We start from the raw sequence: 144,179 nt of genomic DNA, 5'->3' as shown, positions 1-144,179 counted from the left end.
CTCTGGGGATTCTACTGTGTGTGCTCATACTTTTCTCCTCAGCTAGAGAATCTGAAGCTCTCACATTTTGAAGATTCACAAGATCTCAACATCACACTCTGTGCTCAGACTTTTCTCTTAATGTTAGAATTTTTTGGGCTGCTGTAACTGAGTTATAACCAAGCGGCAACCTCCCCCAGTCTCTCGTGAAGCCAATACGGAAGTGACTTAAACTGCGATTCATTGACTGGCCGCTAGGGACAGGCTCCAAAAGAGAGCAGAATCTCATTGAGTTCCATGTTAAATTGGCCAAGTTTACAGCAGAAAAAAACATGTTTACAAGTTGGTTCAAATTGTGGTTTTGGTCTATACTGCTAATTTTGCCCTTCATGACAACTGTGAGGGGGGTGAATTTTTTTCTAACTCATTCTTTTCAATTATATTAAGCCTTAAATTTCTGCATAATTAAGGGCGTGGTCACTTGAGTGACAGGTAGATGCCGCTGCTGTCTGTGATCCGTCACTTTACCTCAGTTAATTCCAGCCGCTGAATTTGGCATCTTAGCCGTATTTGTGCTCGATTATTTTATACAATTATAAAATATGGCTTGCTGCATAATATTCGAGACTGATGTGTGTCTGTGTAGATGTGCATGCATGCGGAAGATAAACAGAATACGTTGTTGGATCGTGACATTTTGTTTGTGAGATTTACTACAATGACAATGGCGGGAGGATATACAACTCTGACAGCACTGCTTGGATATTATAACTAAAACTGCTGCACTATTTTGAAAAAATATACTTTGGACACGGCTCATTTGTTTGTTAGATACGATTGTATACAGTTTTACAACATAAACGCTGCTCAGATTGCATTATTTCTTGAAGAACGATGACAGAGAGCAGATCATTACATATTTCATGGACAAAAAGTACTGTTTTTGTTTTGCAATGGACATTTATATTTTACCCAACTGCCACAGATTGGATTCATCTCGCGATCTCTATTATAAAGGTATGAAGTCCCATTTTAATTTTCCATGTTGTTATTTGCACACCCAACACAAATTACTGGTGTTGGAGCATCTATATCTTTTAAAAAAACACCGTAGATTGACAGTAAACCTTTAGAACTTTCTGATGATAAAACTTATCTTCATTAATATTTTAGATCGTATCTAAGATAGATAGCTCCTTTGCTGCTAACATGGTCACCTCGAGCTAGGCGGGCGTGGTTTCAGCAAACCAGTCACATCAGCTCAAACCACCTCCCCGCCTCTTTGCCCATTTTCAGTTATCCGGGAGTGACGTGCGGTGACGCGCAGCTAAGATGGCCGCAGCCTCATTTACGCGTCAAAACTTTTTTTTTTTTTTTTTTTTTTTTTTTTTTTTTGACAAAAATGATTCTGAACATTGAACACAATATAGAACAATACAACTTCACAGGACAGAGTCATCTATTCTCAACCAAATCAAAAAGAAAAGAGCAAAGGAAAAAAAAAAAAAAAAAAAACAGCAACAAAACAGAGATAAAATAAAGCAATAAAAATAAAAATATTTCTTTCTTTTTCCTATTGACAAATTCAGGATACATAAAATTTGGATTACATAGTGGGGACATTACAATATAAAGAATTCTTCCATAAAATTTAACAGGATGTCATTCTTTTTACTCTTAATTAATTTTAATGACTTGTTCAGCGATTCCATCTCTTTTAAAAATAAATCGCATTTAGGGGTACATTTTGCAAATTTTTGTTTATGAATATAATATTTACCATGCAAAATGTAAAAGTTCACCACAAAATCAAACATTTTGCTTCTATTTGTGAAAGAACACATAACGTCTTTTAGAGATAATTTATAATTCACATTTCTAGGGGCAAAAAGAAAAGCACTAACATCAAACCAGAATTTTAAAGATAAATCACAGTTGTAGAACAAATGAGCCAAGTCTTCCTCATGTACATTGCAAAAAGAGCATTTGCTGTCAATATCCATGAATTTTGATAACAAAGCTTTACATGGGTAGATTTTATGAAGTATTTTAAAATGTACCTCTTTAACTTTATTCAGCATACAGAATTTATATGGATTTAGCCATGCCTTTTTCCAATTAATATCAGTGATTTGTGCATTCCAAAAAAATTTCCCTCTAGGAGAGAGTTTATGATTGGATTGAAAAATTAATCTGATTTGTTTGTTATTACAGGACTGAGAAAATAGTTTTATGCCATCAACAATTAACTCAGGAAGTTTCCTTTCATTACTTCCAAAAGTAAGGTGACTTTTCATTAAATGTTTCAACCCATTTGGAATAGCTTTCACAACTAGCTGAAACTGTTTAAATGGAATGGGGAAATTGTAGGTAAACATAAAATCTTCATAAGACAAAACATTTCCATTTTCATCAAACAAATCCATCACAAAGTATATATTTTTTTCAAACCATTTGTGTAAAAATAAAGATTTATTCCTAGATGTAATGAGACAATTATTCCAGAGAAGCATTTTGTGAGGAGAAAAATTGTGGTGGTAACAAATTTTCCAAGCTAATAACACTTGCTGGTAAAATCTGGATAGTTTAATTGGTAGTTTACCAGGCAGATAGTTACATCTCAGTAGAAAAGATAAACCTCCAAGTTTTTTGAAAATAGACTGAGGAATAAAAAACCATAATGAATTTTCATTTCTTTGACAGTTTCTTAACCAATTAAGTTTAAACGTATTGTTAATATCAAAAAAATCTTACAACTCTAACCCACCATCAGCTCTTTTGCCAGATATAATATCCTTTTTTAATTTGGAAGGTTTATTTTTCCAAATAAAGTCAAGAAAGGTTTTATTAATTTCTTTGGAGGTTTTATCACTGACATAAAGGGATAGAGCTGGGTAAACAAATCTGGAAAGACCCTCAGCTTTGGAAAGCAACACTCTCCCAAACAAAGTCTTTACGCGTCAAAACTGCTGTTCAGAAATCTATGGGTGACGTCACGGACACTACGTCCATATTTTTTTACAGTCTATGGATATAACAGCCTAACAACTAAAGAGAAAAAATGATCAGGTGGTATTGGTTATATTTTTACACAATCATTATTTGATCTGAATCACTGAACTAATTTAGAGTCCAATCTCTGAGTTAGATTTACATTATTGATTACAGCAGCACTGTTTTTTCAAAATAATCCAAAGGTTTTATCAAAAGTTGTTCTAAATAAAAAAAAAAATGCTCAGTAAGACACACAGAGATCAAGAATCAGCCTGTGAATCTCTACAGTGGTGACTGTCAAAAAGCATGTTGCAATGCATTCTGGGTGCCACCAATCAAAATTCATCTATGGCTCCCATCATGCATTTCATGCATGAATAAATTATTAGCTTGTCTTAGTAATTTTCTTTATTCTCACTATTTTATTTTTTTCTGTTTATATGTGACTTTTTAGTAGCTTGTTTTCTAATGTTCAGAGTTGATCTGTTTATCAGAATGTTGCTTGTCACCATTGTTGAGATTCACAGGCTGATTCTTGATGTCTGTGTGTGCCTTAAAGAAAGATTTATTTTTTTGATCAGAACAACTTTACATTACATTATACATTAAAGGTCCCGTTCTTCATGATCCCATGTTTCAAACTTTAGTTAGTGTGTAATGTTGTTGTTAGAGTATAAATAAAATCTGTAAAATTTTAAAGCTCAAAGTTCAATGCCAAGCGAGATATTTTATTTAACAGAAGTCGCCTACATCGAACGGCCAGTTTGGACTACATCCCTCTACTTCCTTCTTTAATGACGTCACTAAAACAGTTTTTTGACTAACTTCCGCCCACAGGAATACACAAAAAAAGGGGGCGTGGTCTTGTTGCGCTCCCACAGAGAAGAGCAAGAGTTGCGTTTGTAGAGTGTGTTTGTCGCCATGTCGTCGAAACGCTGTTATTTTCATCCCGCAGTCCAATCACCTTTGTTTGGCCTTCCCAGGGACGCTGTACTTAGAGATCAATGGTTATAATTTATGTTTAACTCGGTTCCCGAAAATTATAATTGTGGTATCCTTACTGCAATAGTTAATGTTGGACTGCAGTGCACATAATGGCCACAAGAGGGGACTATGTTTATGTATATGGCTGTTTTCCGTATGAGGTACTCTTCTGAGTGAGTGCTAACGTTGTACATTTTCTGTCGCTGCTTGTGGAGATTAAAGAGTTCAGTCTTTCGGGAATTATTGTCTTTTGTGTTCATTCGGCACGACACCACAATAATCCACATGTAAAACTATGTGCAGCACACGTTATGGTAAGAGGCGTGACCTTTCCGGGCAAGGAGCGCTCTCTATGGCTCTGGGTATGCTAAGCTGCTGTCGAATCACAACACAGGAACCGCTGGCACAATCAGAACTTGTTACGTATTTCTGAAGGAGGGACTTCATAGAACAAGGAAGTCATCAGCCCGTTTTTATGACAGTGGAAACAGCGGTATACAGATAAGTAAATTATGTGAAAAATACTGTGTTTTTTTACACGCGAAACATGAACACATGTTATATTGCACACTATAAACACAATCAAAGCTTCAAAAAACCACGAAAAACGGGACCTTTAAAGACTTTTGTTTTATGTCATTTTTTACTTTTTTATAATATATATTGGGCAATCTTGCACAAATCACTTCAGTGTTACAAACAGTTTTTATCACATCATTTGAGTTTATTATTTTTTTTCTCAAATAACATTTAAATTCCAAAAACAAGTAGAAGCAAATGCTTAAATCACTTTAATGCAGTCATTTGATCATTAAAACAGACATGTTGATCTCTTCAGAAATGTTTTCCAAAAACACCTGCAGTTACTGATAATCAACTCAACAAAAGTCAAGGGTCAAGAGCTAAACTAAAGCAAATGCTGATCTCCACAATGGTGACCTCAAACCAAACATTTTCAATAAGACATCAACATCTAAACCTCTGTTAATTCTCAGTAAAAGCTTCTGTAAACGTGTGACAGAAACAAAAAAGTCAGTCTGGTTAGTAATAAGTGAAGCTGGTAATGCTGTTTGTGGAGTTGTTTAATCAGATCTTCAGAGATTTCATGATTTTTATCTTCAATTGATTTAATCTATGTCAGTTGTAGTTCTTGTGTTTCTCTTTTCTTCAGTGATTCTGCTTGTTAACAGCACATGTCCATCATTAAAGCTGAGTCATCCCTTAATTAATCACTTAATTATATTATTAACTGTCAGGGTTGGAGCTAAACTCTGCTGGAATGTGGATCTCAAGGTCCGGATTTGAGGAGGGGGGGGGGTCTACAGAATCCCCCACAGGCGCTCAAGAGTGTTAAGATTGAGTGCAATACATTTCCACAGAAGGGTTTTCACCTTGGGTTTCTCAGAAAGGTTTTTCAGAATGCATATCCTCATTGTTATGTTGAAAAAATGCCCAACAATGCAGGGAATGAGGAAAGGGTAACATCCTCTGTTTCAAGTTTGTGTATTAAATTACACAGTGGTGTGGGAATTCATGACAGCATTGATAAAGCACACCTCCCTCACACCTTCAACATCCCTATATAAGAGCTTTACTACCACTGAACTTCACTGTGGAAATCAGGCACTTCTCACTGTACTCCTCCTCTAGCAACACCAGAACATTTTGGATGCTGTTAGATCCAAAATGATTGATTTGGTCTCATGAGACCAGAGTACTGATTCCCAGAATCTATATTTTGTAAATATGGGTGTTGGAAATGGCTAACTGACTTTATTGTGCTTTGGCTACAGTAGGTAGTTCCAGTGGGAACAACAACCATGCATGTCATTTCTGCAGGCTGCATCCTACTCTGTGAGATAAACAGTGACTCTTTTCATAGCTTTTGCTGGCTCGCTTGGTATTTCGCCAGATCTCTCTCTAGCAAAAAAATCCCTCATCACTAAATGAAAGCTTAAAATGAAGGCCTGATTATTTAGTGGCCTTGTCACAAGTCCATTGTATGTACAAGTTCATGACAAATTGCCATATCTGTCCTGTTTAATTCATGGATGATGAGCTCCTTAAATGCCCTGATATTTAATAGGAAGTGTTGCTCAACTCGTCTCTTCAGAATCCCCCACAGACACTCAAGAGTGTTAAGATTGAGTGCAATACATTTCCACAGAAGGTTTTTCACCTTGGGTTTCTCAGAATGAATATCCTCATTGTTATGTAAAAAAAAAAAAAAGCCCAACAATGCAGGGAATGAGGAAAGGGTACACAGCAAAATAACCAGAGTTAAATCAACTCTGCTCAGAGTACATTTGGTCCCTCTCTAAATAGTGTTAAAATAACACTGAAGCAGAGTTAAAGTTAATGAAATAATTAAGCAATTAATTGATGATTGAGCAATAATGATAAACACCTGCTGTTAACAAGCAAAATCACTGAAGAAAAGAGAAACGCAAGAACTACAACTGACTTCAGTCACAGCCTTAGATAAAAACTGAAGAAACTGAAGATAAAAATCATTAAATCTCTGTAGATCTGATTAAACAACTCCACAAACAGCATTACCAGCTTCACATATTACTAACCAGATTGACTTATTTTCTCATGTCTACAGAATTGATAATTAACAGAGGTTTATTGGTCAAGAAAAGAAAAGAAAAAGATGCCACCATCAAGGAGATCAGCTTAATTTGGGCTCTTGATCCTTGACTTTCTATGCTAGATTTTTTTCTCCACAGCAACAACCATGCATGTCATTTTTGCAGGCTGCATTTTACTCTGTGAAATAAACAGTCAGTCTTTTCATAGCTTTTGCTGGCTCTGAGACACTCCCTTGGTATTTCTCCAGCTCTTTGTCTAGCAAAAAAATCCCTCATCACTAAATGAAAGCTTAAAATGAAGGCCTGATTATTTCAGGGGCCTTGTCACAAGTCCATTGTTTCTGAATCTCTGTTACTTTTGCTATATTTTTACACTTAAAACAATGATTTGGTAATGCTCTTGTCCTCTCTTGTGCTAAGAAATAAGTCTCCTGACAGTTCTCTCTCAAGTGTTTCGATTGTTGTCAGCATTAAGTCCGAGAATGATTCAGTGGGCTATATAACACTTTTAATTGTCAAGAAATTATTTCTCTTTAAATGTTTTGGTTCAACATACTTAGCTATTGATCAAAAATTGCCTTAAACTTACACAAGAAAAAAATTATTTCATTTTATTTAGTATCTTTTAGGAGGGTGTACTCATTTTTGTTAAATGACATTTTATCACCTTGATAAGAAAATCTTATTTTCCTAAATACTTTTGACATGCTTATTTGGTAATTGATTAAGCAGACATTATATCTCTAAAGAACCCTAACATGTCTTCAAAGTAATTGAGTAATTGCTGACTTTGAGAAGTTTCAGAGGGGGTGTACTCATTTATCCTGTGCACTGTATTTCGATCACCTCCCCATCAAAGATGGATGTACGAAATAAAATAAAAAATTACAAAAAGTTTTGACGTGTAGAAATTTTACGATCCCAGAACACTCTCAGAGCGTCCACACTGGTGTTAAAGATGTTGCCTAGTAACGTTCCCAGACGGTCATGATGTGGAGTTCTTTTAGGGTTTGCGGGACGTTATTTGGCGGACCTTCACAGAACATTCAGGACGTTCTCTGTATGTTTAGGGAACTATTTTATTTGGAAATGTTCTCAGAATGTCCCTGCTGCCCTTGTCAAAAAATTTCATTGAAAATTAGAGCTAAATTGACTAACAAAAGTGGCTGTTCAAACTAAAACTAATGTTTCTGTCTTACAGAAAGAAAGAAAAAAGCTCTTCACAGGTATTTGTGAACTGAGAACTCCACATCGTGACCGTCTCTGAACATACTGGGAACGTTACTAGACAACGTCCTTAACACCAGTGTGGACGTTCTGAGAATGTTCTGGGAACGTAAAATTTCTAGTGGGGTAACCTGTAACCTAGTAACATTCCCAGAACGTTCAGAGACAGTCACAATGGGGAGTTCTTTTAAGGGTTGGGGGACGATATTTGGTGGACCTTCAGGGTAATAAAGGTTAAAATAGTCAACATGACTGCAGTGGTTCAACCTTAATGTTGTGAAGCGATGAGAATACATTTTGTGTGCAAAAACAAAACAAAAATAAATACTTTATTTAACAATTGTCATCAATCATACTTGAATTACTTGAACACCCTTTTAAAAAGCATTATGTGTCCACAAACTTTTGGAACAGAGTTTCTCAAAACACAAACAATGTTTTGCTGAAATCTACAGAATCATATTTCTTAACCTCAGAGCTCATACATGTTATTTTTACTTTCAGAAACATACTGTTGCACTTTATTTCACAGCTAGGCAAAAAAAACTTGAATAATAACAACATGACCGTGAATCCTCGGAACACCACTGCAAAATGTAATTAAGTAAAAACACAAGTATTCAGTTTAAATTGCACTCAAAGACTCAAGTAAAGTACAAATACCCCAAAATAATATGTTACTTGTCAAACACCCAGCGTTTGTTAGGTAGGTTATATTGTGAATTTGTATCCATGTGTTTAATGTGTTTGGCAACAGTTGGCTAGACAAACTAGACAGTCTGTTTGAGTGAAATAAGAATGTGAACTATTCATAGACTGGTTCCTCGACAACATGTCATATCAGTTGTACCTTTAGCATTATTTTGTGTGTGACAGTCAGTTCCAAAGATTTAGCAAACACAATACCAATGTTTTTGAAAACCAAAAAACAAGTCTGCTCTGTGAATTTATTTTTTTTTTGTTTTGTAAAGCTGCATGCTTTAGCTGGTTAGCAATTAAATGCATGGTCTAGCTTAATATAAAACAAAATATCTAAAACATATGCTAATTAAAAACTTTGAGCACAGTAGTTTGTGGTGGGTGTAAATCAACAAGTTATACATTGTTTTTATCACATTGTGAACACATTGTTACTTAGGGCCGTTCACACCAAGAACGGTAACAATAAAAACAACTCTATTAGTGTCCACACCAGCAAACGATATGTTTATTCTAAGTGCACGCTTATGTCCTGTGCTGTTTTAAATGCTCAAGCTCAATCTTATAGTAGGATAGATTTTGATTGGCTCAATAGCCCTATTCGGACGGGACTAGTTTTCCAAACGACGTTTGAGTAACAATTCTTATCAACCTACGTCTGTGATTTTATGTACGGATTCGGACGGGACTAACATCTCCGTGTTTATTACCGAGGTAGGAGTGTCTGTGTTTTACATGTGGGCATTTCAGAAGATCACGTGTTCAGAATGCGTGGATTGCGTATGGTCATACATTTATCATCATTATTTAATAGAACTGGGTTCTTTATAATAAACCCACTGGAATAAAAAGTTTTAACTTATATAATTTACACGTTATGTAATTAAGTGCAGAAATGAAAGTAATCTTACCTGAAACTGATATTACAGTAAGCCAGTCTTAACAGTTTACGTGATTTGGCTCTTCTTGTTGTTTTATTTTTTTTGATTTCTTCGCAGTGTAACTTACCAAACACATCTACATCCATTATCGGTGTGCAAAAAGCAGAAACTTGAATACCGGCGCGATAGCGAGAGATTGTACGGTAGTTCACGTTGACCAAAACACACAAGAAAAAGCGTTTTGGAAAAAACATTTTCGGAAATCACAGACATTCGCATTCGGACGGGATTAGATTTCTCTGAGGACCGCCGAGTTTGACGAAAAACAGTAGGTAATTTGCTCTGGAATTTTTACAGAGGTCGTGTGAGAAAAAGACAGACATGCAGATTCGGACGGGATTAAAATCTCAAAGTACGTCTGTGAAACAGAAATTTCTCTAACGTCCCCCTGTGAAACTAGTCCCGTCCGAATAGGGCTTATGTTTTAATTATTCATTAGCTGAAAAAATAAATGAATAAATAAACAACATAATTTCTCTGTGCCGTTGTCATCATAGTTGTGGTGTGACTTCATGGCTATTCATATTTATAGAAATTCTAAGGACTATATCTTTATAGTTTTTATTATCGTCCTTGGTGTGAAGAGACCTTGGGATAGTTCACTCAAAAAAAAAAAAAAACAATGTGTTTTGTCATGCAGGTTTGTAAACATGAGGGTGAGTAAATTATGGCAGAATTTCAATTTTATGAGATGACCTTTCCTTTTAAATATAGTTTTCTTATAAAGAACAACATTCATTTCCACACTAGACCCCTGTGCTGAAGTTGTAATATTGGGAAGTAAATAATTAAATCTTCTGTTTTTATTTCATTATCTTTCTGTTAAACTTTCATTTTCTCATGAAGATCCTCCCCTTTTGATAAGATATAAATGAGCACTGAAGCAGGTGCAGTATTTCATTCTCCTCCTGATCAAAGATGGATCTGCAAATCTCAGTTTTTCTTCTCTTCGTTCTTTTCACTGCAGGTACAAAGACAAATAATGTTTGTTTTTAATGTTATTAAATACAAATATAGATAATTGATGTTTCTCTCTCTCTCTGTCTATCTATTTTTATTATTAAAGCACACTCTCTCAGCTGTAATCAGTGTGCGTTGGGCTCTTGTACACAGCAAACATGCTCCAATGGATCTACCAACTGCTTCGGTTTAACATGCTGGTAAGTCCAGTATGATGGATTGAAAATGATTGATATAATTGGCTGATGGAGATGCTGCTATCATTTATTTGTGCTGTGTCTTATAAATTATGTTGATCTAATATGTAGAACTCAGCACAGAACAGCTACTTTTATGGGCAGAATTTATAATTGTACACATAAAATACTGAAATTCATTGTTTTCCCTCAAATTCCATAATATATTATATATATATTTTTTGGGGGGAAAAAATTAACATTACGTTTGTCTTTTCTCTCTGCTTTTCAGTAAATACTACTGTAACTAAGGTAAGAGGTTGTGATCCAGCAAGTACCTGTGCAAATGGGTCCCTCAGCTTCAGCTCTTTAAAGGTCTCTACTTCCTGCTGTAACACAGATCTGTGTAACACCCAAGATGCTCCAGGTATTGTATTGTGCAGTCAACAGTCATAAAGCACAAAATAATTGTGGTTGGACTTTCTATTGGGGACTGTGACGTCAGCCAAAAAGTGATGTTGCTTCAGGGTTTGTTCACACTTGGCAAGTTTGGTTCAGTTAAAACAAATGTGACTGCTTAAGATAATCTTAAAGGTGCCATAGAATTGAAAATTGAATTTACCTTGGCATAGTTGAATAACAAGAGTTCATTACTTGGAAATGACATACAGTGAGTCTCAAACACCATTGTTTCCTCCTTCTTATGTAAATTTGATTTGTTTAAAAGACCTCCGAAGAACAGGCGAATCTCAACATAACACTGACTGTGACGCAACAGTCGGGATCATTAATATGTACGCCCCCAATATTTGCATATGCCAGCCCATGTTCAAGGCATTAGACAAGGGCAGCCAGTATTAACGTCTGGAGCAGCACAGCAGAATCATCAGACTAGGTAAGCAAGCAAGAACAATAGCGAAAAATGGCAGATGGAGCGATAATAACTGACATGATCCATAACATGATATTTTTAGTGATATTTGTAAACTGTTAAATGTGGTTAAAGTTACCATCGTTTATTACTGTATTCACGAAGACAAAATTGTCGTTATTTTCATTTTTTAAACACTTGCAGTCTGTATAATTCATAAACACGACTTCATTCTTTATAAATCTCTCCAACAGTGTAGCATTAGCAGTTAGCCACGGAGCACAATCAAACTCATGCAGAATCAAATGTAAACATCCAAATAAATACTATACTCACATAATCCGACGCATGCATGCAGCATGCGTGACAAACACTTTGTAAAGATCCATTTTGAGGGTTATATTAGCTGTGTGAACTTTGTTTATGCAATGTATTATAGAGTCCCGAGCTCGGGGGCGGGGGAGCATTTATAATGATGCCCCAAAATAGGCAGTTAAAAAAAATGAATAAAAAAAAATCTATGGGGTATTTTGAGCTGAAACTTCACAGACACATTCAGGGGACACCTTAGACTTATATTACATCTTGTGAAAAAGCGTTCTAGGGCACCTTTAAGAACATCTAAGTGTACTCAACTGTGCTATTTTGAGACAACATGAGTATGTGCTTTTAACATACTGTCTCTGTATTTATAAAAAAAAAATATTAATTACCACTTGCAGTACACTTGAACCTGTGTATGAAAAGAAAATGAAAGATGGGTTCAAGTGTACTGCAAGTGGCAATTAAATAGATTTTTTAATACAAAGATGTTAAATATATGTTAAAAGCACATTTGTGACCCTGCAAAACCAGTCATAAGTCACACAGGTATATTTGTAGCAATAGCCAACAGTACATTGTATGGGACAAAATTAGCGTTTTTTCTTTTATGACAAAAATCATTAGGATATTCACAAGTTCACATATACATATAATTAGATAGAATAAAGTAATGCATATTTGGCGTGCTGTCCAGGGGGAGGGCTCCAAGCTTGGAATTTTGGCCCGAACCCAGAGTACTCCCCCCGGATGTGGTTATGAGAGATAGAACCAGAAGTGAGGAGATGGGGTGGTGGAGGGATGCTGATAAACTGTCAGTCGAACAGAGGTAAGTCTGCACTATATATACCTCTGTTCGTTGATTAGCTGAATGCTTTCCACTTGTGATAATTAGTCTAATTATCTGCACCCTCTCCTCCTGAATTTTGTTAATAAAACATCATTTTTAAGTAAAGATCATGTTCAATGAAGATATTTTGTAAACTTGCTACCTTAAATATATCAAAATTTAATTTTTGTGAGTGGATATGTGTTGCTAAGGACTTCGTTTGGACAACTTTAAAAAACGATTTTCTCAATATTTAGATTTTTTTGCACCCTCGGATTCCAGATTTTCAAATATTGTTATCCTAACAAACCATACATCAATGGAAAGCTTATTTATTCTGCTTTCAAATGATGTATTAATCTCAATTTCATAAAACTGACTCTTATGACTGGTTTTGTGGTCCAGGGTCACATTTTAGGTCATATTCATGGCGTCTCAAAATAGCACAGTATAGAGTACACTTAGATGTTCTTAAGATTATCTTAAACAGTACTACAGAAGAATTTTTATTATATTGAGTACAAAACTGAACATGAAAATGAAGCACTTTTATACATTAAGGAAGTGTACAATTTTTCATCTGTGGTGTGTTGTTCACCTGACTATATAAACCATCTAAAATCACTTCTGTTTTGCTGTTCATAATACTGAGAGTGATTCTAGCATACTGGCAGCTTGCATAAACTCCCGATATGTAAACTGTCCTTTTCAGAGATAAATTGAAACAGAAATCATTGATTCGCTCATTCTCTCACATGCTGAGTCTCTCTTGTGCAGTTTTAAAGAGCAATGTAGTGCAACGTTATTAAACTGCTGAACGAGACCGCCATAGACAGTGACAGCATTTCTTCAGTGACAGAACCAAGAGAACTGAACAATAAGTGTGAACACACTGGAAAGTTATTCTAATTTTACAAAAGATTATGAGGACAAAAGTTTTCATTGGAACAATGTTGTGTGCACAATAAGACCAGACCAATGTAAAGAAAGCATTTTCTTTCTGTAGAGCCCTCTAACACCACGAATGGAAAGAAATGTTACAATTGTGATGGAGCAACAATAAAGAACTGCACAAACGTTTTGAGCTGTTCAGGGACTGAAGACCGCTGCTTTACAGGTGAGGAGGATGAAGAGATTTGTTTATCTTTTTTTTGTTGTTGTTAATCTTATGCATTTGCTACATATTTCATACCAATAGTCAGCTTAGACATCTCAGCTTTCATTCATGAATCCACTTCTGTTTTCTTTCATCAGTGACTGATGTAAATCAGACAGTGGTTATAAAAGGCTGTGCCACCAAATCAGTTTGTGATGCAGCAGCAGCTGCACTTAGTATTTTTAATCTTGCGAACGCCACTTGTTGTGAGGGGAACCTGTGTAACGGTGCTCAGAGTGTCTCCCAGAGCTTCCTGTTCCTCTGCTGTTCTCTGCTCTAGTACTTCCTGCTGCACTGAATCCAGCAGCTCTTCATCCTACAATCAGACACACTGTACTGAATATAGAGCTCATATTTTTATCTGAACTAGATTTGACCTGGTGTGAGGAATTTAAAACAATATACAAAATCTGATTAGTTACATTTTACATTTTACATCATATATTTTATGAAATATTAAATAAAACGTAACAATCACTGAAATAAAACGTAATGATCACTTTTGCATTAGTTTCTGGGTTTATTTTTAATAAAGCTTACAATGCAAGCATGAAAAAATGAAATTTGTTTAACCCCTTAAAGGAACACTCCACTTTAACCCTAACCCTAACCCAGACCAATGGAAAATGAAAAGTTGCGATTTTCTAGGCCGATATGGCTAGAAACTTTGCAGCCGTACCATGGGTGCAGCAGGCACAATGATATTACGCAGCCATGGTACGGCAGCAAAGTTCCTTGATTATTATGCCGGAATGAGAGTATAGTTCCTAGCCATATCGGCCTAGAAAATTGCAACTTTTCATTTTCCGTCAGTCGAGGTACATGATGTAACTACAGAGGAGTAAAGTTTTAAATAGGAAAAATATCAAAACTCTTTGGTCATTTTTGAGTGCGATGCTAACGGTCTAATCAGATTCAATGAACTATGCTAAAAGTGGTACCGTCAGACCCGGAGATCGGCTGAATGGATTCAAAAACGGTAAAACTCAACTGTTTAACTCTAGGGGAGCTGGAAAATGAGCCTATTTTTTAAAAAAGTGGAGTGTTCCTTTAAGTCACCTTTATTTATATAGCGCTTTTTACAATGCAGATTGTGTCAAAGCAGCTTTATGGTGATAACTGGTACATTATTTTGGCTGCACAGCAGCTCTTAAAGAATAGTGTCAATGCAGGCAGATCAAAGCACTGTTGAATATCAAATGTCAAGTGTCCCCAACTAAGCAAGCCAAAGGCAACAGCGGCAAAGAAACCCAAACTTCAACAGGTGACATCAGGTGGCAAACAGGTGTTAAAATGGAGAAAAAAACTTGGGAGAAACTAGGCTTAGTCGGGGGGCCAGTTCTCCTCTGGCAAACAGTGCTTTGTTACGAATCAGGTTGCTATCATAAGTCCGATAGGATCGCAACATTCAAAGTATTTATTCCAGTTCAGTCCAGTTGAGGATCGTATTCATCACGCCGGTATGGACGGTCTGTTAAGGAGCTGTGCCACTGGTTGTCGTGTTGATGATGTCTTCACAGTGTCAGTGTTTTTAGTGTCACCCCCATTTTTGAGAATAGAATAGAATAGAATACAAACTTAAATGATTATAATTTAAGAATGCTTTGGAGCACAGACTTAAGTGTTTTGTTTTAAAGAAGACACCCAGCAGATTGTAGCTGAAGTGAAAGCACTTGAAAAAATGAAAGTATGAAAAAGTTATGTAAGTTTATATTTACTGTAAATCAAATGTACTGTACTAAACATTTTTATTTCAAATAAAATTATATTTTTTCAAATATATTTTACTCTAAAATTGCTATCAAATGAAAGCCATATGTCTAGCCAAGTTGTGTTCTAAATTTGAAGTTGATATCACAAAAATTGAAGTTCCTATTTGTTTAGGCGCTGTACCAAAAATAGCCACCAGGTGTCACCAACATTCTATTGAATTTTTATGCAAATTAGCAAATATCTGTCCATCACAAAACAGTTGGCAAATATGGAACCGTGAGACTCAGACCTGTGTTTTGTCAAGATTAGTAACGGTTTTGACTATAATATAAAGAAAATAAATTATTATTGTAATACGAAACCTGACATCACCCACTTGGGAAAAGCTTGCTAAAAGAAATTAAAGGGATAGTTCACCCAAAAATGAAAATTTGATGTTTATCAGCTTACCCCCAGTGCATCCAAGATGTAGATGACTTTTTTTCTTCAGTCGAACGCAAATTATGATTTTTAACTGCAACCGCTGCCGTCTGTCAGTCAAATAATAGCAGTGATTGGGAACTTGAACAATAAGAGTCGAAAAAACTTCCATAGACAAATCCAAATGAAACCCTGCGGCTCGTGACGACACATTGATGTCCTAAGACACGAAACGATCGGTTTGTGCGAGAAACCGAACATTATTTATATAATTTTTTACCTCTAATACACCACTATGTCCAACTGCGTTCAGCTTCCGGCTAGTGAGGTCTGATCGCGCTCTGACAACGGAAGTGATGTCTCTCGCTCATTGAAGTATATGGGCGAGACATCACTTCCGTCATCACAACACGTTTTTTGACCTCACTAACAGGAAGCTGAACGGAGTTGGACATAGTGGTGTATTAGAGGTAAAAAATAATATAAATAATGTTCGGTTTCTCGCACAAACCGATCGTTTCGTGTCTTAGGACATTAATGTGTCGTCACGAGCCGCAGGTTTAATTTGGATTTGTCTAAGCAAGTTTTATTTACTGTTATAGTTGAAGTTCCCATCTACTGCTATTATTTGACTGACAGACGGCAGCGGTTGGAGTTAAAAATCATAATTTGCGTTCGACTGAAGAAAAAAAGTCACCTACATCTTGGATGCACTGGGGGTAAGCAGATAAACATCAAATTTTCATTTTTGGGTGAACTATCCCTTTAAAGTACTGTTTCCAGGGTAAAGCAACACCCGATTTCAAAACGGTTTTCACAGTCTTAGTCTTGAGTTTGTAAGCTTTTGAGTGTCGAATTTTTTTTGATGCTGTTCACTTCATTTGATGCTGTTCAATTCATTTTGATTTAACACTATTGTATCAGGTTTCTGGTTCAAATGTGATTGCTTTATGTTAAATTGACTTGAAACAGTTACTCTTTGACTTAACTTCATTTTGAAATAACGTTTCAATCAAGTAACCCAATGAAATAGGACTTTCACTTCCCATCAGCTTTGCACAGGGCTGAATTTGGAGAGTAAATGTTGAAATAAGTGTTATTTTATGCATTTTTAGCAAGATGAGAAAATGGAGAGAATTGTTAATGTTTAATGTTCTACTGTGTTGGCATTTAAAAGTTTCTGTTACGTTTGTGGTTTTGTGAGTTACCACTGTGGTAAAGTGTTGAAGACCTGCTAACAAGACTTCAAATTGCTTTAAAGCCCCACTTAAGTGCCTTGAAATGCACAGCATTATTCAATGTGTTGCAGTTTGGCCAGAGCTGTTGAGTTTGGTAAAGCCTCAGTTTCCTTCTAATCTCCTCCATATCTCTTTAAAACACGGTATTCTGTGCAGAATTCAAATGGGTCTGATATGTTTTGTGGTCTGCACCAACTCGAGCATATGATCCACTCTGTGCTCTCGTGTCTCTGGACTGGAGCAGACTGTGGTGCGCTGCGGAGGTTCGCGTGACACTAACGTGAAACCAGACTTCATTCACCTCAATGGAAAGCATATTTACACTGTCTTAATTACATTTACATTTACATTTATGCATTTGGCAGACGCTTTTATCCAAAGCGACTTACATTGCATTATACTATATATTTGTATCTGAGTATGTGCAATCCCTGGGATCGAACCCATGACCTTTGGCATTGCTAGTGCCACGCTCTAACCACTGAGCTACAGGAAAGCTAATTGTTCCCTATTCTCTATATAGTGCACTATGTGCCATTCACCATGTAGAAAATAGTAAATGTGTGAACAAGTGACCGATTTTAGCTGCATCTTCTATTTATAATATAGGGGGCGGGACACTTTAAATTCTAGAGAGCATTTGATTGGACAGAACATCTGATGAAAAGCTGAAGTGCAGCATGATGTCATCAAAATCGTTGATCCATATTGGCCTAAGTAAAAGACTAAGTTTTGAACACCTCTCCTCTCCCGTGGCCTCATGGGATAGTAATGTGTCCAAATGCACACTTCAGAATCTCACCAGAAGTAATATAGGTCACCCGGGGACTTTAGCCTACTGTTTTTCGAATACTATGTAATTGGACATAATACTCTGTTGGCGTACTGTTTTTTGCATACTATATTGTATGGAAGTTTTCGATTTCTGATGCAGTGAGAGACTTTGAAGATTTTCAAACTAATTGTTTCTTACTCTAAGAAATGAGGTGATATTAATTGTATATTATGAGGAAATGAAAGTGTTTTTTGACCTCAGATGCATGTAAACCTGTTGTAGGAGACGAAATGAGGAGCCTTTTAAATAGCATAATAAGGGCATTGCATTTAGCATCATTTATCAGCAAGTGGCAGCAAATGATTTTTTTTTCCAAAATAAAACCCTTGCATGTGCTAAAATCAAACAGCTCAATGCAAAATTAATTTTCTGATTTTATTTTGTATACCTTGTCACCGTATTGTGAATGTATTAACTGTATTTGTTATTGTTTGTAAAGTTTTATCATATATCAGAGAGATCACCAGAAAATATAAACTACAATCTGAAAAACTAAACGAAACTGGCTTCAAGTGAAAATCTTCATCTTCTAGACTCCTGTGATGATTGACTGTGCTTATTGATTGCCCTCATTTATGAAACTGATGCTAATCAGCAGTTCAACAAATGGATGACGTAAAAACTGCTGTAGAAAATGTCAAAAGAATTTTGAGGCGACAAAGATCAAATGATCATAGATTACATTTATGTTTGTGGTCAAATCTGTTCTTGTGCATCTGACATGACATTAATATTAACACCTATTATCACAGCAGTCACATGGGTTGCTAAAAATGTTGGGGGTTTTTTTGTTTGTTTTTTGTCTTACACAAACAAAACACCGAAAGCAAACAACTGTTTGATCAATTAGAGGTTATTATCAGATATTTTTGTGCTGCTTTATCCAAATCTAGAGTAGTTCCCAGTTTAATCAATAACTGAACTTTGACATGGTCCCATTCAGAGCAAAAGACCCGCCATATCAGCAGCACTGACCGTGACATATAGTGACAGAGCTGGAGTTGTCTGTGTTTTTCTAAACTACCTCATCATTTTTTGGGACAAATTTGCTAAAATTGCCAGCAAAAAAAAATCTATTGTGTCTGCCATAAAAAAGAAAATGTGGTTCATAAATGTATTTTATCCAAATGCATTTTTGTTTTTAGAGGCAGTATTTACAATGTGCGATGGGATGTAACACAGAAGCCCTAAACTGAAAGAAAAAAAAAAAGAAAAAAAAAATATATATATATAGGTATGAAGACTTCCGATGCAAAAGCCTCTCAGTGGTGTCTGAAATTTTCTTCTAAAATGAGCATTTTTATAAAGCTTGTATGTTTAGGTTCAGTAATTTTTATAAAGCTTGTATGTTTAGGTTCAGTAATTTTTATATAGCTTGTATGTTTAGACCTTTTCATTGCCATTAAAATGAAATAACAACAAACATACAAGCTTGATAAAAATGCTCATTTTATAAGAAAATTTCAGATGGCACTTAGAGGTTTTGCATCTGAAGTCTTCAAATAACACACACACACACACACACACACACACATATATATATATATATATATATAAAACGCACACAAAATAATTATGAAAGAAAATAAAACAAATACAAATATATTTTAAATTTTGGGGCAAAACAAAAAGGTGGAAAAATACTTTTTTGCCCACATTGTTGTTCAAGGCTTCAATAGAAAAATGTGCAGAATAAATTAATTTATGAATAAATTTAAATATATTAAAGATGTTTATACTTAATATAATAGCCTATATATTACTTAAGTTAATTAATATATATGAATAGATTCATTAATATATATTATGTACAGCTACAGTAGTTTTAGTAAACGAGTATTTCAAGATGAGATCTAGACAGATCTGATAGCGGTTAAGCCCCGGGTATACTTCAGTTTCCACGCCTACTGTAGATTTAGTCTACTAAAACTTGACTAAAACAGTTTCCGAAGACTAAAATATGACTAAAACTAAATGCCAAAAGACTATGACTAAAACTTACCTGTTGCATTCCCGCTCTGCTAATACCACTACAAAGTACTTAACTTGTTTGCTGTCTTCTGTGTGTGACAATGGCATCATTATTATTTTAAAATCTATCTATCTATCACCTGAAATGCAAAGATATTATGTTTTTCTTGTTTGGACCAGAAAATCACAATTTCCTCAAGAGATAATTACTCTTCACACAAATTTTAGTCATGTGCCTAAGAATGTGATAAAAATGACAAAGAAAAAAAAACAAAACTATATGTTCTAGGTCATAAAAGACTTGAGTCTTAAAGGGTTAGTTCACCCAAAAATGAAAATAATCTCATTTATTACTCACCCTTATGTTGTTCAACACCTGTAAGACCTTTGTTCATCTTCGGAACACAAATTAGGATTTTTTTGATTAAATCTGGGAGGTATATGATTTGTCCGTAGACAGGAATTTAATAAACAATTCCAAGGTCTAGAAAGGTAGTAGACATCGTTAAAACAGTCAACGTGATTGCAGTGGTTCAACCTTAATATTATGAAGCGATGAGAATACTTTTTTTGCGCGTAAATAACAACTTAATAATTTACACTTCTGTGTCATTCTCATAATTTGTTCACGTCCAGCACTTCCGGGTTCTGTGTCAGAACACAGACTCATTACTGGCCAACTCATTATTATCCTGCGTCAGCATCACATGCATGTGTCCTGCTGCTCACGTGATCAGCTTTGGCCAATACTAAGCCGGCATTCTGACGTAAACACGGAAGCCTTCACTGTGCTTAATGTGTCAACTCTGTGAGGAGAGGAAGAGAAGAAATTGTTAAATAAAGTCATTATTTTTGTTTTGTTTTTGTGCATAAAAAGTGTCCTCGTTGCTTCATAATATTATGGTTGATACTTAATATTACACTTTTTTAACAATGTTTTTAGTACTTTTCTGGACCTTGAAAGTGTCAGTTAAATTGCTGTCTATTTACAAGTTATGTACCTCTCAGATTTCATCAAAAATATCTTAATTTGTGTTCTAAAACAGGTGTGGAATGACATGAGGGTGAGTAATTAATGACAGAAATTACATTTTTGGGTGAAACACAAGAACTACAACTGACTTCAGCCAAGTGTGAAACCAGTTCACATATAGTTTGACATTATTTCTTTCATTCATGTACAGAAGTTCTTGTTGAGAATTAACAGATTTGGATATTGATGTTTTACGTGCCCAACACTGATATCAGGGTTCCCTTTAAAGGGGTAGTTTACCCAAAAATGAAAATTCTGTGAAATTCAAATTAAACTTTGCTTTCGTTGATCAAAGATGATCTGCAAATCTCAGTTTTTCTTTTCTTCATTCTTTTCACTGCAGGTACAAAGATAAATATTGTTTATAACGTTACTGAGAACTGATGTTTCTCTGTCTTTATTTCTAAAGGACACTCTCTCAGCTGTTATGAGTGCAAGAGTAAAACAGGTTATTGTGCTGGAGGAACGGTAAAAAGGTGTGCTGGTGTATCTGCTCATCAGTTATACAACAGTTAAACAAATTGGTAAGTCCAATATGATTGAAATTGACTGTTTTGACTGATGGAGATACTGCCAGTATTTACTGGTGCTGCAACAGAACAAAATTTACATTTTCAATCACAGAATATTCTACATATAATTCTGATATTTAATTAGTTTCTCTCAGATGATTATGATTTTTTTATTTAACAAATTGTTTGAAATGAGAAAAATGCTAAATTTGACACATTATAAATATATTTTCCATCAAAATAATGTGCAGTGTAACTGGTCTTTCCAGTATCATTTATGTTTTTAGGTGACATAAGTTCAAAAGAGAAGGTTAAAGGTTGTACTGTTGGCTGTCACAGTGAGTCCATGAACTTAGGCGATACAAAGATGACTTCTTCCTGCTGTGACACGGACCGTAACCTCCAAGATGCTCTAGGTATTGTATTGATCATGTTCAAATATCTATTCTTTAAGTCAACACTCATTTTACTTCCAAAGGACATTCAATCAGAAAATAGAACACAAGGTGCGGCTTGTCTTTTGTGAACTGATTAAATGGAGCCGCTAAAGGAGTGTTTCATTAGATATTTTGGACAGAAAATAAAAGAATATTTGTGATGATTGACCATTATTGAAGACATCTGATGATAACAAGCAGAATCACCAAAGGAGAAAATCACATTTTTTAAGACACCATCGTGGAGATGAGGGTTTGCTTTAGTTGGGCTCTTGACCCTTGACTATTTCGTATTAGATTTTGTCAATCATCACTCAATTAATCACTTCATTATCTTATTAACTCTGACACTGCTTCAATGGTAACTCAGTAGTGCGCAAACACATGAACACTAAGCAGAGTTATATAGCCTGGGCATACTAGTGATGGGCAGATCGAGGCTTCGTGAAACACTGAAACAGTTGAAGCAAATGTGCCGTAATGATTCGAGGCTTCGAAACAATCTGACACCCGTCTCCACGGTGACCCCTAGTGGTCAGAACAGTGGAAATGCAACAAAACTCAGGCCAAACATGCATTAAAAATACCCTTTAACAAATGTATTGCAGAAGTTTTATTGAAAGTAAAATCAATCAAATGGAATTAACTAATCATCTAATAAGATTAAATAGAGTGTCTGTATAATATGTGTTCTTTTATCAATTTTAAAGGCTTGTTTGTTTCTTTGTTCCATGGCTCAAGCTAAAGAGGCCAATAAGAGATTAATAACCACCATTATTAATTTTAATTATTCTAATGTATAATTAAAACATCTACAAATGTATAAAACTGATCAGAGATCAGGTAAACCCATAGGGTAAAGCCCTAGACACTTGTTCAATAGTTCTCAGTGAGTGATTCATGGGCTCACTTTATCATCGCCCTCTATCGGTGAACCATTGAAATTTCGAACTGTTTCGAAACAGAGATGACGTAACGAAGCCTCGTTACTAAAAATCACGTGACTTTAGCAGTTTGATACACCATCCGAATCACTGATTCGAAACAAAAGATTCATGAAGCTTCGGAGTTTCATGAAATCGGCCATCATACTATAGCCTGACTACGTCAGACTTCCTACTTCCGCTCAATTTCATTTCGCTTCTGTACTCAGTCTGATACAGCGTCAAAGCTTTCTGTTTGCCACCAGTCTGGAAACAGTCGGGCCAATCAACGAACAGAGGGCGGGCTGAGAGCCGTGACGTAGATGCTAAGCGCCGAGTTTTACATTGTAGGTTAGAGAAATCGAAAACCGAAACGACCGCGGAAATGGGAAACGAGACAAGGGATGCAATTCGCTCTGTTATGGAGAACATTCAACTCTTTTTCAAACTGAAGCCAGAACAAGAAGAGTGTTTGATAAACATTTGTTTTATAATGTGTTTACAACAGGTTTACAGTGGAAGTTCAATCATAGATTTGAGTTCGATGCATGATGTCTGTGCTTCGATGCGGCTGTACAGGCACATAACATACGTCATAACTAAACGTATCTGATTGGCTTACGGGTAACCAATGATTTTAAACTTCAGACAAGCGCCCCCTAGCGAGAGAGAAAACACTTCTCTATTATGCCATTCCAGACTCTGTCTACGAAGCAAAGTGAAGTAGCAGAGTCTGGTATTACCAGGCTAATCATACTAACCAGCAAGCGTCAATAGTAAAGGAGAAACCCCGCATAATTTAAACATATTACTGTTATTATGTCATGATTTGTAGTTTTAAGAGTTTTTCAGGCGAGAATGTGCTGGTTTACAGCTCAAATTTGTGGTTTATTGATAAAGATTGCGCCTTTCTGACAATTTGATCTGACGTTGTCGGTGTTATGAGATCCAGGCGATCACCGGACGCTCAGTGTTTAACCTCGGCTAGTCCTTCTGACATTTGCCGCTGACTCCGTTTTGGCTGAGGGCAACGTAACGTTTCATAACTTTATATATGGCTATTTAACGTTTGTATCCTATTAAAGCGCTGATTTTGTACGCTTGACTGAATTGTTTGCTTTATTTCTTATTGTATATTCTTACCTTTTATAATGGCTATATTGATCATTAAAACTGACATAAACAAATAGAGACAGGGTTGTGTTTTATGTTATAGCCTATTTCATTTCATTACAGTGAAGATAATCAGAGTATGCACAAATAGTACATTTAATATTTTTGAAATATATACGAAAAGAGGCAGGGTTGTTTAATATTTCGTTTTGTTATAATCAATCACTCGTTGCTTGAGGATATTAATATGTTTTTGTTTGTTTTTTAAATAAATCGAAAAGAGGCAGAGTGGTGTTTTATAACAAATTTCGTTTTATTGTTGGCTAAAACATACATAGAGATAACCGGAGAAGCCAGAGTGAGCTGAGTGACGTTATCAAGTACGCTGCTGTTCCGTTTGCAGAATCACCGGACTTGTGTTCTCCGTCCACGGGGGTTCGTTCTCCTGAGTCGAACTTGCCAAGTCCCAACTACCAAGGACGCGAGTCCGAAGTTTGCGAACTTGGTTTTGAGAAACGCCTGAGGTCTCTGCAGCACAAAAATGTTTTCAAACTGGTGGTGGGTGTTTATAAATCACGCAATGAAAATAATTCCCTTCACCCTACCCATACTCTGACGTGGGCAAATCAGGTAACGCTCTCAAAAACGCCCCTCTGTTTTTGGCCTCGCCCACTGATCTGGTAACTCCTATTTACTGTCCTGCAGAGACCTATACTTGTTGACGCCAGCCATTTAATCCAGATATTTTAATACAATCCGCAAATTCGTTTGAAGAAACCAAATTAGACAGAGTTCAGTTATCACAATGAAGATCTGGCATCTATCAAATCATCAGAGGTACGAAGAACGGACCCCAGAGATGGACAACCGGTAGTCCCGCCTCCAAACACAGTTTTCTGATTGGCTAACGCCACGGTCCGCGGTCAAATTATTGAAAATGAATGCACCGCCCACTTTTGCACGCAGAAACACGACGTTACGTCAGTCGCCGTGAGCTGCACGAAGGTGGGTTTGAACAGCTTGTTGGAACTTTAAAGAAGTGTTTATATTAAGCCAAAAAGACACTTAAACAATTTGCCTATAATATATCGCTAGTAGATGTTCAAAGATCTGGCTGGAAAACCGAAACCAAACCGTTTAGGCCGAGTCGTGGACTCATTATTACCATGTATGAGTTGACAAATTTAGCCCCACAAGTTGTAATCAACAGGTTTCTGTTAATATTCGGATCGGTGTGTTGGTATATAGAAATATGAACTGTATATTTAAACTACTTAGCCAATATCAATGTCTATCTTAACTGTAGGTCATGAGTGAACGATTTTGACGGTTGACCATGAATCTGAACATACATAGGTCACAGACTGCTCACTTTTAACATATAACAATCACCAAGCAGCTTCTGTCTTAAATATTTGCTATTTACCACGACTTTATATTGTAATCTATTTTAGTCTGTGTGTTTGTTTTGCTCACGTAACGCAGCTTACCATTTGATGTTAAGCCATATGCGGTTAGTGTAATTCCCTTTACTGGCATTAGGTTAGTTATGGCATCTACGGGGTATTTTGGTGACGGTCCGCCGATGCGCGAGCGTGACCCGTACTTCACTGAGGTCATCAGCCAGAGCATGCGCGTGCCCGAGCGGCTGAGGGTCGGTCCGGCTCCTAACGTGCACGAACCTGCAGACCAAAGACCTGAAGATCTGCCTGCTGCCTACAGCATGCATATACCAGACAGACTGGCCTTAACAGGTATATTTCATATTGCTCATAGTGTAAAACTGTGTTCAGTAATGATTTACAGGTCAGATATATGGTAATTGCACACAAAGTAAAAACTATTTATTATTGTTATTTTTTTTAAATCTTATGCTCACCAAGTCTGCATTTATTTGATCAAAATACAGTAAAACAGTTATATTAAGTACTATTACATTTAAAAAAACTATTTTAATATATTTTGAAATGTGATTTATTAATGTGAAGCTGAATTTTTAACTTTAGTGTCACATGATCCTTCTGAAATCATTCTAATATGTTGATTTGTTGCTCAAGATTCATTTATAATTATTATCCATGTTGAAAACAGTTTTTGCTGGTTATTATTTTTGTGGAAACTTGGAAACTGTGATATACTTAGAAGTAGACAAAAAGTATGTACAGCAGGGGAAAAGCTATATATAGTGTGTGTTGAATTGAATTAGAGAGCTCTCTAATTGTTTTGTTACTAGTAATAATTGCATTACAGAGCTCTCTAATTCAGTTCTAGTAACAATTACAATTAGAGAGCTCTACAAATTAATTTTTACTAATCATATGTCTCCATTGACTTCCATCCATTTCTAGTTACAGAGCCCTAAAACTATGGCAAGCCGTTTTAGCTTAAATTGTTCCCAGCGTTACTTGTCGTAATTGCATTTTTACTAGTAAGAATTCAATTAGAAAACTCTACAATTCAATTCTTACTAGTAACAATTACAATTAGATAGCTCTGCAAATAAATTTTTACTAGTCATATGTCTCCATTGACTTCCATTCATTTTTAGTTACAGAGCTCTACAACTGAATTCTTACTAGTTACAATTACAATAGAAAGCTCTCAAATTCGATTCTTACTAGTAACAATTACAATTAGAGAACTATCAATTCTTACTAGTAATAATGCAATTGCAGAGCTCTCTAATTTAATTTTTACTAGTAAAAACACATTAAAGATATGTATAATTGAAGAGCTCTGTAATTGAATTAGAAAGCTCTGCAATAGAGTGCCCCAGGGATGACGCGTTTTTGTAGGCAAAACCCGGAAGCGAGTTAGCATTTTAGGAGTTCCGGTTCCAACGCCGTCAAGTCTATGGGTTTGTTTGAATGGGTTTTTGCTAAATCGCCTGAAATAAGGTCTGTGGTTAACAAAGCCTCTAAATACTTTCACGTTTTGATCTATGACATAAAACACACCAGTTATAACCAACTTGTGATTTTTTTAAACTTTTACTGTGTCTTAAAATCGGCGGTTGCTAACAAATTGCTAAAAGGGACTACTTCCTTTGGCGGGGACTTTAGACGTCATCATTAAAAACGGGATATTTAGACAGCATTTCTCATGAAAAAGTGGAAAAGTATTCATAACAGCACAGATCATAATCAGCGAGCATGTTTTTAAATAACGTTGTTTTTTAAATACAGTTTGAGGACGCTTGGTGGTGGTGACGTTGATCCGCGACCATGGTGTGCTGTAGTCCGTTTATAGCCTACTGTTAGCCTTTTATATCTGCCGACTTTATTTAGGCTTCAAAATCTATAAATGTTGTGTTAACTTGTAAAGATTATCTTGATAGAAAAAATGTGTAAGTGTCATAACCCTTTGTTAAACACAGAGCATATTTTCTGCGATTTTCCAAAAGTCTATGGGAAAAATGCATAGGCTTTCGATCAAGGGAACCCGTGCACCGCTAACTTCCGGGTTGGCCTACAAAAACGCGTCATCCCTGGGGCACTCTATTGGAATTCTGTTTTTTTTTTTTTTTTTTTTTTTTTGGAGTAAAACAACATGCATCAAGACAATCAAAGATACATTTTATTTCTTTCTGGGGCTGACCGATATATCGCATGCGATTGTCACGTGCATTTCGTCAGTAAAGCCGGTTCCCTGATTACCGCTAAATCGCCATCACCTGCTTTCAAATGGAGCGGCATTTAATAGACAGAGCTGTAGATCACTGACAAGCCACGCAATATCACGTTCATTATCGAAGGCGATTCATCTGCGATGTGAACGCGTTATTGCGTGGTCAGTGATCTACGGCTCTGTCTATTAAATGCCGCTCCATTTGATAGCAGGTGATGTAATATAACAACAACACCTCATCAACCCACCCACCCAATCCTATCCCTTCCCTAGACAGCTTAGCTACAACAAATTGGCATAATGTCTGACATTTTTTCAAGGCATGGACCCATGCATACCACTACATAGCAATGATAATGATATTATTATTACAATAGGCTATGTGCACAAGCGTAGTGACGAACTTCCGCTTGCGCCAGAAGTCGGCATACCGGTTTCCGGTTCACATCCCGTCTTCATCCACTATAGTAAACAAGCAAGATTGAGTGCTGCTGTTGTACGGGATATGTTGCAAAAGAGATATAATATGCGTGACTCATCTAAGTTTCAAAAAACTGCTGAGCTGTGTGCCACTTTGCTCTGCTTCAAGTCGGTATTGAGGCAGAACAAAAACACTAACCTTAAATCTGAAGCACTGTAGCCATTGATCTGATCGCAACCCATTGCGTTGCGGTTGGTATTTACCAGTTTTTAAACTTTTTTTTTTACGCAAACTTTTTTATTTTTATGACCCATAGGCCTATACAAACATGTAGCCAAAACAAATTAATTTAAAACGAAACTGAAGGTAAACCTGCGTTGTTCATGGTGGTTATACCTCTCTCTCGGTGAAGGCGAGCAGTGCTTTTGCTGAATGGCACGGATTGCACAACGGACTGTATTTTATTTTTTATAACGAACAAGCTGCTATATGTCACGTATCCAGTACTTGTTGTGTGTGCGTGAGGCGCGGGCGTGATCAAACAGCTGTCTATGCAGGGGACATGCCTCATCCTCATGGCAACGGTTCGTGGCCAGGTCAGATTACGTCAAGAGTTTGTTGCCATTTGTTGGAAAACTTCACACTGCTCAGACATTACACGACCCAACAAACGCCGATTTAACCTGTTCAGTTGGGTGAAAACAGATTCCAACCAACGCCAACACGTTTGTTGTAATTGTATCTACATGCTGTTAAACAGTAAAAAACTGTGCTTCACTAGCTGGATTCGTCATGGAAATGATTTCAACTTCGTTGGATTCGTTTGGAGTCTTTCTCATCACTTGGTGAATTTGTTGCTGGATTTACACTGTATACGCTCGTCTTGCCAGGACTGATTGACTGGAATATGTTTGTTGTTGCAACATTACAATGGCCATATACAAGTATGTGCGCACACAATGTGGTCAAACGTAAAGTGCATTGGTTGCTAAAGAATGAGTGCTGTTTTTAAGTATATATTGTATGTTTTTTTTCACAAATGAAGAGCACGAATTCTTATGGGGTTACGGAGTCAAAGCAATTTTGCCTAGTGATGAAAACGAGTATGAAAGAGAGAAAACACCAGTTAAATTAACAGCTAAAGCTTTATGGACTATGATCATATGCTGTCTTCAAGATATGAACTTTGTTGATACACATATGTGAACAAGACATTCGTTTTAATTGCATCTACATCAGTCTGCATGGACTCTTGTCAGCGCCCTGATCTTTATTAGAAACTGAGGAGATAGTTAATACAATTGATATTACAATTATCACCAAAAAAAACGAATAGACTGCGTTTAAAAAAAAAAAGAAAAAAAAAGCTTTAACGTTACACTAAAAGTGAACCCGTCGCTAACTAGCTTAGATGCTATCTGACGGCACTCCACATTACATTAAACCACTTACCCTAAAAGTTATGCAAATAGCTAGATATGCAAAGTTTAAAACCATTGTGCCGCTAGCTTGTTGGAACAGGGGACCAGGCATCAACGATGTGATAAACATCAATGATGCTTATTTTAGGCAAATTCTGAAGACATCAAGTAAAAGACATTTTGAGCGTTGCGCAAGGAAACCGGTATGCCGACTTCTGGCGCCAACGGAAGTTCGTCACTACGCTTGTGCACATAGCCTATTACAGCATTACAGTGTGAATAGATAAAAGAAAAAATAGCCTTTCTGTGAGACAAATTACAGGTCAAAACACAAAAAAAGGTAATGAGACATATATGGAGAGTAGAAATTAACAACTGGGTTATTCTTTCAAATTTTTAAAGTGTGACAAAATGGGTTCCCATTTTGAGTAAAACCTGTCCACCGAACCCCTTAATGTAAATTTTGTCTTCTCTAATTTTAAAAAGGACATCTCTTCTAGCCAATCTGTCACAGAAGGAGGGGTAGGGGATTTCCAACATAACAAAATTCTGCAGGCCAATAAAGAAGTGTAAGCAATAATGTCTCTCTGGGTTGCAGTTAAAGAAATGATTATAGTGTCACTTGGGGTTCCAAAAATACCTATTGAAGGACAAGGCTACAATATCACCCCAAGGGTAGTACTGATAGTTTTAAAAACCAATGCCCAATAATTATTTAGAGAGGAGCAAGACCAAAATGAATGCGTCAGACTGGCTGAGGAAAAAGAGCACTTATCACAGGCTGCACCTAATCCAGGATATATTCCAGCTAACCATGCCTTGCTCAGGTGAACCCTGTGCAGCACTTTGAATTATATGAGCCCTAACCTAACTGAAGATGATGATGAGTGGACCTTTTTAAGTACCTCCCTCTAAAAAGCCTCAGATAGTTCAATGCCCATCTGGATTTAATTTTATCCAGATTGTACTCTTTCATGAGCTGGACATGAGCTGGGAGTATAAAAGTGAAATCAATCCTTTATTATAAAAATTGAGAGTTAGATTATCTAAGAGTGAGGTTTGAGGAAGGTCAGGGAAGGATGGGGAATTTGTTTTTTTTAAAAAATTGCGAATATGAAGATATCTAAAAAAAGTGGTTTTGTGAGAGGTCATACAATCTGCAGAGGTTCTCAAAACTGTTGAATAAACCTTCAGTATATAAATCTTTGATGCATTTCAACCCGGAAACTACCCACTGTCTAAATGATGAGTCCAGTGTAGAGGGAGGGAATAAATGATTTTTGTAAATAGGACCCAAAACCCAACTAAACTAAATAAAGATCTTGAGAGTAGAAATGGGATTGGATGTGAATCGAGAAGCTTTCAAAGGCAAGGAAGAATACACTAAAGCAGGGAAAGAAGAAGAGTGACATGTCTGTGCTTCAATTAAACACCAATTTGTTTCTGGGCAATGAAGCCAAAACAATATCTTCTGAATATTTGATGCCCAGTAATAATGAGTAAAACTTGGGAGACCTAAACCACCAACATCGCGGGTCCTCTGAAGAACATGTTTGTTAACCCTGGGGATCTTATTTTCCCAAATGAAAGAGGATATGGATTGGTTGATTGAGTGGAAAAAAGATTTGTTGTATTTGTAAGGCCAAATTATTAATGGGGAAACATTCACTTTTTTGGAAATTTAATTTGTATCCCGAAAAGGAACCAAACCGACCTAATAATGATATAATTAAAGGACAACTAGATATGGGGTCACTGATGTAAAGCAAAAGGTCATCGGCGTATAAAGACACACGATGTTCAATACCCCCTCGCTTAATTCCTTGGAATGCTGTTGTTGTTTTCAAAGCTATTGAAAGAGGCTCAATCACAATGGCAAAAAGGAGTGGGGACAGTGGGCATCCCTGACGAGTCCCACGTGTTAATGGAAAGAAGTCTGAACGGCAATAATTGGTCCGAATAGAAGCTGAAGGGGACTTGTATATTAATTTAACCCAAGACATAAAAATATTACTAAAACCAAACTTTTTTTAAGACTGCAAACAAATATGGCCATACAATTTGATCAAACGCCTTCTCCGCATCCAAGGAAATGACAACCTCCGGGTGCGGAGAAGGAACAGAAAGATACATTATGTTAAGTCTTCGAATATTAGAATAACATTGGTGACCTTTAATAAATCACGTTCGATCGTCTGAAATTATTGAGGGAAGGACACATTCTAAACGAAATGTTAACACTTTAGCTAATATTTTAATGTCAGTATTTAAAAGAGATATGGGGCGATATGATTCACACTGGGTAGGATCTTTATCTTTTTTAAGGAGGAGTGAATTGGATGCTTGTGAAAAAGTTGGAGGCAAAAAGCCTGCCTTCAACGATCCCTTAAAAACATGAAGAAGAATTTGTGCAAGTTTCTCCCTAAATTTCTTATAAAAATCTATAGGATACCCATCAAGGCCCGGAGAATTCCCACTCTTCATTGCCATAATGGCCCTACTGATTTCTTCAATCTTGAGTTCATGCTCTAAATCTACCACCTTATCTGATTGCAGGGTGGGAATATCTGAATTATCTAAGAAATTTTCCATATCTTTTGGATCTGAAGGGAATTCAGAAGTATATAATGAGGAGTAAAAGGTTTTAAAAGTTTTGTTAATTTCTTCTAGGTTGTAGTTAAAGTTTGATTAGAGTCCTTTATCTGGGAAATAAGACGAGAAGCAGCCTGACGTTTCAACTGGTGAGCCAAGAGCCGACTTGATTTGTCTCCATACTCATACTCCACGTGTCCTCATTATTAATTGATCTGCATGAGTAGTGGATAAAAAATTAAACTTTGTCTGCAAGTAATTTTTTACGTAATTCGGCTGTAGGTGATTCAGAATATTGTCTGTCTAAATCTAATATGGATTGTGAGAGTGCTTGCAGTTACTTCTTATGTTCTTTATTAGCATACGTTGTGTAAGATAATATTTGGCCCCTCAAGTAAGCTTTCAGAGTCTCCCAAAGTAAGGAGTAAGACACTGTATCCGTTTTATTGAATTCCAGAAACGTGTCTATATTAGTTGAGACAAAGTTACAGAATTTATCGTTAGATAGTAGTAATGAATTAAATGATCAGAGTGGGCGTTCCCTGATGTTTGAAGGGAAATGCAGGTCCAGCACCACCGCATGATCGGAAACAACTATAGCCGTGTAGTCAACTTTCTTAACCATTGATATAAACAAGTTGTCTATAAAAAAAAATAGTCTAGTCTGGAAAAGGTGTGATGGACATGGGAATAAAAGGAGAATTGCTTAGTCATTGGGTTTAAGAATCTCCAAGGATCCACACAGCCGTTCTGTTGCATAAATAGAGAAAAAGCCTTTGCCCTCCATTATCATCACCTATATTACCTGAGTGATGTAAAAATTAGAAGCATGCAGGGGTTCCAAACTGAAACAAATTGTAACCATACATTTTAAATGACAAAAAAAAAAAAGAAGATACCAGACCTAGAAACCAGAGGTAAACAATGCTGCCAACCACCCCTCCCACCCCCCCTATACAAACCCGATTCCAAAAAAGTTGGGACACTGTACAAATTGTGAATAAAAAAGGAATGCAATAATTTACAAATCTCATAAACTTATATTTTATTCACAATAGAATATAGATAACATATCAAATGTTGAAAGTGAGACATTTTGAAATGTCATGCCAAATACAGCTACACATTCCAAAAAAGTTGGGACAGGTAGCAATAAGTGGCCAGAAAAGTTAAATGTACATATAAGGAACAACTGGAGCACCAATTTGCAAATTATTAGGTCAGTTGGCAACATGATTGGGTATAAAAAGAGCCTCTCAGAGTGGAAGTGTCTCTCAGAAGTCAAGATGGGCAAAGGATCACCAATTCCCCCAATGCTGTGGCGAAAAATAGTGGAGCAATATCAGAAAGGAGTTTCTCAGAGAAAGATTGCAAAGAGTTTAAAGTTATCATCATCTACAGTGCATAATATCATCCAAAGATTCAGAGAATCTGGAACAATCTCTGTGCGTAAGGGTCAAGGCCGGAAAACCATACTGGATGCCCGTGATCTTCGGGCCCTTAGACGGCACTGCATCACATACAGGAATGCTACTGTAATGGAAATCACAACATGGGCTCAGGATAACTTCCAGAAAACATTGTCGATGAACACAATCCACCGTGCCATTCGCGTTGCAGGCTAAAACTCTATAGGTCAAAAAAGAAGCCATATCTAAACATGATCCAGAAGTGCAGGCATTTTCTCTGGGCCAAGGCTCATTTAAAATGGACTGTGGCAAAGTGGAAAACTGTTCTGTTGTCAGACGAATCCAAATTCGAAGTTCTTTTTGGAAAACTGGGACACCATGTCATCCGGACTAAAGAGGACAAGGACAACTCAAGTTGTTATTAGCGCTCAGTTCAGAAGCCTGCATCTCTGATGGTATGGGGTTGCATGAGTGCGTGTGGCATGGGCAGCTTACACATCTGGAAAGGCACCATCAATGCTGAAAGGTATATCAAAGTTCTAGAACAACATATGCTCCCATCCAGACGTCGTCTCTTTCAGGGAAGACCTTGCATTTTCCAACATGACAATGCCAGACCACATACTGCATCAATTACAACATCATGGCTGCGTAGAAGAAGGATCCGGGTACTGAAATGGCCAGCTTGCAGTCCAGATCTTTCACCCATAGAAAACATTTGGCGCATCATAAAGAGGAAGATCAAGAAGACCTAAGACAGTTGAGCAACTAGAAGCCTGTATTAGACAAAAATGGGACAACATTCCTATTCCTAAACTTGAGCAACTTGTCTCCTCAGTCCCCAGACATTTGCAGACTGTTATAAAAAGCAGAGGGGATGCCACACAGTGGTAAACATGGCCTTGTCACAACTTTTTTGAGATATGTTGATGCCATGAAATTTAAAATCAACTTATTTTTCCCTTAAAATGATACATTTTCTCAGTTTAAACATTTGATATGTCATCTATGTTGTATTCTGAATAAAATATTGAAATTTGAAACTTCCACATCATTGCATTCTGTTTTTATTCACAATTTGTACAGTGTCCCAACTTTTTTGGAATCGGGTTTGTACAATGTGGGTGTAGCCCCCTTATAAAAGAGGTTCAGAAACAAAAATTGTCAACATTCGAGTACGTTATCCAGGTTTGAATAATAATAAAAATAATAAAAGTAAAAGCCAAAATGGAGTGTACAGTTATTCCCATAACTCCAGTTCAGCCTCGGGTTTTACACATACAATATAAAACTAACAAAGTTTTCTATTTCTTAACCGAGGGAGAGAACGGAGCGTCTATGCGCATTATTCTTCACCCCAGTGAGTACAGTAGAACTCATTGGCTTCCTCTGGCGTTCCGAAGAGGTGTGTTTTCCCTTCATGAGTAACGTGGAGCCTTGCAGGGTACATCTTTAAATGCCGCTCGCTTTTTCCCTAGCTCAGCGCTGAAATCCTCATGGAAAAACACTCTGTGTCAACGAAAGAGCAACTCACACTGTTGCCTGCTGAATCTGAGGATGTGATGCTTATCCTGGAAAAAGTGGAAAAGAACCAGAAACACTCTGGGTTTGTTCTGCTTGGCCCTTGCATTGTTAGTTGGATTTGGTCTGACTCGGTGGGCACGAGAAGGAACAAGAGGACTCGTGAAAAAGTCCTTCCCCCTCACTTCCTCCAAAAAATCAGTCATAAATTTAATCGGGTCTGATCCTTCCAACCTTTCAGGGATGCCCACCACTCTCATGTTAGATCTCTGTGAGCAATTCTCGAGATCATCCAGCTTTTCCTTCAGGAACACATTCTCTTTACGTAGTGCATCCATTGAAACCTCGACATTCGCCAGCCTGTCACTGTAATCATTTAGCCCATCTTCAACCTCGCAAAGTTGTTCGTCATGAGCTTCGTAATATGATTTAACTTGTTCCAATGTCGCATTCACAGGTGAAAGTGCTCCAGCCAGCTCTGTTTTTAAAACAGATCTTCAGGTAAAGCCGTTAGGCCCTCAGGTGGTGGTGCCATTTCGTCGGTCTTGCTCGAAGAAGCTTCGCCGTCTCTATCGCCAGTTTTATTCTGAAGTTGCTCTCTACTCGCCATTTGTGTTCCACCTTGATTTCACGTAATATCAGCTGCCAGATAACCGACTGTATTGAACTTATATCGACAGAATAACGACCAAATGTACGAAAGTTGGGAGCTACACTCGTGTGAACCTACTCACACCATGCTTAACCCAGAAGCCCCCTGTAATTGGAATTCTTACTAGTAAAAACATAATTGTAGAGCTCTCTATTCATCACTACCTTATTATAATAATTACACCTTATGCATGATGAACAGCAACGTAGGCTACGTTTACACCTGGCATTAATATGTAATCACCGTAATCCCTGTTAGTCCAATAAAAGCTTTTATTGACACCAGACCCAGCAAACGACAGGTTTTTCAAAGTGGGGATCTTTGACATCAAGGGGCAGCAAGATCAACGCCTACTTTATCACTGCCTGTTTAGCCCGTCCACCAGATCACGCATGACAGTCAATAGAATAGGTAGCCTAAGTAACATAGGACTACATGGTGCTAAACCAGATCGAGCTACCAAGCAATAAACATGCTGTTGAGGATTACAAAATATTGTGCAGTGCCTGAACTCGAAAGTAATGCAACATGTAAGTAACTGTGTTAATTCTAATGCCTGATCTGACATGTAATGATGCATGTACAGTCAGATGTTCTTTGTCTGTGTGTGTCAGTAAATCAAACCCGTGACTAAACATCAACTAGTGTTGTTTCTGGATGAAAATAATTTGTTTTTTAACGGTGATTAAATTATTCAAATATATATAATGTTTGACTTCGGCGCTACAGTATAAATTCTCAAGCAGTATTGGGGAAAAATAATGTCATGTCAAGTCACCTTTATTTATATAGTGCTTTTTACAATGCAGATTGTTTCAAAGGAGATTTACAGTGATAACAGGAAAATAATTTTGGCTGCACAGCAGCTCTAGAAGAAAATGGTGTCATTGTCCATCTTAAGTTAGTTCAGTATTGATTCATTCCATTTTAAAAAGCATTAGTTATTAATTTAGTTAATTTATCTATTCAGCAGCTCTGGAGAAAACAGTGAAGTCATCGTCCAGCTCAGTTTAATTCACATAGAATGGTGTCAATGCAGGCAGATCAAAAACATTGTTGAATGCCAAATGTCCCCAACTAAGCAAGCCAGAGGCAACAGTGGCACTACAATATTAAGTTACTCCCTAAAGTAACTAATCGTGTTACTTAGTTATTTTTTATGAAAAGTAATGTTACATTACTTTTGTGTTACTTTTTCTTCCTGGGCTGGGCTTTATGCGTTTATTTTGACAAATGTTAAGGCCCTTTTACACTAAAAAGTGAAATGAATAAGCCTGTACAGTAGAGGGCGCAGTTCAAACAAACTTCTCAGCTGTGCTGCCAATGTGGACTAAAGAAGAATAGGATACAGGAGACATAAGTTCAACACTCTTATTTCTAAATCTAATCAAAAGTAGTTTTTGCTTATTAGTATGGTTAAATTGGATCATTGAAGGTCAGCAACAAAGACATTGTTTATAATAAAGTGAGATTAAATACAGTATAATACAGTATATTTGTGTAATTTAATATATATAATTATTACAAGTTTGTGTAAAATTATGAAATTGCATTTCACTGTTTTTATTGATTTTGAGGAATACTTAATGTTTGTGTGAGTTCACATTTAGTCTAGAACTATCTAACCATTATGCTTACACAGTGCACACAACACCTCTGCAGTTTTTCCCCAACATGGGTACAGGAGAGTTGTCAGTCAATAAATGGGAAAACAAAGCAACGTGTGATACTTATTTGAAAAAGTAGCTTAGATATTTTAATGTAAATTGAACAAGTAATGCATTTCTTTACTAGTTACTTTGAAAAGTAATCTGATTACGTTACTTGTAACGCTTTACCCCCAACACTGGTCATACGGTACATTGTTACTTGGTGTTGGCTCCAATGAAGTCGTCACTGCATCATCTTTTATTTTTAGTCTCTGAAAAGTCTGCGTCAAAATGTGTTTTGTTTAAATACAACTCTGCATTAAAATGAAGCAAACAAATGAACAGTGTCTTACTGATGTGATCTGGAAGTTAAAATTAGTTAATAAAGTTAATCCACGCTTTCTTAATGTCAGGAATCACAAGGAAGGCAATGCAAAGACTTTTTTTTACACAACTTGGTTCTTCAAAAGGTCTTGTAATTCTCTATCGTTCTGTTGCTGGAGTAATCCTGTGTTTGCGTATGTCTCAAATTTACTACTACATGACATGCTTGAATCAGTGGGTGGGGCTAAAGAGGCAATGGTGTAGAAGTAGGTGTTGATCTTCTTCTGCAGAGGCAGTCTTTTGTCGCACTGTGATGTAATAATGTGACAAAATCCCAAAATCAGTCGGTTCAGTAAAAGCTGTTTTGGGCTAATGAGGAAGTTTTGAGTTCTGGAACTTACAGGATATTTTATTGTACAATAACCTCTTACATATCAAAAGATCAAGGAAAATTAGATTTTTCAATTCACAACCTTTTAAATTTATTAAAATAGTAAACAGATAAATTGTAATATTTCAAAATATTATATATATACACACATTTTTTTTTACTGTAATTTTGATTAAATATATAGTGAGCATAAGAGACTTCTTTCAAAAACATGAAAATCTTAATTATTTTAAACATTTCCAAAATATGGCTTCTTAAATCTTTAACTTTTTTTAACAGATGCTCCTGATATGAGTCCACGACCTCTTTTCTCCAAACACACTTCATCAATGTGGGACCTGCAGCACGGATCCTGGGACAGGGAGGCTTTCATGAGAGAGCCTGTTCAGGTAGTCTCACATAGCCAGACCTTTGACTAAATAGCAGCAAAACAAAACAAAGCAGAAGTATGTGTTTTGACAAACACGTAAAGTGACCAAAGTTTTTTTTAATGTGATGTTTATATTAAGTTTTTTTTTTTTTTTTTTTAATAAAGATTTAAAGGTTCCAGGATAACGGTTGAGCCATTTAACAAAATATATAAATATCAATGAAGGCCATGAAGGGATTCATTCCATTTCATGATATTTCTTGTAATGTCACACAGAGTCCACTTCGCAGGTCTTATAGTGACCAGGCCTTTGGTCGAACCCCACCTGGAACCCCCACACACTCCAGACAAACACTCCGCTCCCAGTCTCCGTAAGTCCAGTTCAATGTTTAATCATTTAGTGGGAATCAAATCATTATAAAGTTATGGTGATCTGTCATATACAAAGCTGACAAATACATTTTATGACCTTACATTGTCACCATTTTAAGTCTGGATGTCCTGTAGAGGAAGAGCACATTCAGAGCTTTTCACAGATAACAAATGTTTGAAAGTTTCACCATGACCACTCCCTCTCCTTGGTCTTTAAAAATGGCTGAAATTAATTTAGTGATTAAATTTAACATCTTTATGGAAATATATTTAGTAATTCATCATTTAAATTTTACTAACTTTCAAATTGTTTGTCATAAATCAACATTTCAGGAAAATGTTATGGGGTTTCTAATCAAAATATTACTTTCCGTTATGAAACAGGACATTGATTTCATACATGTCCACTGTAGACACCAGGATTTTATTACGCATTTTGGGAGACACAAGTGAATAGGGAAATAATGTATATGTCAGTATTCTTATGAAATATTAGATATTATTATGAAAATCTTGCCAATTATTACTTTTTTTTTTTTTTTTTTTTTTTATTACGTTGCCCCAAAAACACATTCATATACAAATTAGATAGTGTATAGATAAATTGTATATAATGGGAAACCTGTTTATGGCAATTTTACACACATATTGCATAAAGCAAAATGGTATATCAAAGCATTCTATTATGTCTTTCATAACATAGTTGAAAATCATCTTTAAATAAAGTTTGGTATAAAAATCCTGAAACCTAAAAATTGATTGGCGATTAAAAAAGTAGTCAGGAGGATATATAAATCTCACACACATACACGCATATATCATATATGATTTTGCATAATTAATTTGTCAATACTTCTGTGAATATACATATTTATATACACATTACACAATATACATGTATAATGACTTTGCACACTTATTTGTCAATATGTATACTAATACAGTAATATACAGATTTGTAGTTGACGCATAACGTTATGGATTTTTATTGTCAATATCAGGATTTTAAGATAAAATCTGTAAGTGAAAGTGTATATCTTAGGCCCTGTAACAGGTCAGCATCTCGGTTTTATTCACCACTTTCGACTTTGCTAGTTCATTTTAAATGGCCCTACAGTGTGACAGATGAATTTTTAAAGAACATTACATGTAGTCTCTCAATTAATGTGAGCTCATGAAAGCAGTATTCATAATTATAAAAGAATTAGCAAATACTGTTTTAAATTCAGTTTTAAACCACTGAATGCATATTTCTGAATGCATTTCATTGTCAGCTACACTAATATAAAAATTTCCCTAAAATTTTCCCCAAATCAGAAGTACTACAGTATGTATCCATTTCATAGCCTTTATATACACGCTTCACTGCCACTAAACATCCCCTAGAGGGCAGGAGAGATTGGTTGTTGCAGTTGGTCAGTTCACATCACCTGCTCTAAAGGAGATGCTTATTCACCTGATGAGACACAAATCTGTGCAAATAAACACTGTCAGGTTTGTGTATTACAGCTGTCCAAGTATCAGTCTTTAAATAACAGCGGTGCACCTCTATGTCCGTACCTCTCCTGCCCTGTCCACAATAGCCACAGTGTTGGACATCCACCTGTCGTGCATACAGACCCGTCCCCGGCAAAGCCCCCAGGGCATCCCTCCATCCCGCCCAACCTGCTGTCCCCACAGAGCATGCTGCAGGCCGCCAAGGAGCTGGGCCAGCAGGCGTCTCAGAAACTCCTCCAGACGGTCACCAAAAAGTACTCCTCCAGGTGACACACGGATCCTCATCCTGCACTCCCTGCCTTTCCCCTTCCTGCTAACCTGGGATATTTAGCCTTCAGCTGTTTGCTTTGACCTTTGAACTCATGTTGTTTGGTTGTTTTGGATGGAATTCGGTTGCCTGTCTGGCTTTCAGAGTTGGTACACTTTCATGCCTGCAGATTCGCATCAGAGCTTTGGGCTTTGATTGGATTCCCTGCTATTGCTTTTACCTGAGCATCTAACAAGCAGCTGAAACACTCTAAAGCTTTGAGCTTTTAGTCCCACCTTTCTACTAATTTTGAATGGATTTTTTTTGTTCACAAAACCATGTTCAATGTGGACTGCTTTGGTTCCTGGTGTCTCTCTTGTGTTTTAAGGTTTGGTTACCCGGAAAACAATCCCTCTCAGGCTGTGGAGGTTCAACCTGTTCAGAGCAGGACAAGGTGACAGTGGCTCATGCAGTTTCCATGTATTCAATAGTGGAATGCTGCTGTATGGCAACCTTAGAGCAAGCAAACATTTCCTGTTTAGTTGTTAATGGAGAGACTTTTATCATAATGGATAGTGTTGAGGAAGCCTATTGAATTAGTTACACCAGTGATGGAAGGGAGGGCATTCAGTATGTTTCGGTGGAAAGACTTTGAAGTGTCTTTGTTAATGTCACTTTCCATCCCACAGTGCCTCGCAGGAGTTCTGGCTCAGTCCTGAAGAGGACACTGGTACTGCTGTTGAGTTCATGGTGCTCCGCAGACAGGTCAGTGCTTGAGCTTCACACCGACCACAAGTTCAAATTTCACTGAGAAACAATGCATTCCTATGAACCCAGTTTCCTTTTATTATTCTATTGCATGGGTTAATTTTGTATGTCAAGCATACATAATTTTATACAAATGGCACACAAATTTATATATTGTGTAACATATAAAAAGGTGTATGCTTAATAGGGGTGTGACGAGATCTCGCAAGATTAAAATGTGACAAGATTTCTTGTTGAGGCGAAAAGCTGTCTCGTGGTATTGCCATGATGGAGTAAGGGTGAAATTAGGATTGAATATGTCACAGCTACGTTTATATTACACCTCCACTGTCGTTTTGCTTTTTATAGAAATAAAAACCATTTCATTCAGTTGGATAATGATCACTTCAGTCCCATTCAGCATATCCAACATGAACAACAGAGTCGTATGTAGTGTAGCAGGAATCAGAGTTCACTGATCTCGTGACGAGAGTAACTGACAAGATAACTGACAAGACCATGGTGGAGGATTCATTGCACAACAGAGCCTAAGGTATGACAAATGTCTTATCGTAGAATTTGCGCTCAGCACCGCCACTCCCAATTCAGAGTATGTGCGATCTCGAAAGCGTAAATATATCTAGCTGACGACAGGGATCACTCAGTCGCTTTTTTTGTCAAACTCAAATGCAGTTACGCCGGGTTTTTGACCAGCGAATATGTGCAAATGTGCAATTTGTCTGTCATTAAAATGATGGCATCACATTAGGTTACGTGCTACGTCGTCATCAATAGGTTATGAGTGCTCAATTTTTCCTGTGGTAAAATACGTTTGGCCAAAATCTCAATTTATAAAAGATGTAATACTAATGTACTGTATTTTTTTTTGCTGGGTTTTTATATATGCCTTACAAATGTTCAAGAGAGTGTGTTCATCTGTGTCCCAGGGTTAGACACTTGATATACACATTTTCTGGGCGTTTTCTGTCTGTAGAGGAGCGCGCATAGGAAATGCTTGAGGGCGTTTGTGTGTGTGTTTTGTCTGTTTACTGTGAGCGTCTCCCTATCGGTACGCTCCGTTCTCATTTGACACTCTTCCCGAGGGGAGAGCTGTCTGCATCTGTGCCTGTTGATTCTGGCCCTGTTTGTACTGAGGCATAACGGTGGCTGCAATCATAGGGCTCGCAGATGAGCTTGTTGGGAAGTTTGAGAAAGTTTCTCTCTCTCAGCTTCCCCGGGGTTTACGAGGATGACTGGATGACGATGACGCTTGTGTTTGACGTCATTGTGTCCGGTGCGAGCCCTCCTCTGGCTGCTGTGTGTTTGGGACGCGCCTCTCGGTGGGTTGCAGTTGCCGTGAGATCGCGTTAAGAAAGGGGCCGCGTGCGGACGGCTCGACGAGTGGTTCCTTTCTGTCCATTAATGCAGCAGCTTCCATGACTTTCCATTCCCTTCTGATCTCCACGTTTGAGATCGGGAGGGCATGGAAAAACCCCTAGCCGTTCAGATTTGTATCTGAACCCAGACAGACGGGAGGGGGAAGAAGTGAGAGTGAGATGGGTGATCGATTGTAAACACTGTCGCGTTTGTATCGATTCCCCAGCTACATAGGACGATTTATATCTACCCTCTCCTCTTTTTCTTCCACCTCCTGTGTATATATATGTATGTATATATTTATATGCATGTGTATATATAAACATTCATCATGCTCAGATGCTTCTTATGGTCAGACTGATGGCTGGGCCCATAGTAATTTCTGTTTGATAGTAAGAGGATCTTTTTAGGCCTAAAAGAGCCTTAGATTCCATCCTTTCATGTAAAAAGGAGCATTAGGAGTCTTCGGTCTTTGAGCCACAGGAGGGTCTATATTTTATGTGTTTAAAATAAGACCTTATTTTCCTGTATAGTTTTCTGAGCATGTAGTCAGGAAAATTAAGGGTTTTTTGGGCAAACTGAATTTGATAGGCTGGCTAGTATATATTGTGCAGGCCACAAAATGGCCACCTCTTAGCCACCTGTTGTTTAGAGTAGCTTCTCATCTGCTGTTTTCTAGAGTAGTTTGAGTTAGCACTCGTCACTTCAGTTATTATGCATGTTTAGCTGTTATCTCAGGTGGTAGCCCTTATCTTTGCGTAGATAAGTCATGCTGTGTGTGCTAGGCCCCACTTTCTAGCACTTTTATGCTATGGAAAATGTGTCTCTTCCTCTGAGCCACTTGTTTTCTTTATCAAGTTTGAGTTGATGTTGCTAGTGTTTAGCTTCCGTCCTCTATGGCTCGGTACAGTTTTGAGAATCTGTATGGAGAGAATTATTTTCCTCTTTGGAAATAGCATATACATCAAAGTGCTGCATTGGCTTTGAAGTTCTAGACTTTTGCCCTACATTGTATGTGAGCTTACTTATGCTGCCACAGGTTAGGACCTGTTCTCATAATAGCAGGCTTTTTCATGTAGCTGCTTTTGTAGACATTGGTGACCTAATATTCACCATTTGTAGGTTTATTGGTGTTACTGAGTGCATCACCTGTTGGATTGCATACTCAGGGTAGTATAGAACCACTTTTTGAGAAAAGCTGGTTTCTATTAGCTCCCTTTTTGTGATCTTGTTAACGGCTATATATACATATAACTTTGATTGTAGGCTCTTATGGGTAATTAGCCTCCTTCTAGTTAGCAATTGTATTTCTAACAAGTGCTGTTAGCTGAGCATAATTTGCTCACATAGTTACAGTGTTTCACGAGCTGAAGCCACGTGCCATTAGAATGGTAGGCCACAACAGGCCTCCTTTCTAGTTCACATGCTGGCACAGTTTGTGTTTTATTCTGCAAACAGGCTGAACGGCACTTGTTGCTGAGATTGCAGGCCCCGAGGGGGGGCCTCTTAAGCTGACTTTTGGCAGGATGCCTGGGAATCCGAGAACCCATACCATCGTCGGCGACGCCCCACCTCTGTTGAGTAGGCCTTAAGCAGGCCTCTTGTGGAGTATGGCGGCGTAATGTGCAGTCCTTCTCTAAGTTGTGTGTGAAAGGTTTTCCTCTGAATGCATGGCCTGATGGTTGATATGGTCTTGGACTGGCTGATGCCACGTGTTTACTACGATAGGCCCTAATAAGGCCTCCTTTTTAGTTTACATGTCAGCACAGTGTGTGTTATATGGACAAACGGGCTGATTGCCACTTGTTGCTGAGATTGTAGGCCCTATAGGCCTCCTTTGTAGCTGACATTCTGGCAGGATGCTTGTGAATCCAATATCACCATCGGCCACACCCCACCTCTGTTGAGTAGGCCTTAAGCAGGCCTCTCTTGGAGTAGGTGGCATAATATGCACTCCTTCTAGAAACTAATCATTGAATGCATGGCCTAATGGTTGGTATTGTTAATGTCGCCACCTCATTATGCCACGTGTTTACTAAGGTAGGCCCTATGGGCCTCCTGCGTGGCATGTTGGAGTTCAGTTATGTACTCCTTTCGCTTTGAGAGTAAAAAGACTTTTTCCGAGTACTGTTTCTGAGTGGCTGAACTCTCAGGGTGAGTTCTGGTGGTAGAACCTTACTGAGGTTTGGTTATAACTACATCCGCCTCCTTGAGCCTGGATGGGTTGTCATGTGGGCACTTTGCAGTTTAACTACTGTCATTTAATCATATGTCTTGCTCCTAAGGGTGTATGCTGTGGTGAAACCCTACTGAGGTTTGGTTTGAACTGCATCTGTCTCCCTGAGCCTGATCTTACACTAGTTGAGCTAATAGCCACCTAGATGTCTAAGGTGGAACTATTCAATGCTCCTAGAGATGGCCACTGGACTTATGCCATATGCCTAAAGGTTGCTAGGCCCTATGGGCCGCCTTTTTCAACATAGTGGTATATGTTGACGTGTATTTCTCTCTGAGAACCTTTATATACACTTCTGGTTGGCCAGGGGCCCAGATGATATTTAACCTCCTTTGTGTTGGTTATTTATCGTTCTTTGGTGCCTAAGAACACTGCCACGAGCTAATGCCACGTGTTTGTTGAGGTGATAGGCCCGCACGGGCCTTCCTTGACTATGTGTTGGCGTATGTTGTACTCCTCTTGCTTGAAAGAGTAAAAAGGTGCTTTTACTGAGTACACTGCTCATTGGATTGTGTTGGGTAGATTATCATGCGGGCACTTTGCAGCCTCTTATGCTGCCATTGAAGTTGCCTGTCTGCTGCCAGCAAGCCAGGTGTTCAGGGTGGCCCCTCCAGGCCACTTTCTGAATATACTTTTGTATCATATTCAGTTACTTTCATGCTGTAGGCCCCTCTTCAGCCTCCATCATTATGTGCCCATTGCATGGTCTACCTGTTAGGTGAGCTTGGTACTTCCCTTTTTGGGTTATGTATGTAATAGTGCTTAGCTCCCTAAGCTGATCATGGTGGTAGGCCCTTATCAGGCCTCCTCCTAAGATTCAGCCCTAGGCTGGTTTGTGCTCCCCTGTATGAACAGGTGTTTAGCACACAGCCTCCTCAGTGCGTTAATTAAGCACTGAGTAGGTCCTAGGTTGAGCGGATCATACTCCCCTCGATATGAGGGTTCATAGCACTCAGCTGAGTTCTGCTCTCCAGGATGCCCATCTATACGCGTGGGTCTGAGTTGCTCCTGCCTTTCTGCAGTCACTCTTACCTGCTCTCTTCTATGAAGAATGCGTTATGGAGATTCTGTACTCAGACAGGGTTGGCCAAGACTAAGTTTGTCTTATGACAGACCAGGTCGGCCTCCCTGCTGGCATCGGGGGTGACTTTGTTCCCCTCTAGTGACTGGATGGGGTTCTCTTCGGTTGCCTGGCCTCATTCCCTTAAAGAAACCACTTTGTCTGCAGAAAAGTTGGTCTCAAATGCCTCTAGCGGCCTTAGTAGGCCTTCTCTTTCTGGAAGGCCTTCTGTAGGCTTAGCTTGGGCTGTTGGCCATAGGGAATGCTGTCACCGACAGCCTGGTGTGACCCAAGGGTGAGTTGCTAGCGTTTCCTTCGAAACTGCTTGACGTTTGTCAGCCATATTTTTTGGCATGCACTCTCCTCAAGCATGGCGGCGTGGGTATATCGTTCCCCATTGCGTCTTCCAACGCAGAGTAGAAGTTCCCTTTCCAAAGGGAACGTCGCAGGTTACGTATGTAACCATGGTTCCCTGAGAACAGGGAATGAGACTCTGCGTTTCCTTGCCATGCTTCGGGCTCACGTGATGTTCCCCATTGCGTCTTCCAACGCAGAGTCTCGTTCCCTGTTCTCAGACCTGAGACGATTGGCTATGACTTAGATGGCAAATGCTAGCCCCCTCCCTCTCTCTCCGCCGCCGGTCTCAGGCCTCAAATGCATAAAATATGAAACTTTATAGACATACTAATGTTTATTTCGTAAAGACAACGTTGTAGCCTACTTATTCAAACAACAAGATATTTATTTACCGTAGCAAGACGTTCAGCTGCACTGCTGTGGAACTTCAGTTCGCTGCACTCAGGGGGCGGGGTTAAGAGGTCTGACTGACAGTTTGAGCGGATCCAAAAAGATTTTGTCACAAGCTCTTTTTAATACCTTTATTGGGCTAAATATATTTGTAAATGTATTGATTTTTTTTTTTTTTTTTTCAAGAAAATTCATTGATTTATTCAATAAAATAAAATAAAACGCCTCCAAAAAAAAGGGCACTTCGGAGTGTAAGGACAAAAAGGGCATGTGCTCTGCACAGGTTGAGCCCTACCTGTGCACATGCCTGACCATCTCTTAGCTCTGTATCATGCTTGAAGAAAAATTTGGTCTCTATTTGCACTTAGAATGTTGAAAGTATTTTGATTATGCACTTATAAGTTGCACTTATTGTTTGCATTTAAGAAACTACGTTATACATTTTTATTTATGCTGTTTTTCTTTGATCAATTTATGGAAAGGAGTTCAGTTAGGAGGGGGTCAAAAGTTGTAGAAGTTCATACATCATGTACAGTTCTAAGGTCTGAAGAGACTTAAATCATACAGGAGAGAAGCCAGTCAGTTGAGTTTGATGCAAAAACTTTTACAGTGTTTATGTATTGTTGTCTTTTATAGCATATGATAATTCATACTCAGGAAGTAGAACTGAAATGACATGCATTACAAGATGATTAGCTAAAACATTTCAAATGCACCTGCAGAATATTTTTCTATGTATTTCGTCATTGAGTATTTTTTAAATACTGTGTAAAAATCTTGTCTCATCTTCGTGAACTCAATCTCGTGTCTCGTCTCGTGAGCTGTCTTGTCACCCCCCTAATGCTTAACATAAAATTAACCTACATAAAAATAAAAATGTGTAAAGTTGGAAAAAAAGAGGATTTTCCACAATTCACTTTTCAGTATGAAATATTTTGTATTATATGAATAGTGTACATACAGTAATATACAAATCTGTTGTTGACACAATGGGCCCTATTTTAATTATCTGAAACGCAAGTGTCAAAGCGCGAAGCGCAAGTAACTTTGTGGGCGGGTCTCGGCGCTGTTGCTATTTTCCCGGCGGGATAAATGGCTCTTGCGCCCGGCGCAAATCTAAAATGGGTTGGTCTGAAGTAGCTAGGTGTGGTTTGGGCATAAAGTGAAATAAACCAATCAGAGCGTCAGCCAACATTCCCTTTAAAAGCAGGTACGCAAGTTCCATTATGGATTGCTATTATTATGGCGTATTTACCAGGCGCACGCCAGGAGCGGTTCACAGCCGAGGAGACTGATGTTCTTGTAAGAGCAGTGAAAGACAGAGAAGTTGTGTTGTATGGGGATGGGAGAAACCCACCCAAAATAGCGTCGGTTAAACAGGTTTTTTCACATCTTCGTGGCACACCACAATGATTTCCGTCATCTCATGTTTTAATATTTTTTTAGTGTAACATATGATTTGCAAAAATAACTGTTGCATCTGTGTAGATTACATGAGCAAAGTGTATGCGCGTTGTGCACGCTATACATTATGGTCAAGCATGCGCCCTTAAAATAGCATAATGAACAACTGACTTTAGACTAGGTTTTTTCTGGTCAGTGGCGCAATTGTTTAATGGAACAGCAAAATAGCACCAGGGATTGTTTGCGCCGGAACACGCCTCCTTTTTTGCGCTGAACCGCCCAGGGAGCGCAAGTTCATTCACTAGTTTAGCGACGTGCTTCTGTGGAGGGAAAAGCGTGCGTGTGGAATGACACATGCGTCGGTGTACAAAGTCAATTGCGCTGGGTGCAAGATAGGGCCCAATCTGTTGTTACATTACATATTAATTTCAATGGTTAATTTGGACCCATATTAATTGACCTGGTGATATTTTGGTCTGTCACTAGTCGTTTAGAATGTCGTTGGGACATTTTGGAGTTTGTTACCAAATTATTATTAGCAAAGACTGATAATCAGAAGAACAGAAAAACAAACATGCAACATGAGAAATTTAGTCCAATTCACATGTAATGACACTTTGAGTTGGTTCTTTTTTCCCATAAAATATTGGTTTGGCTTTTTTAGTGTATTACATGTATTTTTTATTTATTTTTTTTTTTTTAAAGAAATTAATACTTTTATCAGTATGGATGCATTAAATTAATCAAACATGACCGTAAAAACCATGTTAGAAAATATTTCTATTTCAAATAAATGCTGTAAAAGAACAAAGAATCCTTAAAAAATGTATCATGGTTTCCAAAGAAATATTAAGCAGTGGTGTGAAAGTGTTTGCCCCCTTATTATTATTTTTTCATGTTTGCCACACTTTAATGTTTCAGATCATCAAACAATTTTAAATATGAATCAAAGATAACACAAGTAAAACAACATGCCGCCGTTCCTTTAATTTTTTTGAGCAGTGTATTATTGTGGATTATGTTGATTGTGTTCATTGGTTTTTATTGGTTCAGGTGGTAAAGATGAGCAGGAGGATAGCAGGTCTGGAGAGACAGAACGCAGAGCGCAGACAGACGGAGCTGGTGCTCTTCTCTCTATTACTGTCTGCCTGTCTGATCAATGGCTGGCTGTGGATGCGCAGATGACGGCTCACCCTCACAACACTACTAGAGCACCGGAGCCTGGGAAGTACAAAACTGTGCACATGTGTTACAGTGATTTACATGGATACATTTGTTCCATCCCAATTATGTTAAACCGCTTCTACAGAGGACTGTCTTCAGAATGAGGCATAAGTGTTTGCACCACCAGTGTATGCACATTGTATGATCATGGTAGTGACATGAGTCACTTTGGTCTACAAATGATTTGAGGGAACTCGAGCATGTTTTTTCTCACAGATGTCATTAAGTAATGCCGTCTCTCTTTGGCTCTTTTGATCAGGCTAATAGCTAGTATGTTTTGAATTGGATTTATTCTGCAAACTTTGTAAATGAGATTTTTCTGCATGCTTTACAAGCCTTACAGGTTTTGTCCTCAATCTTAATGAAAGTATAAATGAGGTTTTTTTTTTTTTATTTAGTTTTCTTTTTTCTTCCAATTAGGCATTTGAATTGCCTTCATCCATTTTAATGCATTTGCCTAGCTTGATGAATGTATATTTAAAATAATAAAAGTTCTCAGATCCCGCTTTATCTAAATGTTAACGTGTAGTAAATAAATTTTCATGCATGTGATGAACAAAAAAAACAAAAAAAAACTAAATGCTGCAATTGGATCAGTTTATTAAAAAATTAAATTAACCAAGGAGAAAAAAAAAGTTACTGAAACATTTTAGACTATAAACCAAATGAAAATTGTAAAGCCTTATACAACATCTGCATGAGATCAAATGGGAAATTATGAACAGGAATACAGTTTAATTCAAATTATTTGTCAAGCAGCAACTAGAGTGAAATTTTGTAATGAATACTAGTGAAATGAATGAAAATATTCCTTGTGAGGAAAATATGTAAAATGCCCATTGTTGGGACAAAAGGGTAGATACTATACAAAACAATAATACAAAAACACATTCTTGTAATTAGTCCTGAGATGGACTACGACACATTCTCCTTTAGAAGCTCAAACTTTAAAGTATCAAATGTAGCAAGACCATCAAGATAGGTTTCGATAACTACACTGAGGCTTGAGGTGGAACAAACTGATGATTAATGAAATGAAATCTTGACTCCCATGACTAGATTATCCTCACAGCTAGACTGACCAGAACAGTTAAACTTTAACCGTTTAGTTTAGCTTTTTCTGTATGTAGAATTTCATGACACTTTGAAAGCATTTTAATGTGGACAGTGTCAGTTTGCATTCAGTGAACTATTTTAAATGTAATGTGCAAGTTTATCAGCATTTTGTCCCACCTTTGTCTCAGTCCACTCTTAGGTCCATTGTCTTAGTTTGTGCCTAAATTAGATGAGTGCTCTTTAAACTTGCTGAACGGTCTTAAATACCCCATTGAGTGTTTTGGATCACAATGGATGATCTAACAGTGCCGGAAATGTTTTAAGATTTTATTTAAAATGGAAAGACAGGAAGGATGAAAAAATAACCAGTTTCTATCTCAAGTGAATGATAAGAAAAAAAAACTAATACTGTACAAAAAAACTGTACAAAATGTCAAGTACAGAGGCACAGTGTGCTAAACTGAGTCTGTGCTCAAATACTTAAATACTTGTAAATGAATTTGATTTGGTCCATGTTTCAAAACTAATTAAATATGAAAATCAACTACAGTGAAATTTGTTTCCATCATGTCAAATGCTATTGAGTCTAATTTTCAGGGAAATATTTAAATAATTTTGAAATAAAGTTTAAAAGCTTTTAGACTTGTGATTTTTTTTTTTTTTTTTTTACCAAAAACTGAACCGTAAATATGAAACTGCTATGTAGGATCACATTTCTTTAGCCCTGTGTTTTTGAAAGCATCATATAATGGCTCTACCTTAGGCACATGGCATTTAGGGCTCAGGTGGTTGGCTCAAACCGACACTACCTGCACCAGAATGCTAACATCTCTTTCTCCAGGTGGTTTAATACTTCAATGATTTGTCTCTTACAGGGGACAGAATTTGCTTAGTGCCAAGTTTTAACTGCTCCAAAGTTTGGGGTTAAAATGGTAGTGTAGTCATTTATACATGCTTTTGAGTTTTTTGAAATGATGACCTCCTTTAGAAACTCAAACTTGCTTGTTCATTTATGCATAAACAACATATCGCCAAACAACCACAGTGAGCACACATTGTGAGGCATCTGTAAACACAAGTATCATCTGGATAGCACTGTGTATTAATGGTCTTTTGTGTATAAGCACCTGAGAAACCTGAGTGAATTAACAAATAAATTGTCTGAATGTTGTTGTAACATCTGCCAGGGAACATTTTAGAAATGTGGTTCAGAAGTGCAAACAAACACTGAAATGTGACGTTTGAAAACGGACACCTCGAACAGACGTCAAATTGACGTCAGGGACTGAGCGTCAAACAGAAAATCTCTCGCAAATTCAGATCCAGAGGTCGGAAGAAATTCCAAAAACTATGAAGCATGAGAAAATGATGAAAGCAGTAAAATCAGATGGTTTCATAAATATTTCCTGATTTCATGGAATAATTTCATTTACACATCCGTATAATTTTGAATTAGGTTAGACCAGGTGTTTCCAAACTTGGTCCTGGAGGGCCACTGTCCTGTAGAATTTAGCTCTAACTTGCCTCAACACTCCTGCCTGGAGGTATCTAGTATGCCTAGCTGGTTCAGGTGTGTTTAATTGGGGTTGGAGCTGAACTCTGCAGGACAGTGGCCCTCCAGGAGCAGGTTTGGACACCTGTGGGTTAGACCCTCTTAATAACCTGAGGATCGTTGCTTGGCCCTTCTTTAAAAAATGTGCGTATAATTTGCGTCTTTTTTATGGATTCCTTTGGTCAAGAGTTAAATGTCTGTCTTGCAACCACAAGACTGAAAAAAAAAGCTAGCTATCAAAAAATGACTTCAGAGTAACCATCACATTGAAACGAGAGGTTTGGAGGATTTCCAAACTGAAAGGACAGATCTGAAAGTCCGTTGTGTGTGTGGTACCTCTCAACCAAGGCACATTTGTGGCTGCTGTAACTCGACTGGAATGATGGACCTCAGTTTTGATTGAAAACCTACAGACTTTCACACAGACAAACCCAAAACCAGTTGGGTCACTCATATTTTCACATACTTCTGGAGCTTCTGGACACACAGGTGAATGCTTGTTGGTCCATTGCTCCTAAACAGTGCGCTGTGAACCATACAGAACATGCCGTACAGACATTGCGTCCTAGAATAAGAAAAGGCCCTACGACATTCAGATTTACAGTATTCTGATGCAGTATTTACATGTAACAACTGTTTGGCTACTCATCATTTTGCAAGATACTCAAGTGCCACATTTGTATTAGAACACACAACAAAACAATTGCATACCAAAAAATAAGTAAATACAAACACAAAGTAGTGCAATAAATGTAAAAAATGATGCCAGTATATTTGGTCCGAGGGTCTGGAGGGGAAAAAAGTCCACCAGACAATACTGTACAAAAAAAGTGTTGTTGTAAAGTTTGTTCCTAAACAACCCCTCTGTCCTGACAATCTTGATCTGAAAATGTAACCGAGAGAAGGAATCCTTCACCTGCTTTGAGTTGTGTATTTGTCAATATGTGTGTGATCAGATGAGTATTTCCACCATCTCGCTGTCCACGTCCTGTGGTGGGAGGCTCTGCTGCGGGAGCGACTGCACTGGCGCTCTCCTTTCTAATGTACCGGTGTGAAACACTGGCACATCTGTAGAGACAAAGACGCATGCAGATGTTTATGGGTCAGTAGTGAATAAGGACAGGGTAAAGGAAAAAATCTTTTAACAAGCCAGTTTTGTACTAGTTTCTTTTTTAAATGTACTCTTTGTATTTATGTTGGTTTCATAGGGTTTTGAAAAAATTTTAACCTTTGCTCTGCATGCACATTGGCTGCACCACATAAATGATGCAGTAAATAAATATTTATAATACTATTTTAACAAAACTTGTCCAGTGCATTTTATCTAAGAAATAAAAAAAAAAAAAAGTCAAACTACCCAGTTTTCTTTCCAATAATTTCATTCTTTTAAGGAGGCTTTTTTCTTCATAACTATATCAGGACAGTTGAATCACCCTGACATTTCTTTTTTTTTTTTAGGGGTGCATAAAGTATCAAAATTAATTTTGTTCAGAAATTAAAAACATGCTCAACACAGAAGTGTGTTGTTCAATGTATTACTGAATAATTTCTATAATCTAATTTATATAATTTTGTTATAAAAAAAAACTAAACTAATTTGATTGAAAATGTCCATTTTTCCTTTCCGTAACTTTCCATTGCGTTCTCACCAAATGCATGCAAGGACAAACATACAGCTCAATGCTGTTCAACCAGTCGTTTGGTTGGTTTCCCACTGAAAAACAAAACCTGAAGAACACACAGGTTTATACCCTTTTAACGTGATTTTGTGCATGTGTATGCTGTACCAGCGATGCGGTCGGGTATGTAGATGGGGCTTGGGCTGCTGATCCGGCTGGGTCCTGGAACGCTCTGCAGGGCGGGTGTGCTTGGCTTGCTGGCCTCCTGACCCTTCTCCGTCTGGGTGCAGCTGTCTCTGCTGCCAGTCTTTGAGTGTGTGGCAGCTGGCATTGGGGTGGAGGGCAAGACTGGAGATGGAGAGGAGGAGATGGACTCTGTCCTCAAAGAGTCACCTCTGAACTCTGGGCCCAGCAGAACACCTGGAACACGAAGAGGAACAATTTGTTTAATGTAATATTATTATTACAATATAAAATGACTGGTTCCTATTTGAATATATTTTAAAATGTAGTTTATTCCTGTGATGGTAAAGCTGAATTTCCAGCAGCCATTACATTATTAGTAAAAATATGTATTATTGTATTACTTTTTTTTTGCAACAGGGGCTTCTCTGAGGGTTAAACAGTCCCACCTGTAATTTCAGATCTATTTCTCACTTCACACCGGACTCACGTACCCAGACTGCCTTTCCAGCTGCGGTCTTCCCTGCGTTCCTCCGTGATGGGGCTGCTTCCACTGAGGCCCAGAGAGTGTGACAGCAGCCCGGAGCCACTGGAGCTGCCAGTGCCCATAGCGATGGACATGAGGGACTTGGAGGGCCTCATGGCCGGGGTATCTAATTTGCTGGCTGGTTCTTTGCGTGAGCGCTGATGCAGCACTTTTATCATGGCGTCCTTCTCTATGATCTGAGCGTGCAGGTTCTTGATCCTGCTTTCCATGTCCAGGCAGCGCCGATTGGCCATGAGAATCTCCTCTTCTTCTTTCTGGATACGTGCCTCCACCGAAGTGTCGTAGCTGCTGCTGGGGGAGTGGCTGATGGCAGAGGATGTGTCTCTGGATAGGTTAGAAGTTAACACACAAAAACCAATGAGAAACAGATTTTCAGTAAAATTTAACTAGTTATTTTATTTATTTTATTTAAATTTAGTTTCATTAATCATGCATAGATAGTTTTACTTTTGTTTGTATCTAATAGTAATTAGAACTTTAATTTTATATAGTTTCAGTATTCGTAATAATTCATATCTTCACTTTGAATGAAGGCGTCTGGTAAATGAACACACAGTGTTCTTTATAGTTCCAGTTTAGTGTTATTGTTTTGCAAACTCATAATTTTGTCCATTTTAGTTCAAATATCTTTTCACTCTTAGTTTTCCGGACGATCCCCTAGAGAAATCTTAAATAACTTACTATATTCCTACAGGGTTGGCTTAGTGTATAGCATTAAACTTGAGTACCTTTGTGTGGCCACAGATGCAGCGGCGTCCAGCGCAAACTGCCTCATGACGCTCTCCTCTAGGTATTTCTGCTCCCATTTGGTCATGTCAGCCTCCAGGGCCAAAATCCTCTCCTCTTTTTCTCTCAGGTGTTCCATTAGAGCTGCTGTGCTGAACTCAGGACCAACTGTATTCTGAGAACCACCATGCCTCTGTGAGAGCAAGAGAAGGAGAGGAAGAACCATTAAGAAATCTTCAATTCTGACTAAAAATAGCTTTTTTTCCCCCTATTTAAGCTAGCTAAACAAGACAAAATCAACACTAGTGTTGCCATCAATGCTAAATTGATTGATTGCCTGTGCTGTGTATTTTATGCTTACTGAGGGTATGTTTACACGACAATGTATTAAAAATGGAAAAGTTTTTTGTTTGGATTTTTCACGTAGCAACAACAACATTCCTTGTTCACACAGATCCGCAAAAACGACTAAAAAAAGCTGTATGTAAGGGCAGTAGTTGGTGATGTCTCTTTGTAAAGAAACACTACGCACCTATAGACTGAATAAATAAATACATGACGTCACTGTTTTCACAAATTAGCATTTTTGTAGTTTACCCGGAGACGCTAACAATATTGTTTTACAAAAACACTTTGAACCCATTCTCAAAATTTTGATTTTTCAGGCTCCCAAAACACTGCTGTCATGTAAATGAACGGCCAAAACGCATAAAGTTTTCTTTAAATTCAAATTCAAAATTCAAAAGCTTTATTGTCTAGCCCCACAGGGGTAGAAAATTGTCTTCAGACAAAGGCTCGACAAAACTAATCAAAGGTACTTTGTACCGTCTACCTGATGGAAGTACTGGAAATGAACTGTAAAGGGGATGAGAAGTATCTGCCAAAATAGCGGTAGAGTAATAACAATGTAGAGATCACAGAGATGCTTGTTTCTCACCAATAATCACCACCATGTCATCTACATATTTTATAAGCATCAAATTTTCATCATAACAGGTTATCTCATTTGTATAAATAGAAAAAAGAAACATCCGTGTGGGAGACCATTTTTTAAAACCACATTTTCAGATTTTCTACCATTCGCCAGCACATGTTGTGGGCGGTCCCGTAAGAAACTATTAATCCATAAAATCAGGGTTTGATGCACCTCTGATTCCTCCAGATGCCTTAAAAGTGTGTTTATATTCACAGCGCTAAAAGCAGAAGAAAAGTCCATGAATAAAATCCTAACGTATGAATTTGCAGAGTCCAAATGCTTTACAGCCCTGTCCAACGGAGTAAGAGTGGCACCCTTAACACCACGGCCAGTTCTATAAGCAAATTGCAGAGGATCAAGTTTACCGGACATTATTTGAGAGAGTTGCTGACAAACCACTCTCTCCATGCATTTACAGAGCACAGATGTTAAAGCCACTGGCCTTTGGTTAAAAACGGCCCCCGAGTCATGCCTGGCAACATGCTAACCTCAAACTTTATCAGAGTGGATATGTACAAGAGTCGAGTTTACCACACCAGTAGCTTAGCAACATTCTAATATACAATCAGTTGTGTTGTGTAATTTCCCCCCAAATCAATTAAGTGCAAACCCTGCCCATGTAGCTAATTCTAAGGATTTCATTGGTCATGTCAATTACAGTGCTGATTGACTAAACAAAACCTAAACCCCTAACTAGTGGTGGACAGTAACAAAGTCTTTTTACTTCTTTACTGTAAGTGCATATTTCAAGTATTTGTACTTTACTGGAGTATTTTTATTTTGAGAATTTTTTCATTCACTACATTCCAAAGCATTATATTGTACTTTTTACTCCACTACATTTCATACAAACATATCATTACTTATTATTTTGAACTGAAGGAATCGTCACACGCTCCGAGATGCAATAGCAGTGTCTGATTTGTGAACAAACTGATTCTTTTCAATGAACCCGTTAAACCAGTTCACAAATCACACCGAATTAATCATTTGTGATCCGACTGCAGTCAACAACTCATATATATATATAAAAAAAAAAAAAATTATATATATTATATATATATATATATATATATATATATATATATATATATATATATATATATATATATATATATATATATATATATATATATATATATATAAATAAAACAAAAAAAAAATTATATATATATATATATATATATATATATATATATATATATATATATATATATATAAATAAAACAAAAAAAAATTATATATATATATATATATATATATATATATATATATATATATATAAAAATTGTCAATATGAGCTACATTGTGTTGGATCTTTCTCAGGCTTCAATAACTGTTATCAGTGCTTCGGTTAGGGACTTTGGCAGAATTCCTTGAGACAGAGAATGTTCAAACATATTGAGCAGGAGTGGAGATAATCTTCTTATAGAATTAGATCGGAAAGCCATTGGGCCCCGGGGCATTGCCACTTTGCAAAGCTGCTATGGTCGCAGATATTTATTGCAGCTGAAGGGGATGATCCAAGTCATTTTTATGTTCCAATGAAATAGTGGGGACATTTATTTGATCAAAAAACTTGACCAATTTAGACTGATACTTAGGGGTTTCTGATTTATAAAGGCTAGAATAAAAGTTGATAAAAATGTTATTAATTGTGAGGGGATCAATAGTTAAATCCCCAGCATCATCTACATATGCTGTGCTGATGACCTGGATTTAAGCTTATGTGCTAAGAGTCGACCACTGTGTTCATAGAAAAAACCTTTGTGACCGAAGAATAAGCTGTTCTGCTTGACTTGATGAAATTAAATTATATTGGGTCTGAAGATCAATCCTTTCTTTATAAGGTGTAGAAGCGCAGACTGTCAAATTTGTCTCAATTAGCTGTTGTCTTTTCCTTTCCCTCTCTGTTAATAAAAGCAGTATATGAAATAATGTCCCCCTGAGCACTACTTTCAGTGTCTCCAAAGAGAAACTGGGTGACTTGCTCCGTTGAGTTAAATTTTTAAAAATGGTCAAATGAAGAAGATACATGTTGGCAAAATGATTTATCTGACAACAGAGATGAGTTTAATCACCATATGCAGTTTGTGTAATAAGAAGGAAAGGAGAACCCTAGTAGTAAGGGAGCATAAGAAAAAACCTTATAATGAAGTTTGTAGAAACGCCAGAGGGTCTACACAACCAATCTGGTTCAAAAAGGCTGAGATTTCACTTGCCATTTTAGAAAGGACCTGTGGTTTTGGGTTGGAGCGGTCCAAATTTGGGCCAATTGCACAGTTTAGATCACCATCTAAAATCATGTAATGTGAATTAAAGCTGGGTAAAGCTGACCATCTCTGGGTTTGTGTGCCAATGCCCGGTGTGCTCTCTCCAGTTCTGGTGGTTTCTCGAACACCTGATCCCTCATGACGTCTTTTAGCAGATCCGAAGTAAACTTGATCTTGTCCATTCTGATTTCATTGTCCTTGGGAACATTTATTATCTGAAGATTTGCCCTGTGTGAGCGATTTTTCAGGTCATCCAAAGTCTAACAGCGCTTCGTTGGTTGCTTTTAAAGCAGTAATGTCTGCCTCCGGTCAGACTTCAAGGGCCTCAAAGTTTTCCCCAACCATTGTTTCCACGGTTGTGAGATGCTTTCCAAATGCATCCACAGTTTCTTTAAATGATTCCATGGAAAGCTGAATTGGTGCTAGGGAAGACATGATTAACGCACTCATGTCATTTTTGAGATATTCACATCTTTCCAGCTCTGTTGTCAGCACCCTCAGAAAGAATTCCTTGTTAGCCTTCGAAGCAGCTGCTGCCATTTTAGCTAACTTGCTGCTTATTGAAGTTTTCTTTGGATCTTGATCAGTTTTCATTTTAGAGAGTTAGGCATTTTGCCGCCACACCTCTATTACAGCCCCCTAATGCGCGTCTGACCTGTCACAGATGATAATTACCGATCTTTAATTTAAAGTTGTTGGGATGCTCACACACACACGTCCTCTGCCTACATACCTCAGTGTACTTTTTTACTTTTACACAAGTAAAATTGGAAAGGAGTACTTAAAACTTTTACTAGAGTAATATTTTGTTAGAAAACTAATTATTGTTATATAGCTCAACACGTTTAGTCTTATTAAATCTAATTTTCTTGATTTTTTGCGAGTACCATGCTTTACCATTTACCATGCTTTACCAAAAACACTATTTTGTCAGGTAGCTAACATAGCATAATCAGATGCAGCTTTATTTTTAGTAACAGTAATACAGCATTTTCTCCATCATACAATACGTTTTAAAATTAATTGCATGCCATTTATCAACACAGGCCATCCATCACTTAATATGATATTCTAAAATCGATCTATCTTACTGCAGTGTGCAACAAATGTCTCACAGCAGCCACCGAGCGAACGCACAGAGTAACGTTATAGCATCATTTTCAATACACTCAAAATTTATCTAATATGATAAACAGCACTGTGTTACCTCATACTCATGCAAAACCACACTTTCAATCCTTTAGAAACTATAAAGTATTTTGAAATGCTGTTTTGCATAATAATTTGGAACACTGCATTTTAAATTATTATATATATATATATATATAATTTAAAATGCAGTGTTCCAGTGCTATATTTTAGGGCTGTCAATCGATTAAAAATTTTAATCCAATTAATTACACACTCTGTGATTAATTAATCTAAATTATACATAACTTTTGCATAATTTTTGCTGTGAAAGTATTAAATATTTAAAATCAAATTAATCAATGAATAATCAGCATTAGTGACATTACATTCAAAAGCTCTTTTATTATTATTTTCACTGTTCAAATAATGGCCATAACAATCAACAATATGACCTAATATGCTAAGGAAATAAATTCAAAAGTGCTTCAGGAAGAAGATTTGATGATGTGTGCCGTAACACCAGAAGTTGCGTTAGACTTTAACTTTGTCTGTCATTTTGACGGACAGGTTCATAAAAAATCTGTCATAATCTATTATTACCCATCATTTTAATTATAATAACACATTTAATTGCTTTTATTTTTGTTCACATTTTAATTGGTAATTCACACATGAAATTTCTCTGTACTGTACTTCGTGTTGGTAGACATTAAAGAAAACGTGGTTTCATATTTATGTTTAAATAGTCCTATGTTATGTTTTAAATTCATCTATTTGATTATGAAAAGTGAATATATTGGGAGATATGGAGTGTGTCAGACATGATTTTGACCACTTCATGAAGTTTTGTTTGGTAGAAAGCCTTTCTTTAAAGTGAACTTCGTTTTGTACAAATTGTATCTTAATTTTAATCAATGTTTCATCAACCAGTTACCTGGATGCAATAAATAAGAAGCAAATATAGCAGAAAATATAATCATGACATGGAGGCGAGGGCGCGATCACTGGCGCGTGAACTGGAATGCGTCTTACATGAATGAACCGAAACTCAGCGTATAGGCTGATCGCCTCAGAGACATGAGAAATATTTCTATAGAAAACATGAAATATCTACTTTAACGACGTGCTAGGTCGTACCTCCGGATTAACGTTAACTCCTGGATGCTTTGCATTGATGTGGTAGCCTACTTTAGAGTGGACAAACTCCGGTGATATGCAAATTCCTTGCTGCAGACGACTTTATTTTTATCAACACTTCCATCAGGCCGTTTTTTATAAGTAAATGTTCCAGTCAATGATCCAAGCAGCGCCAGCGTGTTCTCGTCTCCCTCCATTTTACAGTCGATTTGTGGCTAGAACTTCTCCAGGTTCAAAGGAAATGGATTAATCTGCATTATTTTTTTAACGCGTTGTTTTTTCTCAGATTAATTAATCGTAATTAACGCATTATTTTGACAGCCCTAATATATATATATATATATATATATATATATATATATATATATATATATATATATATATATATATATATATATATTATACAGTTTATATATTATTATAGTTTAAATAATTGGTAATAAAATATGACAAGATCTCAGAGTTAAACTGTGTCAGAAAAAATTAATCTTAATTATGTCAGATAACACTTAAGCAAAAATGGTTAGGTCAAAGTGTCTGAATAATTTTTGGGTATAATATGTCACAGTTTACTTTATTTTGCTACACTCACTTACATAAATGAACTATAGTGTCCTGCACCCACTAGTAAAAATATATCAATGTCTGAATAATTTTTGGTTTGACTGTGTGTGTGTGTGTATATATATATATATATATTATATATATATATATATAATATAATATAATATATAATATAATATAATATAATATAATATAATATATATATATATGCATGCCAATTCTTTACATTCACATGTACGAATACATGAATGTATTTTATAAGAATACAAATAGCGATTTTATAAAATTACAAATTATAAAAATAAAAAGATTTTTTTTCAAGAATTACTTTTTGCTGTTAAATTACACTAATTTTTTTGTCATAGCTTCTGATTATATATTTAGTTTATTAAAACATTTTTTTTTTTATTGTTGTTTTCTCTATAATGAAGTAGTGTGTATATAGTGGATTCTGAATTGTGTTTAACAAATAAAAAAAGTGACCGTTAGTTCATACTCTGTATAATCACCTTTTCTGGGATTGGCCAGTTTGTTGTTGAGTGTTTGTTCATATTGTATCAGTTATTTACTGAATTTAATAAATTTCTTTAATATTTAAAGGTGTTAACTAATCTTATTTTACACTGTAAAATGATAACTTACAAAGGATTAAATTCATCACAATTATTTAATGAATGAAGCACACAAAAATGTATGACAAAGACCTAAAATAGACAATTAATCATCATAAATGTCAAAGCCCTAAAACTGGCAATTAATCGGCATAACTGGAATTTATTTTTCAGACAATTAATCGTCAGGCCTACCCACGCTGATATCGCAACAGGTTCAAGTTGGTCATGAGGAATCGCCGTGCTGACTAACAGCAATGAATGAACAGCACAGAGGAAGGATGTCCACTTTCTGGGCCACTAATGAAGAATACAGCTGTCTACTACTCCTCCTCTTCTCTCAGCACAAACACACATCCACATAGGAGGCTGAGTTGCAACCTTTCGTCCAGATTAGGGGTCAGTAAAAATTCGATAGGCAGAAAGAGGGTGCATAGGGAAACAGATCATTGTCGTAGAGAAAGGTTCAAAGAGGAAAAAATATATATATTTCACAAAACTATATATCTGATTATTTATATTTTTGGCTGGAAATAAGGTTGTTATGATAACGAAAAGTTCTGGGCCAGAATGTGGTTAAATAGAGGAAAGCTTGTGCATCACTTACCTGTTGCATTCGCAGTGATTCCAGCTCTCTCTCCAGTCGAGTACGTAGCCGATGCTCAAGCTGTTCTCTCTTCTCACATGCGGCCTGAAGCTGTGCTAAAGCTTGCTGCATCCGCTCCACCTTCTCCACATATACCTGCTTTTTCTTCAGCTATACAAACAGAGAATGCAGGTCAGATGCTGCTGCTCACGCCGCACACAGAAGCCCACCCATCCACCTTACAATACCTCCTTGTATCCTTCAACCTCTCTCTCTCTCTCTCTCTCTCTCTCTCTTCTACATCTTTCAAATACACCAGTGGTCATAATTGCAGCCAAAATGAATGCCCTAATTTAGCTCTGGGGGGAGGGGGGGCATCATACCACAGAAGAGTGAGAGAGAGAGTGCAAAAGTATTTGGCTCCTGTTTGGAAGGGGTGGGTGGAGAGGGCAAGAATTCAGCCATCTTCAAGTCCTTTCATGCCAGACAACTCAAGAGGCTTTGTTCGGGGAACAAGCAGGCGTTTGTGACAGGGAAGAACAAAAGTGGAACGGCCCGGTGCATTTTGGTACGCAAGGGTGCGCCCCTGTTCAACGATGGCCAAAGGGCCATCTGGGAGCATGCCAGAAGAGCTCAAACACAGACTCCAACTGTTACAAATGCTCAAGAGCGAAGTTCAGAACCATCAACGCTACTTCGGTTTAAAGGGTTTTTTTCTTGGTTTCTCTCCCTATTGAAGCTTTTTTTGGCCTCAGTAGATGTGTGGTTTCAAAGAAAGTTGCAGCCAACGGTTCACTCAAGCTTGAAGATCTTAACTGCAGCAATGAGAAGTTGACGGGAAGGACTTCAAAGAACTTGAGAATTTTGAGCTTAAACATTGTGGTAGAGTACCACACTTGTGTTTGAGGGTAAGTGGGTGATGATGACTCAATGAAATGTTCATTTAATGCTTGCTTCGATAAAGTTCACCCACTGTTTACTAACAACAGACACTCATAAGCAGAAAATATTGACAGATGTTTGTTTGTTTTCCTAAAATGCAATCTGTTCTGCTGTATTGTTCAATGGTCAGTTCATTTTAAAGTAATGTGTGTAGTATCTGGAATAGATCAAGCCCTCTCTAAAATCTCTCCAGTGAAAGATGTGCCAAACAGGCAAAGTACCTCACCTAGACAAAATAAATAGATAAATAAATGAAAACAGAACTCATTTGAGATTTCTTTAGTTTTGAGAGAGTGATGTACTATAGCCAGGTTTCCATCCAAGGATTTTTAGCGCTTTAAAATGTTTAAAGATATAGATCTGATGGAAATGCCATTTCTATAAAATTTCTCAAGAAATGATGTGAGAATAAGCTTCAGTTAAGCTAATGCAGACCACTTAAAATTTGTAAATACACAAATAAAATGTTTTAGTACACAGCTCCATCTGTCTCTGGGAAAAAAAAAAATCAATTTGAGCGATTTGATGTTTTTGATGGGTTTGATGTTGTTAAAGGTCCCATTCTTCGTGATCCCATGTTTCAAACTTTAGTTAGTGTGTAATGTTGTTGTTAGAGTATAAATAAAATCTGTAAAATTTTAAAGCTCAAAGTTCAATGCCAAGCGAGATATTTTATTTAACAGAAGTCGCCTACATCGAATGGCCAGTTTGGACTACATCCCTCTACTTCCTTCTTTAATGACGTCACTAAAACAGTTTTTTGACTAACCTCCGCCCACAGGAATACACAAGAGGTGCGTTTGTAGAGTGTGTTTGTCGCCATGTCGTCGAAACGCTGTTATTTTCATCCCGCAGTCCATTCACCGGGTCTGATTCCGGCTCAAATTGATAGGGTAAAATGAAAGACATGTTTACAATAACACTGAGCGCGTGCATCTCCACGCTATGGTAAGAGGCGTGACCTTTCCGGGCAAGGAGCGCTAAGCTGCTGTCGAATCACAACACAGGAACCACTGGCACAATCAGAACTCGTTACGTATTTCTGAAGGAGGGACTTCATAGAACAAGGAAGTCATCAGCCCGTTTTTATGACCGTGGAAACAGCGGTATACAGATAAGTAAATTATGTGAGAAATACAGTTTTTTTACACGCGAAACATGAACATGTTATATTGCACACTATAAACACAATCAAAGCTTAAAAAAAAAAACCACGAAAAACGGGACCCGAACGAATAACTCTTATTGCTTTGAATGATCTTTTGCTTTGTATGCGTTCTCGGCTGCGTCAAACCACCACTGCATGTTCAAGGCGTTGAAGACTGTTGCAATAAGCAAAAACTGAATATTTCACTGTACTAAGTGTTTTTATGGACCCTAAAATGTTTGCATACCAGACAAATTAACTGTTCTGCATTTTTTTTTTTTAGGGATGACGTCATTACGCACACCATTTTATCGGTAAAAGGCCAACTGGATGGAGACATCCTGGCGATAGCAAATTTCGTAATTTTTTTCCCCACATATTTGCTTTATCGATAACAAAACAGTGCAAAAAATGGATGGAAACTTGGCTAATGTAACCACAAGGGGGCATACAAATGCGTTTAATTAAAGAAAATGTAAATTAATTTTGTTGAATTGTAGGTGAGAATACGAACACCTGAGGAGTGGGAACCTAAATGTCTGCTTTGTTGTCGCAGTGTCCCAATTTTAAATTCATAATGTTTTTAAAAATGGCATACATCGTAAATTTGAAACCACAGCTTTATAGAGTGAAATCATATACAAAGAATTCCTAAAATTACCATTTAAACCTTGACTATAACCTTGATTATCAATGAGCTTTACCTCCTCCTCCAGCTTGACCACTTTGGCTTGGGCGTTGTTTAAGGCCTGGTCACGGATCTCAATGTGCCTGCGCTGGTCCTCGTTGGTGGAGCGAAGCGAATTCAACTCGATCTCCAGCTTTTCCTTCTCTCTCTGATTCTCTTTGTCTGATAAATGAGTAAAATGGACATTCTGAACTTTCTTTTCCTAAAATATCTCATCTGACATTTGCTTACAAATCTATAATAAATACAAGTGCATCACATTGGCTTCAAGGAAGTTTTAGATTTCTAATAGATGAAGAGGTCCACTTACTCTGAGCCAGAAGCTGTGAGATGGTTTTGCGATTGTCCTCTGTGCCCTCACAATCTTTTGCTGCAAGCTGCTTGTTGGCTGTTTCCATTCGCTCTGTTGAAAGAAAGAGACAATACCATCATACTTTCCCCCAATTTTATGATTCAAAAGTATGATAATCCATGATAAAGTTTGTTCATGTGCAAGAGATTAAATCAGTGTTAGAAAATAGGATACCAAAACAAGACCATCTGTGTCAAACAGATCAAATGTATCCATGTGAAAGTTTATATGGTATCTCATTACCAAATGTGGTTATTATTTCTTTGTGAAGAAAATCACAAAGAAACATTTCCAAAATACAAATAGCAAAATAAAAATATTGAATATTTACTTCATACATTCAGCAAATGCAGAAAAACAGCTGTGATTATTTCAACATATGCTTTGTGCACTATTCTCCATCCTACCAAAACACCCAAGAATATGTAGCTCATATTCCATGCCTCTTCTCACAAATTATATACCAATGGGACTGGTTGCTCAGCAAATTGGAAAACAAAAATCTAACAAACATTTTATATTTTATTTTACAATTCCCAAAGAGCGGTCTTGACATAATTCACAATGTGCTAAGTCAAGTCAAAAACTGGCCCAGATAAAAGGGCCATTATATAAGTGGGGGTTGCTGTTTTTTTTTAAATGGCAAACCATTCATCAAGGAAGCAGGCCAAACGTTAAAACAATATTTCCCCGTGTTAAGTCAACCAGACTGTGAGATGAGCATTCCAGAATCAAATGCCTCTCCCAAACTGTGCCTCAGTGCTTCTCAAAATTAAGATTGTTATCTAGATCTAAAATATAGATAAGAACACTAGATACAGTATAACCTTTTTAGTGGTTGCCATGAAGATGGCAAAAAGTATTAGCACCTCAGCTCATTTGTGTCCCTAGCACAAACATATTAGGACAGTATTTGCACTGAAGTTTAATAGTTATAATTGGGAGTTTGTTGAAATCCCTGACCCTAAAAATAAACAAAAGTAATATTGATCGATACCTTTGCAAACAACAGTAATTATTAATTGTAAGAAATCTACTTTAATAAAATCTAAGCTTGAACAATAGTAGTAGTAGTATATCAGGCTACAGAAAATATGAGAATCACAGGGTGAAAGAACGAACGGCAAGAGAGAGAAGAAAAATTTGCTGTAAAACTCTTGGAGCTCCCTGTGGACTTAAAGTCTGGGCATACTGCCATAAATCTGGGGTTCTCTGTTTTCTGCTGGACTAAAGAACACGGTGAGGCATGATCGTAGAGGTGGCCACACTCAGGCAGAGCGGGCCTGCTGACAGCAGCAGAAAAATGAGAGCGAGAGACTGTTGCTTTGGGCTCCAAAAAAAAATAAAAAATACTACACAGAGCCACAAGATGAGACACAAAAGAAAGCAAACTGAATGAAACTTCAAATGCTTTGAACTTGGAGAAAAATAAGCCTTTTTTGAATGGGAAGGACAGAATGTTGGAGCCAGGTGGGACCACCACAACGTTCTCATTTACTGACCCCATAGTGTTCATACACATAATGTTAACAAGATTTTGAAGCTCTACTTTGCTCTACTGCAACTGGTTATATCTTACTGTGATCCAGTAATCCTTTTCACCCTGTCAACCATAAACAGATCTACTCTGGCTGATTTTTAAGAATATAACAGAAAACTAAAACAAACTACATTTTTAGTGCAAAATGGTACAATATATAATAAAAATGACACAAATATGCTTTGAAGTTACTGCTTATTCATAAGATATGATACAGTGGCAAGTTACAATTCATGGACCCTCTTTTCATTTTCTAATACTCTCTTCAATCCTGCTTTTTCATTCAATTATCCTACTTTGTTCTCACCTCTTAGGTCCCTGTTGAAGTCGTGTACCCTGCGCACCTCCATCTCCAGCTTATTTCTCATAGTCTTCTCAAGAGCTTCCCTCTTTGTGGATGATTTGGCCAGATTTTCGTAGGCTTCGGACACCATCTGGATCTCAGTCTCCAGCTGCAAAGTAAAGAGACATCTTACACAAAGAATATGAAGTATGGATTTTTGAAATTCAAAAGGATACAGTATGGAAAGTAGCCTCAGATTTTTTTGCATTAAATAAAACCTATTGTCCATTCCAAATGACACCAAAAAATCTCTTCTACCCCTTCTGTGCTAAATGGTGCTGCTCTCAGAGCTGATACTTGGTGATCTGAGAGCCTATCACAGGGTTACACAACCCTGTTCCTGAAGGAACACCAACACTACACACTTTCACACTCTTCCTGATTAAACACACCTCATTCAACTCATCAGCTTGTAAGTACAGACTCAAAACCAGAAGTATATGGCAAGATAAGAGACATCCAAAATTTGCACTGTTGGCAGTGGTGTAAAGTATTTGAGTAAATGTAATTAGTTACTGTACTTAAATATCCTTTTGGTTACTTTGTAGTTGTACTGAGTAACAAGGATATAAGCAACTTTTACTCTCTACTTGACTACATTTTTGAACAAGTAAATGTCCAATACATTTGTGATGAGTAATGCACATTATTTTTTTCATGGCACCTAACTTTTTCTGCAGCAGTTTATTTCTGCTATAAAGAAGCGATATTGCCATCTAAGGGCACTGAAGGTACAATATCTTGTGCGTTTTGCATTTACTCACCCAAACTTGTCAATAAGGTTTATATATGTGAATGCGAGTGCATTAGGATTGCATTTAGGAGATAAGGTCATGACTGCAGCTTAAACCAGCGCATCCCGTGCAAGTAAGCTTTGACAATTTAATTTTAATTAACATTATTTTATTTATCCGCTATATTGACAAGACCTTTCTGAAGAATATTGATTTACTTATGGCCTATATGAGCACTTAAGCATAATTGAGACTTGAGAGTTTGTAGATGTTTAAGAGGCTGTTGTGTTGACCTTGATTTATTGCAATATTGAGGTATCCAGATTTATTTTGATTTTACAAAATAAACATGATTTCTCATTTTACAAATAAGCTGTTTCTTATGTTTTCACTGGGATGTCCCTTTGGTGTTGAGCACTAGTGCATCTTTGAGTCTATATTTAGTATGAGTAAAATACTTTTAAAATCAGATACTCTAAGACTTTTACTCAAGTTGTTTTGAAATTGGTGACTTCTAACTTGTAATGGAGTCATTTTCACTGTAGGGTATCTGTACTTTTACTCAAGTATGGTTTTCAGGTACTCTTTACATCTCTGACTGTGGTTTGCCTCCAAGTACAAGGCTGGGAAACATCAGCCTATCATGAATTTGCCCACGTTTCCATAGACTTGAAAAAATTACAATACGGGTTACATGTCTGTGGTACCCGTTACCAGCATTTAGCATTTTTTTTCCATATCTCCTCAAGGATCTCCCCAAAAGACCAAATTGCAAACAGATAAATGTATGCTTGAATGCTTTTGTTAACTCAGTAGCTAGCTAGCAAAACTGTTTTTGTTCTGAAAACTTTACTTGGTGATGTAAAGTTATAAAGTTATATACCTCCTGATATAATCAGAATATAATGTGAACCTTCAAAGACGTTCTAACCTTTTGTAGTTTGGACACCTTTTCCCCACACACTTCCAGCTCTTGCTTAAGCAAGCGGTTCTCTTCGGAGAGCATATCCACCATCTGCTGGGCACGGGCCAGCATGGCGTAGGGATCCCCCTGCATGGAGTGTGGATGTGGGTAGTGTTGTCCTGGATTCTGTTGCTGCTGCTGGGAGCCCTGCTGGTGGTACTGGTGCTGATGCATGTGGAGGCCCCTGGGAGCTGACCCGTAAGGATCATGAGGAAATACATGACTGCGTTGATGGGGAGGGTGACCTGGACCTGGGCAGTATGGATCACCTTGGTGGGAACCGGGCCCCTGTGGGCTACGAGCACCCATGGGGAAGGGCTGCTCTCCCTGGTGACACATAGGTGGAGGAGGGTGGGAAGAGGCCAATATGCTGCTGAGAGTGGAAGACTGAGCACGGGAGAGAGAGCCCCCTGATGTAACAGAAGATGAAGGGCTATGGTGATGGACAGACCTTTGAGAGTGACTTGAACTCTCCTTACTTGACCTAATGAGGGCAGAGAAATGAATAATATTCATATTTTGAATGATTACAAAAGTGTAATCATCACAAAAATTAATGAGAACTTTCAGTGACCTACAAATAAATTAGGCTGATTTAAATGTGTATAACCAACATATCTTTTAACAGATTAAATCACCATTGGGAAACAACGACTTGTCCAAATTGGAAACTATGTAACGCATTCCGACCGTTCATAAAAATATTTTTCACAAATCAACATTCCTGGTTCTCTGCAACATAATAGAGAAACGGTCATGTTGTGACATGTTATAGATGATTATTAGAATTTGATATGCATTCTTTTACTATAGGTTACACACTGGCTACGAGGTGAATGAAGTCAGGGAAACAGGCAAAACTGGCTTTTCCCATAACTGGTTTCCTGACAACATGTCCCAGCATTGAAGGGAAGGGCTGTTTTCAGACTCATCATTTGGAATTTTTCAACAACTGATAAGTCATGGAATGTCAGGGAATTTGTGTTTTGAGGTGTATTGTTCCAGTTCCCACAAATGTCCCAAAATTCAGCCCACTCTTTAGCTTTTAACTCTTTAGCTATTTAAAGCACTCTTTTAGCTCACCGGAAAGAGCCATACTCTGGTGGTGGCTGGTACCGGACGTGAGGAATATCAGCTCTGGCTGGCTGGCTTGTTCCACGGTGGTCTGGGTAGAAGTGTCCAGGCTCCTGGTGCTGATGGTGCTGCTGCTGTTTGGGTGGAGAGGGCATTGCCTTAAATGGGTAGTCTGGTGGTGGACCCCTGTGTGGGGGCCCAGAGGGTTTATAATAGTCTCCTGGAAGCCCAGGTGGAGGCAACTGGGGGGAAAGTGGTGAACTGGTTACAGGTGCATGGGCCTTTACTCCGCTGGTGGCCAACGAGAGCTGCATTAGTCTTTCACTGAGAGAACGCACATGGCCTTGCTTTAGATCCTTGAGCCCATCATCTTGGTGAACTTTGCCTCCATTTACTCTCTGTACCGTTGGCCTGCCCTCTGGGGGTCGCACCTTAGGGTTGCTGACGCCAGTCACATAAAATGCTGCACCTACTGACGGGGGTATCTGTGGTTGAGGCTGCTGGGGCTGGTGACCGCGGAAGTACTGCGACTGCACCTTGGCTTGGTCATAGGTGGGTAGGTCTTCAGGATTCTGCCCCTGTCCACTCACACAGCTTCCACCGCCTGATCCGGTGCCTCCACTGCCGCCACCGCCTCCTCCTGCTGTGCGTGTGCTGAGCTTCTCCATGCCACTGTCTGCCTGCAGCTCCTGGCCCTGAGGCTCCTGCCTTGCAATGTGAGGGACCATCGAGAGCTCGTCCCCTGGGCTGCCAGGGCCGGGGTATCCACTCACTGGACCTTGTTGCTGCTGCTGCTGCTGCTGTTGTTGTTGTTGCTGTTGTTGCAGGGCAAGGTAATTTCGGCCCTCGCCATATCGCATTTGCTCCTGCAAGAGCCGCTGCAGAACCGTATGACCACTACCGCTGCTGCTGCTAGCTGATGTATCCTCGGAAACTGAGGCTGCCGCCCTCATTTCCAGCTCTCGTGACCTGCCCACCTCATGGAAGGAGGAGCTTCGGGCACGGTCCACACTCCCTGTATAAAACAGTAATGTATGATGAATTAATAAACACAGCCACTACCCATTATCATGAGCTGAACCATAATGAAGAAGTTACAAAGAAGTCAGTTTAAGAAGCTGAAATGAAAGAAAACAGACTGAAGGAGACTTTTGCATGTTTTTAGAGAACTGCCTGAAATCACAGACCCCAACTGTCCCAAACTCTTCACACGTTGACAGCTGGGCACCAGCTAGTTATTATTGCTAAATTATGACACCAGTTTCCACTTGAAATGTGACAATGGTAACTCTCTGATGATCTTCAACGACTACTAATCACTGTTAACTTTTAATTAAGGATTAATAAAATTTGTATTGTGCTGCATTGTAAAGATCAGGAACAGCCCAGGGTCAAGGTGTTGAAGTCCACCCATGATGCAAATCATGTTACCAATACCATATACAGTATATACCACATTACTGTACAACAGCTCCATTCCTTTAACATGCATTGCAGTTGAGTCATCTGATTATCCAAAGCTTACACATCTTCAAAGCTTAAAACCAAATCTCCCTACGGCTTGAGCTGTAGACACTTAGAAATCACATAGAGCAATTTAAAACAACAAGTGAGCTGTTAACTCATACAGAGCCAGTAGGTGGAAACCATAACAATAGTGCCAATGTGGGTTGTAATGTATAGTAATGTAACTACATTACTACTGCAAAATGAAAGGTTACTGTCATTTATATACATTCTGTTTCTCTTAATGGTGTTAATTTGGAATGGTTGCCACTACTGGCCTTGAATACAGTTTGTAGTTTAGTGGTTATTGCACCATCTAAAAAGTAATGAAGGGGAACTTATTACGTCTATTGTTTTCTGATATTCCCCGCATTCTCAAGGAGGATGAGGCTTTTTTCCGAAACATCTGTGGTGAATAAATAAATAAATGTAAAGTGAGTCAGAAAACAAAGCCATCAGTGTACAACTGCTTTCCAACTTGGAAAGTCAGAGAAAGTTGGAGATAGAGTGAAAGAAGAAAAATACATTTCATAGTGACCCCCCCCCATACTTCAACTTCCACTTCCTGTAATTCTCCAATCTTTCACTCACTGAGACATCCTCAGAGTCAATAACAGATATGGCCACAAACAAAAGAAGGATGAGAATATGAAATGGCGAGGTTACAAAAAAACTCACTGTTAAGATGAATGAAATGATGGCTGATTTCTGTCGATGAATAAGTGGCACTTCATATATTTGAAAAGCTGAAAATTGTCCCAAAAAGATATTTGTCAGCAGTTTTATGTTACACACATCAGTTTCTAATGCAACCTTTGTCCAGTGTGGTTAGAAACACTTTGGATCTAGTACTTCAAACACCTTTACTGGAAAAATTCAACTGCTTTTATTAATAATTTTAAGCATAAAATATAGCACAGGACTTTTAAAGTGATAAAAAACTGTATCCAAACAGGTTCTACATTTTGGAAGTTGGAATCACAAAGTAGGACAGAGCCGAAGTGAACTAACCTATAACTTCTAGTGGTTTCTTTTGTCCCACTATATCCACCCCACCCATCTAGGCTCTTCTGGTGTTCTCCAGTCACTGTTTAATCTTTTATGTCTCCATTACTTTACTGTATATTCGACCAGATCACCTACCTGTGCGGCTGCTGTAGCTGCTGTCGTGTGTCACTACTGGCTGCTCATGGTGCTGACATTCACTAGGGTCACTGCTTTGAAGAAGCTCCTCAAGTTGCTCCAAAACACACAGCCGGTCTGCGAGGTCCCGAATGCCAAGCCACTCTAGAACAGGAAGGCACTCTAGCGAGTTAGAACAATGGGGGTGGGGTCCAAAGACAACCAGAGGGGCTTTTTTTGGGGTTGTAGAAAGAAATATTTTTCATGTGAAAGATAGAGGACATGAGGTATGTTCATTTCCTGATTGAGACAGAACCAAAAAAGAAATGCCCTTGTGTTATTTTACCCCCCTCATTAGCCATTAGCGACTATACTGCAGCTGTGTAGCTAGGTGAAAAATACCATGCTCAGCTACTGGACTGAGACCAGAGAGCAATTCGTAAAGATATAAAATAGTTCAAGGAAGTGAGGCTGGCCCCAGATCAGTTGGTAGAGATAGCATGGGGCAGTGGTTCAATCCAAACAGGATGTAGATATTTAATTTTAAATGAATGGCATAAGCTACATAATGCCAAACAAATGCCATAACATTGAATGAAGTGTATGAAATTTTAAGGATTGACAAAAGACTCAGAAATTTTTTAAAAATAAATATTTCCCAAAATAGATATATATGCAAATGTAATGAAAACAGGTAAAGAACACATTTTACCCTAAAACCTGTTTAAGGCCATTAGGATTTACCTGTATTGTAATATATACGATAAATATCAAGCAGATTTCCCACCAAATTCTCATTACTGTAATACAGGCTATTTTATTTGTGAGTTTGTTTCTCATTTCTGTATTTTATATGGGATTACATTAAAAATATTGTAATACAATTTAAAAACACAATGACATAATTACTTAATTTAAATAATCATTTTATAGGGCTGTCAAAATTAAAGGGTTAGTTCACCCAAAAATGAAAATTCTGTCATTTATTACTTACCCTCATGCCGTTCCACACCCGTAAGACCTTCATTAATCTTCGGAGCACAAATTAAGATATTTTTGTTGAAATCCGATGGCTCCATGAGGCCTTCATAGGGAGCAATGACATTTCCTCTCTCAAGATCCATAAAGGTACTAAAAACATATTTAAAACGATTCATGTGAGAGTACAGTGGCTCAATATTAATATTATAAAGCGCCAAGAATATTTTTGGAGCTCCAAAAAAAAACAAAAAACAAACAAACAAACAAACAAACAAAATAACGACTTATTGCCAATTTCAAAACACTGCTTCTGGGAGCTTCGGAGCAGAATGAATCAGTGAATCGAATCTGCAGTGCGGAGAGCCAAAGTCACGTGATTTCAGCCGTTGGCAGTTTGACCCGTGATCCGAATCATGATTCGACACAGAAGATTCATAATGCTCCGAATCTTGCTGAAGCAGTGTTTTGAAATCGGCCATCACTTTATAAGTCGTTATTTAGTTTATGGCGCTCCAAAAATATTCTTGTCACTTTATAATATTAATATTGAACCACTGTACTCACATGAACCGATTTAAATATGTTTTTAGTACCTTTATGGATCTTGAGAGTGGAAATGTCATTGCTTTCTATGAAGGCCTCACGGAGCCATCGGAAGATTTCCGAAGATTAACGAAGGTCTTACGGGTGTGGAACGGCATGAGGGTAAGTAATAAATGACAGAATTTTCATCTTTGGGTGAACTAACCCTTTGTGTTAATGTATGTGATAATGTTTTTAAATACATTTTTTTATTAATTGCTGCAGGTTTGAAAATAAAAACCTCTTTCAGTCAGACAACAAAAACCCTCTTTCAGTCAGACAACACTTTTTCAAGAGAAAGATCACTACAAGAACTCTTGAATCACTCACATACAAAACTTCACGTGGCTATGAAACCGTCTGAATCATACAATAAACCAGACCCTCTCTAATACACCACCAAGCTCTGCATAAACAGAAATAAGCTACAGATGCCTCCTCCCCCGCTGACGCTCGAACTTCAAGCTCCTTGACTGTTTCAGATAAACTGTTTATTCCACAGCCAGAGTGCCCAGAAGTGAATTCATGGAATCTGACATGGTTAAAAGTCCAGATAGGTCTCTCAATAAAAGTTTCCAAAGGTTCTGACCTCAGAGTCTTGCCATGGTTGTGTCAGTGACACTATGTGCTTACAGTTTATGTACTGAGCATGGAGCATGTCAAGCATGATTCCCAGAACTACAAAACTGGGAGAATATTTATCTATCCACTTAACTTCATGAACACATTCCCTTCAAATTTACTATCGACAATGTGCATACAGCAAATGCCTCTTTTGTCTAGACTGACAATACCTTTAAACATAGTTCAAATATTATCGTATTTTAACTTTGAAGAACTTAGCATCCATTTGACAGTGCAATCACAACAAGACGATTGATTGAAAACTATTAGAAAGTTGAAAAATAAATCCTGTAAATGCAGTAAAATTCAACTCACAGATACTCCTTTCCACCAAAGACGTCTTGGGTGAGAAAACTTCACTGAACTCTTCTAACTGTTGACCATTTGTCTCGAGTCGTACTTCTTTGTTCACACGCTCAACGATATCACTGCAGTGTGCTTGTACACTGAACTAGCTAATGCATTCCATCAGGTGTGGCTGTAAGGATAGGTGAGCTGGATCACTGCCAGTAATCTACACACCTTCAAACCTGCCTGCTGCTGTTAACACTCCAACTTACATCAAAATGAGTACAGCTAATTATCTAAGACTGGGTGTGCGGTACATATCTGAAATCTGACTAATATCATAGGTTAAAAAAAACTGTGGTTATACAAATTACTTTTGTATTATGCTTGTCTGAAACTTCAAAAGGTGACCAACTTTATTTGATCCAGTTTTTCAGTTTTAGAAACATTTATGAACATTTATTGACCATCGTGACCCATCAATAACCCTAACAGAAAAGTCCCTGAATGTCAGGCCAACTTGAGCAAAGAATGCACCTGCTGAGAACAGTTGAGTAATGTAGAAACAGGTGGAAAACCACAAGTCCTCCGATAAGAAACTGAAACACCTGGCTTGCCGTAACACAGCCAACAGTTATTCCTTCCTCATATTCCTAACTGCTGCCGCCCATGTCTCTTTCAAAAGCAACTAAACAGAGCCAAGAGCAACATGGATACTGGGCAACAACTTGCTGTCAAGCTATCAGAAAGAGTGCAACCAATTAAAAAAATAAATAAATGACCCATTGCAGGGTTCAATACACAAGCTGTATATAAATATCACCACTAGTGTGCTATAATGTGCCAATAAAGTTGAGCAATCATTCTCACTTAATACAAACTCGTTTCCTTGACAAGAAGTTTTGTTTTATGAGAAAAATTCTGAAGTTCATGAATATAAACTGTTTCAAAATGTCAGATTTTTAAGGTACACTATGTAACTTTTCTTGTTCAAAATTTAAATAAAAAGTCAATACATCATCAATCCTTCCTCCAAAACATGTTTTTGTTGAACATGCATTGTGCTAGCCATACCGAGAAAGATCAGATAAATAAAAATGGATGTATTCCACAAATTGTAACCTGGTTTCTGATTGTCCGTAATATTTTGTATGGATGCTGACATTATCTAAATATTTATGTTTCCTGCACAAGTTTCCCAGGGCCCCCAAGCAGACAGTGTTTACTCTGGTAATACATCAGGAATGTGGCCTAGAGTAGGTTTGAGTACAGGCCTGATGCTGGAACTCTATCAAACAGCCTCTGACAGTACAGTCCATTCCTGCCCTCATTATGCTGACACTCTCCAGGTTCTCGGTACAGGGCTGACAGATGTTCAGGTTAATATCAGATACAGGATTGACGTTAATACTTGTTATAACATTTAGGAATTGAAGCATTGCCCCCAATTGATTCCTTGACCACTACATTAGGACATGCTTGATAAACTTCAAAACTATTTCCAAAAATAGCCAGTAGTTTGGTGTATAGGGTGAATAATCATATCACATCTTCTCCTTTTACAATTCCAGTGTTTTTAGTCATAAAGACCAGAAGCTGACATAATAGAATTAATCACCAAATGGATTTGATATGTATATAAGTCTAAAAAGAACAATATGTACTGGCATTGTGATATTCTTAGCTAGGGCCGCAAACGCTTTTTTCCAGCAGCTAGCGTACTTTTCCAATGCATTTTTAAACACCAGGAGCGCAACGAGCCGCTGAGCGCTTTGTCAGTTTTTTATAGGTCGCCACGAGTTGAAGAATGTTCAACTTTGAGAAAAATGCAGCGCACATCACTGTCACTTTTTAGCCAGCTGTCCAATCAGAGTGGAGGAGGGGCGGGACAAATACAACTCCGACCAACTGTCACAACATTCTTGCAGTTCAATGATATCAACAAGCAATAAATGGAGAAATTAATATTGCTGGTCTCCGAACATACATAGCAAGTACTCTACATTGTGTCGACATTTTTAGTCTGAAACAAATTACCTTCAATATCAGTTATAAGTAACAATGCCACGAATATTCTGTATCCTAGCAACAAAGCGTCTCAACTGAAAAAAAAAATAAATAAAAAAACTGCGCTGCTGAAGCGCTCTCAAGCACTCACAGCTAGGCGCTTTCAGCTTTGGTGAACACACGGCCTAAAGCAACAACGTATGCGTATGGGTCAATGACAAATAAGAGTGTCCAGTTCTTAGAAATGCAGTCTTTGTATTTAAATTGAGTCTGGAATGACTCTAAAAATGTCATGTGGTGTGACCATCAAGTAAAAAGTACTGTCATAGTTTCCCTTCACCTTGAAAATGTGTCAATGAGTGTACATATCTTATGTTTTTTTAAGTTTTAAAATATATTTCTCAAGGTAAAAGACATTGAGTTTTTTCTAATACCTTGAATTTTTAATTCATAAATATATTTTATGAGTTAGTATAGTTCTTGTCATAAAAAGTCAAATTAACTGATATTTTAAAATATTTATTGACCTTAACACACATCCATGAGGGTCTTCAGGGGTCCTCTTTATGATATAATTTCCTTAAAACAGGAAATTCATAAATGAAAATCATGCTCATCATTGAAAGTACATTCAAGTCACTGTATGAACTGCATTTTTAACATATTTTTAAATAAATTAATACATTTGGACACTAAAATGAGAGTCATGTGATTGACCCATATGCACATTTTATTATAGGCAAGAACTTTACCCTTTGGTTCCACTTTTCAGAGAACTGTGACAAAAGAAAGCAGGATTTTCCATTGCATTTTCTTGTCTTACTTCCCGACCTCTGATGAATATTGCCGTTGGCAACAACGGTAAACTGTCTAATGCTGACAAGTGGTAGGGCAGCATTCCACAAGGGCTAGAGTTTCACCACGACAACCTCCTAAACATAAACCTTAAAACATAAAAGTGGGAAAAATCAGGAGGGTGACCTTAGAAAACGTCTGTTAAGGCAGTGCGAGCAGCCCTCCGATAGTTAAAAACACCACCCCCAACTTTCGCAGGCACTGTTTACATAACAGGGGAGCATTAGTGGAAGGTTTCCAGTGGTTTAATGAACTCCAGAGAGCCTGTCCATGTTAAGAGTTCTTTTATGCTTTATGTAGGACATGATAACACTGACAATATTGTTATTGGTGAGGGAGGAGCTAATACAGAAGAAGGTTTCTGTGTGTTGAAGAGAGATGTTGATGATGATGAGGCCACAAGAACGGCATAAAGGCAGAAGAAAAATACTTTGGTTTATTGGCCTAAAAGTATATATTATATTATATTATATTATATTATTATTAATATATATATATATATATATATATATATATATATATATATATATATATATATATATATATATATATATATATATATATATATATATATATATATATATATATATATATATATATATAGAGGCCACAAGTGACCACTTAATATGCTATGTTAGTCAGTTCCAGATGGTATTTAGGAGGAGGGACAATTTCATTCTAGAGATCATTCTAGGATTGGACAAAAATCTAGGTAGTGCACCATGAGTCACAAATAATTTTGGTTTGGTTTCTTGGTAAAGAAAACATTTTAATTTACATTTTAAATGCAAAGATCTGCTCGAAGTAATAATAAAAACTATTTTGGAAGCTTTGATTTCATGGGATTTTAAGGGAATGCACTCCAAACCAAACAAACTATTCTCACAGACAAATTTAATTAGTCTTCCAGTATGCATCCAATGAGTGAATAAGATGGTGACAAAGGAACAGTACGAGAACAAAGACACATGCAGACAGAGAGATTAAGGCAGAAGGGGGAATTGAGAAACACATGTCAGGAACTGAGCAGGAAATGCAACATTCCATTCTGAAAAGGTCTGGCACTGCAACCGGGGAGAAAGCGTAAAGCTCAGCCTCCCCCTGTGTCCATTACTCCCAGCTCGGAGAAATTCTCACACTGCAGGACTGGAAAAGAAGCAGGCCAAAAAACTCTGACACATCTACTCCTTCTCTCTACCGCCATTTCTATGTTCGTTGCAATATGTCTTCGTCACATTAATTCACCTCCTCCCTCGATTGAACTGCTTTCTTGGAATTCAATCGTGAGTCATTTCAAGGGATTACGCTCTTTTAAACATGTGAGAGGCCCGATGGAAAGTCAGTGCTGAGAGAAACCAGAGGACAGCATTCAGGGCCACCTTAACTCTTCAGTGCACAGTGGTTTGACTGTTTTAGGACAGAATACACTTCCAAAATACTCACTTTTTGGACATGGTTGCATGGCAACACCATGTTGTATTGTCTATTACCATTATACCATGGTATTCTCTTAAGTATCATGGTAAAAAAAAAATAATAAATAAAATAATAATAATAATAATAAATATATTAATGACGACATAATTTTGCATAAAGAAAATTAAGCCTATTTTAGGACCATTAACATATTTGAATATATTCATTATCATTAAGCATTATCATTATCCAAAGTATCAATATCAAAAAGCATCTGGGAATTTAACTTTAAAAGTAAAGTAAATATTACTATGACATACAAATAGTTCACAATCTAAGGGTACGTTTATGACAACGATGTAAAAAAAAAAATCCATATGCATTCTTCTGGTTATTTGGTGTCCTTTTTGAGTTTCCAGGTATAATTTTTTTTTTTTTTTTTTTTGAAAAAAAAAAAAAAAAAAAAAAAAATCACCCTTCAATCTGATGGTTTACTTTGCTGGATATAGCAAATGATGACAAAATGAATGTGTTAAACGAGATAAATGGTGTATGTTTAATTTCATCATAAGTGTGCAATTAATTGTAATTAAAAATTTTAATCTATTAAAAGCCCTAGTTTTAACACATCATGATAGAAGTTTTTATGTAGTGTTCATGCAGGTTGGCTAAGGGTACGTTTACACAACAGTTTTTCCTTTGTACAGATGACAACGTTACCAAAAAGTTCCGTTCACACAGATCTGCGAAAAAGGAAAAAAAAATGCTGTATTATGCATGCCAGGCCAGTGATGTGATGCCCTTTGTTAAAACTTTATATTAGGTGGCCTTAACTACTATGTACTTACATCAAAAAAATAAATACAATGTACTTATTGTGTTCATATTGTATTGCAAAACACTTTTTCTGCTATTGAGTTAGGAATAGGATACAGGTAAGGTTAGGAACAGGTTTGGTGGTATGGGTAGGTTTAAGGGTGGGTTAAGGTGTAAGTGAAGTGTCAAAAGTGTAATTATAAAAGTAATTTCAGAAATTTATTACAGATGTAATTACATGCAGGTATTTTTTTAAATATAAGTACAATGTAACAACATTTATGTACACAATAATTGCATTGCATAAAATGATTAATTTAAATTTAAGTACATAGCAGTTAAGGCCACCTAATATAAAGTGGGACCAAGCTTTCTGCTTTTAGTTGAAAATTGTGTTGAGTAAAGAGCCCCTAAATAATGCCGGAGTTTCCTATTATAGTAAGAATGAGATGGTTTTGCATTTCGATAATTAGATTTTGGGAGGTAAATGAGTAATTGTCATGAAAATGTGACAATGCCATAATTCTTAATGGGCTTAAACTTTATTTTCTTTATTCAAATATATATGTTAACCCCTTAAAGCTGCAATATGTGTTTTTTTCGCTGCTAGAGGTCGCCTATTCAAAACAAAGGCGTAGCTTGATGACGCAGAGTTTGAGCGCAGAAAAGAATCGAGACAGGACTCGAGCAGAAATCATGTTCATGGATGAAATTATTAACGTTACTGTAGTATGAAGCAGCGCAGGGCCAAGTGCTGTTGGAGCTGAATGAGGAGATGGTCCTCACTGCAGAACAGAAGATCCAAGGGGTGGGGTTGGATCTAGATCCAATTCCTCCCACTTTACATATCCCTAAACCTACCCGTCTCTGCCCCCCTGCATCTAAACCTACCCATCTCCACCACCTGGATCTGGATCCAACTCCTCCCACTTTACATATCTCTTAAGCTACCCGACTCTACCCCCTGGATCTTGAGTGTTCTGCAGTGAGGGGCTACTGGTTGCCAGCGCCACTTCTTCCAGTCAAGTGCATGAGGTAACACAGCGCTGTTTATCATATTAGATACATTTGAGTGTGTTGAAAATTATGTTATAACGTTACTCTGAGCAATCGCTCGGTGGCTGCTGTGAGACACTTGTTGCATACCGCAGTAAGCTAGATCGATTTTAGAAATATTATATTAATAAATGCTGGGTGACTGGTGTTGATAAATGGCATGCAATTAATTTTAAAACATATTGTATGATGGAGAAAATGCTGTCCTACTTAAAGCTGCAGTCCATAACTTTTTTTGGTAAAACATTATCCAAAAATTATCCAAATCAATTTTTGAGCAAGTACATAACCAGCCAGTGTTCAAAACTATCTCATTATCTTGTCTTTATTCACAACGGTAAGCTTGTAATAATGTTTTATATTAAGAGCAACATGGTGGATTTCACAGGAAATTCGAGCATGCAGCAGTTTGTCTGTGTGTCATTACGTCACGTCCTTAAACAGAAAAAAGTCCCTCCCGTCCAGGCTAGTCGGTTTTATCACGTGAGGATGCTGCTTGTATTGAATCAAATATAGCCTGTTCTCACAGCAGCTGAAATAATTAAATTTATCATTTTGATGGCGGATTGTAATCCAGAAAGATTCAAAAGATTCATCAGTGACAACTGGAGATTCACTTTTAGTCAAAAAGCAAAAGACTTTAGACTGTTGAGTGGCTACAGAAATCGAAATCTACAGGTAACGCTAATATACACAGTCATAGCAATGCTGATGTTGTTAACATTAACAATTTGAGAACAATATAACAGTAATAATAATTTGCACGGTTTGGCTTGATCCAAGCCAAGCGATCGTTAGATTTAATCATGATTGGCAGCGCAATTTTTGTAGGCCTAATGCTTTTTTCCTCAGTTGGTCAGAAAAAAAGTGGCAGACATATTTGTTACTTGTTCACATGACATTTTCCAGTAAAAATTCTTATATTGGTCATACTTTCAAGACGTAGAATCTGTGATTCTGAAGTACAGTATCCACATCGGTGCGGTGACTGACAGCAAGCATTAGATTTATCTGTGCTGACGAGCTGTGCCGAGGCACAACGCACGTACATATAACTGTTCCGCATATGACTGCCATTGCAGGTTTCAAACAAGAGATGGCGACAAAGAGGAAAAATTGCGGACGGCAGCTTTAACTACTCAAAAAAATAGTCTTTTTCTCTGGAGGCATGGTAAAAGTATGCTCCCTTTCGATACTACACTCGTATTATTATTATAAGACAAGACGCTACGGGGAAACCTCTTTTTCTCCGATTTCTGAAGCCTTTTTCAATCACGCAGTAAAACTGCACTGCCTTTGGTTCGTGGAGTTGTAAGTAAACAAACCAATGGTGGCTCGGCAAAGCCGCACGAGCCAGAGGATCTCAGCGGGGCAGAGGATCTCAGTGCTCGGATGAGAGTGAGCTCACGTCGGCTCAGGTCCTGCGTGTCTCAGGTTTTCCCCCGTCTGTTTCTCCCACCCGGACCAGCATCGCGAGCGACCTGGTCTCGTTTGGGGATCCGATGACGAGCCGAGGGTTGGTTAGGCTCATATCACGACCCTGCCCCCTTGCTGTCTCTCGAGCTTATCGACGCCAGGGCTTCCATAGACTCAGAGCTCATAACCTCCTCAACGGGCAGCGCCCTTCTTCCTGGAGGTCCACGACAAGCTCACTATTCTGCCTCTCACGCTCTCACCTCTGTTGACGGCACCGAGCAGAAGGGTTATGAGAAGGTACCTCCTTTGGATTAGGCCATGGCCACACATCTGTGCCCGCCCGCCACCATTGGATGGAAAACGAAAGCTGTCCACCTATGCAAGCCCTGCCCTACGACATCGGCCCTCACTGGACAGGCGTACACTTCAGCCGGCCAGGCAGCGTCTGCCCTTCACTCAATAGAAGTCCTCCAGGTGTACCAGGCTAAGCTCCTGTGGGCCCTGGATGAGGCGGGACACAACTCAACCACTTTTAAGGAGCTGTGCAGCGCCACGGATCTGGCCCTGCATGCCACCAAGACCATGGCTCAGGCTATTGGTCGTTCACCTGTGGTTGAACTTGACTAAAATCAAGGATGTGGACAAAACAGTCTTCCTTGACTCGCCTGTCTCCCCCACTGGTCTCTTTGGCCCAGCTGTAGATGGGTTTGCTGAGCGCTTCACAGCTGCACAAAAGTTGTCCCAGGCCATGCAACACTTTCTGCCAAAGCACTCCAGTTCTTCTGCTTTAAGCCACCCCAAGCCTGTGTCAACTCAGCAGCCACCCAAAGCTACGCCGCCAGCCACTCAGCCCACGCCATGGCCTGAGCACCAGCAGCGCTTGCGCTCTGCTAGGCGCCACCCCCCTCCGAAGCGATTGGGATGATGATCAAGAGGAAGGTCGTCTTCAAAGATGCTTCCTAAATGGGTTGGGGAGCTCTGTGTGATGGCCGTCCGGGGATGATGGCAGTATATCAAGCTCTCCAAACTTTCCTTCCTCTCCTGGTGGGACACCATGTCTTAGTCAGATCAGACAGTATGACAGTGGTGTCCTTCATAAATAGCCAGGGCGGCTCTCTTCAAAGTCCCTCTTCACTCTAGCGAAAACCATCCTAGAGTGGGCCCAACACAACCTGCTCTCACTGAGAGCAGCACATATACAGGGCATTCTGAACACAGGGGTAGACATGTTGTCCCAGAACAACCTTCCCTCAGAGGAATGGTTGCTTAACCCCCGCACCGGTTCAGAAAATTTGGGATGGATTTGGGAAGGCAGTGGTCAACCTCTTCGCCTCAGAAGACAATTATCGTTGCCCAATCTATTTCTCAAAGACCAGAGATGCAGAGCCAGTCACAAGGTCCTCCTGGTGGCTCCTCTGTGGAGAAACCAACCATGGTTCTCAGACCCATCTCAGTTAATGCCCATCTCAGTTAATTTTTTTTTTGTATTCGCAATGTTGTTCATCACAGCACCAAATACGTAATACTTAAAGACTTAAGAGGCTATTTATTTTCACACTTTTAACATTTTTATATTTTAATATGGACTACAACTAGCCCTATAATAATTAAAAATTCTCTGATTATTTGTTATTGTTCAGTAACACTTGATGACCTAAGGCTTCATTAGCTGACATGTTAATTATTACCAAACTGACAATGAAAAAAATACTTTTATTATAGCATTTATTAGCATTTAAAATAGCATTTATTCATCTTAGTTAGTCAAACTAACAATGATCAAAAATGATGAAATTTAACCAATATTAACAAAAAATAATACCTTCTGTAACAAATGTAGCTATTTTTCATTCTTAATCTTAGTTAATGCATTAATCTTAGTAATGAGACATAATGAGACCTTATGTAGTGTTATCTGTTGTTTTTTTATAATTCTTTTGCACTTGAATCTGTTTAAAACATTTTACTTTATACTTTGTGTACTGTGTTATTGTAGGTTTTTTTTTTGTAAAAGAAAAGGAAAAAAAGTTCTTAAACCTGTTATACTATGACAACACTTTTTTGTAACTTATTTCAATATTGTGATAATACCGTATACCGTGATCAAAGCTTAAGCAATGAAAGTTTTATACCATCACAACCTAATTGGAGGATGACTACAGTGTCTTTCAGTCCCCGACTGTCCGGGATATCCTGTCCTATGGGTATCCGTCCAGAAATTGGAGGAAAGGAGCTTCCCCGTAGCGAGTATGCAGTACTCGTTCTGTATCTAAGGGAACCGAGGTTAGGTTACTTTCGGAAAATCAAGAAAACTATATTTAAACAATAAGGCTAAACATGTTGAGCTAAATAAAAATAATTTGTTTTCTGTCTATAAATGTAACCAAACAGTTTTTCACTTGTCTAATAAAACATGTAATATATTAAAGTGTCTTTGGTGTTTTCATGGTTTCTACAAAACAAAACCTGAAACTGAGGGTAACGCGGATAAGACACCATTGACAGGCAACTCCCAGGCACATCCCATATCCTTGGTTTTCTTATGGTTTACAAATAGTTGGAAACATTTGGGAAATTGTAAGTACTCAACTAAACAAAATAAATAACACTGGCCTAGTGGTTTTTAGATATTTTACCTCAAAATTCTTACATATTTTGCCTTTAATTGTCACAGGCCCACTGGTGGGCCACTTGGCACTCTTTTTATTTATTGTTTTTTTTTTTTTTCATATCACGTTTTAGTAATCATTATGAATTAGGTATCATTCGAATGCGTACAAACTCAAGATTCAGTCTGTGAAAACCGTTTTGAAATCGGATGTTGCATTACCATGGAAACAGTGCTTTAATTTCTTTTAGCAAGCTCCTCCCCTAGTGGTTGGTGTCAGGTTTCATATTACAATATTTATTTTAGCTACTTTATAGTCAAAACCTTTTCTAATCTTGACAAAACACATATCTTCGGAAAGGTCTCATATACAGAAATGTATCAATTTGTAACAGAAGAATGCATTAAAAAAAAATCAAACAGAATGTTGATCATGCTGGTGGCTATTATAACAATCATATCTTAGTCTAAACCTATAGTAATCTTGAAAAACTATAGGGTAAATGTACCTATTAAGCTCTAGTACCCATTATATAACCTGCAACCTGCATGTGGAAAATTATTACAGTTAGACCCAAAAAAAAAGTTTTAGCAACATAGCACAGATTCTACAGAACATATTTAGCTTACTAGCTGTATAAGATTTTTTGCTACACTAATATATTACTTTTCAGGCATTACTGGCTTGTAATTTTAAATCCATAATATTATAAATTTACAGTTTGTTGATGGTCTGTGGTTTTAAACTGCTGCAATTTTTAAAGACTTCATATTATTGTTAGGTGAGCTTAAAGGGTGCACTACTATGAAAATCACACTGCTTCAGAGTGACATCAATAAGAAAAAGTATAATTTCATAGATATTGTCAATAATAGCTGTTCATAAATATGTATAAACTTAATACATGACCTAGATTATTTATTTATCAAAATCGTGTCCTTTAAATTTAATGTAATATTTATTAATTAAAAATTGTTGCTGCTCCAATTTAATCTCAGTGTGCTCCCTTTAAGCTCATCCACATTAAACGTCTATGTAAATGCTTCATAAACAGACTTTAAATATTAACTGATGGTTGTCACTTTAAGTTAATCTTTATAAAAATGATTAAGAACTTATTTCACAGCCTTAAAGGGTTGGTTCACCCAAAAATAAAAGTTACCCCATGATTTACTCACCATCAAGCTATCCTAGGTGTATCCTCAGACTAGTAAAATCAGAGTTATATTAACATTTTTGGTATTAAATAATATCCTGGCTCTTCCAAGCTTTATAATGACAGTAAATGGAGGATGAGATTTTGAAGCCCCAAAAAGTGCAACCATCCATAATAAAAGATATCCACATGACTCTGGGAGGTTAATAAAAGGCCTTCTGAAGCAAAGCAATGCATTTGTGTAAGAAGAATATCCATATTTAAAACTTTACACATCGATTCACGGCGAAAGAGTGATCTCTTGACTTGACGCGTGACGTAATGACGAACGCGGAAGCGCAGAGGATAGAGCAAAGCAAAACACCGGTCATGAATTCGAATATATAACTGATCAAATTGAATGCCTTGTTGCTTGATTTTAGTGTTGTTTTTTTTTTTTGTTTTTTTTTTTTTTGTGATTGACTCTGTATATCTAAATTAAAATTTTTTAAAAAGGCTGTTTAAAATAAGAATTTTTAATAAAACATGTTGTGAGCTTAATGGCAACAGGGGTGTGCTTAAAGGGTACAAAAACGTACCCATTAAGCACAGCCAGACCTTTTGCATTTAATGATGTACATCTTAATTATAATGCTTTTGTCATTAATAAAATTAAATATTATTGTGTGAGAGATTAATATTTCTTGATTAACATCACTTCTTGTACTGAAATCAATATCCTGTGCACTAAAAATGTCTCAATATAGATTTTGGTGTGCTTAATAGGTATGTTTACCTTATATCATTTGAAAGCTTTCAGACTCTAGTTTTCATATTTGGTAACTGATTTTCAAAAGAAATGACAGAGAAATAGAAAAATAGCAATAGATTCTTCATTTGTGATGTGATGCCAAACTATAACACGCACTCCAATTCTTTCCAAATATTAACATTACTGCCCAAACTTCTTCTGAATAGGATGTCTACTTCATAAATATTTTGAAAGGTATGGAAATATATGGTTCAGATCACTCAAACTATAAATGAAAATAGAAGAGTCCTTATATGGTCACCGGTGGAGTCTGAATGTCATGTAAAAAAGTTTGGTACGGCACCCAAAAAATAGCATTTTTGAGATATAAATCTAAAAATTGACAGAACTTGTTCAGATATTTAACTTTGATTTTCTTGAAGTTTTAGAGTTGAACATGTTTTGTAAAACATATTTTATAAAAATATATATTTTACATATTTTAGATTTTCATAAACTTCTATAACTTTTTTAAACTTGACTTTTACAACTTTTTGTTAATTCTACAATAATTTGTGAAGTGTTCCCTTTAAAAAGATACCAAACTTAAGCCTGTGCTCTGAAGTATTCAAGATTTGTAACAATTTAAAGTTTGAAAACTCATTTTCAAGTCTATGCTCAAAAAGTGGGACAGACCGTTCTTTCAAAGTTCACAAACTTTGAAAATAAAAAGTTGTTATACTCAGCAAGACACTGGCACTTCAGGACTAGAGTTGAAGTGCTCTGACTGTTTAAAAGCAACTGTAAAAAGCAAGAGTTGAAAAGCAACTGTACAGACCCAAAATACAAAATACGTTTTTGTTGTATGTACAACAAAAAAGTATTTTGTATTTTGGGTCTGTACAGTTGCTTTTGAATGGCTGTCTATATGGGTCAAATTGATCCACAAAACAGTAAGATTGTATAAAACTCTGTATGCACATTTCACAACACATCAATGTGTCGATTGATTGAGACCGAGTCCAAACGTTAGATCCCGGTCATGAATCAGAACCGCAGGCGGTGAGTAAAACTGCATCAAATGTCTGTATTTTGTTGCCAATCAGCGCGCAAATGCACATAATGTAAACAACACAAACGTTTTTGTTCTCTTTTTATTTATAATGATGTCGCAGCTTGCAGACGATCGCTACACAAAAGCTGCACGTGCTCCTGACTCTAGCTCTGTCCATGGCACACCTCCAGGAGCTCGGCTTTTTTCGGAAAGAGTTGGTACAGCGTATCTATCTTTTATAAGTATGATAAAACTGAAGATTTTCAGAGATATGAAGGGTGCAATACTACTCTAGATTAACATGAGATTGGCAGAAACTGTGTGTGTTATGTACCCTTTAAATGACGAATACTCATTCAGGGGCATTTTTACTGCAATAAACAACAATTACAATATTATCGTAGACGATATATATCGCACATAGGGTTGGGCCGAGAGACGATGCTATCATCCATCAACGATGGCTGACAGATATCAAAAGTTGAGCAATCATGAATTTCCCAGCCCTACAATTTTAAAGCGGCTGAACAAATACGGTTATTCTAAAGGTCACTTTATCTTCAGTCAAAATATAAAAGCAAAAAGAAAGAGCTGCAATAGAGGCCCTGCAAAACTGTGCCATTATGGCAGAAAAAATCCAAAATGAGTCACTGAATAATCCCTCCATTTCTTCTTTTCCTCCATACTCCAACTGCAACAAGGTCGCTATAATGTGGTTTTTTCCCCCCACAAGTCCCTGATACAGGCCCAAGTATTTGGAAACAGCGCTGCTCCCCTCGATTCCCTCTCAACCCCCACCCACTCTTCCATCCAATGCCTTAATGAAAAGCATGTGCTGGAGATGCTTCATCTTTGCCACTGAAGCTCTGCACCAGTTTCTTTCCCTCAGTAGAAGAAAAAAAAAAAAAAAAAGACATAGTCAACCCCCCTCCCCTTCCCATTCCCATTTTGTCAGAGGAAAGAAATTACATCTATAAAATCTGAAATTTATGACTGAAGTGACAATTAACAGAGTTACGGTCATGTACAACAGATGTGGGGGATGCAAGATCTCGGTCAAATATATCCAATGTCTGTAAAATAATATCTTTGTAATATGTCTTTGTTAATAAACAGAAAGGTTCAAAACATCTTTCCCAAAGATAACAGCACACATTCAATTTGATATTTACATTTTAAACTGAAAAATCTCACCATGTTTCAAAAATTATATTTAAATATTTACAAAAATAAATAAATATGTGTATACCAGCATGTGTGTGTATATCGCTTAAAACCACTAAAGCAACACCACTAATGAAACTTTTTGGCGAGGTAAATCTGCCAGATGGCCGATTATTTTGGTAACACTTTACAATAAGGTCCCATTAGATAATGCATTAAAAACATTATTGTATTAAAAACAATGAGCAATACATTTGTTACAGTATTTATTAATCTTTGTTATATAATAAAAATACAACATTTTTAGTACATTAGCTCAGGTCCATTAAATAATAATAGATACAGATTCAACTTTTGATTTTAATAATGCTTTAGCAAATACTGAAATTAACATTAGCTAACTGTAAAGTGTTACCGTTATTTGATCAAAAACTCTCAGTTTTGGTTCGACAGGGGTCAAAACAGAAAGCTTTATATACCTAATTTGACCATCTGGAGGCGAATCACTGTCTGGCTTGTGGTAACTTCCCCTAATTCTGAAATTTTGAGTGACACATCCAGGCTAAGCAATTTACAGACCAGACATGAATGACTGTACCTCATCCATGTGACTGTCTCTCAAAAATAGTTACACATTCCAACACAGAGGTGTCTGACTTCACTTCATGCTGGGGCATACATATACACACAAACACATACATATAACTATTTGTCATTTTGAAACGTGACCTGGATTTAAAGGGTTAGTTCACCCAAATATGAAAATTCTGTCATTAATTATTCACCCTCATGACATTCCAAACCCGTAAGACATTCATCTTCGGAACACAAATGAAGATATTTTTGATGAAATCAGAGCTTTCTGTCCCTCCCTAGACAGCTACACAACTGACACTTTAAAGCTTCAAAAATTTCATAAAGAGATCATAAAATTAATCCATATGAATTGAGGGGTTTAGTCCAAATTTTCTGAAGAGACCAGATCACTTTATATGATGAACAGACTGAATTTAGGCTTATATTCACATATAAACATTGTTCATAAAGCTCTCAGATTTCATCAAAAATATCTTAATTTATGTTCCGAAGATAAACAAAAGTCTAATGCGTTTGGAACGACATGGTAAGTAAAGCCCCTATCACACAGCGTGTTGATCCCGTAAAATTCTGTGTGAAGGCACTCTGATTCTGTGATCGATCCTGGAATGGGGACCTAGTAACATTGCCAGAATCTGTCCCAGAACACGCCCTGTGTGAACTAGGATTGTGCCGATGGACGATATCATTGTCCATCGTGATGGCTGACTGACATCACGATGGAGAGACACCATCGTGATGCCACGCCCCCGCTCCGCTGCGAGTCTTGCGCGTCGATACACTCTCTTCTATAGACTATAGTTAACCTAAAATCTTTGCAGGAATTGCTCTGCAAATTAAATTGAGAATATAACTAATGCATATATGCTATTTTAAATACTGTAGTTTATGCCAGAGACGTGACGTGTGTTAGTCTGTGAAAATACCGTGTCAGGCCTAACCCTAACCTATTGGAAAGCCCGGATGATTCATTAGTTGGGAAATAAAATAACCCTTTCGCACGTAAGTTTAAAATATTCTGGCGAACGTTATTTAGAACATATCACTTTATTGTTTCCATGGTGACACGTCATTGCTTGTCATGTCGCGCACCGCAGCGATGTATGACTGATCTGCTTTTATTTCAGTTTTCCTTTTTTATTCAAAATATTCACACATTTGTTAACTATAACATGAAATATCTGATATTCCGATTGTTAGATATGAGCACCTTTAATAATGATCGCGTTAGTTGAGCTATACACGTTATGGGCGCCGCCATGTTAGTTTGTGCCACAGGTTCTGTTGGATTTACATGTGAATTCGTCCAATTCTCCCGAAGTAAGTAAGCGGTGAACTGGGAAAGAATAGAGTAAACTTTAAAGTTACTTACACAATGTGTATCTGATATGAATAAAACATGTCCTCTAATTATAATGGAAAGAATTGTTATTGCCGCTTCTATATAGGCTACATCAGTGTGTATTTTACAAACTCTAACGTTAAATGTATTGTTTTGTTTGTACTTGTATGCATTTAAATTAAAAATAATTAAAATTATCCCCTCCCCACCCCCACCCAACGATATCATCGTCCATCGCGATGTTTTACTGTAAACATCGTCAACTGCCAATTTAGGGGACATCGCCAAACCCTAGTGTGAACAAAATGTGGTGTGTCGTAATGATGACGCCCAAGCAGAGATCGTTCGCCAGCTTAGTGTAACGGTACGCGATGTGCTAGTTTGTGATCGAATCAGAAAAAAAATGCACGACTGTGGTTTCTCAAGAGAGAAATCGCAGAACATAACCAAACTTAAGACACAGCAGATACATTACACCTCATATCCTTATGTCACATGTCTTTTATGGGATCTTTACGGGATGTGTGTGAACGCACCCACAGATTCCAGAAAATCGTTGCTAGTGTGAATGAACCAAAATCAAATGATCCTGGGACACACTGGGCCTCATTTATCAATCTAACGTAGAAATGAGCGCAGATCCAAGTGCAGAAATCATCTTAGGACAGGGCTCACGTCTGATTTATCAAATGTTTGTATGCTGGCAATCCTATCATACGTTGATAAATGTGGCGGCTGAAAACAGTTGGCATTTAAATATCACGCCCCAAATTTTAGAAACTCACCCTATACCTTACGACAGAGAGAAACATAACCCGGTCATTTCATAAATGAGGGCCATTATATTTTCCAGAATCTCTGTGTGAAAGGGGCTTAAATGACAGATATATATATATATATAAAGACATATTACAAAATATTGGCACAGAAGAGCCTTTTGTTTGATCTGGTAGTCATTGTTTTAAACATTTAGTTAATTTTTGCACAACAGCCAAGCAAAATGAGGGTCTTAAAGGGATAGTTCACCCAAAAATGAAAATTATCCCATGATTTACTCACCCTCAAGCCATCCTACGCGTTTATGACTATCTTCTTTCAGATGAATACAATCGGAGATATATTTTAAAATATCCTTGCTCTCTAAAGATTTATAATGGTAGTGAATGGAGGGCCTGTTTTGAAACCAAAAATAAATTAATCCATCCATCATAAATATAATCCATACGGCTCAAGGGGGTTAATAAAGGCCTTCTGAAGCAAGGTGAATTTTGTAAGAAAAATATCCATATTTAAAACTTTATAATCTAAAATAACTACCTTCCACCAGACGACCATACGCATACTGCGCAAGTCCCCTTGCGCCAAATGAGTAACCCGTGACACGATTCATGATGCAGGATGTAGGAGTATCATAAGCTTAGACACCTCTCGTGGTTCAAACAAATAGGGCTTTGCAACAAACTAAAACTCTTCTCTTGTATAAAAATTCTCTGACATTTCTTTTTAAAAATTCCTGTTTTAAACTTCTAATTCGTGACTGGTGTTGTTTTGCTCTATCCTCTGTAAATCCGCATTCATCGTTGCGTTGTGTGTCAGGTCGGAGTTCACTCGGCGTACGGCCATCTGCCGGAAGCTAGTTATTTTAAATATGGATATTTTTCTTACAAAAACCCATCGCTTCATTTCAGTAGGCCTTTATTAACCCCCTGTAGCCGTATGGATTATTTTTTATTATGGATGAATGCATTTATTTTGGGCCTCAAAACAGGCCCCCAGTTCACTACCATTATAAATCTCTGGAGAGTCAGGATATTTTTAAAATATATCTACGATTGTGTTCATCTGCAAGAAGGTAGTCATATACACCTAGGATGGCTTGAGGGCGAGTAAATCATGGGATCATTTTCATTTTTGGGTGAACTAACCCTTTAAATATTCAGCACAGACTAACCAAAAATGACATCTGCTGTCAACATTTCATTATCAGTTTCATCAACATTCCTTTGTTAGTTAGCGCCATATCCTTTTACCAATTTCTCTGAAAGGGTGTTTTTGTGTTATATGGACATGGCAGATTCCCTCGAGGGGATCGGGGGATGCAGTGTTCTCAGCTGGACACAACCTTATTGTAAAACTTCAAGAAGAACTGCAGGGTTCTGGACTCCTAAAAAGCTCAGTGGAAAAGGCAGTTGGGTGATTTGGAGGCTGAGTCAGCAAGCAGAACTCTGGCCCCTCTGAAAAAAAGAGGAGGGAGGCAGGGGGCAAAGGAAGTGAGGGATGGAAAGAGATGGAGAGAGAGGAGGGAAAAACGAAAGAGAGCTGACATTCCTGCACAGTGAGTCAACGCCGCTAGGCACTTTTCTGGCAATCGTTCACTACCTTTATAACTAAAAGCACTGGCTTTTTATTGCAAGAGAGGAAGAGAGAGGAGACCATCTGAATGCTGAGCTTCCAACTAATAAAGCTGTGGGTTCATTCTGAAAGTGTGACGGACATTTCTTGGAATGTCGTCCATAGCTACCCCAGTAACCATTTTGGATACCTCCCTACATTCAGAGGGAGTACTTAAATGCAAAGCACTCAATGAAAGCATTATGAGGAAGGGTCTGTACTCCTGCTAGCAATGGCTAAGTAGTAAAGGGCAATTAGTTTCACTTAATAAAGCCCAAGCATTCCTCATAACTTGGCTTCTTGCTTTGATTTCCAATAACACATGACTACATTCCTGCCCTATGTAGTGTGCATATATGTGTCCTGCTCCCCCTCAGCCCTGACCGGCATTCCTCAAAGGAGTGGGGTGACATCCGTCAGAAGGGCCTCTAATGATCCCATGCAGCCTAATTCACTACTTAACATAAATTACAATGGAAGTAAGTGCAATGGTAATAGTAAATAAGGTTGACAGCTATTATGAATCTGTGGCAAAATTAAACAGATATTATATAGCCTAAAACTTGCTTCTGCAGAATAAATATGCATATTAATGCCTTATAATCATTCGAGGCAGAAGCAGGTTGATTTGTAGCACTGCGCATGTCATCATCATTCATGTGTACAGAGTAACAGCAATGCAATTCATTCACTGCAGTTGGATGCAAAGTTCATTTCGAGATATGAACTAATAAACCTATTTAATGAAACGTATTTTATGTTTTCAAAGCACGACATCGTTAAAACAAGCATAAGCCTCACATTTTCATTCGCAATTTTGGTGAAACCTTTGCAGGTGGAGTAACTCGCTTACCTTCAATAATAATCGTTGTAAATCGACTTAAATAATGATTTTTCACACAAGAGTGATCTGTTAAAAGTTATTTACCTTCATAAGTTTTCGCCAAGTCCTGCTTTATTTCGATCTGAAGCCGGTTTTGTGCGTCCTAAGTTTCAAGTCCGTTACAAGTTTTTCGGTTGATTCCAAAGCGTCGAACAAGTTTCACAAAAGTTTAAACACGTCAATCCGAGGGGGCATTGCCGTCACCTTTGCACTTTCGTTCAAATAAAACGCGTCCCCCCTTCTCCGTGTCATTTTTTTGAGCTGTTGAAATGTGTTTTCCACTAGAAGTGTGCTGTGAAGGGAAGGACTAGGACTGCCCTCTTCATACGAACCATGAAGTCGCCGCTGCAGCGAAATTAGCCCTTACAAACTAAAGAGTTGTGAGGAGAAAAAAAACTGACCCCCCCGCCCCCCTTTGCAGAGATCTTTAAGGGAATCCAAAGGATTTTTTTAAAGCCAGGAGAGCCCTCCTTCGGAGAGTTTGTCGATTGTTCCTCTTCTTCTGTTGGCTTTAAGAAACGTCGCTCAAGCAAGAAAAGTACAAAAAAGCTTTTGTGTGTCTTGAGCAAGATCGGGAGCCTGTCAAAGAGTCTTATGTGCAGCACAGCCCACAGATTCAGTCACTTCAGAAAAAAATAAAGATATATATATATATATATATATATATATATATATATATATATATATATATATATATATATATAAAAATCTTGCTTTCCACTTAAATGCCATATTTGTTTATGATACGCTAGCCTACATCTCTTAAAGGAATAGTTCACCCAAAAATAAAAAAATAAATTTGGCATAATTTACTCACTCAAGCCATTGATGTATATGACTTTCTTCTTTCAGCTGAACAAATCGGAGTTATATTAAATAATATCCTGGCTCTTCCCAGCATGGCATTTAATAATGCCTTTGTTTTTGAGAATCCAAAAAGCGATTCCATCCATCATAAAAGAAATCCATACAACACCAGTGGGTTAATAAATGTCCTCTGAAGCAAAGCGTGGGTTTTTGTAAGAAAAATATCTATATTTAAAACTTTATAAACTATAATAACTGGCACTATTCAATGCCATTACAAAGCTAAGAAGAGCCAGGATATTATTTAAAGTGCCCCTATTATGAATTTTTGAAAATTACCTTTCATGTAGTGTGTAATATAGCTCTGTGAATGAAAACATCCTGCAAAGTTTTAAATCTGAAAGTGCATGTATATAAAGTTATTGTCTCTCAAAGTAAGAGCCGACTCTGAGTCGATCAAATGAGTCATTTGTAAAACGAATCCCAAGCCATTTTATTGAAGACTGCTTCTGAAACCTTGGGGAGTTTAATGCAGGATTCACTAAACGCTTAGTCTTAAAATATGGATCAATGCCCAGTTTATTTGTACCAGCTTGCTCCTCTCAATCTCAACCTGTAAGTATGATTAATAATTGATGTTTATATTTTCTAGCGCTCATTCGAAATTCGTAGTTTTGAATGTTATGTTGTGTAATACACCCTAGTCTGTATGTCTCCTGTCTGTATGTCTAATGCTAACTGGCCAAGTCACGTTTCTGTAGTCCCCTTGCGATACTACACGAGTACTGTTGTTCGTCTTATTAATTAATACTGATTATTAATGCAAGATGCAATGGGGAAAAAAAATCCTTTTTCTCAGATTCTGAAGCCTTTACACAATCACGCAGAGTAAACTGCACAGCCATTGGTTCATGAAGTTAAAGTAAACAAACCAATGCCAGCGTGGAATGCGTGAGCCAATGGTGAGCGAGCCTGCTCGAGCCCGCCAAAAGGGCCAAAAGTGGCCATCTCACCATGGCAAATCGATTCATTCTCCTTCAGCGACACAGATATCATCCCTTTGCTTGATCTACGAGACTTGAAACCGCCTTCACCTGCAAGCAGCTGGATTCGCCGCTGATCAACTCGCTGCTCTGCCCCTTTGTGTGCTGATGACGGGCACAGTGAGTGCGTATTATGTCTGGGGAAATCCCACGCAGAAGCCAGGCTCACGGAAACAACCTGCTCTCACTGCGAGAGTATGAGTCTGGCCTCTGTGCGCTCGCGAATAGTGACTCCGCCCCTTGCGCCCTCCCATTTTCTTCCTCCCAGGAGCCTGTGAGGAAAAAACAGCGGGGCAGAGGATCTCAGCGCTTGGATGAGAGTGAGCTCACATCGGCTCAGGTGCCGCGTGCCTCACTCTCTCCATACAGAGAGGCTTCCCCCGTCCATTTCTCCCGCCCAGACCAACGCCCCTCTACCATCGCAAGCGACTTGGTCTCGTTCGGGGAATCTGATGAGGAGCCGCTGGATGACAGCATGTCCTTGTGTCCGCCCACTGCCATTGGATGGAAGTCGAAATCCGCCCACACATCCAAGCCCTGCCGTACCACCTCGACCAGTCAGGCAGCTTTCAGCTTTGCACTCCATGACGGTACTACAGGTGTACCAAGCAAAGCTCCTCCAACTCAGCCACCTTCAAGGAGCTGCGTAGTGCCACGGACTTGGCCCTATGCACCACGAAGACCACAGCTCAGGCAATTGGGCGTTCGATGGCCAGCCTGGTGGTACTGGAACGCCACTTATAGCTCAACCTGACCAAAATCAAGGACGTGGACAAGCCCGTCTCCCCTGCTGGTCTCTTTGGCCCCATTGTCGATGGTTCTGCCAAGCGCTTCACAGCGGCACAAAAGTCGTCCCAGGCCATGTGACACTTTCTGCGGAAATGCTCCAGCTTCTCTGCTTAGAGCCGTTCTAAGTCAGTGCCAGCTCAGCAGCAGCCACCCAAGGACAAGCCGCCAGCCACTAAGCCCACGCCACGACCTGAGTATGATTCCGGCAGTGTAGACACTGCTAAGTGTATTACTGCCCTCCAGAGGTCAAAGTTTGAACTCATTTTTATATGCAATATGCTAGTTCAATAGTATATAAGAATTAGTTAAAACTTTGACCTGTGGAGGGCAGTAATACACTTAGCAGTGTCTACACTGCCAGAATTTTATTAGAGAAGAAGAAGAGAGACATCTTGGATGACATGGGGGTGAGTAAATTATCAGGAAAATTTTATTTAAAAGTGGACTAATCCTTTAAGTACTGCCACGACCGGACCACCCTCCCAAATGCCTTGCCCAGCTTTCCTATCACCCTGTTCAGTACCGGATGCTCAAGAAAGAGTGTTTGCTGCCTGCACAGAGCCTGTTCAAACACCCTGGCAGCGCACCACTGTTATAGCAGATATTAGGGGTGTCCAAATATACCGGTATTGATGATAACCGTGATATTCAAAGCATGAAATATCGATATTGTGTTAACTTAGGGTGTGACGATATACTGGTATTGGCGATAACCACAATATTTCAAATGAATAGGACACTTATGATATCATGACATGTAAATACTCCAACGCCAGTACCTGGTTGACCTCTCAGGTGGCAGTATTGCACCTTAACGCTGACACCTGTCAAACAAGAAGATGCAGCACGCAGCTATTCTGAGTGAGAGAGTGACAGGCTCTGTCCACACCCGGAAAAAGTTAAGTAAGCTCGACAGTATGGGAGTTTTTCGGCTCCTTAGACAGCCCAAGCTACAGTCAGTGCGAAGGGTGGCAACACCACCAACCTTTCTACCCACCTCCGTGTCCATCACCCTGCAGATTACGCCATTTTACAGAGAGTAAATTGTGATTATTTTACTAGTCATGGAAAGGGAGATGTTATATTAACCTGTTAACAGGGATTTTCTGTGTTCGTATGTTTAAATAAAGCGTGATTCTTTAAATAAGTAGCCTACTGCGTTTTCTTTACTCGTATTATTCAGCGTGATGTAGTTATGCATGCAGTTATATGCCCTCAAAATTCAAGATACATAGGTATGTTTTGCCCCGACGATTTTTTGTCATTATATCATATTATAAGATGTAGTTGTTTTACAATATCACACAAGCAAGAGTGCCGTTTTTTCCCAAATCAGCACAAATGCAATGTTCCTTCAACTTATTGTTAAATGAACAATGTGAGTTACATTTTAGACACAGTATTGTTAATATTGTTCTTTTCCTTTACTTGCTGCCACCTACTGGCAGTTTAGTTAAGTTTCATATTTAAGGGACATTTTAATTAAAAAGTTAAAATTAGAAAATAATCCATATTTACATACTGAATTAAATTTATGTAGACAAATTGTAAATGCAGTGTAAATATATTAATGCCACTTCTCATTCTGTGTCACCTTTGTATTGCAAAGATGAATTTTGTTGATAATGATTTAATTTGATTGGTAACAGCCATAATGTATAGGCTAGTATTAATTTTTATTTCTTTAGGTCTTAAAAAGCCTTAAATTTGACTTTAAAAAATGTGCAGCAACCCTGAAAGAGAAAAACTAAATAAAGTACAAATTATTTAGACTGATAAATAATCAGTCTAAAGGATTCTATAAATATCACGATATATCGATATCGTGAAATTTTTGGGCCACAATAACCGTGACAGCCCTAGCGGATATAATAAAAAATGAACATACTCAAAAAAAGAGCAAATTTCATCTTCCACCCCATACATGCACCACAGTCCCTCACAGGGACTTAGTGTCAGAACCAATTCAGCCCCTCGCCACATAGGCCGAGGCCTGGCAGGCCATCCCAGGAGTGTCAGCTTGGGTGCTGAACATAGTAAAACGAGGTTATGTAATCCAATTCGCTCAAAGGGCCCCATTTTTCAACAGTGTGGTCCAAACTGAATGATCACTTTGAAGCAGATCTTCCCGCAAGTACGCCTGGGAGACTGGTTCTTTACCCTGGATCCTGAAAGACGCTTATTTACACATCTAGATAGCCCCCCATCACAGGCGATTCTTGAGATTCGCCTTCGAAGGGATGGCATATCAATACACGGTCCTTCCGTTCGGGCTCCCTGCACTTTTATGAAGTACATGGATGTGGCTCTCTCCCCTCTGAGACAGATGGGTGTGCGCATACTGAACTACCTCGATGACTGGCTTGTTCTGGCCCAGTTGGAGACAGAGCTAATATCCCACAGATCCATCATCTTCAACCACTTAGAGTGCTTGGGGCTCAAGGTCAATTTTACAAAGAGCTCATTATCTCCCCGGTAACGTATGTTGTTCCTGGGGATAATTTTAGACTCGACCCACATGAGGGCCATGGTCACTCCAGAGCATTCTCTGGCCATTCAGCAGCTCGTACAAACCTTTACACCCGGGGCTTCTCTGCTGCTCAAAACGTTTCAGAAGATGCTAGGTCTAATGAGCTCAGCATCTCCGACTCTGCAGCTGGGCTTGCTTCACATGAGCCCTCTGCAGCTCTGGCTGAAACCACGGGTCCCACCCCTAGTCTGGCAACATGGTCGTTACTCGCTCAAGGTGAACCAGGAGTGTGTCACAACCCTGGCCCATTGGACAAACCCTTGCTGGTTCAAGCAGGGCGTAGCAATCAGGGCGATAGACAAGAGGAAGGTCGTCTTCACAGATGCCTTCAAGATGAGTTGGGGAGCTCTGTGCGACAACCATCCGGCCTTTGGTGCTTGAAACAGCCCGGAAAGTGAGCTACATATCAACCAGTATATGCTCTCCAGGCTTTCCTTCATCTCCTGGTGGGTCAACACATCTTGGTCAGGTCAGACAACTTCATAAATTGCCAGGGTGGCATCTCTTCAAAGCCCCTCTTCACTCTAGCGAAAACCATCCTAGAGTGGGCTGAGAGCAGCACAAATACAGGGCGTACTGAACATGTTATACCGGAGCAACCTTCCCTCAGAGGAATGGTCACTCCACCCCCGCTCAGTCCAGAGAATTTGAGGTTGACCTCTTTGCCTCGGAAGACAATCATCACTGCCCAATATATTTCTCAAAGCCAGGGACATGCTTGTCCACGACTGGCCCAGCCTCCTCCTTTATGCTTTCCCTCAATCGTGCAGATTCCTCAAGTAATCAGACAAGTCAGGGAAGGTGCACACAAAGTCCTCCTCTGTGGAGGACCCAACCATGGTTCTCGGAGCTATCTCGGCTATTGCCCCTGGAGCCATGGCCAATCCCTCTGAGACGGGACCTCCTCTCTCAAGCGAGAGGGACAATATGGCACCCCAGACCTGAGCTGTGGGACCTTCATGTGTGGTTTCTCAATGGGAGCCTGCAAGCCTCCCTGAGAATTTCTCAAACACTCTCTCTCAGACCAGAGCTCCGTCTATAAGACGTCTCTACTCTCTGAAATGGGTCATCTTTGCCGCCTGGTGTACGGGGCGAAGACCCATTGACTTGTGACATATTCTAGATATTGTCCTTCCTTCAAGACTTAATGGATAGAGGCCGTACTCCCTCTACCCTTAAGGTCTATGTCGCAGCTATAGCAGCTTCTCACACTACTATAGCGGGGCAGTCGATAGGGAGAAATTACCTTGTTGTTCACTTCCTTAAGGGATCTAGGAGGTTGAATTCCCCCCATCCCCTCACGGTTCCTACCTGGAACCTTTCTGTGGTTCTTAGAGGCCTTAAAAGGTCCTCCCTTCGAACCAATTCAGACTGCCAACTTATGACCCCTGATGCTGAAAACTGCCTTACTGCTAGCTTTAGCATCGGTTAAGCATGTGGGAGATTTACAGGCGTTCTCTGTGAGTCCCTCGTGTCTTGAATTCGGGCCTAACGACTCCAAAGTCATCCTGAAACCGAGACATGGATATGTCCCGAAAGTCCCATCTACCCCCTTTAGGACACAGATGGTCATTCTCTCCGCTCTTCCTCCTTCTCAGGATGAACAAGAGCTGAACCTACTCTTTCCTGTCAGGGCCCTGAGGTCTTACATTGACTGTTCTGCCTTTTGTCAGGCGGAACAGCTTTTTGTCTGCTTTGGTGGCCGCACAAAAGGTCTTTGGTCATGAAGCCCATGCTTTCCAGATGGATAGTCAATGCTATAGCACTCGTTTACTCCTGCTTAGGCCTTCAATGCCCTTTGGGTGTAAGAGCGCATTCCACGAGAGGTATGGCCTTGTGGGCGTGGTCCTGTGGCGTTTCCATTGCTGCCATCTGTGAGGCAGCCGGCTGGGCCTCACCGTCCACATTTGTCAGGTTTTATAATCTAGATGTCCCTGCGCTTCAGACGCAGGTCCTTTCTGCATGAGCCTCCCTGCTGTTTCCAGCTTATGGTTTTACATTCCGACCCCGACCACGTCTGGGTGTAACTACGTTCTGTGCCCTCTATATATGTACCCTAGGCCCCCTCTGGTGCCCTAGTTTATGGGCTTGGGAGGATGACTACAGTGTTAAGTCCCCATTGTCTGGGCTACGCTGTCTTATGAGTATCTGTTGCAAGCCCTTTTTTCAAGTACTCATGTTGTATCGCAAGGGAACGTACTCGGTTACTAACATAACCTCGGTTCCCTTAGATACGGAACGAGTACTGCGTACAACGCGCAAGACACCTCATGCCGTCGCTTCAGTCGAATTAAATCGATTTGCCATGGTGAGACGGTCGCTTATGTAGCCCGAGACCCCACCCCTTTTGGCAGGCTCGCTCACCATTGGCTTGCGCGTTCTGCGCTGCCATTGGTTTGTTTACTATAACTTCATGAACCAATGGCCATGCAGTTTAAACTGCGTGACTGTATAAAGGCTTCAGAATCTGAGAAAAAGGAGTTTTCCCCATTGCGTCTTGTCTTATCAATAATCAATATTAATTAATAAGACAAACAATGCAGTACTCGTTCCGTATCTAAGGGAACTGAGGTTACGTTAGTAACTGAGTACATTCTGCTATTCAGATGTGGGTCCAATATTGTCTAAAAATGTGTCGATTAATGCAGCTTGTTTGTCTTATTACTTTGAGTAATGATCAAGGATGGAGCACGACTTTTGATTGCCAAGTGTAATGCATTATCAGCTATTCACTTTTGTGCTCGGCTAACATGGGAGTTTACAACACACAAAAACTGTTTTTTCCTCTGCTTTTTTATTTTTACAGTGGAGCTCTATCTGTATTGTAATAGGATGCTAAGATGCTAGTCCGCACTATCTAGTTGAAGTACTCTCTCTGTAAACAGTAAACACCCATTGTAATGTCAAACAATGATAAAGCCATTTTTTACTTTGTTAATAGATATAATAAAAAAAAGTCTGTGTACATATCTAGCCTAAATGTTTATCTTATGTTAGAGGTTCAGCTTTGCTTGGCATTCTGATACAGTTCCCACTGGTGCACCTACATAAAGCATAACAGTTGCGCTGCTATCATGTCTTATAAATAACGCACACTAAGGTGACACTTACCATATAGAAACATTGTACTCCAGTCATGATTGCGACTACTTCAGACGTTTCATCGTTGGACTTGGGCTCGAAATGATACAGTAAAATCGATGCAATCTTTTCTGTCCACACATTGTATACAATGTCTTGCGAATTGATAGCTATCATTCAGTTATGGCAATGGACACGCGGTGTGTGCAGTGACCAATAACAAAGGATTGGGCCATCTGACCAGTCAGAGCAGTGTAAGCTCACGGAAAGGAGGGGTTTAGAGAGACTGATTCTTTAAACTGCTTCTAACGAATCATTTAGCAATCAGTGAGAACTAAGGTGAAATTAAATGTATATTATGAAAAAACAATAGTGTTTTTTGACCTTGCATGCATGTAAACCTGTTGTAGGAGACTCCCAAAACAATATTAAAAACATTTAAAAAGGCATAATAGGGGCACTTTAAAATAGCCACTTATGTATTGCAAATGAGGGTGAGTAAATTAAGAGTGAGACAATTTTCATTTTTGGGTGAACTATTCCTTTAAGCACTAACATTAAAATAACTACAATATGCTTGTAGTAGGCCTATCCTGAATATGCATGTGTGACCCAAAAATAATATTTTTTTTTCTCCATGTATGTAGGCTGAGTTGCCAATTATTATATTTTAAAAGAGTTAACGCTTTACATGTAATTTTACTATTAAAGTTGCTGGAGAGGCAAATTTTGTTGAAAGTATTGAGTCATCATGTGGCTGTCCATTCTACCACCATTGTTATTATCAGTACATTTTACAGTAAAAAATGGATTTCAATACCTCAAATAAGTTATATTAATCTTACATTATTTAAAGACAAACAGGTTTGGAGCTGTAAAATATCTAAAAAACACCATCCCATAAATTTCTGAGAACCACAGCAATAAATTTTACAAGAAATTGTAGTATTATTGAAAATATTTCTCTTTACTCTGAAGACAGCTGCAGAACATTAGCAAATAGCTGCATTTGCAAAAGCTTAATGATAATGGCTTGAAAGATGCCTTTCTACTAAATAAACAATACCACACCCTATAATGTCTCTATCCTTTCTTATATTCTAAGATGAATAGCTCTACATTTGTTTGAAGTAATGGTAAATGTTCAATGGGGTTTTGTAAACAAATGATTTTTACTGACAGGTCCAGACCTGTAAAATAAATATATTACCTACCTCAATGAGAAACAGACTACTACATGTGACAAAAATCCTATGAGGCCTGTGCATGCAACAATTATTCATGCAAACTAATTCACACCTATACAGTGACTTTAAACATACTCTGTGTAAAGATGGGTAATAAAAATACAATACTTGTGATTTCTATACATTTTATGTAATGGTAAAATGTGTTTACTGTGTTACAATATTATTTTTTTCTGTAACCTCATGTTCTGGATGTTCTGTTTTCCATTTTTTAATGTAGTGTCTAATGAATGATCTGCAGTGTTTATATGTTGTTTAATGTGTGTATGATCTGAAAGCTTTGTTTGATTTTGCCATAAGGTTTTGTGAAATTAGTTTAAAGACTGGATTTGTGTTTAATGTTTTGAGAAAATGAGTGATGGTTTCAAGAAATGTGTTTTAGCAATTGCGAAATACTGTAAAATCAGGTCTGAAAAAGACTTTTAGTTTATTTAAAAAAAAAAAAGAAAAAGAAAAAGAAAGTAAGACAAGAAAAGCCAAGAGGGTCTCTTACCTAAAACTGAATCAGTGACTTCCAAGAGATCTAATCCAGAAAATCCATTTTCTGTGAAGGCATAAATATGTAAAGCTTTTTATATACATAGCCTAATCTATTATTCTTATAAGAACTAACTATGAACACAATGTCATACTGATGAGACGCTTCAAACTTATATTACTTGTGTTTGGGATATAAATATAATGACATCAACACACAATACTATAGCTGGAACCCCAAACATGAAGTTAATCTCAGCAGAACATGAGGGTTGAACACTGTAACTGAGCGCCCTCTTGTGATGGCGCCAGCTTTGAAAAGAAAAATTATTACTTAAACTACAGCACACACACAACTTTTAACTTTAACGTCTTTGTGATGTTGTAACTTTTTATATATTCGATGAAAATGAATCACCTCACCCACAAAACTCTGTGCATATTGAGGAAATCCAATATGCTTCATCCATATGGACACCTGGTCTGGGCTCCAGTCCTCGATTGAAATCATGCTTGTATTTACACTCTCGTCCTCTGCATCCTTTCTTAAAAATCCACATCACACACGCACTGAATTTAACATACAAACAACTGACAGTTCCCTAGTATAACGATCTCGATTTCAGACCTTAAACCGAAGATATTGGTTGGACTAAAATGTGAATAAAAGACTATGAAAGCCCTTTCACTGGATCATCATAACACTGGTACAGTAAACTCGCCTATTAATCTGATCACCTTCCACTCCTGTGTTGTGATACAGTTATTGGTTAAAGAAATGAAACGCCCTTATAAATCTTTACTGACTCATTCTTCGCATGTGACAATCTCAAAACATAATCTTACCTCAAGCTCAAAAAGAGCCCCGCACTTTTAGCTAACAGCTGTTGTTACCTTGTTGAATGATGCATACACACCTCGGCAGGTGAGGGCGGAGCTAAGACAACTCCGTGCGTCATGGGAAATGTAGTCCAGATCAAAGGCTTTCAAACTTTTTCGGGAGTGGCCAAAAATGATATCCTGGGGGTTATTTGCACAATATTTGCTTTTAATGACACTTAAGGTATTATTAAACAATCAAAATATGAGGAGTATGTTATATTGGGAGGAAGAATACACTAAACCAGTCGTCTCCTACAAACACACATGACACCATCCAACACTAGTTTGTTCAATTTTGACAAACTAGCTCCACTCTTCCACACTTTTTTTTTTTTTTTTTTTTGTAGTAGTAGTAGATAAACTAATAAATGGTTTCTTTACTGGTACACAACCTCTCAATCCAACCTCTTGTAACCGTTGGCTTACAGTTCAAGATGAAATTGGAGGTTGGAGGTCTCATCCAGGTCTTTAAAAGTTGTTTTGAGGTGGTCCCACATTCAGGTGATTTTCATCCGGTCAAAATGCTCACTAGTCTTCCCTGACCAGCCACAGAACTTTACATTCTGCATAGTAGTGCTCTCACGGTGCTTCTGTGGACACTGATATCCTGCACATGAGCAATATACAAAACTGACTGACCAACTTTAACCATTTTAACAATACCCTGCTTGGTTGCAGAGGACAGCTCCACAGAGGAAAACTCACAAAATAACATTTAATAATACAGCTAATAATTGACACATAGTGATTTATTGAATTATAGGCTGGGAATAAATGAGTGCAAGATTGGCATGACCACTGCATCATGATAAGTGATACAACTGAAACGTGGAACACATACTTCTCAGTATTTTTGGCTCACTAAAAATAACTTTTTTGCTATATTGTATATAAGGCTTTACATGACTACACTGTATATAATTATATATATATATATATATATATATATATATATATATATATATATATATATATATATATATTATAATATAGATTATATATAATAATAATAATATAAATATAGCTGCAACCAGCAATTAAGGGGCCAAGCACAAAAACGGCACAAGAAGCAAGCCAACACGACTGGGAGCATCAGAGTAACTGTACAGTGAGCAATTAAAGACCTATTAAGATAATTTTAGGTAAAATAGCTGAAAAATGATCAAAAATGAGGATTTACTGGTTCATCACTTTTGACCAATAGGTGGCGCTGTGTCCAAATTGTTGTGGTATGGTCAAAGTGAGGTGACAATGACACTTGCAAAGTTTGGAGTCAATATGTCAAAGCATAACAGAGTTCAGCTGACTATGGAAAATATGATATCTATGTTCTCAGCATGACCCAATGAATCTACTGAGACCATATTCATTACAATCGGTTAATATAGTCAAAAGTTATTAGCATTTTTGTAAATTTTGTTATAACACTTGACCACAAGGTGGCGCTGTGGCAAAAGTTTTGGAGTATTGTCAGGGCATAGTGCCAAAGAAGCATACCGAGTTTCTTAACAATACACTTATGTGTTCGTAAATTACAGCATTTTAGCACAAAACTCAAAATGGCCGATATGGAAAAATTGGACATCATTCAACTTGGCATGATGCCCCGAATCCAACGCGACCAAAGTTATGATTTTTGGACAAACCCATCAGAAGTTATAAGCAAAAATATAAATTTTTCGTATCTCCGGAACAGTAGGTGGCGCTGTGCCGAAACGTTTCATGTTGCCTCAGGTCATGCTTGTGATGAGAATTACCAAGTTTGGTCTGAATACGATAAAGCATTGCACAGATACAGCTTCAAGAGTGGGTTTTGCATCATGCCTCAAAGTTGCTCCGGTATACGAAAACGGTTTGACGTATCGACTTGAAATCCATAACTATTTGTTGGCATGGTCCGAAGATCATACATTTCAATTTTGGTGAAAATCGGAGCAACGGTCTGGGAGGAGTTAGAAAAAGTAGGTTTTTAAAGAACAATATGGCGGACAGGAAGTTCAGCAGACTATGGCAAATTTTATATCTATGTTCTCAGCATGACCCAAGGAATCTAATCTAACCAGTTTCATTACAATCAGTTAATAGTGTCAAAAGTTATTAACATTTTTGTAAATTTTTGTTATAACTTTTGCCCACAAGGTGGCGCTGCACCGGAATCTTTTGATTATTGTCAGGGCATGGTGCCAAAGACCCATACTGAGTTTCGTAACGATACGCTAATGCGTTCGTAAAACACAGCATTCAAATTCAAAATGGCCGGCGGCCAAAATGGCCGATATGAGAAAACTGGATATCATTTGACTCGGCAGAGTGGTGGTGGTGGTGGTGGAGGAGGAGGAGGAGGGCAACAGATACAATAGGTGCCTCCTTCGGTGCTTGGCCCCTAATTATATATATATATATATTATATGCATATACATTTGCTGATAATATAGTTAAATTATGCTACATAATAGTGGCTAATTAGTTACTTTGTTGTTACTTGATCTCTCATAGTACCATATTATAAATGTGCATTGTGTGCAGACACACACAAAAAAAAGACTCCAGGCCAAAAACAGCTGATATATTTTATTATTATCATTCTTTTTCCACGACAGGTCGCCTGGGTCTAACATTAGCCCAATATAATAATTCCAGTGCGGAACATCTATCTCATAAGCTGCAGGTCTAGGATGTCAAGTGCAATACTGGGAAGAAAGTGTCTACATTATTACAAGTCCTCAACATTTGTGGGGAGGCAACAAATACCAAATATAAATTCTAGAATTACAACACATAGCGGTTTACACTGAATGCACACATTCAGACTACAACAGGACACACATTAACACTTAAGCAACAATCATAACAGGAACCGTTATTACTGCTGATGTCATCCTTTCGCTCATAATGAATGGAAATATCTTGAATGAGAAACTCTTTTGGTAATTTGATGAAAAACAGATAGATGTGTATGAGTGAACAGGGCTGTGTTTCCCAAAAGCATTGTAAGCCTAAGTAGATCATAGAACCATTGCTAGAACCATTGCAACCAATGGTCTCTACGATCAACTTAGCTCACAATGCTTTTGGGAAACTCAGCCCAGGTCAGGAAGTCTAGCACAGCATACTGTTAGCTGTCCATAGAGAGTGGAGTAGTTGTCTTTTGCATCCCCGATAGGTTATAGAATGCTGAGTGAATAAGGATGACAGCTTCTTGGGAGACAAGCACCCATCCTCTGGCTGAAGAGCCTCAGAGCGCTTAAACATTGCTGAGGGCATCAACACCAGGCAACACTTTACCCTCCAGCAGCTCCAGACTGGCTCCACCTCCTGTGCTGACATGACTGACCTTGTCTTCTGTGTCCCACTTAGCACAGCAGGTTGCTGTGTCTCCCCCACCTGAAATTAAAAGAAACAACATTGTCAATTATTAGTCAATTATAGTGGTCAGTATAAACTTTTTGATGGCTGATGCTGTTATCTTAGGCCGCATTAACATTACATGGTTCAAGTGACCCAATTCCAATTTTTTCCTCACATGTGGCACAGATCGAATATGAGCCATGAACGTGTAAGCAGGAAAAAAAGCACATGGTTTCCGATATATTCAGGGCGGTTTCAGGCCTCTTTCCTACGTGGAAATAAATCTGATAAATCAGATACGTGCATTTGCATCTGCCATGTAAGCAGATAGATCAGATATTCCCTTGAGAATGTGAGTCATACGTCATCCAAAAAGCGACAGAGGTGAACGACGTCAACTCAGATAGACACCAACCGCAATCACATGAATCTTTTCAATGCCCAGGGCTCTCCTCCTTTTTCTCTGCCTTAACAGACATTTCATATGCAGCCATTTCGGCCTTTTCCAGGTCAATATGTCTACCGTGGATTGTTTCACCAAGTCCATAGCGTAAATGCAGATATCGGATATGGGTCACTTTTAAAAGATGATGTAAACTGGTCATCAAAAAGAAATTGGATATAGTCAACAAATCAGAATTTGGGCATCTAGAACTGTGGTGTAAATGTGGCTTTAGAGAGCAGGGTGGCTGATATAGGCCTATATGATAATCACACTATTTAATTTAAAGATTTAAAGAAAGAAAAAAAAAAAAAACATGCATTTAAATGTATATTCATTTCACATAATATTGATAAAGTAATAATAATCAAAAATCATAAAAGAAAGAAGTTAAACCTGAACACTAATTTTAAATACAATACATATAATTATGACAAGATTATGATAGCAGCAAACTGGATGTAGCGCAACATAATTTGAAATCAAGGATGTAAAGTTGCTTGCTTGTCCAAGAGGACAGTTGGATTTACCGAAGTTTGCGAGATTTGTGGCATGAAAAGTTTGTTAGATATTCTTGTAGCATATTTGCTGAATGAAGATAGTATATGAATAAAGTATTATTGAATTTTCCCTTCAGTTATTAGAAAGAGCTGTTATACAAAGACAGTTCAGTTATTTATGGGAGTCAAAACCACATTCTACAGCCAAACTCACACCCGTAAATTCAGGACACACAACCACATTCTCAGAAAAACAGAGCTTTGTGAATGGAACCTGACTGGACAACTAGTCTGTCATGTCATACAGTGCCAGAGAGCCGCTCTTCTGTGCACAAACATGTGCCTACCGTGTGTTTTGGGTTTTCATGTTTGGTTTCTGTAACTTACAGCAATGGAGATTATGACATGTGCATGATCTGAAGGTTTTACATCACTGTTCTCCATCGGAGCTGCTCCCGTCAGTTTTGAGTTTTACACACGACTCAAATGCTCCGATCTCCACCCAAATATATTAAAAAATGTATTACCAGTTAATGAAGATTTGAAGGATTAATTCTCAGCTCAACTGAACTCTCGTCATGTCATAAGAGATAAGTTTTGTGGATATCGCCATCTTTGATATTACTTTGGTCACTTGTTGCTTATGTTACTGATAAGAGAATACAGGCTTGACTCCTGTTGCACTTTTATGCAGACAGTATTCAAGACGCAACTGTAAGTTGCCATTTGAACGGGACAATTCGAGATTCCAATAAATTAACAGTGTGAACACAGCATTATTGGCCAAACAGAGAAACTTATCAGCCAATGGTAATAATTAAAAATATCCAAATATCTTCCAATAATAATCGGCCTAGACAATATAATCGGTCAACCACTAGTCTATTAGACGTGTGACATTAAATGTATTCCAGGCAAGAGCCAGTCACTTGAATGAAAAATGAAATTAAATGAAATTCTCACCAATAATGGTGATGCAGCCATTTTTGGTCGCTTCCACAACTTTATCCATCAAGTTCTTGGTTCCACGAGAAAAGTTGTCCCATTCGAACACACCAACAGGTCCGTTCCACACAATCTGCTTGGCTCTGGCTACAGCCTCCGCATAGAGCTTTGAGCTCTCAGGACCACAGTCCAGACCCTGGATGGAAGAATAACCAGATCGTTTTCTTTTGAAAATTGCTTCTAGCTCACTTACAGGAAAAAGAGAAGATCTTATAGCTCTGAACAATCTAACATGTGTCTGCTTACCATCCAGCCAGCTGGAATACCATCTGCTACTGATGCGGTCCCTGTTGCCGCCTTCTCGTCAAAATTGTCTGCAGTGACGAAGTCAACGGGAAGTGAGATCTTAACGCCATTCTTCTCTGCTTTAGCCATGAGGTCTTTCACAATTTTGGCACCCTCTTCATCATACAAGGAAGTGCCGATCTGAGCAAAACAAAAGAACAATATTTTGAAATTTCAGGGGGGTATTCCAGAAATCAGGTTATACGACATAGCCAGATAAGTTTATGGATAAGTAAATGATTAACCTCAACTTTCAGTTCCAAGAATTGAGGGGCATTCAAGTAGCCATTGAAACTTATAATCTGGAGCAGTGATTTTGATAAATTTTACAACTAAATAATAATGATACATTTGAGAAAACAAAAACAAGACAATCAAAAATAACACAGTTGGGCACGTTGGTTTGCAGCATGAATAAAGCTTCAGGTCACTCACCTCCATGTTCTTGAGAACCTTGAGGAAGGTAAAGGCCATTCCTCCACCAATGATCATCTCATTCACTTTGTCCAACATGTTGTTGATCAGCTGAATCTTATCTTTGACCTTGGCCCTGTCCGATCAAAGCAACAAATCAATCAAACAAAGTCTTTTCAGTGAAATGTTCATTTGCAAATTTAAATCTTATTGGGATGAAAATGAGAAACCTTTGCCTCAGACAGTTGTAGGGCACTTCCTGCAATTTGTCAAATTATGAGAGAAAAGCTTAAGGCTATTGTGCAGTGCAGCATAGCTTATCAATGGGCCAATTCCCTGAGTGAACTTTGTTATTTGGGACAAACTCCAAACATGAACTGCTTCAGTCACCACTGCAAATGAGTGACGACCAATGAATTTGCAGGGGTGGATGCTTTCAAAATATAAGTACATAATGTGTAAGTTGTGCAATGGCCTGACTTTTACAAGTCATTTGCATTGAACCATCCATTTCCACAAGAACACTTTGTAGTAATTATTGCTTTATTTGCCATCATTGCATCCTGCACAGCTGCATCACAAAGGCTTCACCATTTCACCAACAGGATATAAAACTATGAAAAGGGAATAAATCTGCAAATGTTTAAATAAATGCAATTCTTTGTACTGCCAGATATGAGAGGCTTAAAGAACTGTTGAACAACAAGGACGTTGTCACACATCCTGCTGTTGCATAAGAGGATAAACTCAACTATTCCTGGATCGTCACTTTCGGAATGGTTCTTCAATGAAGAGAAGTCAGATGTATCCTAAAAAAGCCTCTCACAAGTACAGCCCAATATTCTTTCATTCATTTCGGTTGGTGAACTCCATAAAAGCCTTTGCTTTGATCATGAACAAGATCTTGCAGGACCAAAGCAACATCTTTCAATGTTTTAATCACTAAACCTGACTAAAACTTATCCTCTTTAAGCAAGACAGTATGTAGGACTAAAATGATAAGCTATCAGAGTACTCGGTCAATAAAACTCACCCCCCGAGAATGGCCAGGAAAGGCCTCTGTGGTTTCTCAAGGGCCATGGCAAAGTAGTCCAGCTCCTTCTTCATTAGAAAACCAGCTGCCTTCTGAGGGAGATTCACTCCAACCATGGAGCTAGAGTGAGATATTAGACATGAAAACCAAGGAAAAATATACTTTTCATGTCATCTTGACATTTTGCAGGCTAAACTTTTCTATCACTGTTTTGTGTAATAGTACCTGTGAGCTCTGTGCGCAGTTCCAAAGGCATCATTGACGTAAACATCACCCAGCTTGGACAATGAGGCTCGGAAAGAATCGATTTCCGCTTGACTTGCTTTGGTCTGAAAAGATGAGTAAAAAACAAGTTATATAAGTTATAAGATGCCACCTGAAAAATAAAAATCACATTAAATTATATAAGGGCCACCTACTGTCAGAGAGTGAATTATCATTTTCATTCAGTCAGTCTACCATTTTTTTCTGCATTAACTGCATTGACCTTAACTGTCAAAACGCAAACGGAAATCAGACCGAACTGCTGCACATTTGTGTTGTTTGCGATGCAGACATTAAACGGTTCACCTTTAAAAGGTGCTGTATGTAGTTTTTTGACTGTACTAAAGCCCATAAATACCATGAAGCTGCACTGAAATACTAATGGGTAAATTGGCAGTGGGCAGAATCACAAAGACCAAAATAAAAACAGATATTCCAACACGCATTTCAACGTAGAATAACTGGCTGTATCATTGTTTTTCAGAGAAACAAGTATGTGAACTTATGCTTCTTGAATCTCTGCAAAAATATTATGGTATTTTTGGGCTTTAGTACGGTCAAAAAAAAAAAAAAAAAAAAAAGGTGAACCGTTTAATTTCTGCATTGCAAACAACACGAACGTGGAGCACAAAAATTCTGATTTCTGTCTGCGATTTGACAGGTCAATGCAGAAAATAGTAGCAGACTATAAACCTTGGTTGACACAAATGGTGCACTTGCAGTTGTGTTTGCATAGTAAACTGGAGAAAGTATTTTAAATCCAGTTACAGTAAGACCCCTGGATCAAGACTAACCTACATCATGTAGTTATGATCACATTACTGCCATCCACATGCACTCAAAGTTCATGACTTCTGAACTACTGTGAATGAAAGGTTACACAGGTGCCCAGAAAATGCCAAGCTGCAGTTCACTGCAGATGCTTGCCAGCAAAGAACATGGCAGTTTCCCCGTCTCGTTCTTTGGTCTCTACTCGTCCTCCTCTCTTTCTCTTCTCCTCTTCCCTGCATGCATTCCAGCCAGGGCTCCGAGGACCAGAAAAGCCACATGATCACACATGACCTTCCTACAAATGTCAATAGGTCAGCTGCGTACAGTATCTCTGCATGCACACACAGCCACAGCCTTTAACAGTAGCAGCTTTGTCCATCTACGGTGTTTATCAAAAATTAAATCTTTACTCTTTGTTAGACAGTTTGAACAGATTATTCACTTGTTTGTTCCATCTCGTCTAGATTACTGTAATTCACTTTACTATGGTATAAGTCAGTCTTCTATAGTGCATTTACAGATGGTCCAAAATGCTGCTGGAAGATTGATTTCAGGCAGATAAAAGTTTGACCACATCTCGCCCATTCTTGTTTCACTAAACTGGTTACCAGTTAAATTTAGAACCATTTTTAAAATTTTAACTTTTGTTTACAAATCCTTGCACAATCAAGTTCCACCATATCTCTCCGAAGCAATCTCCATTTATAAACCAAATAGGTCTCGAAGATCCAGTAATTGGTCTCCTCACTGTTCCTAAATCTAGGTTCCATTGCAGTGGTGATCGAGCCTTCGCTGTTGCTGGTCCTGGTCTATGAAACAATTTACCAGCTTTTATTAGAGCTGCACCCTCTTTGCCTGTATTTAAATGCTGGCTTAAAAATCATCTTATGTCAATTGCTTTTATCTAGCCATGTAAATCGTACTATGATGTTGTGTTTTCAACTAATAGTTGTGTGAAAGTGCTTTAGAAAGATAGAAAGAAAGAAAGCTTTGTAGATAATCTCTGTCACAATGATTAAAGCCAATTATTAGTTTCTTGAGCCAAAACTGAATGATTTGGTAGGAGATTTGTGAAACCACCCTTATTATAGAGGGATTTCTCTTACCATATAGTCCATTTTGAATATCTGTATTTATTTTACACCCTACTCAAAGCTACACAAACTAACCTGCTCTCGTTTAATTTAATTTCTTTAAACGTGGCATTTCAGGCCAAAGCTCCTACTGTTTAGGACAGATAAGTCCATAAAAAGTCTTAAATTCAGTTTGATCAAATTTAAGGTCATAAAAAGTCTTAAATATCTTAAATGTGATAACAAAAGTCTTAATTCTTTTTAAAGGGGTTACATTTGGGGAAGTTAAAATGCACGACTGCTGTGCGATCTACAGGCTTGTAGTTTCAGATGTTAATCAATGAATAACACTCACTTATCCCGAGCGATTGCTTGTGATTTACTGTTGATGAATTATTGTTATAAGAGTCTTTTTTTAATCTCTGTCATCTTTTTGAAGAAGCAGCTGCAAGTGATAAACCATAGACATTTCAAAATAAGAGTCCCAATGTATTTCAGACTTGTTTTGAATTAAAGGTGCCATAGAACTTTTCATTAAAAAAATGTAATATAGTCTAAGGTGTCCCCTGAATGTGTCTGAAGTTTCAGCTCAAAATACCCCATACATTTGTTTTAATTCATTTTTTTAACTGTTTATTTTGGGGCATCATTATAAATGAGCCGATTCAGGGTACGCGGCCCCTTTAAATCTGGTGCTCCACGCCCCAAGAGCTCGCGCTTGCCTTAAACAACATAAAAAAAAAGTTCATACAGCTAATATAAACCTCAAAATGGATCTTTACAAAGTGTTCGTCATGCAGCATGTCTAATCGCGTAAGTACAGTGTTTATTTTGATGTTTACATTCTGAATAGTTTGATAGTGCTCCATGGCTAACGGCTAATGCTACACTGTTGGAGTGATTTATAAAGAATGAAGTTGTGTTTATACATTATACAGACTGCAAGTGTTTAAAAATGAAAATAGCGACGGCTCTTGTCTCAGTGAATACAGTAAGAAACAATGGTAACTTTAACTACATTTAACAGTACATTAGCAACATGCTAATGAAACAATTCACAAATATCACTAAAAATATCATGTTATCATGGATCATGTCAGTTATTATTGCTCCATCTGCCATTTTTCGCTGTTGTTCTTGCTGGCTTACCTTGTCTGTGCACAGATCCAGACGTTAATACTGCTTTTCCTTGTCTAATGCTTTGAACATGGGCTGGCATATATGCAAATATTGGGGTCATACATATTAATGATCCCGACTGTTACGTAACAGTCGGTGTTATGTTGAGATCCGCGTGTTCTTCGGAAGTCTTTTGAACAAATGAGATTTACATAAGGAGGAGGAAACAATGGGGTTTGAAACTCAATGTATGTCTTTTCCATGTACTGAACTCTTGTTATTTAACTATGCCGATATAAATTAAATTTTTGATTCTAGGGCACCTTTAAGCGGTTTCACACCTAAACATGACAACTGCTGTCTCTGGCTCAGCGGCAGCACAGATCTGAATATTCCAGTCTGATTATGTCAAAAGTTTAATAGACACAGGAGAATCGCTGTCATTTAGGAATAAGAGCGCATGGGTGTTTGAATTGAGATCATGATCATTTAACGATTAATCGTGCAGCTCCACAGTCAGTCTGAAGGTCTGGCTATATGAGACTACCTGTAAGATGACCAAGTGCATTTTACCTGCAGAGTCACTGACATACAAAGCACTGACCTTGTTCCCAGATGCATCTTTGCCCTTGCCCTCCTCAGCCAGATGGAAACGCAGGTTCTCCAGCAGAATGACGGAACCTGCAGGTGGGTCTGCACAGGCTTTCTCCACATCTGGACCCACACAGTCCTTCAGGAACTGAACATCTCTTCAGAGGGAAATTAAACAGCAAGGTTGGTGGTCGAAGCACTAAACTGAATAAGTATGCATTGCTATTAAGATGTCAGCTTGAGAATGCTTTTCTACCATACATTTATAATGTTTACGCAATAAAACTATACATCACTGCAGTTAAACAGATTTAGCTCGAAGTTTTATACTATTATCGCTAACTGATGGTGTAAAGTTTATATTGAGCTCTCCTACTTTCCCAGCAGGCTCTTGAGTTCTGCAGCCACAGGCTCCAGAGAGTACTTGTCTGGCATGGGGACTCCATCAGGACGGCCCAAGTGGCTCATCAGGACTACAGCTTTGGCCCCATTATCTAAGCAGTGCTGAATTGATGGGACAGCAGCCTTGATTCTGAAGAGAGCATATATAATATTAGTAACAAATACTGTACAAAGAAACTGCACAAGGCCAACATGTCTTTTTCACGGTCAGGTCTATATACAATATATCCCCAAAAAAAATTTAAAAAATCATCTCAAATTGGTATTTTGGCTCAAATGGTTGCTCAAACTAAACACACATTTAAAATACGGTTAACATTTTATGAACTAACACTTATTAAGTAGTAAATTCTTAATATTTTCTTTAATATTTAGCAACACATGAATAAATGAATGATTATATACAACAAAATTTATAAACAACAAAGCTGTGGTTCGATTTTCATGGTAAAAACATTGCAGTTGAATGTAACAGTATTGGTTTATCAGCAATATCCATCTCACCTCTGATTATTTGTTATCGTCTTGTCTTTCATGGGGACATTGAAGTCAACCCTATTTTAGAGAGAGAGAGAGAGAGAGAGAGAGAGAGAGAGAGAGAGAGAGAGAGAGAGAGAGAGAGAGAAATAAATAAATGGATCCATTACTTAATTTGCTACATAAAATGCTATGGTTTAATGTAATTATTGAAATGTTTATTCATTTTTTGTAAAATAAATAGGTTCCAAAAATGTATTTAAAATACAAGCAATATATGAAAATTATCCCCATATCTGTGCTAATTAAATGCCCTTTAGGGCAGGGGTTTTATAAGTAAATAATATAGCATATTACTCCATTTACAGAATTTGACAATACCATTTTATTCTGTTTTCTAAAGACTGTAATCATGAGCTAATCATCTCTAGAAATTTCTTATGCAGTTATGAAATTCTAACATTTCTAAATGCATTGATAAAAATACCTATTACAAAAGACTATTTTAATAAAAATAAGGATTGTACAGTAATATTCATGGACAACTAAACCGGAGTACACACACTACTGCACGTTCACACGGTCTCCATGACTACAATGAATTGCATAACACTGTAAAGCCCCCTCCAGCAGTGAAAAGTGAACAGTGAATGCTGTCGATGCTGCTGTACTATAATATTTTTAATATAATATTAGACAATATTAAAGCAGCTGCAGTCTGGATCCTGACAGAGGATGTTGGAAGACCACGTGCAGTTGCAAATGATTATATACTGACTCATCGTGACGCCTTCAAAATTGTTATCAATAACTTATTTAGAAAGTGCTATTATATCATTTGGATATTTATGTAAAGGTGAAAAATGTTAAATAGAGCGGCAGACAGTGGGCATGGCAGAGGCTATTTGCTAACAGGCCTTTTGACTGTGTGTGTATTCATAATACCAAAGTTAATTTATGTAACGTTAATAGCTGCTGAGAATATGTGGACGTCGTTTAGCTGAATAAAGTATAAACAATCTTCACTTATGTACATACATTTTTTTTTTTTTTACCTGGCATGTGTGAGTGACACGAGTATAACAAACGAGTAAGAACACGCCATTAAATGAATGTACATAAGTTACTGGTATTAACTCGCAAGCACACGCTCAGAAGACCTTATAAAACAGTATGCAATGCGAAAACGTTCCGATTGTCGGTATGATACAAAAATAAAGTGAAGAGGCTCCCTGGCCATTTGACATTTGTAGCTGGGTGGTGTCATTTCACCAAGGTATTTTACAGCCTCTATGGAAAATAATGGTGTCAGATGTTTAAATCTGACTTTATTTTAAAACAACGGTGTTATGACTTAAATTAAAGGATGCGCATGTGCTTTTGGTGTATCTGCCATCCTGCACGTATCGTGAATCTCTAAAACGTGACGCGTGACAGATACACTTCCGGTTATCAATGATTGAACTTGCATGGCGTTCATTCGCATAACCTTAAGCGATGCCAAAAATTAAAGGTTAAAGTTAAAGTTAAAAAAAAGAAAGCATCGCCAATAAATGAAAATCACGAGCATATTAATACACTGTTAGTGAGCAATATAACGGAATGTGCCGGTGATTCACACTTACCTCATGATCACGCGTTTTCCTTTCACATCCACCTTGTCCAAAGTGAGTTTGTTTGACAGAGACATTTTGGCTGTAGATTTGCAGAAAAACTCCTTTACTGGTGTGGTGTAGTGCTGCTGGGTAAGTTCCCGAATGAGAGTGACCTTAGCTTGATGCTGATGCACATAGTGTGGGCGGGTCTAATCAAGGTATGCGGTTCTAAATCCAGCGCTCATTGGATAAACTTGCTGTCAATCAATATGCCTAACTGAGGACATAGGTCCAAGCTGAAACAACGTGCTGCCATAATGCTCCCAACTATCTAGAGACCCTACCCTCTTGAATAAAAGCAAGACACCACAGGTTAATAAGATTAAAAAAATAACTAATAGATATCACCATACTTCAGTTCAGTTTTGTATTACACGTTTTCTGAAATGTTATGTTTATGTAAATTATGTATTATCTAATTAAAAATGCACTAATTTGGTTAATTCAAGGTTTTTACAGAGGGGATTTTGGATCTCCTTTTTGTAACTCCATAAAATATAACATACTGTTAACAGCCAGGGAAAAATATTTAATGTTTTCTTAGGAATAAAATGTTATAGAGATAAGGCAAACATGATAAAATCCCTCTGCAAAACCCTTCAGAATATAGACAGCATTTAAATGGTAGTGTATGAAAGCAGTTTTCTGGCAGTGCAGCAGAAAAAAATACCTGTAAAGATACATTTAATTGAAATCTACAGACACAAATAGCTAGTGTAATATAATAAACACTTAAATGTCCTTTCCACTAGTCTGAAAAACAAATTGTGGAAGCAAAATTGCCCCAAATCTTAAAATTGACCAGTGCATTAAAAAAATAGTTTTTACTAAAACACATTACACTTTAAAAATGATCAGACCTGTAACGGGAGTTGTCACTCCACGGACAGTATAGTTTTATCCTAAATACAAAAAAAATTGACCATTCATTTGATGGTATTGTATTCATTTGATGTAATTTTTTACATTACATCAAGGTAATGTAAAATCTGACAAACCCTTTAATAACACATGTATGTAGATAAAGTAAACAAGATGACAAATATTGAGATTTTTTAATTTATTACATTTTTTACATATATTCCAAGACAGCAAGAAGATTGGATTAAGTGAAAATTGTCTCCATTTGCAAAATGGAAAAGTTCAGAATGTCATTCAGGATCCCCGAATATTCGATCCACTATGGGAAATGCATTCATCACTCCTTCCATTCCTTAGGCTGCACCTTGCCTACAGGTGACAAGTTCCATGCGATGCCTGTTGATGTGATCACCTGCGAAGAAACAAAATCACATATAAAACATTGAAAAAAGACAGGTAATTAGAAGATTTGTGTTTGCAGTCACTTACATATGCCCAAACACCTGTGCAAAATGTGACTCCAGCAATGAGCAGAGGGGCTCCATACTTTGCATGAAATTCAGGGGACAGACCAGACATTTGTCGCACAGCCACCTGACGGGCACTTTGCCCTAATGTAAAGAAAAAGAAAAAAGTAGATTAAAGTTTACACATCATTTAACACAGTATTCATTGCCTTGATGAAGACAATTCAAAACTTTAAGTCGCTGAATTTATGAATGACATTTATCATAAAAAAAACATTGACCTTATTGTAATCATATACAGCTTGCAGGAAATAGACAAACTACTTCGAGGACACATTTTCAGTTTGAATTGTTAGAAACATTCAATAGAAACATTTTGGAATGAAAACAAATCGTTTACAACAATATTTTGAGATTATCTATAAGAGAGGCATTTTAAACATGTGGCAAATACATGAAAATATAACAAACATACCTTTATATGGTAAGGTGACATTAATTTTAATTATTTGCAGAAACGTATACATTGACTGGCGAACTACGAATGTATTCCATCAAAACTAGCTTTAGCACACTAGAAGGTAACATCAGTTTATTGATCAACATTGCAACAGACGCTGTTTACTAAATCGTGAAATAAAACAGCCAGTCCTCGAATGAGATGGTTAACTTACCGCTGAGGTTCAGGGCAGCCTTGGCGAAGCGATACATGATTATTTCTCGGGACAACCGACTGTGCGTGCTAATACCCTTGAACTGAATGGCAGAAACAAAATGGTAGAGCGGAAATGAACGCGCAGGACTTGTGCGCATGCACGCGAGGTGAAAGCGAAAAACAGCATGCGGAAGAATTCAACATAACGTAAAATTAAATGTTAAATTAAAGGAAACTCTGATAGCTTAAAGTGATGTTGTTTGTTGCTAACATATACGGAGGTATACTAAGAATATATATATGTTGAAATATTAAATGTTTTCTTCTGAATATAATAAGGAACCTCCTCTGCTGTTTTAGCTTCGTTAAACAGTTGACGGGTTGTTACCTTGCCATTGTGCTTATACGCTTTTTGGATCACATAATGGCTATTATAAGTACTATTTTACACATAAATACTACTTCACAATTGTGTCAGGATGGCCGAGTGGTCTAAGGCGCCAGACTCAAGGGTTGTTCCCTTCCGATCAACGGGTATTCTGGTCTCCGAATGGAGGCGTGGGTTCGAATCCCACTTCTGACATATATTTTTTTCTCTCATTGTAGAAATAATAATATTGTCACCCTGTGTCTTATATGTAAGAAACAAGCATGTCCTGTAACCATTTGTTTTACAATATTGTGTGACAATTTTATATTCCCAAAATTAGAGGGATATGTCTCTCCTGTACCCACACCTCAAACTGTTCTAACTCATTATGAAAAAAAATGTTTTGCATATATGTTTAAACTTTTGTATTATATTTGATACATTAGGCTGTTATGGCACATAATGACATGGCGAGAATATGCAGCTCATACTTAAGTAGAAAGAAAGCACTGGCATTTTATGCAGAGGCTCAAACTGAACAAAAATATAAATCAGTTTGTTTTTTATAAACCAATGAGATCTTTATAACAGCATAACAGACTTCATAAATAAAATGCTCATAAATATCAGTTGTGACTCTCCCAATACCATCTTAGTAAGATGATTTTTATTAAATGCTTAGTATTATGAAAGGTCTATAGTTTTTATTGCATGGGGCAAAACATAATGCAGTGCAAAGGAATGATGATTGAGAGAACTACAAATAAACATGCCTCAAAAATGTATTTACATTTTTTACACGATTTTCCTAAAAAAAAAGTTAATCTAAAGTTGCTTCAGTCTTTTAAATGTTCATCTTGAAAAATTAATAACAAAAAAATATTTTATCATTTAATTATTATTTTATATTAAAAAAAAAAAAAGCTTTTACAGCAAAAAACACATACCACCTGAAAGGGGATGTTTTTAGAATTATACTTAAAGGCATTGTACTAGGCAAAAAAAGTATAAACTATCAATTAGTTGACAGAAGGCATGTAGGAGATTGTGTGCAACATTTTTCTCAACAAAGGTTTGATCATGTTGATAATTATGCCTTAGAAATGCACATATCAAATATGATACAGTAGGTTTTATAGAGTTAACTTGCTACAGGAACAGTTCAGCTGGAGCTGTTTAAATGCTTTGTTCAATGACACTTATCAGGTATACATCACCAGTAATTAGCAACATTCACATATACTTTGAACCAAGAGCTCTAAAAAAATTCAATAATGCACAATGATAATAAATCATATTATTTAATAATGAATATTATGAACAAAAAAAAAGGTGTTTTGCAAATACTTGTCTTTGTAAATCATAATCTCTTGGAATGTTGCGTGAACCTAATCTACAAATGTCTTGAGCAGATGATAAGACGATAACAAGACGATGATAAGAGCATGTGAGGAGTTTGCTTGAAAACCCTATTTAGTATGGGTCTAGTCTTAATCTGTATCAAGGAAACTCATCTGACACATACCCTTGAATGAGATTTCCACTTTTTTTCCACTTCCGTCTTTTAATAGGACGCTCATTTAAAAGTATTATAGTGTGTCTTGATGTTTATATATGCATTTGGTTTGCAATGCAATGTTCTCTGGTTAGATAAAAGTCTAGTGAGAAATTGTGTCCCATATATACAGCAACCATATATTCCTGAAAAATATATTTACCCCCAAGAATTCTTCAAATGACATGATTATGAGTCACAGTTGCTGTATATATAACATATGCTACATTAGGTTTAGGAATACAGAGATATGAAATTATTTATAAACATATGATGTGCTAATTAAAGTCACATTAAATGACAGAGAGGTTCAGACAAAAAGGCAAGTTTGACTGCAACAAATCTAGGTCATTTAAGCACAGGTGGAAAAGAGCTAGGTTTGGATCCATGTTCTCCATGTTCTAATCCTTCTTTTTGTCCTTGACTTCTTCATCATCTGTGTACTCTGTTGGTTCTTCTCCAGGTTTAAGAAGCTTCCCAATGTAATCATATTTCTCTGCGGAGGAACATAAGAGAGTTTACTCAACAATTAGCAATCCAAGCTCATTGCAACATCTCCAAAAAGCACAACTGTAAAATCAGGGAGAGGAACAAAAAATGTGCCCTTCAACTCACGTGTGAACTGGGTCTCCCACTCGCTCAGGCTCTCCTGCTGCATAGCATTGAGATCTGAAAGATCATCATGAGTTTCTTTCAAGGCCTCCTTCTCCAAACAAAACGTGGCCAGTCCTCTGGATGCATCCTTGCCCGCGAAGACCCCGTAAGGGCCCTCTAAATGTGAACAAATTCATAAATATATCAGAATCTCATGTTTGTTGCAAAACATGTAGGATATTTTCTTTCACCACTATGTGCTCAGTGGGAATGTTAAGTATCTAGTCAACCTTTATCAGAGTTAAGTTAATTATTCACTGATGACCAATAGTTTTTGGCATTGCAAAAGTGTGCACCAAAAGTACAAAAACGCAGGAAAATACTGCTGGCGTCTCATTATCAAAAGAACAACAACGTAAACATAGGTACACTTTAACAGGGTTGCGTGACATCTCTATTATCCTGAATTTATCAGAAGGTTAGGGGTTATGACTATGCATTTGTACCTTGTTTAAAAAGTGCGACAAAGGGGCGTGTCTGAAATTAAATCAATGCGTTTTTAATAGGTCGTTTTTCAAATAAAAAACAGGCATATGCAAACACGTAATTGTTATGGAGCAAGTTCACCACTTGGGTAAAGTTGGTTTTATATTCGCACATTCGGGCATCCGCATTCAATAGCCTTGTTAATCACACTACAGTGGACATTCACAAGTAAATATGCCATTAAAACAATACTTGCCTATTTTGATCGACTGTGAAAAATCGTTGGTTGTCAATATCATGTCGCTGCTTAAAATTCGCAAACATTAATTTATTGCAAAGTCCGAATGTGCGAATATAAAACCAACTTTACTTAAGTAAAATCACCTACGTTAAGTTTGTAAGATAAGCAAGACCCGCAGTTGAATTTGTGACATTCGAGTATTACCTGGTCCGTAGAACTTCTTCCCTCTTGTAACATCAAACACTTTCCCGTTGACAGCCATGAGGATTCTTGGGTTTTTCAGTCCATCGTACTCTTGCAGTTCTGCTAAAGTGAAATCTTTTTTCTTCAGTTTAGGCAATGGCTCCTCAACCGGGCCAAAGTCTGCAGGCTTGTCTCCACGGACGATTTTGTACAACAGGAACAAACAAAGACATAGCAAGCTAATGTTCAGAGGCGAAGTGAAAATTTCCTGAAGAATTCCAGAAGTTTGCTCAACATTTTCTTCAGCCATTTCGTTTCTGATGATATTGTGCGTGAGAGAACATCGAGAGACTCATCGACGACTACAGCAGTGCACCAATCACAGATGCCAAAAACACACAATAGTGTGACGCCAGCCAATCAGATTCGACGTGAATTTCTGGGGCGTGTAGTTTTTGAGATGGGGTTTGAAGTTAACTGTAATTTGTGAACCGTGCGTGAATTTCTTTCTTTTTCTTTTTTTTTTTTTACTACTGTTTTATAATATTGATATTTTTTTTATTTGAGAATCTTTATAATAATAAATACAAAATTTAAACTATATATTTTTTATATTTTTCTTAACAAATGTGTCATTCAATAAAACTGAACAGCTACGACATTAAGTGTATAATATTTATTTTAAAGTTATGTGTTGGAATTTAACTACCATCTTATACAGTAAAAACCTGTTAATTGGATAAAATATCTTAGTATCTTAAGTATCTTAGCATACACAGAGGAAAATTCTAATAATTAAGCCAATTTTGATGAAATGTGGCTATAATTGTAGCAATGATTAATATAACAGGTTGTAAAAATTTATGTGACACAGTTAGACACCGTACAATATACAGTCATTTATTAAATTTAACTAAAATATTTTCCTTTATAATTTGCATGTGTAGTGAAGAATGTCCTCCAAACAGCAGGTGGCGGAATAATATGTTGAGTCGATGTTTACATTCCTCAATGGAAGAGAGAGTGTAACGGGAAAAACAAAACACAGCAGAGGACTAAGTCCAGTGACGTGGCCGGACGACGGAGAAGAGAAACAGTGAGCAATAGGTTGGATATGTTGTGTTTATCACTTATTTATTTTAATATTAACTTCTTCCCTATAATGATTTTATAGCGTCCAGCTTACTGGATGTTGACTAACTACTATTGCTGAGGAAAGGTAGCTTAGCTTTAAATACAGTACTGTACAGTATGCCACTGCGACAGACAGACAATGTGGTTTATCTTGCTAGTATGTACTCCAGCATCAATTATACCGGCTATTCATGATTAACTCATCTCTAGAAGTCCAATAATGTTTATAATCTGTGTTTTGAATCTTATTTTATTGAGTATCATCTTAATCCTTAGCCTCAGTAATTTGTGATGTATGACACGTTGTGCTGTTTTGAAGTTGGTGTTGGTTTTCAATTCCATAGACTATACTGTCATGTACACTATTATATCATATACCTATCCTTTGCATTAAAAGTTAGTTATAAATTATTTACTTGTCCATTTCAGGAGGCTGATATGTGTTAAGAAGGTCCCACAGTGAAAGCTCCACAAGTGAACAAACAGAGAAATCAATGGATCAAGAGGCAGAAGAGCTGTCATCAGCCCCCCGAGATGAGCCCTCCACTGATGCTCAGTGTGACAGCTCTACTGATGTAGCACCAACCCGAAAGACGAGGAAAAGACCAGAACATAAATCTCCAACAGAAGAACAGAAGATCCTAGAGACACCACTACCAGCAGAAAGTGCTTCAAATGTATGCTTTTTTTGCACTTTTACTTTTATTATTTTTATTAATAGTAATAATTATATACAGTTGTGCTCAAAAGTTTACATACCCCTTGCAGAATCTGCAAATTGTTAATTATTTTAACAAAATAAGAGGGATAATGCAAAATGTGTGTTCTTTTTTATTTACTACTGTCCTGAATAAGATATTTTGCATAAAAGATGTTTACATAGAGTCAAAAAATAGCTGAATTTATAAAAATTACCTGTTCAAAAATTTACATACCCTTGATTCTTAATACTGTGTGTCGTTACCTGGATGATCCACGACTGTTTTTATGTTTTGTGATGATTGTTCATGAGTCTCTTGTTTGTCCTGAGCAGTTAAACTGCCCAACATTCTTCAGAAAAATCCTCCAGGTCCTGCAAATTCTTCAGTTTTCCAGCATCTTTTGCATATTTGAACCCTTTCTAGCAGTGACTGTGTGATTTTGAGATCCGTATTTTCACACTGAGGATGACTGAGGGACTCAAACACAACTATTAAAAAAGGTTCAAACATTCACTGATGCTCCAGAAGGAAACACGATGCATCAAGAGCCGAGGGGTGAAAACTTTTAAACAAGATGAAGATGTCCAAATTTGTTTTATTTTGTTTAAATATCTAATTTTTTCATTTAGTACTGCCCATAGGAAGATACAGAAGATACTCACATGTTTCCCGGAAGACAAATTGTGTAAAATTTATCTTGATCTTCAAATTCAAAAAGTTTTCACCCCCTGGCTCTTAATGCATCGTGTTTACTTCTGGAGCATCAGTGAATGTTTGAACCTTTTTTAATAGTTGTTTTTGAGTCCCTCAGTTGTCCTCAGTGTGAAAAGATGATCTCAAAATCACACAGTCACTGCTGGAAAGGGTTCAAATATGCAAAAGATGCTGGAAAACTGAAGAATTTGCAGGATCTGGAGGATTTATCTGAAGAATGTTGGGCAGTTTAACTGCTCAGGACAAACAAGAGACTCATGAACAACCATCACAAAACATAAAAACAGTCGTGGATCATCCAGGTAATCACACACAGTATTAAGAATCAAGGGTATGTACATTTTTGAACAGGTAATTTTTATAAATTCAGCTATTTTTTGACTATATGTAAACATATTTTATGCAAAATATTTTTACATCTGAGAGGTTTCTCAGATTTTTTTCTTTCAGAAACTGGAAGAAGTCTAGCAGGTAACACTAAATACTGATTTTTGCTTAAAGAACCCATTTTGTTCTGATTTTTTTTTTTACATTTTGTGTACATATTTCCTATATTTTCTGTTTGTAGCGTAATAAAGACCAAGAAATAAATATGGATGGTCATTAAAACTTTGCTAAAACAACAAAGCTGGTGGTGGCCTAAGACTTTTGCACAGTACTACATTTGCACAGGAATTACATTTCGACTAGTAACAATGTTAATTCTTGATATCAGGAATTCAATTTTCACTAGTTAAAATACAAATTTTTGATATCAAGAATTACATTTCCACTACTAAAAACTAGATATTTTTTTATCAATTTGTAAAATATAATTCTTAAAATTACTTGAATGAAAGTCTTTGAGATGTGCTGGAGGAGACTTTACAGAGTGCTCACCTCTTGCATTGTCAATAAAATATCTTGATCAAAAGTTGATGCACTTCTTGATGTAAATAACATCACCACATTTATTTTGGTCAAGATCGTATTTTCCCATTAATTTCCTATAGCGGTCATTTGTGAATTTGAAGATCACAAGGATGTGATTTTTAATGATTTTTTTAGTTTTAATGTATTTTTTTAGTGCCCGTATGCTCATTTACATCAAGTTTTTATAATTTTTCATAGTTTTTTTAATTTATAATTTTATGTCTGGGGCTAAAGTACATTTAAATGATTTAAAGTTTAAAAAACATTGTACATTGTGGCTGCACCTCTTTTCACCCTTTGCCTGAAATGCACTGTTTTATTTCCTGTCTTTTCAAAGCCGCCTTTCCGAAAAGTCCAGTCTACTCTGATTGGTCAGCTGGCCCAGTCTGTTGTGATGAATCAGACAACTTAGCCAAGCTTTGCCTTTTATAATCATGTCAAAAACTATTCTAAACTGATCTATTACTAAACAGTAACTTTTTCCCCATCAGACCTCCCCAGAGACGACTGTTTCCCAGGGAGGTTGGGGTTACTGGGGCAGCTGGGGTAAATCAATCCTCTCCACTGCTACTGCCACTGTAGCTACTGTGGGTAAGTGGCACAAGATTTTCACTTTTTTTTATTAAACAGCTTATTACCTCATCAACACACATTAGTATTAATACTGTTTTTCATTGTCTAAGGCCAAGGGTTGACACAGGTCATTGAAAAAGCAGAGACGTCTCTTGGAGTCCCAAGCCCTGAGGAGCTTTCAGCTCAAGTGAAGGAGGAAAAAAATGATGGTAATTACATGCGCTTCATTTGACGTGAATTGGTATACATGGTCTTGCATATCCTTAGTATTTATTGATCTTTCTGCCTTCTGCCTGCAGGTTCAGACAGTAGTGAGACAAATAAAGATGAAGGGGAGAGGACGTATGGGATGGGTGGTGCTATGGGAATGATCTCCTCCAGTAGTATGGGAATGCTGTCATCTTTATCCACTGTAGTTCAGAGTACGGTAAGGGCAAGCTAAATGTATGCTAAATAATGTTAAAACCAAATTTATTTTGAGTTTCTATATTTATTTTTTCATATTTTTTGTTATTCAATGATACTAGAGTTGCACGATTCTAGATAAGTTGAGAATCGCGTTGTTGGGTTTTTTGGGTTTTTTTTCAAACATGATACAACTAAAGAAAATAATGTAATCTGAGAAAATGTTAATTGCTGCAGTCACTTTAAAATATTTAATTAATCTGAATTATTTAAAAAAAAAAACTCTTTGAAAGAATGATTCAATGCCTCACTCATATAATTATTCACTTGTTTCATTACTGGATAAATCAGCGTTTTTGAATAAATCTCTTGTATGAATGATTCAGTGACAAATATCGATACAATCATTAATTGAAGTGCCAAGTTACTTTCAAAAGTTGATTTGCTCTACTTTGATAGCTTCCATAAACATATACTAACTATAAAATTTTATCCCAGAACTTCTGTGATCATTTGAATTATTGTTAGACAGAAATAATGATACTGTGTGGTTAAAAAGCCTGTTTGTTAAAGCTGCAGTTCATACATTTTTTTGGTTAAAAATTATCACAAATCAGTTATTGATCAAGTACATAACCACCAGCCAGTCTTCAATACTGTTTTCTTACCATAGCCCTATTCACAATGGTAAGCTTGTAATGTTTTTTAATTTGAGTGATACTGGTAGGTTTCCATGGGAAATAGGAGTTTGCCTTTGTGTCATTACGTCATGTCTGTATACATAAAGAAGGATGATGTAAGATGCTGCAGGTGGCAGTCATTTGTAGCCTCTTTTTTACAGCAGCTGGAATAATTGAATTTGTCATTTTGATGGCAGATTGTAATTAAGAAAGGTAAAAACGACCATCATCATTAACAGCTGGTGCAAAAACTAGAATAATTGTCGTCAGGGCTTTTGAAAAGTGGTATGAACTCTGTGTTTTGAACGGGTTTATAAGGGACGCAGAGATTGTTTTTTTTTCTGCTGGACAGGTAAGACATTTTAATGGTTTATTGGGTATATAATGCTAATTAGATAACGCTAATACACACAATACACATGGTCATGCAATGTTGATGTTAATATTAACAGTTTGAGAACAAATTATAACAATAATAATAATTTGCATGGTTTGACATGATATGAGCTAACTTTGCAATCATTAGATTTAATCACCATTTGCAGATTTATTGTAAAACATTTTTCTCAGTTGGTCAGAGCAAAACTGGCAGACATGTTACTTACTTGTTCAAATGACAAAACTTATTATTTTGGACATACTTCCAAGATGTAGTATCTGTAGTTCTGAAGTACAGTGAATATCCACACTGGTGTGGTGACTCACAGCCTACACATACACCTCAAAACATTAGATTCATCCGCGCTAAGGAGCTGTACCGATGCACAACCCACGTAAAGTTGTTAGTTTCACAAATAACTGCAGTTGCAGGTTTCAAACAGAGATGGCGACAAAAGGGGCAAAACTTACGGACTGCAGCTTCTCTACTGTGATGTCTATTCGAGTGAAATGGCATCTGAAATGAGAGGGCGGGACTTGATTTTGTCCTTCGGGAATTGATTGAATTGTCGGAAGTTGGGTGTTGCTAACAAAATGGAGGCAGATCTGAATGCCCATTTGCAGTCAGTTGTGGTGGATTTCTCTCCATCTGACTCACTGCTAGCACCTTCATTTTACTGTAAGAACTTTATTTATTGAGGATGAGGATGACGAAGACGTCAACAGCACTAAACAGCGAGAGAGTGATACTGACTTATAGTGCGTGTCCGTTGGCACAGAGCGATCACATGTCTCACAAATATCACATGGTCCTAAGTATTCAGACCCTTTGCTGTGACACTCATATATTTAACTCAGGTGCTGTCCATTTCTTCTGATCATCCTTGAGATAGTTCTACACCTTCATTTGAGTCCAGCAGTGTTTGATTATACTGATTGGACTTGATTAGGAAAGCCACACACCTGTCTATATAAGACCTTACAGCTCACAGTGCATGTCACAGCAAATGAGGATCATGAGGTGAAAAGAACTGCCTGAAGAGCTCAGAGACAGAATTGTGGCAAGGCACAGATCTGGCCAAGGTTACAAAAAAAATTCTGCTGCACTTAAGGTTCCTAAGAGCACAGTGGCCTCCATAATCCTTAAATGGAAGACGTTTGAGATGACCAGAACTCTTCCTAGAGCTGGCCGTCCGGCCAAACTGAGCTATCGGGGGAGAAGAGCCTTGGTGAGAGAGGTAAAGAAGAACCCAAAGATCACTGTGGCTGAGCTCCAGAGATGCAGTCGGGAGATGTGAGAAAGTTGTAGAAAGTCAACCATCACTGCAGCCCTCCACCAGTCGGGGCTTTATGACAGAGTGGCCCGACGGAAGCCTCTCCTCAGTGCAAGACACATGAAAGCCTGCATGGAGTTCGCTAAAAAACACCTGAAGGACTCCAAGATGGTGAGAAATAAGATTCTCTGGTCTGATGAGACCAAGATAGAACTTTTTGGCCTTAATTCTAAGCGGTATGTGTGGAGAAAACCAGGCACTGCTCATCAGCTGTCCAATACAGTCCCAACAGTGAAGCATGGTGGTGGCAGCATCATGCTGTGGGGGTGTTTTTCAGCTGCAGGGACAGGACGACTGGTTGCAATCGAGGGAAAGATGAATGCGGCCAAGTACAGGGATATCCTGGACGAAAACCTTCTCCAGAGTGCTCAGGACCTCAGACTGGGCCGAAGGTTTACCTTCCAACAAGACAATGACCCTAAGCACACAGCTAAAATAATGGAGTGGCTTCACAACAACTCCATGACAGTTCTTGAATGGCCCAGCCAGAGCCCTGACTTAAACCCAATTGAGCATCTCTGGAGAGACCTAAAATGGCTGTCCACCAACGTTTACCATCCAACCTGACAGAACCTGAGAGGATCTGCAAGGAGGAATGGCAGAGGATCCCAAAATCCAGGTGTGCAAAACTTGTTGCATCTTTCCCAAAAAGACTCATGGCTGTATTAGATCAAAAGGGTGCTTCTACTAAATACTGAGCAAAGGGTCTGAATACTTAGGACCATGTGATATTTCAGTTTTTCTTTAATAAATCTGCAAAAATGTCAACAATTCTGTGTTTTTTCTGTCAATATGGGGTGCTGTGTGTACATCGAGGAAAAAAATGAACTTAAATGACTTTAGCAAATGGTTGTAATATAACAAAGAGTTAAAAATTTAAGGGGGTCTGAATACTTTCTGTACCCACTATATATTTCATTTGATTGTATATGTATATGTATTTATTCTGTCTTATGCTTGTTGGTTAGGGTAAAACAGTAATAAGTGGTGGTCTGGATGCATTGGAGTTTATTGGGAAGAAGACCATGGATGTGATAGCAGAGGGAGACCCTGGCTTTAAGAAAACCAAGGGGCTGATGAACAGAAACTCCACACTGTCACAGGTGCAGAAGCTATGATGACTGTGTGTCCTAATGAGATGGAATATATTAATAGCAACTTCAACTCCCCATCTGACACTCCTACATTAATATATGACCTTATACTTTACTCGATTCACGATTTGATTTTGTTTGAGAATGATTCTGACCCGATTCTATTTTTCATCTATCAAAGGTCTTAAGGGAAGCAAAGGAACGTGAGGAGCAGCAGAAAGCTGAAAACATCACTTCAGAAACAGACAAAAAGGCTCATTACGGGATGTTGTTTGATGAGTTTCAAGGCCTGTCCCATCTGGAGGCTTTGGAGATCCTCTCTAGAGAGAGTGAAGCTAAGGTCAATAGATTTTTTTTTTTTTTTTTTTTTTTTTTTTTACACAAAATCAAACAATGATAATATTTAAAATGGTGAAGGATTTGAATGCTGGTGTTGTGTTTTTGTGCAGGTGAAATCTGTGCTGACCACTCTGTCAGGTGAGGAGTTAGCTAAACTGAGAGAGGAACTACAGGACATTAAAGAACTGTTTTCCCTCATGGAGTTTGATGATGAGGTGGAGGATGAAGTGAAAGGTAAAAAGTACAACGAATACAAAGTTAGAGTAAAATATATATTAAAGGGGTCCTATTATGCCCTTTTTCAAAGTCTTGCTTGTGTCTCTTTCATTTCTCTTAGAGCAGGTTTTCATGCTTGAATGTTCAAAAAACATTTTTCACATTAGGCCTGCACGATTCTGGGAAAAATATTAATCACGATTTTTTAGCTTAGAATTGATATCACGATTCTCTACAACGATTTTTTTCTCATGAAATGTAATGTTTATTGCACACATGAACCATGACAAAACAAAACAAATTGGAAGTAACGTACCAAAAATATTTGTTTTGGCACCTATAGAACATTGCACATCACCACAAGCCTGTAAACATAGAGGCTTCAATGAATAGAACTACCGCACTCGCTCGACGAGTGAAACACGAGACTAGCGTTCACACCAAACGCGAATAGAGAGTCAAATTCGCGTCTACCGCGTCTAGTTTGCCGCTTGAACATTTTGAATGCATTCGCGCGTCTAGAGCGAAATAGACGCGCGTAAAAAACAAGCGTTTGAAGCGAAATTGACACGCGTCCGAGGCGAAATCCGCTTCTTGTGTGAGGGGCAACTGCTAGGCGGTTGTCTGTTTGCAAGATGGCTGATGTTGATCGTGCGTTCATCGAGAGAGCCACCGCTTTGTATTTGCTCTGGAGAGCAGAACAGCGGCGTAGGGGTCAGCGTCGCGGGAAGGCTGCGGGTCGATAAACTTGTACGTGACTCAAAAGTGAAATGTGTATTTACAACTTACCAGGTAGCCCAATCTCCTCACCGACACTCTTCCAAGCGAGCTCGTTTTTATTCCTGTCTGAAGTATGAACTTGTGTCATAAATCTCTGGCTGACGCTCGAATGAGGCGAATTCGCGTCTTCCGCGCCGTGAGACCTCCAGACGCGCGTAAACGCGTCTTTACATTGACTTAACATTGAAATCATAATTTCAACAGGCGCTTTGTCGTTGGCTGAGGGTGAAGCCCTGTGAGAGCGGTCCTTTCAAAATAAAGGCTGATTTTTTATTTTTTTTTAAATCGAAGTCATTTAAAAATTAAATCGTGAACAGGGTGAATCGAGATCGCGATTTTATAACGATTTATCGTGCAGGCCTATTTCACATATTTACATTGTTGCAGCACCTCTCTTCCCAGTCTGTCAGTAACGCTCTTTTTAGTTCCTGTCTCTATGAAACCCTCCTTCTGAAAAGCGCAATGTGCTCTAATTGGTCAGTTGGACCAGTGTGTTCTGATTGGTCAACCACTTCAAGCATGTTTCAGAAATAACCCTTACCATAACTGCGAGTTTCAACACACTACTAGCACAACTCAACCAGGCCTCGCCCCTTTTTTTGCGTACGCCTTGGGTGGGAATTATTTAAATGAGATATATTGTGACTTGTTTGTTCCCAGAAGAAAATTCAAGACTACTGTTGAGGCATTGCAGGGAATTCAGGAGCATTTTTTATGCTGAAACAGCAACATTACACACTAAAGAAAGCTGAAAATTTAAATCTATATATCTGGAGCAATTCTGATATTTTCCAATGTATGGCAATTCTCTTTCAAATCGATTCTGAGCTTAGTTTTTAACAGAAGATGGCACTGCATGCTTTAGAAACAGCTGTACTCTGTCTGCTTCCAGTTCCTTTGCACACACCACTTAAACCTAAAATAATCATTCATAAAGTATGAAAAGGTTGAAGCGAATTTCAAGGGTGTTCGCAGTGGGCTGTGTTTACATTAACCTCGCGTCAAAAAAGCATTCTGAGCTGAGGTGCAAGTATATTTAACCACTTACATGACTCGAGCACTCTTCTTCGTGAGCATTTGAGTGTGCGGTTTTGCAAAAGCCTCTAAAAGCCACCTCGGTCAAAAATGAGATAACAATAATGAGTGAATGCTGCCCACACATAGTATACGTTAATTTAGGCTTTTGCATCTGAAGTCTTCATATATAATATAATATATTATATTATATTATATTATATTATAATAATAGGACCCCTTTTGAAATTTTAGATTCAGTAAATTAACAACAATGTTGTTTTGAACATATATCTTAATTTTTATCCTCAGTTGATGATGGAGAGGATTTTGTGAAGGAACTGACAGATTTTCTTGAAAAATTACAGATCTCCACATCAGCAGACAAACTAAGCAAGGTATCACTTCAGCATCTCTTCATAATTGTAATCAAGTATTTTGTGTGTCTGATTATTTACCATTACTCATATCTACTCAGGCCAGAAAAAACGCATTCAACCATATCACAAACATGAAGCTGCAAAGTGAAGAGGAGAAAGAACAGGAACCAGCAGTGAAAAAATGTAGCGTTGAGGTCTGCAACTCTTGCTATTTAGCCTAAAATTAATGATGACTGAATTTTCATTTTTGCGTGAACTATCCCTTAAAAGGCATTTAGCCTTTTAAAGGGATAGTTCACCCAAAAATGAAAATTCTGTCATCATTCACCCTGAAGTTGTTCCAAACCTGTATACATTTCTTTGTTCTGCTGAACACAAAGGAAGATATTTGGAAGAATGTTTGTAACCAAGCAGATCTCGCTCCCCATTGCAGTCACCATAGTCCCTCACTGCAGAACACAAGATCCAGTGGGCAGAGACGGGTAGGTTTAGGGATATGTCAAGGGATCTGTATCCAACCTCGTCCCCTGTATCTCGTGTTCTGCAGTGAGGACCATCTCCCCCACTGACTACCATAATAGGAAGATAAAACACTATGGTAGTCAATGGGGGTGAGATCTGCTTGGTTACAGACATTCTTCCAAAAAAGAAATGCATACAGGTTTGGAACAACTTGGGTGAGTAAATGATGACAAAATATAGATAGAAGATAGAATATTGTATATTTGTATTGTGTTTTGACAATTCAAGTTACTCTTATTTGTAGGAGGCCCATTTGTCTGCCATTACAAGTCTGGCCGAGTTCACGGCCAGATCCATAGAGCAGTTTCACAAAACAGCTGAAATGCTGCTTCACTGTAACACTGAGGGGGCAACGGCCGCGGAACAAGCCAAAGTTTTATCACAGTGAGTTATATTGTTGCAGAAATAGTGCAAAATTGGTATTAGGAGAAATTAAAATCATAATGTGTTTCACTTTCAGAGTTACTATTGTTATTTGCAAGGAGGTATCACTACTGTCCAAAAAGTTCACGTCGTGTTTGACTACAATTGGGGTAAGACACTTCACTACTTATAGTTCTGTCTAGAGATTTCTAATATTGTTTATGATCATTATAATAATATTGGTAGTGTTTTAGAGAAAAAGCATTTGAAAAAAGGTCAAAAATATATTTTTATTATGTCCTATATTATTGCATTTTTATTGTATATTTTCAAATTCCATGGAGTCAAAATGTTTGTTTTTCAGGCAACTGAAAAAGGAGAAGTTCTCAATCCACTCATTACCAGCGTTTTTCTGGAGGTTTGTCTCTATGTCCGGCTCGCTTGTCTTTGTCTTTTCTTTATGTTAAAAATGGTCATGTACATTACAATAAACCTAAATTTAAAAAAAAAAAAAAGACCTGCATGTTAATATTTTCAAGTTTGCACAGGAGTATTAAAATCTTCTTTCACTTTATTTTCAATTTTAAGGCATCAAACAGTGCATCATACATCCAGGATGCGTTCCAGCTCCTCATGCCAGTGCTTGAAGTGTCTCACATTCAGAGGACAGTGGAGTCGGCACAGTGAGAACCAATCAGAAACACTTTACTGTGCCGAAAAATCAAACATGCAACATCATCATATGATAGAAGTAAAATAATGTGTGGTTTACATTCAGGTAGACATGGTAATCACATGACATACAGATTTAAGGTTGATTGTTGGCTTTTTTCCTATCTTGGTATATTTTTGAATAGACTGTGTCATAAATCTCCCTGTAACTGACATTGTATAAATGGATACAGTAATTTAAATATCTTTTATGTCAGAATGTATAGGAAAATGAATAGAAATCATCTTTTTTTTTAAATCTTTAAGACTTACATTGTTTTCAAATAATTATGCAAGTCATATCAGTATTACTGTTCAGTTATCTTTTAAATAAACAATTGTCTTCTGGATTATAGAAAACTTTTAACTTTAGTATAAAATGCAATTTATACACTATATAGAGTATGCTAGGTTACATGTTTTTATGTAAATGTGGTATAAAACAAATGTGTTTAAATGTTTTAATGTATTTTTTTTATATTTTTGGACCTTACAACATGATCTGACCCATCATCACCAATGAATGACAAGAAACTAGTGTGGAATGGATTACTGGTCTTTACTTCCACTAGAGGGCGCTGGCACATTGAACTTCCCAAAGAAAATAACTAGTGGAAAGTTTATTAACCATAGTTATGTAGGAATTGTGATTTACATATACTAATATTCATAATATTAATAACAGAATTGTATTGTTAATTTGTCGGTCTATGAAAAAAAAAAAGACGGCAAACAGTATTTCTATGTAGGGTTAATGACCACGCAAATACTAGGCAGTGAGTTTAATAATAATATTTTATGTGAAAATCAAGAGAAGACATTTGCATTAAACAGAAACAACGCTACGAGGGTGAAGGGGGTGCTGAGGCAGTAATGTTCAGTTGCTCCAGTTTTTCTGTTAAAGATACTTCTGCGTCTTCTGTGCTTTCCGTTAGAGGCTCCAAATACTGCTTCCCAGCAACCCTTTTCCCAGTGAGCGGGTCCACCACCTGCCCAACTTTATACACAATATCTGCGAGTTCATGTTTGACATGTTTGGATCTTTTCTCCGGCAAGGCCTTCAACAAAACAACATCCCCAACAGTGCACTGCTCCAAAGCATCATGGGCAAAGTAGGTCTTCCTTTTGTTGTAATACTTGTAAAGAAACAATTGAATACATCAGGACCATTTTGGCTACAAACCAAATGATATATATAGAGTACAGTCCAGTCCAAAAGTTTGGAACCACTAAGATTTAATGTTTTTAAAAGAAGTTTTGTCTGCTCACCAAGGCTACATTTATTTAATTAAAAATACAGTAAAAAAAACAGTAATATTGTGAAATATTATTACAATTTAAAATAACTGTGTACTATTTAAATATATTTGACAAAGTAATTTATTCCTGTGATGCAAAGCTGAATTTTCAGCATCATTACTCCAGTGTTCAGTGTCACATGATCCTTCAGAAATCATTCTAATATGCTGATCTGCTGCTCAAGAAACAATTATGATTATTTTCAATGTTGAAAACAGTTGTGTACTTTTTTTTTTCAGGATTCCTTGATGAATAGAAAGTTCAAAAGAACAGCATTTATCTGAAATACAAAGCTTCTGTAGCATTATACACTACCGTTCAAAAGTTTGGGGTCAGTAAGAATTTTAATTTTTTTGAAAAGAAATTAATACTTTTATTCAGCAAGGATGCATTAAATCAATCAAAAGTGGCAGTAAAGACATTTATAATGTTACAAAAGATTAGATTTCAAATAAACACTGTTCTTTTGAACTTTCTATTCATCAAATAATCCTGAAAAAAAAAAACATTGTACGCAAATATTTTGTACAATTGTACACATTAAATGTTTCTTGAGCAGCAGATCAGCATATTAGAATGAATTCTGAAGGATCATGTGACACTGAAGACTGGAGTAATGATGCTGAAAATTCAGCCTTGCATCACAGGAATAAATTACTTTGTGAAATATATTCAAATAGAAAACTAGAATTTTAAATTGTAATAATATTTCACAATATTACTGTTTTACGGTATTTTTAATTAAATAAATGTAGCCTTGGTGAGCAGACGAAACTTCTTTTAAAAACATTAAACATCTTAGTGGTTCCAAACTTTTGGACTGTACTGTGTGTGTGTGTGTGTGTGTGTGTGTGTGTGTGTGTAAGTTTATATATATATATATATATATATATATATATATATATATATATATATATATATATATATATATATATATACACACACACACACGTATATTTCATAGCAAAATATCAACCTTCTTACCTTGAGCAGGTATGGATCAAGCACAAGTCTGGTAACTCGAACCTTTGCCGTCTTCTTCATCTTGGTTCCGATCACTTGACCAATGATCCATTTCGCATGGACTGAAGCTTGACGCCCGGACATGCCGTACAAGGTTTGCAGTCCCCTGAAATGTAGTAAATGTTCACGTTAAACGTAACGTTACTTGCAGTCAAAGAATCAGCTTCTAGCTCTAAGCTAACCGGTTTGCACAAATCTCTTTTACTGAGGCCGAGTCTCTATAACAGGCCGTTCTGTGTGAATGTAAAATAAAGGTGTACAAAATACACTTACCGGATTCACTTTAAAGGTAAATGTTAAGGTAAAGGTCAAAAACTCATGAAAACATTCCTCATGCGTCTGAATGTCAAGATTCGTGGCTCATGTTGATGACGTAATATGGAGGGACCTAGGCAGGGTTTAAAGTGGACTATTTTTCTTTCACATAATAAGAAAGCCAATAAAACTTTGTCTATAATATGTGAGTCCTTTAATATATTTACATAATTATTAGCCTAAGCCCTGGCAGTATGTTTTTCTATGTTTATATGTATTATATTGTAGTTCTGACTGTATTGATTTGGTTGAAGTTTAATTTAATAATAATATATATTTTTTTAAAGCAATCTTTGAAGTGTCAAATGTTGTAAGCATACAAATGAAATACGTATGATTTTTATTATTATTTTAAGAAACTGGAAAATGAAATAATTATTATTTATAATAGGCTATGTAAAATATAATGCAGTATACATAACAATGACAATAATAATCATAATCATCATCATTATATTTTTGACAGTTTTTTTCCCAAACACTCTTTTCTCTAATGCATCCTTTTCTGTTTATTACAGATAAAGTATTTGTCAAATGTTGTAAGTAAGCAATGTATCATGACTTATTCACTATACAGCAATAGCCTCAAGTATCTTATTGCTTTTATAAAACAGTTACCACACAATACCAATATTAAAGCCAGAAATATGTATCGATGCAACTTTCATGAAGTAAACTTTTTCTAAAAGCCTTCCTTCTGCTGGAAAAAAATAGTCCCTGACCGTTAAAAGCAACAGAAGTTACATTTTTATGCCATTAGATGACTCCCCTTTTTTTTAAAAAATAGTCAATAGCATTTTGCCTATCACAGCTCTGCCAGAGCTGTTGAGCTCATAAAAACCCAATTTTCCTCATAATCTCTAGCCGTTTCTCCTCCATATTGCTTTAAATTACAGCATTGTTTGTACAAACCCAATTCCAAAAAAAGTTGGGACACTGTACAAATTGTGAATAAAAAAGGAATGCAATAATTTATAAATCTCATAAACTTATATTTTATTCACAATAGATTATAGATAACATATCAAATGTTGAAAGTGAGACATTTTGAAATGTCATGCCAAATATTGGCTCATTTTGGATTTCATGAGAGCTACACATTCCAAAAAGGTTGGGACAGGTAGCAATAAGTGGCCAGAAAAGTTAAATGTACATATAAGGAACAGCTGGAGGACCAATTTGCAATTTATTAGGTCAGTTGGCAACATGATTGTGTAGAAAAAGAGCCTCTCAGAGTGGCAGTGTCTCTCAGAAGTCAAGATGGGCAGAGGATCACCAATTCCCCCAATGCTGCAGCGAAAAATAGTGGAGCAATATCAGAAAGGAGTTTCTCAGAGAAAAATTTATCATCATCTACAGTGCATAATATCATCCAAAGATTCAGAGAATCTGGAACAATCTCAAGGCCGGAAAACCATACTGGATGCCCGTGATCTTCAGGCCCTTAGACGGCACTGCATCACATACAGGAATGCTACTGTAATGGAAATCACAACATGGGCTCAGGAATACTTCCAGAAAACATTGTCGGTGAACACAATCCACTGTGCCATTCGCCATTACCGGCTAAAACTCTATAGGTCAAAAAAGAAGCCATATCTAAACATGATCCAGAAGCGCAGGCGTTTTCTCTGGGCCAAGGCTCATTTAAAAAAAAAGACTGTGGCAAAGTGGAAAACTGTTCTGTGGTCAGACGAATCAAAATTTGAAGTTCTTTTTGGAAAACTGGGACGCCATGTCATCCGGACTAAAGAGGACAAGGACAACCCAAGTTGTTATCAGCGCTCAGTTCAGAAGCCTGCATCTCTGATGGTATGGGGTTGCATGAGTGCGTGTGGCATGGGCAGCTTACACATCTGGAAAGGCACCATCAATGCTGAAAGGTATATCCAAGTTCTAGAACAACATATGCTCCCATCCAGACGTCGTCTCTTTCAGGGAAGACCTTGCATTTTCCAACATGACAATGCCAGACCACATACTGCATCAGTTACAACATCATGGCTGCGTAGAAGAAGGATCCGGGTACTAAAATGGCCAGCTTGCAGTCCAGATCTTTCACCCATAGAAAACATTTGGCGCATCATAAAGAGGAAGATGCGACAAAGAAGACCTAAGACAGCTGAGCAACTAGAAGCCTGTATTAGACAAGAATGGGACAACATTCATATTCCTAAACTTGAGCAACTTGTCTCCTCAGTCCCCAGACATTTGCAGACTGTTATAAAAAGAAGAGGAGATGCCACACAGTAGTACATGGCCTTGTCTCAAATTTTTTGAGATATGTTGATGCCATGAAATTTAAAATCAACTTATTTTTCCCTTAAAATGATCAATTTTCTCAGTTTAAACATTTGATATGTCATCTATGTTGTATTCTGAATAAAATATATTAAACTTCCACATCATTGCATTCTGTTTTTATTCACAATTTGTACAGTGTCCCAACTTTTTTGGAATCGGGTTTGTAGAATTCAAATGTGTCCAAACGTTTTGTGGTCTGTGCCAACTCGCGCATAAGATCCAACTCTGTGCTCTCGTGTCTCTAGACCGGAGCAGACTATGCTCACGCTGCAGCGGTTCACGTGACACTAAATGTAAAACATTTATTTTATAGTTTCAATATATTTAAGAATGTACAAAAATACAATTATTTTAATATATTATTATATCTAATAATAATATACCAGATAACAACACTTTATTATTATTATTATTATTATTATTACACAAAGTACAATATAAAGCAATGCCATTTTTTATGCTCACACCTTACATCATGCTGATTTGCGTATAATAGTAACGTCACCGTTTACAAACTAAAGACTGCATTTGTAAACTCCCCCATAAAGTTCGCCTTGGACACAGCCAAGTTTATTGCAGCAAAGTGCTCAGTGTATAGTGATCCAACTCCCATTTGAACTATTTGGCCTGTTGTTCCAACTGGCATTGTGTCAAGACTCAGAGAAAAGGCATTTATAAAAGAAGAAAGATGTGTCTAAAATAGGGGAACAGATCATGGCATACACTAATGTGTTCGACAGTGTAAGAAAAAGAAATCGGCTTGTCCCTGGGTGGGAACTGGATGAGGGCCAGTGTAGTCGAATCTGGTATTAATCAGAACCACACAGAAAACATGGCTTGTTTCTATGCGATTCCCATTTAAGGCAGTGCAATGGGAGTTTTAGTGGACAGCTTGCACACCATCCGTCTGCAATGCACTTGCACGTTCAGGAACATGTAATATATCAATCAGTATACTGAGTGACCAGTCTGTTCCATTTTAGACATTATAGATTTGAACAAATGTACACTGCAGACATGACACATTTATTTAATGTCAAGCAGATGAAAGCTCATAGTATGCCTGTGAGTGGTATCAGTGCCAAGCCTACAACAATGATTTCCAAAAAGCCATGAAGCATTCTGTAAATACAGCTTTACTTTGTCATCAGCAATCTTTAACATCTCTCCATCATCTCTGCTCTGCTTCAGTCACTGCTCTTCTGTGTAGCCTTTGCTCTAGTTCAGTGTTCTTCTGACAGCAATAGTGAGGCTGATTGGAGAGCAGCAGCAGATAAAAAGGCAGCAATGGACGAGAGGTCAGAATCACAGGAAACAACCCTCACTGTTAACATATATGCTAGTGTGAAAGAGGCGATGACTCACATGGCCCAGTTTATTTTCTCTGGAGATTCGAATGTGACTTATGAATATTTTTTCCCGAAAGAAATGAAAAGCAAATTTAAACACACTTGAGTAATGAACGAGATCACTGTCTCTGTATTCCTGTTTTGCTCTCTGTTTAATGTTATTGGATGAGGTTGGCGTCAGAGTGGTTACATGGAACATGGTTGAGAGAAAAAGACAGCAGTTCATTATATTTGTGCTCATTAAGGACCACACAACTTTATGAATTACTGTTGTGTTTTTCATGCAAGTGTGATTTTTTGTTAATTGGGTCAATCAAAATGGACAATTCTTATTTTTATGGAATATTGCAATATATAATATAAATGATTTATCTGTGCATATATTTTTATTTTATTTATTTGTTTGTTTGTCCTTATGATGCAGACATATATTGAAGTTTTTGTTTTTCCAGTAAGTTTGGTTTTAGTTAGTTACTTACAGTGTTGGGGAAAGTTACTTTTAAAAGTAACGCATTACAATATTGGATTTCTCCCTAAAAAAGTATCGAATTGCATTTCTTAGTTACTTTTTATGGAAAGTAATGTGTTACGTTACTTTTGCGTTACTTTTTATCATCTGGGCTGAGCTTGCTTGTTTGTTTTTTAATAACAAAAAAGTTCTTCTATTTTTGGCAAAGTAAAGGCCCTTTCACACCATAAGTGAAATAAATAAGCCTCAGGGTGAAGGAAATGCAAATTCAGGCCTGTACAGTAAAGGGCGCAAGTCAGACAAAAAAGTTCAGCACTCTTCAACAATAAAAACAAAAAATGTTACACAAATGTGATGTTTATCTAAAGTCATTTTTCCTTATAAATATGGTTGAATTGGATCATCGAAGGTCAGCAGCAAATACGTTGGTTAATAAAGTAAGATTAAATACATAAAGTATATTTGTGCCATTTAACACATTTAATTAGTTCAGGTTTGTGTAATATTCTGAGTTTGCACTTCACTGTTTATTTTCATTTTGAGGAATACTGAATCTGTTTTTGTGCAAGTGAGATGAATAAATTCACATTTAGCCTAGAACTACAATAACCATTGTGTGTACACAACGCCTCAGCGTTTACTCACGATTTCTCTCAACATGGGGACAGGAGAGCTGTCAGTCAATAAATGGGAAATCAAAGTAACTTGCATTACTTATTTGAAAAAGTCACTCAGATATTTTGGTGTAAATTTAAAAGTAATGTGTTACTTTATTAGTTATTTGGGAGAAGTAATCTGATTACATAGCTCGCATGACTTGTTAAATGTGTTACCCACAACACTGGTTATTTGATGCTATAAATACGGGGTGTAACGTCATGATTGACCGTTGTGCTTGCAATTGAGTCTGCGGGAGCAGGAGTGTGGATGGGACCTTGATACCGTGGCTCCACATCAGGATCACTACTG

General features: G+C 37.6%; 7 protein-coding genes and 1 non-coding gene across 17 annotated transcripts; 3 read left to right on the top strand and 5 right to left on the bottom strand.

The window, feature by feature from the left end:
• The first annotated feature begins 24,858 nt into the window (after nucleotides 1-24,858).
• On the top strand, nucleotides 24,859-49,187 carry LOC137012028 (mitochondrial fission factor-like). Of its 2 annotated transcripts, XM_067374981.1 has the most exons (8): nucleotides 24,859-24,931; nucleotides 25,469-25,680; nucleotides 38,213-38,322; nucleotides 38,580-38,674; nucleotides 40,259-40,438; nucleotides 40,808-40,873; nucleotides 41,109-41,184; nucleotides 49,044-49,187. In XM_067374981.1, exons 2-8 carry the CDS (start codon nucleotides 25,476-25,478, stop codon nucleotides 49,173-49,175), a joined length of 864 nt encoding a protein of 287 aa, XP_067231082.1. In that variant the 5' UTR covers nucleotides 24,859-24,931; nucleotides 25,469-25,475; the 3' UTR covers nucleotides 49,176-49,187. The 2 variants fall into 2 exon arrangements, with proteins under 2 accessions (XP_067231082.1, XP_067231083.1); XM_067374982.1 differs by lacking the exons at nucleotides 40,259-40,438; nucleotides 40,808-40,873.
• A 2,464-nt stretch (nucleotides 49,188-51,651) lies between these two features.
• amot (angiomotin) lies at nucleotides 51,652-105,426 on the bottom strand. 9 transcript variants are annotated; one of them, XR_010893532.1, is made up of 17 exons: nucleotides 105,375-105,426; nucleotides 104,952-105,073; nucleotides 104,545-104,595; nucleotides 72,609-72,752; nucleotides 72,144-72,211; nucleotides 71,811-71,871; nucleotides 69,969-70,974; nucleotides 68,853-69,369; nucleotides 67,152-67,296; nucleotides 65,263-65,355; nucleotides 64,969-65,114; nucleotides 62,197-62,346; nucleotides 54,900-55,090; nucleotides 54,119-54,495; nucleotides 53,610-53,861; nucleotides 51,908-52,890; nucleotides 51,652-51,765 (listed from the first exon to the last, which is right to left on the bottom strand). XR_010893532.1 is itself a non-coding variant. In XM_067374972.1 (15 exons), exons 1-15 carry the CDS (start codon nucleotides 105,037-105,039, stop codon nucleotides 52,775-52,777), a joined length of 3,405 nt encoding a protein of 1,134 aa, XP_067231073.1. In that variant the 5' UTR covers nucleotides 105,040-105,161; the 3' UTR covers nucleotides 51,951-52,774. The 9 variants fall into 9 exon arrangements, 8 of the variants coding, with proteins under 8 accessions (XP_067231073.1, XP_067231074.1, XP_067231079.1 ...); XM_067374972.1 differs by lacking the exons at nucleotides 51,652-51,765; nucleotides 105,375-105,426 and having other exon boundaries at nucleotides 51,951-52,890; nucleotides 104,952-105,161; XM_067374973.1 differs by lacking the exons at nucleotides 51,652-51,765; nucleotides 71,811-71,871; nucleotides 72,144-72,211 and having other exon boundaries at nucleotides 52,751-52,890.
• Nucleotides 105,427-107,967: 2,541 nt separating this feature from the next.
• On the bottom strand, nucleotides 107,968-118,917 carry pgk1 (phosphoglycerate kinase 1). Its single transcript, XM_067376381.1, has 10 exons — nucleotides 118,760-118,917; nucleotides 117,162-117,212; nucleotides 116,632-116,787; nucleotides 116,269-116,413; nucleotides 112,663-112,766; nucleotides 112,438-112,557; nucleotides 111,426-111,540; nucleotides 110,952-111,131; nucleotides 110,664-110,841; nucleotides 107,968-108,794 (listed from the first exon to the last, which is right to left on the bottom strand). The coding sequence occupies exons 1-10, from the start codon at nucleotides 118,822-118,824 to the stop codon at nucleotides 108,655-108,657; spliced, it is 1,254 nt and encodes a 417-aa protein (XP_067232482.1). The 5' UTR covers nucleotides 118,825-118,917; the 3' UTR covers nucleotides 107,968-108,654.
• A 917-nt stretch (nucleotides 118,918-119,834) lies between these two features.
• cox7b (cytochrome c oxidase subunit 7B) lies at nucleotides 119,835-120,945 on the bottom strand. Its single transcript, XM_067376545.1, has 3 exons — nucleotides 120,792-120,945; nucleotides 120,140-120,261; nucleotides 119,835-120,062 (listed from the first exon to the last, which is right to left on the bottom strand). The coding sequence occupies exons 1-3, from the start codon at nucleotides 120,928-120,930 to the stop codon at nucleotides 119,988-119,990; spliced, it is 336 nt and encodes a 111-aa protein (XP_067232646.1). The 5' UTR covers nucleotides 120,931-120,945; the 3' UTR covers nucleotides 119,835-119,987.
• A 300-nt stretch (nucleotides 120,946-121,245) lies between these two features.
• trnal-caa (transfer RNA leucine (anticodon CAA)) lies at nucleotides 121,246-121,355 on the top strand. Its single transcript has 2 exons — nucleotides 121,246-121,283; nucleotides 121,310-121,355. It is a non-coding gene; the product is annotated as a tRNA-Leu (tRNA).
• A 688-nt stretch (nucleotides 121,356-122,043) lies between these two features.
• pgrmc1 (progesterone receptor membrane component 1) lies at nucleotides 122,044-124,576 on the bottom strand. The gene is made up of 3 exons (XM_067375863.1): nucleotides 124,223-124,576; nucleotides 123,313-123,468; nucleotides 122,044-123,193 (listed from the first exon to the last, which is right to left on the bottom strand). The coding sequence occupies exons 1-3, from the start codon at nucleotides 124,509-124,511 to the stop codon at nucleotides 123,099-123,101; spliced, it is 540 nt and encodes a 179-aa protein (XP_067231964.1). The 5' UTR covers nucleotides 124,512-124,576; the 3' UTR covers nucleotides 122,044-123,098.
• Nucleotides 124,577-125,218: 642 nt separating this feature from the next.
• Nucleotides 125,219-136,912, top strand: fam114a2 (family with sequence similarity 114 member A2). The gene is made up of 14 exons (XM_067376253.1): nucleotides 125,219-125,308; nucleotides 125,765-126,012; nucleotides 128,154-128,253; nucleotides 128,346-128,444; nucleotides 128,535-128,662; nucleotides 132,001-132,135; nucleotides 132,308-132,466; nucleotides 132,576-132,699; nucleotides 134,788-134,873; nucleotides 134,954-135,049; nucleotides 135,622-135,761; nucleotides 135,838-135,910; nucleotides 136,105-136,158; nucleotides 136,329-136,912. The coding sequence occupies exons 2-14, from the start codon at nucleotides 125,830-125,832 to the stop codon at nucleotides 136,425-136,427; spliced, it is 1,476 nt and encodes a 491-aa protein (XP_067232354.1). The 5' UTR covers nucleotides 125,219-125,308; nucleotides 125,765-125,829; the 3' UTR covers nucleotides 136,428-136,912.
• A 202-nt stretch (nucleotides 136,913-137,114) lies between these two features.
• mrps17 (mitochondrial ribosomal protein S17) lies at nucleotides 137,115-139,709 on the bottom strand. Its single transcript, XM_067376254.1, has 3 exons — nucleotides 139,047-139,709; nucleotides 138,735-138,879; nucleotides 137,115-137,587 (listed from the first exon to the last, which is right to left on the bottom strand). The coding sequence occupies exons 2-3, from the start codon at nucleotides 138,855-138,857 to the stop codon at nucleotides 137,294-137,296; spliced, it is 417 nt and encodes a 138-aa protein (XP_067232355.1). The 5' UTR covers nucleotides 138,858-138,879; nucleotides 139,047-139,709; the 3' UTR covers nucleotides 137,115-137,293.
• Nucleotides 139,710-144,179: the final 4,470 nt, after the last annotated feature.

This window comes from Chanodichthys erythropterus, chromosome 22 (genome assembly GCF_024489055.1).
Source record: "Chanodichthys erythropterus isolate Z2021 chromosome 22, ASM2448905v1, whole genome shotgun sequence".
In the NCBI taxonomy this organism is placed as follows: Eukaryota; Metazoa; Chordata; class Actinopteri; order Cypriniformes; family Xenocyprididae; genus Chanodichthys; species Chanodichthys erythropterus.
This window is presented reverse-complemented; position numbering and strand designations above follow the sequence as displayed.

Bases quoted from the DNA above. Each gene is read 5' to 3' on its own strand.
- amot (XM_067374972.1), bottom strand. From the start codon at position 105,039: ATGATTTCAATCGAGGACTGGAGCCCAGACCAGGTGTCCATATGGATG. The intron at 65,356-67,151 runs GTGAGAACAAAG...TTCTTTCAACAG, and splicing joins CTTCAACAGGGACCTAAGAG to AGCGAATGGAAACAGCCAAC. The intron at 52,891-53,609 runs GTACAGCATACA...TTGTCTCTACAG, and splicing joins CATACCCGACCGCATCGCTG to ATGTGCCAGTGTTTCACACC.
- pgrmc1 (XM_067375863.1), bottom strand. From the start codon at position 124,511: ATGGCTGAAGAAAATGTTGAGCAAACTTCTGGAATTCTTCAGGAAATT. The intron at 123,469-124,222 runs GTAATACTCGAA...GTTCACATTTAG, and splicing joins GAAGAAGTTCTACGGACCAG to AGGGCCCTTACGGGGTCTTC. The intron at 123,194-123,312 runs GTGAGTTGAAGG...GTTCCTCCGCAG, and splicing joins GTGGGAGACCCAGTTCACAC to AGAAATATGATTACATTGGG.
- cox7b (XM_067376545.1), bottom strand. From the start codon at position 120,930: ATGCGCACAAGTCCTGCGCGTTCATTTCCGCTCTACCATTTTGTTTCT. The intron at 120,262-120,791 runs GTAAGTTAACCA...TCTTTACATTAG, and splicing joins GGCTGCCCTGAACCTCAGCG to GGCAAAGTGCCCGTCAGGTG. The intron at 120,063-120,139 runs GTAAGTGACTGC...GTTTCTTCGCAG, and splicing joins GCACAGGTGTTTGGGCATAT to GTGATCACATCAACAGGCAT.
- mrps17 (XM_067376254.1), bottom strand. From the start codon at position 138,857: ATGTCCGGGCGTCAAGCTTCAGTCCATGCGAAATGGATCATTGGTCAA. The intron at 137,588-138,734 runs GTAAGAAGGTTG...TTTCTTTACAAG, and splicing joins TTGATCCATACCTGCTCAAG to TATTACAACAAAAGGAAGAC.
- fam114a2 (XM_067376253.1), top strand. From the start codon at position 125,830: ATGGATCAAGAGGCAGAAGAGCTGTCATCAGCCCCCCGAGATGAGCCC. The intron at 126,013-128,153 runs GTATGCTTTTTT...TTTCCCCATCAG, and splicing joins CAGCAGAAAGTGCTTCAAAT to ACCTCCCCAGAGACGACTGT. The intron at 136,159-136,328 runs GTTTGTCTCTAT...TTCAATTTTAAG, and splicing joins TTACCAGCGTTTTTCTGGAG to GCATCAAACAGTGCATCATA.
- pgk1 (XM_067376381.1), bottom strand. From the start codon at position 118,824: ATGTCTCTGTCAAACAAACTCACTTTGGACAAGGTGGATGTGAAAGGA. The intron at 111,541-112,437 runs GTGAGTTTTATT...TTGATCGGACAG, and splicing joins TTCCTGGCCATTCTCGGGGG to GGCCAAGGTCAAAGATAAGA. The intron at 108,795-110,663 runs GTGAGAATTTCA...TTTTAATTTCAG, and splicing joins TGGCTGCATCACCATTATTG to GTGGGGGAGACACAGCAACC.
- LOC137012028 (XM_067374981.1), top strand. From the start codon at position 25,476: ATGGCATCTACGGGGTATTTTGGTGACGGTCCGCCGATGCGCGAGCGT. The intron at 38,323-38,579 runs GTAGTCTCACAT...AATGTCACACAG, and splicing joins TCATGAGAGAGCCTGTTCAG to AGTCCACTTCGCAGGTCTTA. The intron at 40,874-41,108 runs GTGACAGTGGCT...TCCATCCCACAG, and splicing joins CCTGTTCAGAGCAGGACAAG to TGCCTCGCAGGAGTTCTGGC.